Genomic DNA, 144,179 nt, shown 5'->3' with positions numbered 1-144,179 from the left:
GGTGCAACTAAGTATTATTATATATCCTTTTACCAAATATGTATATGTATTAATACCATTTATCGTACTTATTCTAAAGACTCACATACAATTATGTTAATATAAAATTGATAATTAAAAATTATTAAATAATAATTTAAATATTAATTTTATATAAAAATAATTACATATAAATTTTTACTAATTATTTAGTCATCATTCATCAAACAGATAAATATTGTCCCAGCTCAAAATTACTAGTAATAAATTGCATGAAAGTAGAAAAATAAAGAAAAAATTAAACCGTGGTAGAGCATGACAACAATCACAATAATAAGAAAAGCTCCTCTAGATAATAAGAAAAACTATAAAGAATAAATAATAAATTATTGTTAAATTTATAGTTTTTATCATATATAAAATGTTATTAAATTCTTTTGTTTTATTTTATAAAAATTTAGTCCATAATAAAATGACTAATAATGAGATTGTTGAAAAAATTATGTCAAAGTCAAAATTCAAATAATGAATATTATATATATTATTTGTGTATTTTTTATATTTTTAATTTTAGAATTTAAAATAATTAATAAAAAATGAAATAAAATAAAAATACATGTTTTATATCATAAAAAATATACAAATAAAATATATAAAAAATAATATAAATACTACTTTTCGTTAGAAAAACCCTAATTCTATACAGTAAAAGTAAAATATATAATAAAATATTCAGCCACGTGCCTACGGCTTACCTTAATATTATAAAAATGTAGCAACGTGTATTGTTATTATACACACTCATGAATTTTCTCGTACAAATAAATAAATGTGCAAGCATCTAAGGGGTATATCCTTTAGCAATTGGTGATGGCAGAAATGCAGAATGGCACCAAGAGACATCATTGGTATATTCTCCTACCACGTCCATTTTAATTTTCTTTTTTTCCAAATTGTGACATTGACAATAACTTAGGCTTAATTGCAAGTAAACTCCGACAAATTTGTGTTCATGTTCTTTACTTGTACATTTAAAGTCAAATATTTTTATTTTAGTATTGAATTCGACTTAGTGTTTTGATATATGGGAACACATAAAAAATTAAAGATGATAAATTGAGTGTTGGCATCAATATCTATAAGAAAATAAGTGTTGGGAAATAGAATAAAAATTAACAACATTGGATAAAATGTCAATTCGGTCATCAATATATTTTTCTAAAAAGAAAATTAATCGGTCTGTTTTTTCTTCATAATCAGCCAACTACAACTTATTTCTATTTTCCGTTTGTGGTTGGGCTTTATATTTGTTGTAGATCAATATTTTGGTCTAGATTTGCTTTGGGTCATTTGATTATTACTAAAATAAAGAGGTCCCTCAAAGAGGGCAAAGTAGGCATCCCAAAATATGAGGATCTGGTCTCTGTGTTTGAGTTCAAGTTCAAGAGCTGAGGCCCAGACCAAAAAAAAATTCTACGGCTAAGAAGCAGCCAAATTTAAGAATGACCAACCCTTGACCCAAAAACAAATTGACCAACCCTCTGACCAAAAAAAGAAATGACCAACCCAACCCCCGCCACATGCTACTGTAAAAAGTAAAAACATATTTTACAAGGTGAAAATTCAGGTGCAGTCGACTTCACATGAAATTGATAGTTGAGGTTCGTTAGAAAGCTGTTAGATAAAATTTAGTTAAATCAGTCAAATTATTTAACGACTCTCAATTATCAACTTCATGCGAAGTCGACTGCACCTGAGTTTTCACCATTTTACAATGATCATGGTTAATGATTCTAGAGGAACTTGTTTATCACGTTCAATATTCATCTTGTAGTTTCGCTTTTAGTCTAGTAGATCAATAATTAATTTCTTACGAATCAGAATTCTATTTAAGAGTCTAACCAATAAATTATTATATACACAAAATAATACTTATTTAAATAAATAAATATATTAATTATTTGATCAACTCAAATTAAAATGTATGCCAAAAGCTTCGAAAGTAAGATATATCATATATGACATATTTCAGGTTTTAGGGTTTGTTATCGTAGTTTGCTATGGTGCTGAGAGGAAGATTCTTCAGCAGCTGAGGATGCTGCCTGTCTAAACCTGGTCGAGCCAGCTGTCCTGTTAACATATTAAACTCCTCTGTATGTGCCGCAGGTGAGGGCAGCTAGGGGTGCACAGACCCGGCCCGGCCCGAAGGCCCGGCCCGGTCCCGAACATTTTAGGGGCTAATTTGGTGTGATTTCATCGGGTTTAGGGCCCGGTAAGGGTCTCAAAAATAGACCCGATCATTATTTCGGGTCGGGTCCGGGTCATAGCTCGGGTCACCCGAAGTCGGCCCGGTGGCCCGGTCATCATACACAATTAATATTTTGTGTTATTAGTGATGGATCATGACTATTCTTATGTGGAATTTAAGTATTGTAAACCTTAATATTTTGTGTTATTAGTCATTATAAGACTATAAGTTAATGTTTTATGTTTAGAATGCATAAGACTTTAGACTAATGCATAATATTATGTTATTTGTATTGATTTAAATATTTGGTATTATTAGACAATATTAGTATTGATTGTGGTTTTGCTTTAATATTGATTGTGGTTATGCTTTAATTTTAAAGAAGGGTTGGTTTTTATTATATTTTTCTAAGTGAATTTTACCATGTTAAATAATGGTTGGAGTCTTGGAAATTTGGATATTTTTACATGTTAGCTTACAAGAAGGTATTAACGTAATGTAATATTAACGGCCCGGTTTCACCCGGTTTTTACCCGCTATAATTGTGACCCGAAAGTGTATTGGTTTCATCGGGTCTAGGGTCGGGTTCGGGTCTAATAAATAGACCCGGTATATATTTCGGGTCGGGTCTGGGTCCTATCAAACCCGGCTTCACCCGGCCCATGTGCACCCCTAAGGGCAGCTATTGCAGGCACGGGTCTCACAATTCAAAAAGACTTTTTAGAAATGGAGGTTGTTAACAACTCAGTTAAGATTTATTAATAAGTTAATTAATTGGAAAATAAAAATAATGTGATAGAGTAGTTTTTTTGTTTTCACATTCACACTTCAGTCCGTGGACCAAATTAGATGGGCCTGGGGAAGTTTAAGGTAATGGGCGAGAGATGGACTGCAAATGTTAACCGTTTAGATTCAAATGATCCAGTTGGTTAATGTTTTTAAAACCCAAAAAGAAAAAAGAGGGCCTAACCTGAAGGAACCTTCTACCCCCAGTCATTTGTGGAGCCAACCCCCGTTCTGCTAAGACGCAAATTGGTACCAAACCAATTTCCCTAGCCCTACCCTCCGGAGCACTCCTGATGTTCGCCGGCCGTCCGTGAAGGTAGGTTGCCGTCGTGATCCAGCCCTGCAACCCCTGTTCGGTGACGGATCATGGCTGCTTCGTGGAGCGCAGCGTCCGTTGTCTCTGCATCTGGAGGTGATTTTCAGGAAGGGTCCGTTTGGTTGCCGTCGTTGGGTTCCCCTCTGCCTTCAGCGGTCGGCTCGGTTCCCATTCTTTGCCGCCATCGATCGATCGGCCTTCACCAGTCGCGTAAGTCGCTGTTGAACGTTGGAGGTCGCCTAAGCGTTTGCGCGGAAGCCACGTTGCTCTCCCCCGACGGCTGGGTCGACACCGCGAGCCACCCCCGCATGTGGTACTGGTAGCTTATGTCGCCTCCGTGAGTTTCCCAAACCCGCCACCCGACATTACACCCACGCAGCACCAATACCCTGCTTCAACGTCGACAACTTCCAATTAGCAACACAAGAGGTAACAGTTTGATTTGGTAGTTGATTCGTTCGAACACTAGGGAGGCCGAGCTTAAGCACTTCCGAGCAAGTCGTCAACCGGGAGGAAGAGCTTTACGTCGGCCAAGGTCAAACACCGCGGCGGGAATACCTGCAAAAGATACTCCGACGCTCAAGTTAGTAATAATCTCAGAGAAAAGAGAGAGAGTAATTAAGTGAGAGTGAAATAAGTGAATATGAGAACTGATAGTGGAACCTGATTTTAGCCGAGACTATTAGTCCGGATTTATAGGGATTGTTTTACCGTTTTCATATGGATAAGTCCTAGTTTATAGGTTGGTTATGATATTCTGTTTAGGTGCTATAAACCAGCTGAGCACGTTTCTTATTTTCAGCTGGGTGATGCTGCTTCGGTCCTGATCACGTGCTGAGCTTTTCGGACGGCTGATACGGGACCGAGCTTTATGATGCACGTGCCGAGCTTACTGTGCAACCGAGGATAAGGGTGACGTATCATAACCCCCAAGCTTGCCTTGGTGTGGACAGGACTAAGGCGAGCTTTCGGACCAAGAATACTGTAATCCTCGGTTGCCGAGTTTCGTTTGTCGCCTATGGTCCTTGTAGCCCCCGAGCTCGGCTTAGTTCTGCTGAGAATGCAGAACGTTTTTAAATGGCTTCAAATTTTGCGCCATTGATGTGATTGATGTGAAAACCGCTCCGCTTCTCTAGGCACCCCTGTCCATTGGATTCTGCAGTGGATTTAATGTCTCCCTCTTTTTTGCCACTCTGAATTAAATGTATAGGGTGAGTAACCGTTTCTTTTGTGTGACTTATGTTACTTGTACATTCTTTTTCTTTTCCAACTACTGTATTGTGGGATTAAGGTCATTTTCTTCTCCGTGTCTGAAAAATGAGCAAGCAAGGTCAGTGTTGACTCTTTTCTTCTTTTGTCTTCATCTTCTTGCTTTTTTCTTTCCTTGTTTCTGATGGAGAAATATAATGTGGGTAGTTTGTATGACTGGGTTGACGTTAGAGTAAGAGAACGCAAGTCCCAATTTGATGATGAAGAATCTGTGAAGCTATTGGGGTCGGGTTTTTGGGTTAGGCCTGGTAATAATATTAGGGTTGAGTTGTTACCTTGTGGTAAGGAGGATCGTGTTTGTGACCGACTAGATGATTGGTCTTATTTTTATATGTATAGTTGCCTTTTTACTGAACTGGGGGTGAAGCTTCCTTTCACTGAGTTTGAGTGTGGGGTTCTGTACTGGCTGAATTGTGCCCCGACGCAACTTCACCCTAACTCTTGGGGCTTTGTTCGGGCGTTTGAGGTATTGATGGAGCTGTTAGACCGTTTGCCATCTCTTAGGCTATTTTTCTCTTTATTTCAGGCGAAAGGGGTGAATAGGGGTTTGTGGGTGAATCTTAGTAATTATCCTCGTCGGGCAGTGTTTGGTCTGTACAAATCTTCATTTAAGGACTTTAAATCGATGTTTGTTAAAGTTAGGAGTGTGCCTGAGGAGTTTCCTTTTTACCTGAACGAGCATTTAGTTGAAAGGTTTCCTTTATTTTGGTGTGCCGAGCCTTACCAGGCCCTGGATGTAGATGATAGGTTACTGGAAGATGATATTGTTATGGATTTCTTGTTTAAGTCTCTGGGTCCAAAGGGTTTGTTGTCAGTTGCCGAGATGTTGAAGTGGGATACCAATAGGCAGGCTGTTTATGATCATATAGGTAATTGTGTTTTGTTATGTTTGTTTTTTTGTCTCTGTCTTTCTTTGTTTTATCTGAGCTGGTTGTTTGCAATGTTGCAGCTGAGAGGGCTCCTGCGATTACCACTGCCGGGTTGAAGTCTTATTTCAATCAGCGTAGGAAAAGCGAGAGAGAAGTTTCATCTAACGTGGGGAAAGGGCCTGCTGCTGTGGTAGCCCAGTATGGTCCTGGGCCGAGGTCTAAACGAAAGAGAGGTCAAGCTAAGGGTAGTCTTGCCGAGGTATTGGATGGTAAGGGAGAGTCATCGCTGATACTTCAAGCGGTTGAGTCTACGTATGAATCGCAGAAGAGACTTCACGGGTATGATGAGAATGAGCATGGCCGATCCTTATGGGCGAAGCTCTATCCTTTTGGTGTTATGGCTGATGAACTTTGCTGTTTTCCGGGCGATATGAAAATGATTGATGAGGTGGGCCGTGCTGGCGTCAGTCGATTTCTTCAGGTATGACTTAACTGTATGTTTTTGCTGAGTGTTCCTTTATGATGTTGTTTGCTTACTGAGTTGTTTTTCCTCTAGGTTATTGGTGCTCGGGTCGTCGCCATTGGTCGGTCTCATGAGCTCGCCTTAGAGCGGGAGAAAAAAGAAGCTACACATCTGGAGGAGTTGTCTGAAATTATCCAGAAAAAAGATGATAAAATTGTTGAGCTGTCTTCCTCCATTGAGAAGAGAGAGCTTAAATTTGCTGAGGAGCGGAAACTGCACGAGGCTTCTTTGAAGAACACGAAGTCTGAGGTCGATCGGTTGTCTACTCGGATCAAAGAGTTAGAAGGCGGGGTTTATAAGGCCTTTGCCCAAGGGTTTGACCGCGCTGTTTCTCAAGTCAAGGTGTTGTATCCCGAGGCTGATCCTTCAAAGCTCGATGTTATGAAGGTTGTTGTTAATGGAGAACTTATGGAAGATGAAGGTGCTGCTGGAAGTGAGAGTGAGGGATCCAGCATAGGTGATAAGATAGAGTAGTTTTTTAGTATTTGTCTTGTTAATGCTTGTAGTATCTTTGGAGCTTGTTGCTATTTTGTTTTTGAACTTTTTTCTGAATGTTTAACAGTGATGTTTTGTGTTCCGAGTATATAGCTCGGTTTGAAACAAATAGCTTTGATTAATGTGATATATATTTTGGTTAGACTATAGTGGTGTGCCGTTATGAGAAAATGACTGTTTTGTGTTTACTGACGGTGGTTGAAACCACTCTTTGTTTGATTGATCTGTTGATTAGGATAGTAGAGGCTTTAATGTACTGTTTTGATGATCCCTTAGGATTCGATCGAAATAACTTGTTTGTTGTATTTACATGTGCTTCTCCGAGTATTATTATCGGAATGCGCGCGTTGTTCTCCGAGTATAAAGCTCGGATTAATTTTAAATATTCATTTGTTAGAATGCGTGGTAGGGACCAATGTAGAAAATGTTAGTATGTACTTGTCCGAGTATTATGCTCGGCATGCGCATGTTGAATTCCGAGTATGAAGCTCGGATTAGTATGTTCGTTGGGAAAAGCTTTGACTTGTTTTTGTGGTGGAGGTTTTCCGAGGAATAAGCTCGGCTCGTGATGTTAGGGTTCCGAGGATTATGCTCGGATTATTTGAAGTGTTTACTAACTGAAATGTATGCTAACTGTCAAAATGAGAACCGTTTTGATTGCACATTAAGTTGTATGGGTACAATGATTTGTTGCGTCCGGCCTCGTTAAAACCCTCTCCAAGTAAAACCCATGTATTTTGGGAGAAAACCTTCGGATGGAAAAAAGAGTACCATCATTCGCAAATTACAGACTACATCATGACTGATATTTCCTTAGGGAGGAGATGTTCCATGTCCCTGGAAGTTGATCTCCTTGAAGGGTTTCGAGCTTGTAAGCCCCCTTTCCGAGATTTTGGAGTACTCGGAAAGGCCCTTCCCAGTTTGCCGCCAATTTGGCGTGTGCCGGAGGTTTCCGGGCTTCTTTTGTGCGTCTGAGTACGAGGTCTCCATTGTTGAAAGACCTATGAACTACTTTTTTGTTGTGTCTCTGCTCTAGGTATTGTTTTCTGGCTCGCTGCTTTATGGCGGAAATGTCTCTTTCTTCTTCTACAAGGTCCAATTCGGCTGTCCGAGCTTGTAGGTTATTAGATTGATCATACAGCTCGGTCCTTAATGTTGGGACACTGACCTCTACTGGAATAAGTGCTTTCGCGCCATATACCAATTTGAAAGGAGTCTCTCCTGTGGTAGATTGAATGCTGGTATTGTAACTCCATAGAATTTCTGGAATGAGGTCGGCCCATTCTCCCTTAGCGTCACCGAGCTTTTTCTTTAATCCCTGCAAGATAATTCTGTTAGCTGATTCAACTTGTCCGTTAGTTTGCGGGTGCTCTACTGAGCTGAAATGATGTTTGATGTTAAAGTTTGTTAGAAAGGCAGCGAGCTTATGATCTGTAAATTATTTCCCGTTATCCGAGATTATCTCTCTTAGGATACCGTATCTGCATATGATATTTTTCCATAAAAAAGATCGTACTTTTTCTGCCGTTATGTGTGCTAGTGGCTGTGTCTCTATCCACTTAGAGAAATAATCTATTGAAACCAAAAGGAACTTTACCTGGCCTGGCGCTTTCGGGAAAGGTCCGAGGATATCTAATCCCCACCTATCGAAAGGCCAGCTTACCTCTATGGTATGGAGTTCTTCGGCCGGGGTCTCCGAGAGGGTGGCGTGCTTTTGACAATTATCACATGCCTTGACTTTGGAGATGCAGTCCCGTTTTATTGTCGGCCAAAAATATCCTGTTCGCAGGATCTTTGCTGCTAAAGCTCGGCCGCCAATATGGTTGCCGCAGACTCCTTCATGTGTTTCGGCCATGACATCCTCGGCCTCCTCCCAGCTGATGCATTTAAGGAGTGGTCGGGAGTGTCCTCGTCTGTACAAAGTGTTTATTAGCACTGTATAGAAGCTTGCTCTTCTTCGGAAGAGCGGCAAGTTCGGCTCGTCATTTGGCATAGTGCCTGTGTTGATGTAATCAAGAAAAGGTGTTCGCCAATCTGGGACCTGTGTAATACTCAGAATTGTATCCTGCTCAAAACTTGGTTTGTCAAGTGTTAGCTGGGACAGTGCCGATGTGTTTTCGGCTTGCCGAGTTGTGGCTAACTTAGATAACACATCGGCCCTGGTGTTTTGTTCTCGGTTTACATGAATAATATCAAATTCTTTAAATTTTGAAATTAGATCCTTTGTTATGAGCCAATATTTCTCTAACAAAGGATCTTTTACCTGGAATTCGCCCTTTATTTGATGTACCACTAACGAAGAATCGCAGTAGGCTGTTATTCGAGGTATTTGCAGTTGTAGGGCGAGCTTTAGTCCAGCGAGTAGGGCCTCATATTCTGCCTGATTGTTACTTGTGTTAAAGCGGAATTGTAGTGATTGCTCGGCCACCACTTTATCTCCTTCCTTTAGTAGAATTCCTGCTCCACTGCCCTCTTTGTTTGACGCTCCATCCACATGCATGCTCCAACTGACCTCTGTATATTATGTATCGTTAGTTATTTCTGATATGAAGTCGGCTAGCACCTGTGACTTTAGTGTCTTTCTTGGTTCGTATTGAATATCGAACTCAGAGAGCTCGATCTCCCATTTTATTAGTCTACCGGCGAGCTCGGGTCTGGTTAGTATCTGCCTTAGCGGTTGGTCTGTTCGTACTATGATTGTGTGGCTCTGGAAGTAGTGTCGCAGTCTTCTTGCCGTGGTGACTAGAGCCAGCGCCAATTGTTCTATCTTCGGGTACCTTGTTTCTGTTGGTTGTAGCACCCTGCTGATGAAGTATACTGGGTTTTGCTTTCTTCCTGTTTCTATTACTAATACCGAGCTTATAGCGTGGTTAGATACTGATAGGTATAAACACAATGGCTTACCTGTCTCTGGTTTTTGGAGGATTGGTGGTGATGTTAGGTTCTGTTTGAGCTCGGTAAAAGAGTTCTCACATTCGTCTGTCCAGGTGAACTTCTTGCCTTTAGAGAATGTCTGAAAGAAATGATAAGATCGGTTTGCCACTGCTGGTAGGAAACGAGATAAGGCAGCTATTCGTCCTGCTAGTTGTTGGACTTCTTTTATCGTCTTTGGGCTTGTCATGTTCAGTATGGCTTTACATTTTTCTGGGTTGGCTTCGATGCCTCGTGAGGTTAGCATGAATCCGAGGAATTTCCCTCCTTGGACTCCGAAAGCACATTTGTCCGGATTAAGTCTCATGTTGTATGCTCGGATTTGTCTGAATATTTCTACCAAGTCATCACAGTGTGACCCTTGTGCTGGTGTTTTTGCTACCATATCATCTACATAGACTTCCATATTCCGGCTTATCTGCTGTTGGAATACTTTGTCCATTAACCGTTGATATGTAGCACCTGCATTCTTTAAGCCAAAAGACATTACCTTGTAAAAAAAATTTCCATGTTCTGTTATAAAAGCCGTTTTGCTTTGGTCTTCTGGGTGCATCAGAATCTGGTTATAGCCAGAGTATGCATCCATAAAACTCAAAGCTTTGAAACCAGAGGCGTTATCAACTAATTTATCAATGCAAGGCAATGGGTATGCATCTTTAGGACATGCTTTATTTAAGTTTGTAAAGTCGACGCACATGCGCCATTTACCTGAACTCTTCCTTACCATTACTACGTTGGACAACCATGTGGTGAAGCGAATTTCTCTGATAAAACCTGCATTGAGGAGCTTCTGGGTTTCTTCGAGTGCTGCTTGTCTTTTCTCCTCTCCGAGGTTTCTTTTCTTCTGTGCAATTGGTCGGATTGTTTTGTCAATTGCTAGCTTGTGGCAGATGACTTCTGGGTTTATCCCGTGCATGTCATCTGGTGTCCATGCGAAAAGGTCGGCGTTCTTACGCAGTATGTGAATGAGTCTTGCTCGGTCTGCCCCTTCTAACGCTTCTCCAACATATGTGCATTGTTTCTCGTCTGCTGTTAATGTTACCTGTTGAAGATTGTCCATTGGCCGAGGTCTTTCACCGAGATCTTTCCTAGGGTCTAGGTCAGCCAGTGTCACAGAGTTGGCAGACGTGTGGATTGCTTGAACCTGGGGTCGAGCTTCCTGTTTTGTTTGGACTGGTTTTAGACCGGTGTTGTAGCATTGCCGAGCTTCTCGATGATCGGCGTACACCGTAGCGATCTTGTTTTCCTGCACTGGAAACTTGGCACACAGATGTAATGTGGACACCACTGCTCTGAATGTATTCAGGGCGGGTCTCCCAAGTATAATATTGTAAGGGCTGTAACAGTTTACTATTAGGTATTGAATATCAATTGACTTTGACATATGGATTTCTCCCATTGTGGTATTTAGCCATATATGTCCCATGATGGGGACTCTCTCTCCGGAGAACCCAATTAGCTCTCCGGAGGAAGGTTGTATCAATTTTTCAGATAATTTCATTTTTGTAAAGGTAGCGTAAAATAAAACATCAGCGCTACTACCTGGATCTAATAATGTCTTTCTTACCAACAGTTCTCCGATTTGGATTGAAATTACCACGGGGTCGTCGAGGTTAGGGCTTGCCGATTTGAAATCTGCTTGGTTGAAGGATATTGTGACATCTGATCCCTTGTCTTTCCTTGGTTGTATGGTTCCTTCGATTGCTAGCATTGCTCTGTAGCTTCGTTTCCTGGCCGACCTTGTCTCTCCTCCGCCTGCGAATCCTCCTGATATGTGGTTAATGACTCTTCTTGGTGGATCAGGAGTCGTCCTCTCTTTTTTGTCGTCGGCCTTTGCCTGCTCTATCCTGTCCGAGTTTCCTCCTCTGCCCTTCCGCGTCTCGATATATTTGTCCAAGAGCCCTTGGCGTGCTAGCCTTTCCAGGAGGTCCTTTGCGACGATGCAGTCATCCGTAGTGTGACCGAACTTTCGGTGGAAAGCACAATGCTTTGTCTTATCCACGAACCTTTGATCCTGGTAGTTCCCTGCTCGGGCTGGTGGCTTTATGATTCTGGCGTTGAGGATTTCTCTGATGATGTTTTCTCTTCTGGTATTGAATCTGGTGTATGTGTTGTACTTTGAAGCGGGTTTGGAAGGTTTCTTACTGTCCCTGTTGCCTGGCGATCTGAAAGTTCTTTCTTCGTCTTTCCGACTTGGTTGTTTGTCCGATTTTTGGGCTTCTCGGAGTTCTTCAATCTCCATTTGTCCTGCCGCCCTTTCTCGGAACTCCTCTAGCGTCTTCGGCTTTGTTATAGCGATGGTCTCCCGAAATTTGCCGGGCCTGAGACCGGCCTTCAGAGCGTGTAGGTGGACGGCTGGGTCCAAGTCCTGGATCTCCATAGTGGCATCCGCGAATCTGGTCATGTAGTCTTTCAGGCTCTCGTGCTGGCCTTGTTTGATGGTGTCGAGATAGTCCGATCCGTGTACGTAGATTCTTGACGCGGCAAAGTAATCGATGAATGATCTGGCAAGATCTTCGAAGGAGGAAATTGATCCTTCAGGGAGTTTAGAGAACCAGAGTAATGCAGCACCGTCGAGGTAGGTAGGGAATGCTCGGCAAAGGACGGGCTCGTTCTTAGGGCCGTTGAAAAACATCATTGATTGGAACTTCTTTATGTGGGCTCGGGGGTCGCCGAACCCTTTGTATGGCTCCAGTGCGGTTGGGAGAGTAAAGTTTTTTGGCATCTGATAATTTGTGATCTCTTCGGAGAAGGGGTTGTCGAGGGTGAGCTTCTCCTTTGGCGGGGCAATGTTCAAAGGGTCTGTAGCACCTTGAGCCGAGTTTTTGGAGCTTTCTCCATTGTTCTGCATAGACAACTCGGCTATTCTTCGTACTTCCGCCTGCAGCTCGGCAATTCGAGCCAGGAGGTCATCCTGTGAAAGTTGTGGACTTTCCTTGTCAGCCATGTTCGAGGATCGGGAATCCTGCAAAATAGGGTAGAAGACTAAACAAAGGAAAAAGTGGGGTTAGAAGTATCGGGCCCCACGGTGGGCGCCAAGTGATTCGTCCGAACACTAGGGAGGCCGAGCTTAAGCACTTCCGAGCAAGTCGTCAACCGGGAGGAAGAGCTTTACGTCGGCCAAGGTCAAACACCGCGACGGGAATACCTGCAAAAGATACTCCGACGCTCAAGTTAGTAATAATCTCAGAGAAGAGAGAGAGAGAGAGTAATTAAGTGAGAGTGAAATAAGTGAATATGAGAACTGATAGTGGAACCTGATTTTAGTCGAGACTATTAGTCCGGATTTATAGGAATTGTTTTACCGTTTTCATATGGATAAGTCCTAGTTTATAGGTTGGTTATAATATTCTGTTTAGGTGCTATAAACCAGCTGAGCACGTTTCTTATTTTCAGCTGGGTGATGCTGCTTCGGTCCTGATCACGTGCCGAGCTTTTCGGACGGCTGATACGGGACTTACTGTGCAACCGAGGATAAGGGTGACGTATCAGTAGTGGTTTGGACTTTCTTCATAGATAGAATTAAAGAATAAAACATATATGTTCTTTTCCCTTTGAAATTGATATTAAGCTCTGAATTTCGTAGTTTTGGAAACATGTGGCTGCACTGCAGGGGTTCGATGTATTCCTTTAACCGCATCTCTGGTTGGTTTTCTAATTTATAGCTTTTAGTTTTAGAAAGCTAGTAAGTTGAATGCATGTGAAGGTAGAATGAGTCGATCTTAGTTATCAGGAAATTGTAGCTGCACAAATAGCATCTTTGCGAAAAACATATTAGCATGATGATTCCACTTGCATCAGCTCCTTCCTGTGAGGTTTAACTGTAAATGTGAACTGGTTAATTTGGCAATTGTTCTTGTACTGTTGGTTTGGACCTATATTTAATTTTTTTTTTGTGATTCTCTTCATATGGAACTGGTAACGGGATAATGGGCAAAATTGTTGGGGTACAATTTTTTTTGTTAACGGATTGGATTGTTGTGTGGTAACCTGGTAGATTTTTTATTGAGGTCTTATTCTTGATTATTTGGGCAGTTATTGTTCCGGTTTAGGTGTTGTGTTTGAGATTATTGGGGGACTTTGGTGATCAGGAATTTATGGTATGTGTCTTGGTGTCTTTCTGTCAAAGCAGAGAAACAGTGCATTATTTTGTTGTTTTCATTTTTGTTTTGTTTCAGATATCAATTTTTTTCTCATCATTGCTCAAATTGTGGGTGCTGTTTTGCTGGTTTTGTTGTGTTTATTTTCCGTCGGAAATGCATTTTATGTGATGAATGCCGAAATTCTGAAGGGTTGGCGGCTGTTTATGTTTAGTTAATAGGAATCAACTATCTCTGATTGATTTTTAAATTCCGAACCTCGTTCTACTGCTTGTGTTGTCTGTGAAATCAATTTTGTGTTTGTGTTGCATTTTGTGAATGATCGGGTGAAGCATATAAGAACTTAGAATGAAAACTATGTCAATAGTATTACTCTGGTGGGTGTAGTCTCCCACAAGCTTGAATATACTTTTGAGGAGCGAATCGTCTCTGTTTTTTTATTAGCATATGTTTGGGCATTGCATTTCATTGTAATTTGTGAAGGAAGTCTCGTTAGCTTCCCCTCTCGAATAAACCCTCACAGCCCCTTCGTTGGAACTTTCACTTTCGTTTTCAATTTGAAGTAATATCTCTCGGTTGGTCTTCCCAAAATTTTCGGCATTTAATTACTTAACCCATGTAACCATATCTATTCCATGACTCTTTTATCCACGTGTACTAAATTTAAAACCAATTCACATACTAACAACAATCATGCCATCTTAGTGAAACCAACTGTAAACCTCATGGCCAATCATTCCTTTACAAATAATTCTATTCCATTTTATTATGCAATTATACCTTAATTGTTTTCGTTTATTATCATAAAAACCCCGGAAAAGGTTTAATTTTGAGTTGCTATTATTATGTATATTAATTATTATCTAAATAATGAACATAAGTCATTTATATAATTTATTTATAAAATACTGATACAACTGTTTAACTCTGTTCCTAATATATATATTCTAATTAAATAGTATGTTATAACATAATTAATTCTTAAAATCATGATGTTATACATGAAAAAAAAAGTAGTATATAAGACAAGTTTTATGAGATAAATTTAAACAACAATTTTTTTAATTGGTATCAATTATTTTCTACATAGCTATACGTATAAATGTTTTATTCACAATATTTCTGAGAAATATAAGACTTTTTTATTTAGATAATAAAAAATGTGAGACTTATACAATTAGATATATTAAACTATTAATGTATTAATAATTTTATAATAAAAATAAATTCTACTTTAGAACGTAGAATAATAATTTTTAATTTTTTCCTTTTGAAAAATATCGTCAAACACCCGTCCACTAAAGTTAATATTCATTTCATGATGTCTCTTTTAGAAATAATTTTTTGGATTTAAATTTTGTAATGTCTATAATCAAATTTATTTACTACTATTAGAAATTTAAAATTTAAAATAAATTTTAAAAGACTATTATAACGAAAAAATTATGTAACTGAATTAAAATAATATTTTACTTTTCAAACCAAATGAACAATATTACTATACAATATGTATTCCTCCATTTTATACCATATTTATTTCTACTCGTCCTTTTAATATCATACTTACATGTTACTATACAAAATTATTAACGAGTGTAATAAACTAATTACTCAATAATATTTTTTAAAACACTTACTAATATATTTTATTGTACTTATTAATAATTTTCCTAGTATAATCAAAATATAGTATACGAAAAAAAGAATAAAATATTGAATATACTAAAAGTATAATAAAAGTATTAACAAGTTCGATAAAAAATTATTAATAAGTCAGTACTTTATTATACTCCTTAATATTTGTTATAGTATAATAAATAACTAAATATAAATTTATAGCTAAGTATTTACATTTTAAATATTTTATAGTTTAAATATAAATATTTGCCTATAGTTATATCATCATAATGCATTAATTACTTATTGATTTATTAATATGTATTAAAAATTTCATTAATGTAATATCTTTTAAGATACCGTGTCAATAATATTATAATATAAATAAAATAAAGGAGTTTCAAAACTCCAAATAATAAAGGAATGTTGTGACATCTACATATAGCGATTTAAAAAATAAAGCTTTTAACTGTGTATCATTTGATATTTTATTTCATTCAACATCCTACATTACAAATTACACATTCCAAAATGTAAATTATAAAAACTACTACCCTAAAAGGATACATCCTACAACGTAAACCCTAAATCTTACACCGTCAAAATTTAGACGTGTTTCTTGAACTCTCTATCATAAACATTTTCTCATCAACCCTAAACTCTAACTTCTACAACCCAAATTTTCGACCGTAGATCTTTAATCGAAAATTTTCAAGATCCAAGGGATTGTATCACACTCTCCATCAACTACGAAATTATCAGAAAGTAACTGTGTGCAAGTGAAGATAGTTATGGAGTCCGCTATCGGACTGCAATTTAACTTTCTTCTAATCCTAGACCCTTCTATCAACTACATTCGATCTATCAGTAAGTTCAAATTAGAGGAGACCCTAAACACTGTGCAACCAACGACACATTCACAATCGACCACTGCCCCGCAGATTTTCAACCACACTAACCATGTCATCATCAGACTTTTGACATAAGCTAAAATTTTTTCTCTTTATAATTCTCACTATGAGTTTACTATGTAAGTGTTCTTTGTTCATATACATCTCTAACGTTGCTGTAAACGAATTTGAATTAGGATGTTGTTGATGACATTGACCACCTTATTACATGAAAACAAAATATGTCTTTAAAATGCTCTACTGTTATTGTATTATTTCGGTTATATTTTTTTGATGTCTATTCTCAAATTTAGCGATTTTTACTCGTGAATAAAGTAATAACCCGATACAGTTAAAAAAAATTTAGCTCATGCCGTGATTAGATAATCTTCTTCATTACTATTTTACACATACTCAAATTTTCAAAAATTTTACTCAACAGTTAATGATTTAGTTATTACATACTGAGAATATAAAATTCTAGTATTTCTTCATAAAAACACATTTTAAATTTTATGTCCATATTAAATTATATAATCTCTCTACTAACTAACTCATTCTTTTATATTCATTACAATATTATATACCATACGTCTTTTTCGAAAGATTATATCAATACATATTACATAATCTTAAAAAAATTGCATTGTTTTTAACAAAAATATCTCAACATTTATATTATTACATATTTAATGATATTTACAATAACAATCATAACTAATAAAAAATATACCTACTTTAAATATATTACAGTCACATAACAACTTCAGCCCCATTACTTTTCCCTACTTAGGCCCATCATCTTTGTTTCTACTTTGTAACGTCCATATATTTTTTGAAACCCATGATTATATCCACGGGTTTTCATCACTACACTCAGCCCTCCAAAATTTCAACTTCCAAGGCCCGGCCGACCATGAACCCATTTCCACCAAAAATAAAATATTACATTACAAAAAAAAAACTACTTTTATAAACTAAATTAATTAGCGTCTATTAATGACTATCTTAACATCTTTCATTCTGACACAAACTCTGAAGAGAATAAGGTCCAGCACTGCAATTGCCAGCACTACCTGCAATACTTCAGGCCAAACCATCACGTCTAAGGGACACGTTATTCCCTTCACACCATGACACATGGGCTTCAGCATGTGATGATGAATCTCTCTTCAGCACCACAGAATTTTCTTTCTAATTTTATTTTTTCGGCCATTTATGTTTAGGGAATCGTCTATGGTAGGAAAACTCAATCCTAGTTCTGTGACTACTGGTAAAAATATTCAAAGTTAGTGGTCCTTTTTGCATCCATACGATAAATTTTTTTATAGGAGAATCTGTCCCAAGATTTCTTATATTTGCAATAATTCATATCTATTGGATTAGATAAACGAGTACTGAGCTGGCTTTGTTAATTATAAATGACGTTAGATTTTGGACTTCTATTTAAAAATAAACTGGGCTCAAGCTGGGTATAATATGGTGGATTTTATGTGATAGGAAAAGTTCGATATTAATGTTTTGACATAAAATAATACAAAAATATTATTAAGAGTTTATACTAAAATTAGTCACTAAACTCAATTATTAATATATTTGTGTATAAATACATATAATTTAATTTATTTTTAATATGTATTTATATTTTAACATGTATTTTATATTGATGACTGATGTTGATATGTATGTAACATAATCGAAAATAATAATAAATATAATAATAATAAAAATTATTATTTGTACAATAAAATCAACTACCATATATTTATATATAAATATATATTATTTAATTTATTTTTAATATATATATTTTATATTTTAATATATCTTTTATACTAATAACTAATTTTAATTATTAATTTTAGTGTACATATAGTATAGTTAAATAATAATATTAATGATTCATTAATGATATCAATAAGGTGTGATATATAATACTTATGAATATCAAAATACATTCTAATTATTCACTGATAATAAGTAGGTAAAGCAATATTAAATTTATAAATCATGTGTCTAAATGCGATTTTGTCTAGTATATCAATTATAATCGTGGCATAATTTATTAATACCGGTTCATAGATAAACAAGAATACTTTATCACGCAAATTACTCATAACACCTAGTAACATGTTTGACTTGCATGTATCAGGAAATTATTTAATTATTTAATTTGTTTGTGGGTAATACATATATTAATTATAATTATAAATTATATTATTTTAAATTAAATAATTTATATAATGGTAATCTTATTTATTGTGATAAATGTTAAATTGAATAAGTCATAATTACTTTTGATTTGAAATTAAATTAAAATAAAATTAGATATTATCTTTTGTTTTTTAGATAATTATCTTTGAAAAATTCTCCACATACAAGCATTTTTTTATACAAGTCTTTACAAGTGTACCTTCTGCTTCTTCTTGCGCACGATTTTTTTCCTCTTCCTCTTCTTCTTATTTTCTTTCGTTTCTTGTCTTCTCTTTCTCTTTTTCTTTCTTCAACTATTATTGCACGTTTTTACTGTACCTTCTTCTTCCTCTTGCTGCACGTTCTTCTTCCTCTTCCTCTTCTTCTTCTTCTTTTCTTTCGTTTCTTGCCTTCTCTTTCTCCTTCTTCATTTATGTGCTTTTCTCTCTGTTTTCTTTCTTCGTTATTCTCGATTTTCATAGTTTTTTGACATCAAGCTCTGAAATCGTTTTTGAAGAAGAAGCAGCAGCAGAAGATGAGAAGGAGAAAGAGAAAGGGTTATGAATTATGCATAAGGTGTACTTCAACGAATTTTGGGTGTATTTCTTAAATCCTTTGGGTGTAGTTTTTGTAATCCTTTGGGTGTATTTCTATAATCCTTTGGGTGTATTTCTATAATCGTTTGAGTGTATTTCTGTAATCGTTTGGGTGTATTTCTGAAGTTCCATTATCTCTAAATTTGGCAAGAAACTCGTTTTCATGGAGGAAGAAGAAGAAGAGTCGTTTATAATGCATGGTGAGTAGCGCGCTTTGGAAACAGGAAGTGGTTGAATAACGTGCGTTTATTTACTCTTAAATGTGGGAGTGTAATGCATCTTTTTTGTTGGGCTTGTACCAACTTGTAAGATTTGTAAGCTAAAAAGACTTGTATGTGTAGCAGACCTCCATGTTCAAATATAAATAGTGTCTTTAAGGTTTCGGTCTCCAATATACCAAAACCGCCTTTGTTGTTCTTTTCCCATCAAAAGAGTTGCAATTCAGCTGCTAGGAATATAGAACGCTTTAGTCGAGGAAGATCGAGAGAATTACAAAATCCAAATCCTTTCATCAATTTCTAATTTTTATGAGTAAAAGTACGCTTACGCATTATAATATATTTTTGATGATTCAATATGAATGATTTAAATTAATAAAATAATTTATTTCAACAAGTGATATCAGAGCCATTTATAACTGAATCATTAAGAAAATTAAGTTTTTTTTTTTATTTCACGGGATGAAATATGTTTGCGTTGTTACTCTCTGTTTGGACTTTGGATCAAATTTGATTTTATAGATCCGGTGAATTTATTATTTGTTTTAATGAGCATACAGACTTTATATATTAATTTATTTGATCATCCAGTAATATATTTCGTACATGTGAATGTATTGCATTCTTGACACATGATCAAGCAATATATATGTGTATGCTCATCGCCATTCATATAAGTTGTTGCTTATAACGCATTTGGTTTTAAAATATATATACATATTACCGTATCCAATTTTTAATTTAATATATTAATAATTTATTTATTCTGAAACATTAATATGGAGTATTATTATGATGGTTTCGAATTTAATTATGTGTGCCATTAATTTGGTATAAAGTTAATTAATTAATTTTTTGGAATATAAAAATTATTATGTATATGTCATTTAGAGCTACACATGAATCGGATAATATCTGCATATCTGCGGTAATTATTTGCATTTGATCGAAATTTTGTGGATTTAGCAGTGATATCCGTGGATTCAATCCGCAAATCCGCATATCCGCACGTCTCATATAAATAGCACGGTTTAAGAAGGTAAACCCTAATGTGATATGAATTTTAGTGTGTTATTTTATAAATTTTATGATATCTTATTTTTAATTTTTTATGTTGTACTTTAACTTAGAATAATTGAATCTAAATCTTGTATTATTATTTTTTTGTTATTCAAGAGAATTTTAATTGATAATATTTTAGGAGTAAATAGGTTTAAATAGGTAAAAAATAAATTTTATAAATATTTTTTTGTAAAAATCTACTCTCTCTTAAGTGTCATTAGACAATTGTCACAAAAAAATAAAAGAATTATTACTTGAATAATATATTCACAACAACTGTATTTCTATTCTGATCTTGAAGGAAAACAAATAAAAATTGTACAATTGATTAATAGTTTAACACCTTAAGATCCTCTCAGGAAAAATATAGGTAATCAATAATTTTTTTGAACAATGTATAAATAATGTGAATTAAGAGGGTTAAAAGAGTAAATTTAATTAATAATATTAAATTAAAATATAGTATATTTTTATTTGATTAATAATTATTTATGTTATTCAAAATAATTATTATTTACCCATTTCTCCTAAACTAAAAAGTCAACTCAAAAAATTTATCCGTATCAATTAAAAGTAAATTTTAGCGTTATATAATTTGTATAAAAAATATTAAAATATAACTATTATTTATAAATTATTTTTATAAAAGATATTAAAAATTTAAAATATAACTAATACAGTTTAGCAATTAAAATTTAAGGTTTTCAGAGATTGAAAACAAGGGTTTGTATATTTTTTTTATTTGTTCGTATAGTAACTTAAGATATATAAATAATTAGTATTTTTGTATATTAAAGTATATAATTTAATATACTAAAAATCACTCATCAAGAATATTTATTATTGCACAGTTATACAATTCCAAGTGTTAATTTTTTAGTTTAAAAGTTATAGATAATTTTTATTGTCATTATTTTTTAGTTTAAAATTATTTTTATAATTTGACCAAAAGTAGCTTATTACTTTTTTAAAAAATTGGTTGTTTATTGTCATTATTTCATCGTAACAGTTGTTAACTACTTTTGTTGTGGTAGATTCAATTTTGATTTTCCGCGAACTTACCTTATTTCTTAAATTTATACTATAATTGATATATTTTGAAGAGAAAAAAAACGTAATTATTAATACAATATAATTTAAAATACTAATGTCTTCTTTTAATAGTGTTTAATTTTTTAATAATATATGCAACAATTTATAACAGCCGATACTAATAATTTAAGAATATGCAATTAAGAAATTACTTTTTGGTTAATTTAATATAACTCAATAATATTCACTAAAAAGTAAAAACGGAATTCAGTTTTTATATATAATTTAGAATCACACTACTTGAATCTCTTTTCAAATTAAATCAAAATTAAATTTTAAAATAAAAAATTTAAATTCCAACTAAATGTCTTAACTCTTACGGGAACATAATAAATCTAAAAATCAAATTCTAACAAACTCATAAATCAACCTTTCAAAAATTTATCTTTAAATTTATAATTTGCACCCATAAAAAATATATTAGAGTTAATAGAGTATTTTTTTATAAATTAAAAATATTTATAATTAAAAACTTAATTAGATATTTAATTACATATTTTTTTAAAATATTATATTAATTTTAGTATGATTGATATAAAACTGACTTAACTACAAATTAAAAATAATATAAAAATTTAATTAAAAATTATAGATATTTAATTATAAATTTAATAAAATAGTAAAATTATAGAAATCAATAATTAAATTTATAAAAAATATAGAATTTATTTTACTAAAAAGACAAATTTTTTACACGGTTGATCACTACATTTTTAATAAAATTGTAAATTGGTCTCTACACTTTAAAAATTTATAATTGGATTCCTAAAGAGAATTAAAATTTACAATTTAGTCCTCGCTGTTCAAAAAGTGTTTGATTTAACAGAATATTCTCAATATATTCTATTAAATCAAATACTTTTAAACGGTGGGACTAAATTATAAATTTTAATTTTCTTTAGGGATCCAATTACAAACGTTTAAAGTATAAAAACTAATTTGCAATTTCGCTAAAAGTATAGAGACCAACAATACAATTTAACCATTTAATTACTTACTTTTTAATGATTTTTTTCACCTCCATTGTTGGGCTTAAGCCTTTTGTATACCGGAAAAAAGAAATTCTCCACCTCGTTTTTGTGGGCTAGAAGCACGAAGCCCTTTTCAAATTTTGGAACGTTTCGGTAGTTTGAGAACTAAGACTCGAGACCAAAAAAAAAAAAAGAACTAAGGCAGATAAAAAAAGTTAGTGTTTTTTTATATTTTGTTTAGCGATAAATTAAATATAAAATAGAATAAATAATAAAAAAAATTATTTTATTTTATTTTTTATAAAAAATTTAAAATAAAAATAAAATAATAAAAAATATAATTATAAATAATAATAACAATATAAAAAAATAAAATATAATTTTATTTTTTTATATTTTTATTGACAGAAAAAATATAAAATACACAAATTTAACATCACAAAATATAATATTGATGTTTATATTGTCAAACATAATTTTATATTTTTATGTTTATGTTTTAGTGTTCTGTTTTTGTAAACAAAATTATTTATCAGACACAAAAATAGTTGTACCGATTTTTTATTTTATTTTATATAATAGAGAGTAAAAACTACTTAAACCATTTTGATTTATTTTCGCACAGAAGAATTTGTGTTTTCATTTGTACAAAAAAGTATAAATAAAAAACAAAATTTTGTTATTTTTAATGTATTTTTTAATAAAATTCTAAAATTGTATTGTTTCATTGTTTTGTTTTTTCTTCTTCAAAAAATCTAAAACGAAAAAGAAACATGAAAAAAGCTAAATAAAAGAGGTTTGACAAATTAGCTACCCGATCTCTTCACTCTTGAGCTTAGACTGAGAGAAGACAATAACAATGTCTTCGCTTCGCTTATTCATTCTCTTACTCACTCTCTCTCTTTGCTTCGCTTTCCAATCCGACGAGCTCCTCCTCGACGACGATGAATTCGGCCTCGAAGGCGGTAACCAACAACCGCCGCGCTCCGATCCTCACTTCCCCTCCCCTTCCACCCCCGCTCCTCGCAAGAGGTTCACCGAATCTTCCTCCTCCGATTCTAAGATCCAGTTCTCCCTCCACCACGCCTTCGGCGACTCCGATTTCTCCGACGCCGGCAACTTCTCTGCTCGCCTTAAGACTTGGAGTCACGGCGGCCAGGTTACACCATAATCTCTCTTATTATTAATATTAGTTTAAATCTCTTTCTGTTTTTGTTTACAAGTTTCAATTGGAATAAGTTAGTTAATCCGAACATATCGTTAGGCTTTTGAACTATTCGAATTTTCAATAAAAGCTTTTGATCCTAACGTTTGCTAATCTAAACGCGCAATTTCTTATTACTCAGCTTATCAGTGGATGAGATCCTTTATTACTTCTGAATATAGCTTCTTATTCCTTTTTCTTTTTGGTGGTCTTATTGAGAGTATAACCTATGAATGAATTAGTCTAGTATGGAAATTACTCTTTTTGTATGCTAATCTTACAAATGTTTTTAGGATACCAATTCGATGTTATGTTCCGAGTTTTAATGCACATGCTATGCTCAAAGTCATGCTTTGTTGGACTTGAAAGAAGTTTTCATTTGTGACAGACACTGACGAAGTTGCGGTTTTCGCGGAATCCATTGACTGAAGAGGAGCAGAAGAAATTTCAAGTAATTAACTAGTGTGTTTTTGTGAGTATATATTGGGATATTAGCATTTTATGAAAGGGTCGGCACTCTTCTAATTATTGCAGGAGCTGTTGCAAACAGATGATTTCTATAGGATAAGACTTCCATCCAATGTTTTGAGCCCTCCAGGCAGGGATTATATTATTTCTTCAGTGAAAGCTGTAAGTATGAATCAAATTCTTCGATATATTTCTAGCAAATTTTCCGTTTTCTTTTGTAAACTAACAATTGAGGTAGATTTCACCCAAGCATGGCGGCCCTGACTGTTTAACACACATAATATTTTAGTTCATTGATTATGAAGTCTCTTTTCTAGCATGGCATGGTGGTTTTATGGTATGATAGTTAGTAATACTGTTATGATCATTCTATATCTTGTTCCACACTTATTATCTGATGTTAAATGAAGTATAATTCCTTTCTTCTCTTTACATATTGTGGTAGTGTTTTCCATCATAAGGATGTGTTCCAACAGCTTCATTTATTTTTCAATATTGGTCATTAATTTGGTTGTTTTGGCGCTCTTGTTTAGTATTTGGGTGAATGTTGACTCCAAGTAGAACTAACTGTTTCACCATTCTGAATCCAGCGATGCCTTCCTGGGGAGGGATTGGAAGAGCATTTTGTAATTCATACGGTAATTGTCTTGTTTATTATCATAAAATTTGCTACTTATGCTCCATTCATGTCCTGATACTGGTGAAGATAAATTTCCTCTGTCCAACTCAAATTTTGACACAGAAAGAACTTCTCTTGCATATTGTCAAGTCAGCTGGAAAGACAGTGAAATAACAAGCTGAAACATGAAAGCTAATTTTATATAACAGGAATTTCGTTTCATTCTTATTTTTTCTTTAAGTATTTCTATCTTTTTTATTATTTTAAATGTAAAGAGTAAAAATAGAACTCATTGAATTTATTTTCAATTGTTCAATAGCTATTAGTTTTTCTGGTGATACAGTGGAATTTCAAAAAGTAGACAAAGTAGGGTTCGCCAAGTTCATTAGATTAGTTCATATTTCACAGAAATGGAAAAAAATTGTAGAAGTGGGCTTTTTATGGCTTTCCTTGCTGATTTATCCTTGTATTTGTCTTATAATAATAATAATAGTAGTAGTTTTATTAAGTCTCACTCTGTTCTTTTTTTTAATATTAAATAAAAATTACAGGAAGGTATTAACATCTTGGCTGTCAATTATGGTGCCCCTGGGGCTTGCCCTTATCCCCGGCAACTGAAGCGTGTAAGACAGTTATGCTTTTGACAATTGCACTTGAGTTAGTCTACCTGAAAGACTCCATAAATTTATTGTGGTTGATTTTATAACCTTTTATGCCACAACTTGTCATGGTTGCCGAGAGTAATCAGATTTCAGAAAGCCTTAATAGCAATTGCTTCAAGTCTATTTCATTATTTTTGGTGCTGACTAAAGTTTTCTTGTCAATTGCTAGATTTTAATTCTGTAACCTTATACATGATTTTGATTTTTTGTCCTTAGCCTGCGAGGTGGTCTTTCAAGTCTCACACTATTTTGAAGAACAGTGAGCAAGCACCAAGGTATACGTTATGATTGAGAACTTTAATTTTCTAACCAATCATTCTTTCACATAGTCTTGAGAGAGCCCTCAGTCCAGGTTAAAGCTCATTGAACTCAAGCTAGAAAACTGCTGGTCATTTTATGAGATATCTTGCTTTGATTTTCATTTGGTTATAAAAATAATTAGAATTTCGATAAAACAATCTTGAACCTGAAGTTCTAGTTTAATGGGTGAACTTGTGATTAGAAAGAGTTGGATTAGGGGTTCATTGTAGTAACACGAGGGTAATTTTGTTGGAGGATAGATATGACAGACACAAGAATATGGCAAATTTTATAGATTATAAGGCATGGCTCATCAATAGTACAATAGGCTGTGTTCGGTTAATGAGTGGAAGAAAATAAGACATAGACACATACACAAATAGACATAGACACAACAATACACAATTTTTTTTGGTTGGTTTAGTAAACAATATACAACACAATACACAAATCACAATTATATTAAAATGTCAATATTATTCTTCTCTTTCCATCATGAACACCATATCACAGTAACACCACATCCATTGTCCCCACTTCAATTTGTTGCTTTTCTTTTAAGATTGGCACAGTCACTACCAATATTTATAACAACTCAAATATCGAAGCAACAAAACCCATATATAGATTGTTATAAAAAAAATTAAAATTGAAAATAAAGGAAAAGAAGAAAGTTATGGAAGCGGCTATGTCTTCTCCAAGGAATGATGGTGGTGATGTCAATTCTTTCCCACAGAGAGACTAGATTTGCAAGAAAATGACATGAAAAACACCGTGAATGGCTTAAATATGGGGGGAGGGAGGGAGAGAGGGTTGTTGTCACGGGTTGGTGAGAGTGAAGGAGAAGAAGGGAACCGTTGGGGGAAGGAGGGTAAATTTGGGGAATTCACAAAATATTAAAGGTAAAAATGAATAAAAAATTTGTGTCCAACATAGAAATCCGTATCTCAACTTCCTGAAGAGACACAAAATACACTTCTATTTTGTGCAATTGTGTGCCACCGTATCTATGTATTAGATGGACACACCCACTAACCGAACACTGCCATATGTAACACTAGTATAAAATTATCATAAAACCACAGACCTTGAACTAAAGAGGCAGAGGGAAACAATTTTAAAATGTTAGCATGAGTCATTCCAACTAATATTGATATTATATCTAATTTTGTGCTATAACTATGTTGATATAAAAGTTTATAACATTGCCAAGAGTTTACAGAAGTGTCTAAGAATTTCCGAACAGGGTTTTGAAGACTCTTTCAAGTGTTTTGCTTCCATAATATTGTGAACAGCAGATGTGAAACTAAAACTTTGTGCTCAGTAGGATTTCGGGTAGATCTAAGGAAGAGTCAACTTGGGTCATGAAGTTTGCTGGACTTTCTTGATTGACAATGACAATTGTCTTGATTTGATAAACTAGGAAGGGACAGGGAGCATACCTTCTGCAGTTTAGCATGTTAACATCATACATGAAGTTGCTGTTGTGTCATTCTCTCTACGAGTTTTTACTGGGAGACCTTCTTTCTTCATTCAATTGATATTTTTTTGGCTTCTGCAGAACTCCAATATTTGCTGAAGACGTGCTTGGTGGGGAAGAGGGAGAAGGTGAACTTGTAAAGCCAGTAGAGAGGTCCTTTTGGGCTAAATATGTGAGTAACTGATTATACAATATACATATTAGCTTATCTTTTAGTTGCAGATCTACAAATAAACATTTCTGACATTTGTGAATTGAACTTTTCATCTCGAACCTGTCTTAATTCCAGTGGATGTACTTGATCCCTCTTGGACTCATTGTAATGAATGCCATTACACAAGCAATGAATATGGCTGAGGAACAAGTGGGTGGGCAAGGTGGTGCTCCAGGACAGCAACAGCCAGGATCTGCAGGACAGCGTGGATCAAACGCTGGTGTGCGGAGAAGATGATTAGTTTGGTTCTTTTACACTAGAAGGGATTATTTGAGGACATTAGTAATGAATGGAATCTTAGGTTGACCTCTTTGTTTATGTAACATTTTAATAGCTTTCAGAAAAATTGTTCATGTATTCCCTGTAAGATTTGAAACAATGATCTTAGAATATCCCCAATTAAATTTTGAGTTTTGACAATGCCATGTTTAATTATTGGCAACTATTCAGATTGCATGGTTCCTCGAGAAGATATTGATAAGCGAGTAATTTAACGATGCTGTTGCATTATTTAATCAGTATCATTTCCTATTACTCCATCAAACAACTTTTTCATTCTCTGTGATTTATTCAACTGAATTATTTTTTGTTTCTTCCTCGAATTATCTCTCGTTCTCAACCAAAAAGTAAATAAAAGTAGGTATATTTCGTTTGCTTTTACAGTTTTGCCTTACACTGCTCCAGTGGTAAACAACCAAAGCTATTTGCTGAACCTGAATTATAACTATAGAGATTATAACCAACAGTTTTGAGTTGAAGAAACGCAGCAGTTGTTTGAAAACTCACGCACATAACCTTGCAAAAAGCTTTGGCAATTTGGATTGTTATACATTAATGAAAATTACTTTTGATAAAAAATGGATGGCAACTATAAGAAAACAGAGTAAAGGAGAATATATGCAACAAAAAAAAAAAAATATTTCCATGAATTTTCCAAAGAAATTAATAGGACGTGAAAATACATATACATACTAAGGTAATGTTCAATTTGATTCTTGACATTTTCAGTGCTCATCAAAATAGTACTCAAAATAGTACTTGACTTTTGTAAATGACAAATTAGTCATGAATTTACAAATTGTGAATCTCATTCGTCCTAATTCAATTACCGTTAACACAGTACTAACATGGAAATGTAACATGGCGGCTAAGATTTCAGTACGATCAAATAGGTATCTCACACCAATATAAAACCAATTAACCAAAATGAATTCAAGTAACTAATTTAGGATACTTATTTGATCATATTAAAGTCCTAGACATATCATCTTACCATTGTGGATGCCACCTTGACACTTAAGCGCTCCATATCAGCATTGTTTTAACAACAATTGAATTAGGGACAAAGGAGATTCACGATTTGTAAATTCAGAGAACAATTTGGTCATTTTCGAAAGTCAAGATTGTTTTGATGCGTGTACCTCCATATATATTCGTATAATAACAATTTAAAACAAAACATTGACACTACATAGAAATTAAACTCGTGGGATTGATTGGGAGTATTTGTGGATGAGATAGGAAAGAAGGCCATTTTTCTTGGTCAGCAAATTCTTGTCAACGAGATAGGAAAAGAAGGAAACATAATTGCTTCAGAGCTCATCCTGCACATCAAAGTGAACATATTTTTCAGTAATATGTAAGACATGATAGCTTCTTCCTCGACTTAATCCTTTTCATCAATGCTATGATATGAAAACTTGGCATTACTTTTAAGGTTTTATGTAGAGAATGATGATAAAAAAAACTACTCTCTATCTCCAGTGAATCTATTTAGCATTAGAAAGAAGAAATGCTGGAAAAGTTGCTACTTACATGATCATAGTCATAACAGCGATGCTGCACGTCGAAAAAAGAACAATTCAGTGCAATTGTTGTTGAAAAAGAAATGCAACAGAAATCAGCATTTAAACAAGATTTATTAAACAAAAGAAGAGTAAAAATTGAAGTCAATTCAGGCAAAGATAAAAAACGGAGATAATACTCAATTTTGTCTCTGAAATATAACCTATTTTCCAAATTAGTTCTTGAAAGATTTTGTTAATCATAGTCTTAAAAGATACAACTGTAAGTCAAATTGTCATCATGCCACATGACACGTGACACGTCATTACCTAATGGATGGAAGTATCACTTTGTCCCACGATTATTTTTTTTAAGAACTAATATGACTAACAAAATTTTTCAATGACCAATTTGGAGAATGTATTATCTTTTAGGAACAAATTTGAGTATCAACTCGGTACAAATCCTTCTGTATTTGTCTCTATATCTGTCCTGGTATCGTCGATCATGGCCCCTCTCTCGCCTGCGCCTCTCGCCTTCTTCTCTTGCTCTTTGAGCCTCCTGCACAAAGAAGGTTTTAACATCCTTGAAAGGAAACTTGATTGTCTCTCAAAACAGATGATGGAACTCAAAAGGTGTATACATGTCTATGTACCTCTTCCTCTTTGGCTTTTCTCACTTTTTCTGCTTCCTCAAAAGCCTCCTTCTCAATCTAATAAGCCAAAGGACAAAGTTCATGTTAAAGGAGAATCAATTATAATCCATAGTAGCAGCTTCATTATGATTGCATATTGAAATTGGAAAGCCTTCAATATCATACATTTTGAAGTTATCCTTATATTAGTCCATTATGTATAAATTTTCCAATGTATTCCTTTAATGTATCTTTTTTCTGTTCAAGGTATACTAGTTTGATTTCGAGCTAAATCGAATACGATTCGAATAGAAAAGCTCACCTCTCTATAGGCAAAAACTTCATCAACAACTTGTCTTGCATAATCAAGATCGTCACAAATCAAAACGTTGTCGAAAACCGAACCACCTTTCACCTGAACCACAATATTCAGTTTACTTCATTAACTTACAGACCCAATTCCTATTAGCAGCCCTATTTTTGTCTTCCCTGAACATGTGTGGTCGTCATTAAAGGTTTTGATCTGCCAACAAGTGTCCTCATGGTCCCTTGATGCATAAACCACCCAAGGGCACTCTTTAACCTTACAAATTGCCCTGCACCTTATATTATTGTTCTTCGCCAGGCGTATGCACATACCCTCTTGAATTGTATACTCCCTAACAGCTTCTCTAAAGTCCCACTTTGTGCCAAATTTCATACCCATCTCAAGATGTAATTCACCAAATATTGCACCCTCCCTAAACACTGGACATGCGTCATCAGAATCGTTGTCTTCTTCTAGTTCATCTTCCGAATTTGGAGGAGTCTTCATCTCCTCTGAGTGCCATGAATTGGCACCATCCGAGTCAGCTCCAGGATCTAGACCATATTCTACATCTTCAGCAAAACTACCAATAAAACCAAGATCCACTTCTTTATCACTAACTTCTTGCACAAATGCATCATCCTCCACCAGAATCTTCTCCTTTTCTTTAGCTAGAGGACCAACATTTCTCAATATCTTCTCATTCTGATTCTTGTTCACCCTATTCCGATTTCCATTGTTGACATTCTTCACCCCAGTATCTGAATTAGAAGAGCTGTCTTCATCAAGAGTTGACTTAAAAAGGCTATCTTCTGCGCTCTCATAAGAGTCAGAAGACACCTCGAAAGGAATCTCATTATTAAAAACTTTGCTTTGGAATTCTCTGGCAGCAGACCTTGTACAAGGTCTCCTAGATATACTATTTTTGTTGGGCTGCTTGGACTTGTTGGTTTTATCTGTTTTGGTGTTTTGGGTGGTCTTGATGGGCTTTGTGGGCTGGATGCTAACCGTGGGTTTCTTTGGCTTGGCTCCACTGACTTTGTTAATGGATCTTTTGGTCTGATTTTGATTTTTTGAAACTGTTGATGGTGGTTGTGTACCTTTGGTGTTTGAGGTAATTTGGTGTTTGGGGATAATGATTGTGTTAATCTTGGAGAATTCTTTTTCTGTTGTGTATTTCCCTCCAAAATCTTTGGCAGTGATGCTCCATGCTCGAAATATACATCAATAACTCTGTTATTGATCTTAGCACACTTCACTATCTCTCTTATCTCCTTGTCATTATTCAAACTTCTTAGTCCGTTCTCCAAACCTTTTTCAGGAACTTGCCACCAGCATTGCTTTATCTCATCATAACCAAGCTTTTTATGGTAGTTCCTTAGATAGAAGACGTCAAACGTATCCACATCTAGGTCACCTAAATAAGCCATTATCCGGATAATATACCATTGTTTCTTCTTGATCTTCTTTAAAATCACCTCCGTGATGAAAACATAATATCCAACATCTCTTCCATCTGAAAAAAAAAATTCAAAATCCATTATTTGACAATTAAGATAAATACAAATAGATTTTTCTGTCCTATTTACACTAACTATTCAAAAAAAAAAAAAATACATATACACAAAAATACACAAAAAATACACAAAAATATTTTTCCAAAAATACACAAAAATCAGCTATACAAATATATTTGTATGTATGTGTATATACACGTTTGTATGTGTGTTATCATACATATATTTATTATATATTTTAATTTTAATATGTATTATATATAAATTAAATAATTGAATGACAAATTAAGTAATTGAATAACAAAGTTCAATTTTATGTGCTATATCCTGTATGCGTCTGTTTCAATTTTTGTGACAATAAATCATATTCTAAATTGAAACAATATGTTTTGAAAAATTAAATAAGATTGTCTCCGGTTATTTTTATTTTTCTTAGTTATCTAAAAAACAAAAAATAAAATTGAAAACAAACGTGCACAACCATATATAGATAGGCCTAACTAAAGGGTCAGTTTGTATTTTGCCCTCTGGTAATTGGCAATCCCATAATAAGTATGTAACAAATATAATATTGACTCGTAGCTAGACATGGAATTTTTATTTGAATATTTATGTTTCAAGTTCCATATCATCACATCTTCTACAAACTTAATAAAGAGTATATTTTTTTGGTAATATGTTGCTATTTATTTTCAATCTTTTAATAAAATTAAAATGGCTTAAGTTAAATAGATCTTTTAAAAATTTCCATCATTATACATAAAAACTGATAAGAATTTTATCAAACAGAATTAGACATCAACAGATAAGAATTTTATCAAATAGAACACTCATGACCATGAAACAGAGTATTATTTTCAAATAGAGCATGACCATAATCAAACATAGCTTCTCATAAAACCCCAACCTAATCAAACCATAGAACCATAGTACCAGAAAAAAAAAAAAAAAAAAAACAAAATTCCAACCACACTCACAACACAAGCATATACAAAAATCATCATGTATTGCAAAAAAGAATAAAAAAAATTTACCTTTACAAATGGCAGCACCTCTTGTTTCTGACGCAGGAGAAAACAAGCGATGAAGTGAAACTTGATTTTGATGTCTTCTGACTGCAAGAATTTCAACCTCACCAAAGGAACCCTAAGAAAGTAAAAGAGTATTATTTTCAAACATAGCATGACCATAATCAAACAGATCATAGTAACAGAATAAAAAAAAAACCATAATTTCAACCACACTAACAACCCAAGCATATACAAAAATATCATGCATTGCAAAAAAAAAAAGAATAAAAAAAATTACCTTTACAAATGGCAGAACCTCTTGTTTCTGACGCAGGAGGAAACGAACGATGAAGTAAAACTTGATTTTGATATCTTCTGACTGTAAGAATTTTAATCTCACCAAAAGAACCCTAACGTAGTGGCATTCATGAAGAAAGGAGGAAGAAAAAGAAGAAAAGAAGAAGACAGAGGGTAGAAGTGGAGAAGACACGTGAAGAGATAGTGTGTTTTTGATGAAGCACGTTTCATATTTTTTTTTGGGCCAAACGGCAATGTTTTTGTCAAATTGGGGCGCCAACCCAAAACGCCAACGTTTTGGCTTAATCCAACGTGACAATTTCGTGACACATCAGATCGTCGGTGATGACTCATCACCGGAAAACTGTCCATGGACTATTATGATGTCCGGAGTCATATATGGAGGATTATAATAGTGCAATTGGGATCTCAGGGATCACATTGGGTAACGACCCGAATTTCAAGAACTATTATGGGGATTTACTCTCCCAATCTCACTGCCACGGAGGAGATAGTGTTAGGTGCCGAGTCGGGTGGGTTTCGGGTTTCTGCTTTTTGGGTTGAGTGTGTTTTTGCACTTGGCCTTGACCAAAAAAAATTTTTTTGAGTTGACTTCATAAACATTTGTGTTAGCTATTTAAAGTTGTTATTATACCTAGTACTAATAATTTAAGAATTTAATTAACATGTGTTCTCATAACACGTGATAAGTTTATTATTAGTAAAAAAATTTAAATATTTTTATTTAATAAATAAAAATAAAAATATTAAAAACTTAAATTTTTTATATTTTTAATAAAAACTTTTTTATTTTATAATCTTAATATGTGCTCTATATATAAACCTATAATTTAAAAGTAGTTTACATCATCGATTGGTAGTTAAAGAAAACAATTGTACTCGATGTTCATGTATTCCCGGTAAGATTTGAAACATTGGTCTTAAAACTTTCCCAATTAAATTGAGTTTTGACAATGCCATGTTTAATGATTGACAACTATTCAGATCATGGTTCCTCAAGAGAATATTGATAAACGAGGAATTTAATGATGCTGTTGCATTATTTAATCAGTATCATTTCCTATTACTCCATTAAAAGCTTTTTCATTCTCTGTGATTTATTCAACTGAATTTTTTGTTGTTTCTTCTTCGAATTATCTTTCGTTCTCCACCAAAAAATAAATAAAAGTAGGTATATTTCGTTTGCTTTTGCATTTATGCCTTACACTGCTCCATTATATATGAAGTTATGAACTATAGAGATTATAATCAACAGTTTTAAATTGAAGAAAGGCAAGAGTTGTTTGAAAACTCACGCACATAGCCCTGCAAAAAGCTTTGGCAATTTGGATTGTTATACATTGATGAAAAATGGATGGCAACAACAAGGAAACAGAATAAAGGAGAAAATATGCAACAAAAAACAATTTTTATTTCCATGAATTTTCCCTAGAAATTAACAGTAAAAATACATAAACTGAGGTAATGCTCCAGAAATTTTCAGCGCTCATCAAAATAGTACTTGATTTTTGTAAATGACCAAATTGGTCATTGAATTTATAAATTGTGATTCTCATTCTTCCGTAATTCAACAAGCATTAATACTGACATGAAAAGGTAACATGGCTAAGATTTCAGTATAGTCAAATAGGTATCTCACACCAATATAAAACCAATTAACCAAGATGAATCCAAGAAACTAATTCACGACACCTATTTGATCATATTAAAGACTTAGCCATGTCATCTTACCATTGTGGATGCCACACTGACACTTAAATGCTCCATGTCAGCATTGTTTTAACGACAATTGAATTAGGGACTAAGAAGATTCACAATTTATAAATTCAGGACTAATTTGGTCATTTTCGAAAGTCAAGTCTGCTTCGATGCACGTACCTCGTATAATAACAATTTAAAACAAAACATTGACACTACATAGAAATTAAACTCGTGGGATCGAATGATCGATTGGGACATTCTTGTGGATGAGATAGGAAGGGCGGCCATTTTTCTTGGTCAGCAAATTCTTGTCAACGAGATTGGAAAAGAAGGAAACATAACTGCTTTAGAGCTCATCCTGCACATCAAAGTGAACATATTTTTCAGTAACATATAAGACATGATAGCTTCTTCCCACTTAATCCTTTTTATCAATGAATGCTATGATATGAAAACTTGGCATTACGTTTAAGGTTTTAAATTATAGTGAACAAATGTTGAGAATGATCATAAAAATGCTACTCTCTATCTCCAGTGAATCTATTTAGCATTAGAAAGAAGAAATGCTGGAAAAGTATGCTACTTACATGATCGTAGTCATAACGGCGATGCTGCACATCGAAAAAAGAACAATTCAGTGCAATGGTTGTTGAAAAAGAAATGCAACAGAAATCAGCATCAAAATAAGATTCATTAAACAAAAGAAGAGTAAAAATTGAAGTCAATTCAGGCAAAGGTACAAACTACAAACTGAGATAATACTCAAATTTGTCTCTGAAATATAACCCATTCTCCAAATTAGTCCGTGAAAGATTTTGTTAATCATAATTGGTCCTTCCGTAAGTTAGATGATAATGTGTCACGTGGCATTAACTTGTCATGTCATCATGCCAAGTGTCACATTATTACCTAATGAATGGAAGTATCAATTTGACTCGCAGTTGTATTTGGAGAATATGACTAACAAAATTTTTCAATGACCAATTTGGAGAATGTATTTTTTTTTAGGGACAAATTTGAGTATTATCTCGGTACAAACCCTTCTGTATTTGTCTTTATATCTGTCCCGGTATCGTCGATCGTGGCCCCTCTCTCGCCTGCGCCTCTCGCCTTCTTCTCTTGCTCTTTGAGCCTCCTGCACAAAGAAAGGTTTTAAAATTCTTGAAAGGAAACTAGATTGTCCTTCAAAACAGATGATGGAACTCAAAAAGGTGTATATATGTCTATGTACCTCCTCCTCTTTGGCTTTTCTCACTTTTTCTGCTTCCTCAAAAGCCTCCTTCTCAATCTAATAAGCCAAAAAACAAAGTTCATGTTAAAGGAGAATCAATTATAATCCACAGTAGCAGCTTCATTATGATTGCATACTGAAATATGAAAGCCTTCAATATCATACATTTTGAAGTTGTCCTTATATTAGTCCATTATGTATAAATTTTTCAATGTATTCCTTTATTGTATCTTTTTCTGTTCAAGGTATACTAGTGTGATTTCAAGCTAAATCGAATGCGATTCGAATAGAAAAGCTCACCTCTCTATTGGCAAAAACTTCATCAACAACTTGTCTTGCATAATCAGGATCGTCACAAATCAAAACGTTGTCGAAAACTGAACCACCTTTCACCTGAACCACAATATTCAGTTTACTTCATTAACCGCTGCCACCAATTTTGGCCAAAAAATGTTTCCAGCATAATCCAAGAAATTCACCATACCTGCCAAACTTCGATGCCAACATACTTGATAGGCTTAAGTACATAAAGATCAGGATCATCTTCAAACTCTGATACAGAGAAATAGAATGAAACTTAAGCATTCAATTGTGTGCAAGAGAGTTTGTAATATACACTAAAATTTGACAAAGAACCTAAGGATTCATTTGAACATACCTGGATTATCTATCCATGGAGTTTTCCACTTCCCTTGGTAGTTAGGGTTCTTGATTTTCTGTTTAACATGAAGGTTGAATCTAAGATGAGGAAAAACAACACAGAAAAAAGGGCCTAATGCTTGCAGCCACAAACCTTTCTTTTCCATGGTCCTTTGTATGCTGGATTCGGTATCTTTGGTGGCCTCCAGATACCATCTTCCTCTTCATCCCAGTTTTCAGGCTAATCAAACATAAGAATAAGTATGAGATATTTTGCTTCAAATTGTTTTTTCATTGGTCTCATCATCACAGTGCTTTGAAAAACCAAAATGATGCAAACCAACGAAGAAAGAATGTAAGATGAAATGGAGGAAAATGAGGATGCAACTATCAACTAACCTCTCTAGCATTTGGATCAGGAATTTCAGCTGGGATTGAATCATATCCCTGCAGCACCAAAAAACAAATAAATAAGTTTGCGATCATCTCAAACACCAAAAGCACCATCCCTTGTTCACTTATGAAAATTTAGAACTTTTGGATACCTCAGGTTTGACATCATCAGGGTCTTCAATGAATTCCCTTTCGTCCCAGTCTTTAGGCTGCGAATCCGAAGATGTTTTAATGTCAAAATAAAACTACAGAATTGTAGCTTGATCACAAGAAATCAAACTTAAAAGCACCATGTCATGCTAATAAACCAGGTTTAGAAACTGGCTATTTGCAAAGTAAAACAGCTCAATATCAAAACCTTTTTCGCCTTGGTATCTCGGAGTTTCCGTGGTGGAAGAATGTCCCAATCTGTATACATGCTTCCTGAATCTCTCTCTCTATTATCAATCAAGACGCTGTATGACGCATCCGGCCTAAGAATGAATGTGTAGAAATGAGTTAACTTGTCAGTTTCACATTGCAGGTCCTTCTTGATGGGATAGTTTTGACCCTGGTATGAGAGTATGACATGGAGCTTCTTTGTGTCTGTTCCACATATATCTGGTCCAAACATCAAGCTGTAGAGATTCTGTCAGTATAACATCCATCTTGGTCGAAGATTCGGATAAAGAAGACAAGAAAAATACATCCATTAACTTTGTTCAACTTTTTATTCCTTTTTGATAATGCTTTTAATTCTCATTACTTTACTTAGGCTTCTAAATGCCATTAGTACAAAACTAGAATCTTTATGAAATTCATTTGATCACTTGATAATTCAAGAAGCATTGACAAATTGATGAATGTGGGATAAGCAACACACCTATAAGGAGTATCGCCGCCGAACTTCTTCTGATTGACAAAACCAGAGAGGAGCTTTATGTAACCGCCACCACACTCGATATCTTGTTCAAATTTTATAGAATATTGGAGGACCAATGTTCTGTTCTTGTTGGTGAACTCCGGTATCTTTGCAGAGATGGCAAAATGTTTGGCATCATGAGATGTTTGAATGCCTAAAAAATCACACATAACGTTGCATATTAAGGAAAGGAGACAAATAGAAGTCTATAAAGTGAATCCATTCATTTAGTTTTTCATCACCAATACCATAATCAATAGAATGAAGTTCATTCATTTATTTTGGTCATTGCCTCAAACATAACTAGAATAAAATTCACTTGCACATGATATCTCTGTCAAATGAAATTTCCCTTTCTTCATTGAGTGCTGTAAACTTAACTGCCACTAACTAAAAATGGCAGTAACAACTAACAAGTACCTTTGTCATCTGGGTCTCCCGACCATTCTCCGGCCGTGTGCTTGAACGAACCGGCTTTTCCTTCGCTTTTTTTCCAATCGGATGTCACCCAGCGACCTTTCCATCCATCTAAAAAAAAAATCCAGACACATAAACAACCATATTTCACCATCAATGTAAAAAACCATGACCACCCTGCAAAACTATAAGCTGAATTACCAATCCAACACATTTGTTTTGACTTTTGGTACTTGACTTCTTAGTCTTAGTTTGTGAACTTTATTATTGTTTCAAAAATCCAAACATGGTATATAATTATTGTATGATAATTACTTAATTACAACACTAGCCATAGAGTTTGGTTGTAAAGCACAGTAAAAAATAATAACTAATAATATAACCAATTATTACAAAGTAACTAACTTTCAGTTATGACTAACTCACCAAACTCAACCAACCAATCAGATATTTTATAATAATACCAATGAAATATTAAAAATAAGCATCAAGTGATCAAAAGCAGAAAAAACAGTAATACTAACCATCAAAGCGCTCTTCAAAAATGATTTCAGAAACAGAAACAGAAACATGTATCAGCACAAAGCAAAACAAAGCAAGCTTCTTTAACTCAGTTAATGCATTATTATTAGCCATATTGGGTAGTGCCAAGTTCAAGTTGCAGACTTGAGCTACTTATAGAGGACCCTTTTACTTCTTAGCCCTTCCATGCCTTCTTAATTACTTATATGCCATGCACACACTAATTATGGTCCACTAGCAAGGTTATAGAACTTTAATAATAAAGCTAATACAAAATAAGCTTTGAGAATCCTTTTTATTTTTATTTATTTACTTATCTTTGCTTTATGCTTTTGGTGTGTTCCCTACTTGTGGAAAGGAACACACGGTGTTGATTCCTTGAAAAAGCATGATTGGTGTTAAAATTTTGTCCAATAGAGGGCCAATTTAGACGTAGCTATATCCAATGGTATAATTTCTATTATTTTTTCTCTGTCATATATAATATATTTATCTATATTTGGATTATATATTTGATGTGAATAATTTTTTATAAGTCAAGGTCCACGAGACCTTGTGTTTCATGAAAGTCATCAAACCAAACAACAAGGCAAAGAGAGAAAAGGGTTAATAAGGTACTTTCCAAGAAGGGGCGCGTTAGAATGTTCAATGATGATGACAATGTCAGTCAACTCCAAAGTCCACTAAACTTATTGTGTTCCTTATTCACTTGACTTGGTCCATAGAAAAAATTTACTAATTATCACTCGTATATGTGCTTATGGTCATGACTCATGACATGAAAATTATGAATTCAATTGCTCTATTTCATTTTCCTACTTCATTCTCAATTCTTCGATGAAAGTTCGAAAAATTGGTTTAAAAAGAAATGTAGATAATCTCATATAATGTGTCAAGTGTCAAATTTTCATTAGGAAAACCAAGATCACAACAAGATTAAACATTAACTTCCAGACCTGATGATTGTCTCAAATGTTAAGATTATCATAACTTTCGGTTTTTAAACTAGTATTTTAAAAAATATTGTTAAATACATTTGTTTAAGCTTAGTAAAGATATAATATTGAAAAAAACAAAAAACAAAAAACAAAAGAGAACCAAACTAAGGCGCTTGTATCTAATCACTAATAATGTTTTTCAGTCGTGCTTAAAATCTTAATTAAGAATAAGTAAAACAACCCAACTATAATTTGTTACTTTTGTTCTACAAATGTAAACTAGGCAGGATTGTCCCCCCATTGAAGCCATATATACATATTCAATTCTAGCGTACAAACTCTCAAATATACGGAATGAGAGAATTTGTATAGGTTTCAATTTCGCATCTGCATATTAGATATATGTAATCACTAATCAATAATCATCACTAATAACTCTTACAATAAGATGGCTAGGTTTTAGGCTACATATGCAATTATTTGATTAATTGGTCAAGACAAGTTAGCAGTATTTCGTACGATTTAAGACTACCTATGCAATTATTTGAGACTACTCTTTGCAAGCTGCAAATATCGTCAACTATGGGGTATAATCTGTTGTTTGATTTGAGCTATAAGGTAATTTAGGCACCTTCACCTCCTTGATTCTATGTTAATACCACGACAGGCAAATATGCCACTTCAGTTTTGAACATGTAACAACTTATATCCATTAATGTATAGAATCGGTTAAAAGTCCAAGTGGCATGCCACAATAAATTAACTGGAAGTTAGGACTTAGGACTCTAATGTCAAAAGGGCAATATGCAAAATAGATTAGCAATATGCATTGGATCCTCAGAATAGGGCAACAAGTCAATACTTAATATGGAGAAATCTGACACATTTTTATTGACATGAATATTGGGGGGAAAAATATAGTATAGTTTTGAGAAGCCAATTCTACCAAAAGCAAAGTACCATTCAAGCTGGCAAATCCCAGCTAATAATCTTCTGGGATTTTATATGGGGTAAGAAAGTTGAGTTGCATTTTAGAAGCAAACAAGTAGAATAAGAAAAACATCTTGAAGTGATGGTTCTACACTACTACATGAGAAACAAAAGAAAAATTATACACCAGCCTCTACGATCGCTCTACTTTGCCTGAGGATGAGATGCAATGAAGTCAACCGCAAGTTGGATTGAGTTGATCTTGTCAGCTTCATTATCGGGAATTTCAAACCCAAACTCTTCCTCAAGTGCCATCACGATCTCCACTGAATCCAGACTGTCCAATCCAAGATCATTTTGGAAATGAGCATTTGGGGTGACCTGGAAAAGGTGGAAGAAGTATAGGTTATGTACTAATGAGAGAAAATTTTTTAGGCAGTGATAGGGGAACAACCCCTTGTCCTGCATTTGTAGAACCTCGCAAAAACTGAGGTTTGTTCCAATGCACAAGTCAGTTTTTGGATTCACCTAGTTTACTATTATTGTATGACAGTTAAACTATCAAAAGGAACTAACAGTTTCCAATCTACTCACACTCGTGATAGATATCAGGCATGGCATTGACCACATTGAAAGTGTGAAGTAAACAAGTCCACACATGTAATTTAACATTAGAAATGGAAACTTCGGGAACCAATAAAAGGAAAACAAGGAGCATTTTCTTCGTCAGAAATTGAAGTTTATTACAAGGGAATCGAACGTGCATTAGAGAATGAGATGCACTCATAACAATCCAAAATCAACAACTACATGTCTACATCCTATGTGCATAAAGCATGCAACAAATGTTATCACCCCTTTAAGTGGGAAATCAACCAAAGCAACCAAGTTTTTTTTATTAATTTCAATTAAAAAGCTTAGTACCACAATCTATTGTTTATTTTGATTAATGAATATCTATAACTACATGTAAACGCATCAACAAGTATATTTGGAAGTATAGAATAATACTAGATTACGACGGATTTGTTTTAAGCCTAGGCAAAAGACGGCCTTTCTTTTCCATATGCTAATCTTTTGGATTATCGCCTAAGGACTATGACTACTACTTTTTAATGTTTAAGGTAAACGTCTGGTTACATGTAATAAAAAGGGGAATAGAGATCACCTATCCCACTACCATGTTCCTATTTATTCATGTCCAGAATTGGACATGTGTCTATAACTCTTATATAAATTTTTAAGGATGAGTTCGATATAGAAAATCACTAATGGAAGTCATCTATAACAATGTAATCTATAACAATGTACAACTTATGTTACCAAACATACCCTTAGGTGAAAAGGAAGTGTTAGTCTTATCTCATTATTTTGAAAAGATCATGTTCTTCTTCGATTTAAGGCAAATTCCTTTGATTGTGTGCACGAATAATTAAAAATAAAATTAAAAATAGCAACCAAAAACCGAAATGAAACATTTTAACGAGTAATCCCTCATAAGCCTTCGAAATTACGATCATATATTTAATTTTAACAATATTCCCTAAATTCAGGAAATTCACCTTTGCTCCCTTGACATTGTATGATCTATCAATTAGTACTACTGAACTACTAATCAGAGACCTAAAACAAAAGCTCAATTCGTAAAGCCGGTAATTACAACAACTAACGCTTACGATTATAGAAGTAACGGTTCTCTCTATATTGAAAGTTTGAAACAGAACCGATTCGGCATTTGCAGAGAGAATCAGATTCATCGATTCAAGAACGAAAAATGAGGGGAATGGAAAAATACCTTGGAAGGATCGACTTTCTGGAAGTTTTTAACGCATGAGATGACGCGATCGGTGACCTCGGACTTGTCGAGGAAGCAGCCCCTAACTTCCTCGGAGAAGCGGCGGAGCAACACGGTGGGTGCCACCCTCAAAGGAGAAGCGTGGTTGGGAAGAGAGTTAACCTGAACTCTGAGATACTTCATGAGAGGCAAACCAGCTACTCTCCTCGCCGCCATTGCAAAATCGATCCACAACAAAAACCTAAAACCCTTCTTTGCTTCTTCTCTATTCTCGGTTCTCACTTCTCAGTTCTTCTCTCTTCAGCTGAAAATGGATACTGAATACTGATATGGTATCAAGCTCCTTTCCGCTAAGTTGGGCTTTAAGCTTATTGTTAGGGCCCAATCTAAAGCCTTTTAACTTTGCTCCTCTTCTATTTCCTGCCCATATTATCCAATTTTTAAACTGTAAACTTAATCCTTTGCTGAGCCTCAGTGCCATAAAAAGCGCAAAGGCATACGATAGCCGATAGGTACTTGTCTAAGTGGTTAGTTTATTTGTTTATTTAAATAAATATAAATAATTTAATTTAATTTAATTTAATTTTTGGTCTATAAGAATTAACACTAAATTAAAAGTAAAACTAATAAAGAACAAACAAAAATATTAAAAAATAAGAGTAAATTTGCTAAGAAAATCACTAAGAATTAAAAGGGCATATTGATTGAAAAAATAATTTTAACAAAAAAAATAATATGAGATTAGGTAGAAACAAGTCATGTTATTATATATCTTAAAAATTAACTATATTATGTATAGATTAATTTATAAAGTATATATTAGAATATAAAATATAAATATTAAAAGTATATAAAGTATCATGTGTATATATATTCAAATATATAGGATTTAAGTTAGGAGTTATTTTTTTGTATATATGTATTTTTTTTTAATTAAAAATTGGTCACCAACAATCACAATATAAGAATATATATTCGATTATTTGCTATATAACATTTTATTATTCTAAGCTGATTATATATATATATATATATATAAGTGTAAATTACATCATTTAATATCTGTAAATATAAATTATGGATCAGTAGTTGATTGTTTATGTTGATTCAGCATTTTTGTGGTTAAAATGGTAAATAGTTGAGTTAAGACTCAGTAGTCGCACAGTAACGGATTCAGTTGGAGGTTCAGTTGGCAATAGCACTTACTCGCGAAACAAGATGGTGGTGGCGCTACTCTTCCTTGGCCTTATCGTGTTATTCCTATTCAGATTCGCCACCGCTTATGGTACTTACTTTTACCTCCTTTCTCATTTCTCTATCTATTCTCGTTTCTTATTCCATTCTTGTTTCTCCAATTGTTAGGCGATTTCACTTTGATGTCTAAGAAGCACCCGAAACGACAAGAAATTGAAGACAAGGTGCTTCTCGCTCGACCTAATCCTGTTGCCGTTTCATATTTTCACTATCGTTTAATCATTTCTTTTTCTTGTTTTCTCAAATAGGTTGTTTGGATCACTGGTGCTAGCCGTGGAATTGGTAGCTATAATTCTATAACTATGCCTTTCTTTTCCTTAATTTTCATATATAATTGATTCGTTCGCAGTGTTAGATTATTAGTAGACTTAAATGAATCTGCTGATATGTAAGAACCAAGAATCTCCTCTGAGTGATAATTAGACAGCATAAACACACATAAAACTTGTGGTTTATTTGCCAATTGAATTCAAATACCAAGCGAAAACGATATAAATGTAAATAACCTCGTATGATTTTAATGGATGCTGCTTGATAAATTGCAATTTTGTATTGCCTCATTCGGTTCCCAACTTAGTTCACCTTTGCTTTTGAACTGATATATATTGTGCAGTGGCTTAAGGTACTATTTTTGTAATTGCCTGAATCTTTTTCCTTGTTTATGATTGGTTTTGTTTCTTTGATGGTGTGTATGTAGGTGAGATTCTTGCTAACCAACTTGCAAGTTTGGGGGCCAAGCTAATCATCTCTGCAAGGAATGAAGCTGAACTAGAGCGAGTAAAGACACAGCTGAAAGGTATGATGCATTCATCTTATGTCTATGTGCAAACGTTGATATAGGGTAATGCCATGGGCTACTATTAACTATTAAGTTATTTGAATAACACCAGGTAAACATGCACCTGGTGAAGTCAAGATTTTGCCTCTAGATTTAGCATCTGGGGAGGAATCTCTTAGGAAGGCTGTTGAGAAAGCAGAATCCTTTTTTCCCGGTTCTGGTGTTGATTATATGATCCATAATGCAGCTTTTGAGCGCCCTGTAAGTGAGTGGATGATTTTTATATGTAATGCTTAAATTTCATAAGGCAACAAAGACCTATCATGATTGCTATGTACTTTTATGGGTTTGTTTTGCAAGTCAGTTTACATGTAGTAACTGTCTTCATTGAAATTGACTGAACACCAGAATTGAGAAAATGACATGAAGTGCTTGCATATTGTTACATTCTAGTATGTTATAGTGATTCCTTTTGTCAGACTTTACAGATTTCCCCTAACCTTATCAAATTTAAAAATCCGTCTTTCATCATATGCTTGTTCAATTGAAGGTATTTTTCGAATTTATTATTGTTTTGCACTTTTGGCAGAAATCATCAGCTTTAGACGTAACGGAAGAAGGTCTCAAGGTATCTCATACATTCACTGTTTACCAAAAATTTTATTTTACAAGGGAAGACTTTATTTTATTTTTTCTGCTTTGTTAGTTTTATTTTTAAACCATTCGAAGCAATTCTGAGGTTTTATATTACCCTGTTTTGCTTGAACAGGCAACATTTGATGTCAATGTTCTGGGGACAATAACACTCACAAAGCTCTTGGCACCTTTCATGTTGAAGAGGGGGCGAGGACATTTTGTGGTGGTATGTGGGAATGGCTCTGATTAATATCTTATTTTGGTTATGGATTTTGGACAGCAAAAGTATACTATGTGGTTAGAAACTATATTGTGTGGAGCTTGCAAGAAGATATTTGTGAGTGAATATATTTACTAACCAAGAATTGTGCAAATGCAAAAGTGAGGAGTATAACTAATTAGCTTTACACAAAGGCATTTGTTTTATATTTTGGGTGCACTAACTTCTGGCTATGCTAATGACTCACAAACACACACACTACTAATTACTAATTGTGAAATGCTAGTTACTAATAGACCTAATTTTAGATGACTTATTCAATATTTATTTTAATCCCATTTTCTGTTTATTAAAGTGGCTATAGTTTGTTTATTCTGTTTAATATCAGATGAGCAGTGCTGCAGGAAAGACACCTGCGCCAGGTCAGGCTGTGTACTCTGCTTCTAAATTTGCTCTAAATGGGTACTTCAGTTCTCTGCGTTCTGAGGTATGTAGATAGCGTTCATTATCTCTTGGAAAAAGGGAAGCATCCAACACCAGTAAACCTTACTGTATTAGAATACTAGATGATAAAACTCATAATATTTTTTCCTAAGAGAAGAAAAAGTGAATATCAGCAGTGGTTGTTGTAATTTACTTTGGTTATCATAGAGTAGACATAAGGACATGCCCACTGATTGTTTTATGGCAACAGCTCTCTCAGCAAGGAATAAGGGTCACTGTTGTCTGTCCTGGTCCAATAGCAACATCAAATAATGCTGGATCAAGGGTTCCATCTGAGGTATATATTCTTTTGCTAATTCATCTTCTTCTTTTAGTATTTTATGAATCATTCTTTAGTAGTTTGAAGAAAAAGAAAGATAGCTTAAATCTATTATTTTCAGAATTTTCTTCCCACCATATTTGTGGTACATGTATCTTTAGAATCTACCTATCCACTGAGTGATAAATCAAGATTGTTGACACTATGCAATCAAGATTTATCATGTTACATTGACACTTTAAAAATAATCATATTGGTTGCTGTTCTCATGTTTGCTGAACAAAACCAAAAGTAATGAAATGTTGACCTGTATCCTCTTCCTTTTGTTTTCGTGTTACATTTTGTCTACTTGAATTCTGGATCTATGTTGTATTACTTGAGTAATTGAAAGTTCGTTTTTATCTGAAAATCTGTTTGCAGAAACGTGTGCCTGCAGAAAAGTGTGCGGAGCTGACTATTATTGCTGCAACCCATGGCTTAAAGGAAGCTTGGATATCATATCAGGTAATTTTTCTGTTTTTTTTTTTTTTTTGTGGTAATTTATCAGGTAACGCTTTTGTTTTTGCTTTCGTTTGAATATTCCTCCTCTTTTCAACTTAAATGCCCCCCAACTTTCGTAAATTTGAACATTTTTGCAGCCTGTGCTCACCATCATGTATCTCGTTCAGTACATGCCAACCGTTGGTCATTGGGTCATGGACAAGGTATTTTTCATCCCTAAAAGATTATGCTTTGTTAGTTTTCGTGTTATTCTTGGTTTGTTATGTATTCCCATTGTTCCACCAGTCACAACACATGAATGTTACACATTGATAAGCTTATATAAACGACCTGTAGGTTGGAAAAAATCGAGTAGAAGCTGCTGTTTCAGAGAAGGGAAGCACATACTCTATGAGCTTACTCTTTGGAAAAAAGAAGGCATCGTGATGGCCATGGTTAAGTTTGTGAATGTGCTTCAGTTATTTGTATCAAATAATAAATTTGATTTTTACTACTGGCTACGTGTATATTTGGTTCATAATTTGCAAAATCATACTTACATAGAAAGTTAACTTACCTTTCAAACCATATATGCAAGGCATTCAAACTGATATCCAAAAGTATTATTTCTCTCAAAGTGAATAACAGTCTTAGACAAATTAGATATTTCTACCTGAGCAATGAAGGGATGCCCAACCGTTAAATGCAACTAAAAGTTGGGGCCATGTACTATTTAAGTTCACATCATTTCTATATATCTGATAAAATAACATCACCACTCTTGTAAGCGTTTAAAACTTTATAAAAATATATTCAAAAAAAAATCACAAGAGAAAACCATTGACAAAGGCATCAGATTTGAGTTTCGCAGGTGATATGCGTTGATAGATTATGTATTCAACTCATTTTCAAGACAACATTAAGAACTGATGCAATATAATTCCGCAATTAAATTAATTTGGCACTGATAGAAAGGGCCACGAATACAATCACCAAAGATTACACCATAAGTGTGATTATGACAAAAAGAAGAAATAAAAAATACTGAAAAAACATTACACCGAGGACACCGTTTTTCCAGAAGCTTCTTTTGCGCGACTTGTACCGTCGGATCTTTACGGCTCCTGAAGCGACGTCCTCGGTGGTTCCAATAATCGAGAAGTGGATTAGAGATGGCGGAACTGTTAACTATAACAGACTCCTATCTGTTATCAGGAAACTCAGATCGCGCAGAAGATATAGAAACGCCCTCGAGGTATTGTTTTTGCTACTACCAATTACTTTTAATAGTTAATTAAATTATTTCAATCTGTGGATTTTTTTTGTTCTTTTATTTATTTAATCATAGTATAGGATGAATTTTGATCTAGCTGCATAATGCGATCCAATTGGTGAGAATATAATATACACGAAATTTGAGCACTATTAGTGAGATTTCAATTAGAAGAAATTTAGACATTACTTGATGATAGATTTGGCTCTGATAAAGATTTGTTGATTCAAGTTGTCTGAGACTTGTTTGTTACCTTTAAATAAGGTCTTGGGTAAGAGTTTTATCCCAGAGTTGAGGAATTTGTTGGAGCCAAGTTATATTGGTTGCAGGATAAAAGACAGAGTGAACCTTACTTCATGGTATGTGTGATTGAAAGTGTTCACTGGGGAGTGTTTTAAAGGTCTAACCTTTGTTAAAAAGGACTAATGAATTGCATTCTTAGGGTGTCGTTTCTCGGTGTTTAATTGACAATATTGCTCAACGATAGAAGAATGGTATATCTCTGTTTTGATTCCCTATTTCCCTGGGATTTGTGGGTCGATTTGATTGTGTGACTAAGATTCAAAATAATGTTTCTTTCTCTCAAGTTTTGGGATCTTTCTATAGCCTTAAATTCTTCCACTATTACAGCAACAAACTTAGTATGCTGGTAGGTGTGTTGACTTTTTTATGCCTTTTCATTTACCTTCTATGGGGTAACATGAATCATCTCTACAGGTATCGTCGTGGATGTTCGAGAAAGGGTCTTCCAAACATAAATCTGGAGATCTTGCAATAAGACTAGACTTGATTGGGAAAGTTAATGGACTTGAAGAAGCAGAATTCTATTTTAATAGCATTCCGAAGTACTTAAGAACTGGAGAATGTTACAGCTCTCTTCTTAATTGCAATGCTCGTGCTAGGGATGTGGATAGAGCAGAGAGCATCATGGAGAAGATGAGAGCTTTGGGTTTTGCAATGTCGATTTTTTCAAGAAATGTTTTGCTTAATCTCTACTATCAAACACAGAACTATGACAAATTGGAAAATTTGGTATGTGAAATGCAAGAAGAGGTATTAATTTCAATAGCTATATATTTGGTACCCTGATTAGTGCTTACGCTGCCTCTTCTAATACGGAGGGAATTGACAAGCTTCTCGCACAGTTAGAACACAATCGGATTTGGTACTGGCATTTAGATTGGACTGTTTATGCTATTGCAGCCAATTGTTATAGGAAACAAGGACTCTTTGAAAAAGCTTTTAATGTCTTAAAGAATTCAGAGAGGCTCATAACTAACAAAAAGAGGAGAGTGGCCCTTACTTTCCTTATGACTCGATATGCAGCAATGATCAAGAAAGAAGTGATGAGATTATGGAAACTTTTAACAACAGATGGGAAGTTATACAGTATAGCTTATTTAGCTGTAATTGCTTCAGTTCTTAAGTTTGAGGACTTTGAAAGTGCTGAGAATATATTTAAGATTTGGGAATCTAAAAATCTGGGTTTTGATATTCGGATTCCAAACGTGATGATTGGAGCTTACAGCAAGAAGGGCAATATGGAGACAGCTGAATCTGTTGTTGATTGGACAATCATAAACAATGGAGAGCCAAATTCAAAGACTTGGTCCTATCTCTCAAGTGGGTATATTGAACAAGGTAATTTTTCAATGGCTATTGAATATATCAAAGAAGCCATTTCTGTCTGTTAAGTGGGGCATCACTGGATGCCATTTTGGGAATCTTTGGCCGCCATTTTTGAATGCTTGAAAGGTAAAGGAGATATGGAAGGAGCAGAGGAGTTGGTAAGGTTACTTAGGAGTAAGGATCTTGTCTCCCTTGATGTTCACAAGAAGCTGATGAATTGGATTAAGGATGTTGAATCAAACGTGCATGCAATTGATGTTTTGTGCGGAGATTCACATAAACAAACAAATGGAGTGTCAGAAGCCAAAGGAAGACAGGAGCAGCAATGATAAGCAATTCTTGTAATAGGTCGTGCATTTGTTGTAACATCTTTGTATATGTAGGTTAGGATTATTTTTTTAACCTAAATGGCTTGCTATCATTCAAGATCTATGCATGCATCTGTGTAAAATGCCATGGTTATTTTTTGTATAAACACTTAAATTGATAGAGTTATCCATTTCAAATAACTGAAATTTAAATATGTACGTGTTGAATATCGATTTCTGACCAAAAAAAGTGTTGAATATCATTACAGAAACAGGAAAGATGATAAGGAATTGAATTCATATAAAATTGGTTAATTTTGCAATTTTGTGAAGAGTCAAGAGTTTACCATAAGAAGGGTTTCCCATGTTGTCTTATAAAAAAAATTATATGTGAGAATAAAAAAAAATAACATTTATCCATTCAAATAATATAGTTTTTAATAATATTAGGATAACTTATGTAAATTCAATCTCACTTTGTCGAACTAAATAAACTAAAATTGACTTTACACCTTTAAAACCATAAATGCAAGGCATTAAAACTGATATCTAAAAGTACTATTTGTCTCGAACTGAATAACGGTCTCAGACAAATGTGAAATTTCTATCTGAGCAATGAAGGAATGAATGCAACTAAAAGCTGAGGCCATGACTATTTTAAGTCCCTGAACCACCACTCTTCTAAGCGTTGAAAACTCTATAAATATATATTTAAAAAAAATACATCAACCGCAAAAAGCCATTGACAAAGGCATCAGATTTGAGTTTCGCAGGTGTAATACAATGATACAATATGTATTCAACTCATTTTCGGACATTTAAGAACTGCTGCAATATAAATTCGCAGTTAAATTAATTTGGCACTGGTACAAAGGCCCGCGAATACAATCACCAAACATTACACTCCAGAGTGTGATTGTGACAAAAAGAACTATAACTAACTATGATATGCATTTGATTAGTTGACTCCGCTTCCAGACAGTGCCTCATTGTACTTGTATTTCAGGTAAGATTTGATGAAGGGGTCGAATTCTCCATCCATAACAGAGGTGATATCAGAGGTTTCATACGCTGTTCTTACATCTTTTACGAGTTTATATGGATGGAATACATAGTTTCGTATTTGCTGTCCCCATTCAGCTTTTACTGCATCTCCCCGAATCTGCTTAATTTCAGATGCGCGTTGCTCTTCGGCTATCACCAACAACTTTGCTTTCAAACGGCTTAAAGCCTTTACCTTATTTGCCAGTTGGGATCTTTCCTCTGCACAATGGTCTATTACAGTTAAAACTTGCAATTGAAAAAACAAGAAAACTGAATCTCATCCAGATAAGTAGTTGATAGCGCAAATGGATCACGAAAAAAGAGAAATTTTCAGTGCAAAAGAAGTAAAGAACCTGTGCAGCGAACAGTTACTCCAGTTGGAATGTGTGTAATTCGAACTGCAGTTTCAACCTTGTTCACATTTTGGCCACCTTTTCCACCTGCCCTTGAAAAACTGATTTCCAGGTCCTCCTCGGGAATTTCTACATTCATTGATTCTTCTGGGAGAAGGGGCATGACTTCCACACCAGAAAAGCTTGTCTGTTTGGATGTTACAACCAAGTAAACAATGTTAAAACCAACCAACTATTTTGAAACCTGACATTCGGCTACATTAATAAGTTGGTTGTTACCTGACGAAGACCTTTAGCATTGAAAGGTGATTGCCGAACAATGCGGTGCGTTCCTTTTTCCCCAGATAAATACCCATAAGCATAACGACCTTCAACTTCGATGGTTGCAGATTTTATCCCAGCTTCTTCTCCAGGAGATTTCTCAACCACTCTGGTCTTGTATCTCTGTTTCTCTCCCCATCTTACGTACATCCTAAGAAGCATGTCTGCCCAGTCCTGCACTGGATATGATAATTTTCGTACAGAAGTCGAAACTGAATACTCAGAACCAGCACCAAGTACTCGAATTCCAAGCAAAAAACAAGTAGAGAAAAGGCACTAGAGAGATAGATATTTACCTGTGCATCAGTTCCTCCAGCACCAGCTGTAATGGAGATAACAGCACCTTCTTTATCATAAGGACCAGAAAGAAGTTGAGTCAGCTCAAATCGATCTAGCGATTTATTCAATTCTTTAATAAGAGTCGCAGCCTCCTCAAGAAGCCCTCTATCAATGGATTCCATTTCCTCTGTCAGCTTAACTATCGTTTCTGCGTCTTCAACCTATATTCATTGCAATGACAGTCATTAACCAGGGTCAACTCTCCCTATTATGGCATAAATTTTTTCAAGCTAAACATGGATAATTGAAAGAATAATTAATATCTAACCTGGGTTTTAAACTCATTGAGCAAGTTTATCTTATCCTTGACATCAGCCAAAGTAGAAAGAGTCTGCTGAGCTTTGGCTCGATTGTCCCAAAAGGAGCTATCAGCTGCTTTTGCCTCCAAATCTGCAAGCTCTTGCTCCAATAGCTGCAGACCAGAAGATCCTCTAATCTCTTCAACACGCTGTGATGCAAGCTCAACATCCTTCCTCAGGGAATAAAAATCTGAAAACAATACTGAGTTAAGCTCAACATTGTGACAACTAATCCAAATATTTTACAATCTTTCCTCTGATCAGCCACATCCACATATTAGAATGGCTCATACAAAAGAAACCAGAAAGTGTCTAATGACTTAGAATCCAAAGAAGTCCACAGGATTATACCAATACCCAACACCAATGCCATATTGACATGGAAAACAAACTAACATTTTAGATGGCGAAATCCTCAGAAATGAAACAGTTTTCAAATGAAAGATATTGCATAAAAATTGTAGTTATGGTTCGCACTTCACATTGATAATATGACTAACATTTTCAACCACACATCCAATAATCTATGTATCAATGAAAATACACCCTAGTCTCCTCTAATTAGAGCATGAGTTAAATTAAGCACCTGAAGCACACTAAACTATGATTTCAATTACCTTGGAGAGCCCATTCAGTTGAATCGGTATCCTCCTCATTCCCCACGCTCAATTGATTCTCCTGCGCCGCATACAACCCTAAACCCAAACAAAATTCACAAACATGCAAATGAATAATCAGTAATGAATTCTTAAAGGTTTTGGAAGCAAAAAGAAAGACAGAAGCTTACCGGGTTTGGAATTACGAGAATGATGGTGGAGATTGGAGGAGGAAGTTAAAGAGGGAAAACGGGTTAAAGAAGGGGTTTTATGTGGAAGAAGGTGAGGTGGTGATTGGTGTTGAGTTTTGGCGGTTATAACGGTGGAACAGAGAGGCTGCATCATCTGCATAACAACCTCCATGGCAGTTACTCACTCAGCTCGCACAATTCACAAACCTAATAAACGGATAAGGCACTGACTACTTCCGCACCCAAAGCACTTCTTTACATTTTTTTTAAGGTTTCGTTAATTAAAAATGAAGACATATTAGGGTATTTGGATTTTTTTCATTTATAAAATAAAAAAAATATATTATTTCTCCCAACATGATTTCTGGATTTTAATTTCTCAAATACGATTTTTTTTTTTGGCATTTAAGCAAGTTTATCAAATTCTATAAAAATGAATAAGTTCGCCTAACCCCGGCAAACTCTATAAATTTTATAGAGTTCGCCTAACCCCTCGACGAATTTCTTTTTAGGTTTTTCAATTCTGTTTTTTTAATTCATTATCATCATTTCCAAATAGTATATAGGAATATATAAAAATACACGGACAACAAGGTTTCTTCAAAAAAAAAAAACTTAAAAGAAAGTTCGTCGGAGTTAGGCGAACTCTATAAAATTTATAGAGTTCACTGGGGATTAGGTGAACTTGTCCATTTTTATAGAGTCCGACGAACTTACTTAAATACCAAAAAAAAATTTCGTATTTAAAAAATTAAAATCCAAAAATCATATTAGAAAAAATAATATTTTTTTTTATTTTATAAATGAAAAAATTTCTTAGAGTATTTGGTAGGTTTTTCCCCTAATCTTTAGAATTTTATTTTAACTATATAGATAATTATTTAAAAAAATAATTATAATTACACGATTATATAATATTTAAATTATTAGTACATTAAAATTAAATTTTAATTTTTAATAAAAAAATATTATGTTAGTCTCTAATAATTTTAATTAAATTTTAATTTTATTTTTAATATTTAAAATGTCATATTTTTATTTAAAATATTTTGTTTCGTTCTATTTAATCTTTTAGTCAAAATTAATTTTTTTCTCAAAAATACTATTTTTTCATCTATTATTATCTTTTTTATTATTATTATTTTGTAAATTTCACTCTCAAATCGCTACCGTTATTATCATGATCACTACAATTATAGTTTTTGTTATTACCTAAATAATCTAATGGATAAAAGAGTATTTTTGCAAAAAAAAAATGACCAACAAAATTAAAATATAATAAAATAAGACGATTCATACAAAAATATAATATTTTAAATGTTAAGTTCTCATGCATGGTAAAATTTGTGGATTGAGCCTAAACGTGAGATTTAGATTATTTTATGATGTTGATTTCGATGTCTTTGTGAAAGAATTAGCAAAGATTTTAGACAGTAAACTAATAACTACTTTATAAGGTGGTTTCATTTTTAATGGTAGATAATTATGTACTTTTATTAAAGAAGTTATTGAGATTTTTCTTCTAAATTAATAAAAAATATTATGAGAGTTAGTTACTTATTTAAATAGAAATAATATAAATCTGAATATTGATATTTGTAGAATGTTAATTAAATAATAATATTTATAAAATGTTAGTGAGTTTCAGTTATTTTAGGCTTGCTAAATTATGGGTCAGGAGAACATATTCGAAATTAAGACTTAAATTAAATGATTAAAATAATATTTTATTTTTTTAATATAAGTTTTTGTATAAAATTAAAAAAATACAAATCAAGCATATTTTTAATTTTTAATGAATTTTTCCATCAACATAAATAATTAAGTTTAACTTTATATTTTTAATTAATGATAATATATTAAATTGCTTAGCAATATTAAATCACATTATGATAAGTCACAAAAAAAAATCACATTATGATGATAAATTAAATGAATTATTTTTTTTATCTCTCTTTTAACATTACTGATTTTTATTATCGTTCCAAAATCACTTCCAATGTTCTAATACAAATTAACCAAGCATTTAGTCACCAAATAATTAAACAACCATTTAGTCCAAAAAAAAAAATTAACCAACCATTTATGTAGGCTCTTTAATGGCTATACAAGTACTCATCTACAAATAATATTCTATTTCATTCTTGTACGGTTGTACCACATCTTTTGCTAGAACAACTATTAAAAGTGCTACTAAATCCTATACATAGATATTTTTCAAATTAGTATCTGAAATTTTATTTTTATACAGCAGACCAACACGATATATAATTAATTAATCCCGCTACGTTACCAACAATATTTTTGCCAATATCTACCAACTTTTATTTGTAAGTGTGTTTAATGGAAGTGTCTTTGTGGATGTGTCTAATAAAAATGTCTTTTTTATAACTGTATTTAATAGAAGTGTCTTTATAGATATATTTTTTGGATGTGTCTCGTATTTAAAATATAATAATTAATCATTATTGACAATAAATTGGCAGATAATATATTGGTATCCTATACTTTTCCATAATTATATAGAAGACTAAATTCCAAGATTATCTCTAAACATAGCGTCTAAATGTAGGGGATCTTTTTAAAAAATGAGAAATCAGTTTAAATTTTGAAAAACACAATAATTAACTAACTATGGTTAATTTTAAATGTGTCAAATCTTATCTTATATCAGTCACAAAAAAAATCTTATCTTATATCGTCTTTAAATATAATAACCATCTATTTTTTTTAGTAGCCTTTTCCTTTATTCTGTAAATCAGTTTGCGTCTCATCGGAAATTTGCAATGGGTGAGTTTGATCGATGGTCTGACATTCATCAAGATTTGTTTAACGAAATTAATAAACGGTTCTATTCATATAACAATTACATTCAACTTCGATTGGTTTGTAAGCAATGGAACTTGAAACTTCCAAAGATTCCTGAAGGCAACAAAGTTCCGTGGCTGGTACTATCTACTGGCAGTGCCGTTAAAGAATCTTTCGAAGAAGAAGCTCATGCTCTTGAAGAAGAAGTTCGTGCTCCCGAGGATGAAGGAATTCTTGACGCTCGTAGTCTCGAAGAGAAGAGAATTTATCACCTCATGTTACCAGTTATGCAAGACAACATCATGTGTGGTTCTCGTCATGGATGGTTGATCATTGTAATGGTATATGAAGGTAGAGAATCCTAAATCCATTTACAAAGGTTCACTTGGATCTTCCTCCAGTTTCAACTCTTCCAAATGTAATTAATATTAATGGGGATAAATGTACTCTGTGTTATAAGGGCCTCATTATCACTAGAAATACCATTTTCGTGCATCAAGACCAAATTTGGAAGGCTATTATAAATTCAACTCCTAACAATGACAATGACAGTGATTTTATAGCAGTGGTCATATATGGATTATTTCTAGAATTGGCCTTTTACATGCCCAACGAGAAGAGATGGATTAGATTTCCAACAAGAGATCTAGTCGACATTCATGATGTCATATTTTTTGAAGAGAAAATATTTGCAGTAGACGGTAATGGCCAACTATATGAATTTGATACAAGAACAAAGTCAGGACCAGTGGGAGGAAAACATGAAGCCACACCACCTCCATCCAATGTAGGAATGCCTAATTGTTATTACTATCTAATTGGAGGTGATAATAGAAGTCTATTGATGCTGGTAAAAGGGGTAAGACATAGGTATTACATGAAGAATCAAAAACGGTTCTGCAAGTGCGAGACTGTCAAATTTGATGTCTATGAATTGAAGAAAAATGAGAAAACATGGTCAAGAATACACAGTTTGGGGAATTACATACTAGTAATTGGAAGCAATTCTTCTGTTCAAATACTGCCAAGTAATTTTTTGAATTGCAGAGGAAATCAAATCTACTTTACAGATGACATGCATGACAGACGTGAAGTGTACTTTGAAAACACTACTCCCGCTTCTCAGATTGGCATCTTCGATTTGGAAGATGGGAGTTGCCAAACATTTTTAACAGATGTGGACTCTTTTTGTCATCCTATTTGGATATTACCCTAGTTACATTTCCATGTTTACGGTAATTGAATTAGGACGAATGAGATTCACAATTTGTAAATGCATGACTAATTTGTCATTTACAAAAGTCAATTACTATTTTGATGAGCACTGAAAATTTCAAGAATCAAATTGAACATTACCTCAGTATGTATATGTATTTTCACCTCCTATTAATTTCTTTGGGAAATTCATGGAAATAAAAATTGTTTTTTTGTTGCATATATTCTCCTTTACTCTGTTTTCTTATAGTTGCCATCCATTTTTTATCAAAATTAATTTTCATTAATGTATAACAATCCAAATTGCCAAAGCTTTTTGCAAGGTTATGTGCCTGAGTTTTCAAACAACTGTTGCGTTTCTTCAATTCAAAACTGTTGGTTATAGCAAATAGCTTTAGTTGTTTACCACTGGAGCAGTGTCAGGCAAAACTGTAAAAACAAACGAAATATACCTACTTTTATTTACTTTTTGGTTGAGAACGAAAGATAATTCGAGGAAGAAACAAAAAAATAATTCAGTTGAATAAATCAAAGAGAATGAAAAAGTTTTTGATGGAGTAATAGGAAATGAAAAAGATTTTTTGAAGAAGAAAAAACAAAACAATGAAACAATACAATTTTAGAATGCGTTTGATTTAAGTTTTATTTTTTGTTTTTTTATTAATTTTTATTCTCAGAATTTTATAAAAAACTCATTAAAAATAATAAAATTTTGTTTTTTATTTATATTTATTTTACAAAATTTTAAAAATAAAAATATTATAAATAAAAACACAAATCCTTCCGTACGAAAATAAATCAAAATGGTTTAACTAGTTTTCACTCTCTAAGATATAAAAATAAAGCAAATCGGTGTAATTATTTTTGTGTCTTGCGGATAGTTTTTATTTAGGAAAAAAGACAAATAAGTCATTGACTTTTTAAATTTTTGACAAATATATCTCTAACAAAATTTAAATACAAAAAAGTCCCTGACTTTAACGAACGGAGGACAATTTAATCCTTCCATCTATTTGTCTCTCATACACCAAATAGAACTCGCTCACGTGGTTGAAACGGTATCCAGGTATCCGTTACGGTGCCACGCTAAAAAGGGAATAAAGTTTGAAGGACAAATAAGTCATTGACGTCGTTTTGCAAATAAAGTTCGAAGGACAAATAGGTTCTTCAGAATTTAATTCATTGTACTTCTATTATGTTTCTATTATGAGAATTTAGTTTATAAAATTATGCTTGTATTTTGAAATCTAGTTAATTTATTGTATTCTATAATTTAGATTATTTGTATTAAAATTACAGAAATTGGACTTGTTCTATTTCTACTTTTTTTTCTTAAATTGCATTAGTTCAATTTTCTCACATTAGTTAGAACTAGTATTTTTACTCATAATACTATTACGGGAATATAAATCTTATAAAATTACGTTGATCTTGATATTATAGATTATGACACAAAAAATTTATAGCATTAAACTACTTTTATAAAATGGTCGTAAGGGACAAAAGTCCCTATCGGTTAAGAAGACCAGAGTTTTAAACAAAATTAAATAATAAGTTTTTCAGTTATTATTTTCAAATGAAAGAAACTAATTTTTTTTATTTAATTTTAACATTCGTTATCTAAAATTTGAAAGAATTTAATGTGTCTATTTTTATATTTGATTAGATATTAAGTTTGTTGCACAAATAGAAATAATTAATTTTTATACTTGCTATTTAAAAATAATATTTTTTATATATATAAAAATATAATTAGATATATATTAACATAAAAAAATTTATATTAATAGTTATAAAATTAACTCATTTTTTTAAAAACAATTGAATCTTGATTTTAACTTTTAATCACAATATTAGTATTTTTTTTAATTATATGTAATAAATATTTAAAAAAAGAAGTAAAAATATATATTAAAAAGATAAGTAGTAAAAATTTAAAATTAAATAAAAAATATATATATATATAATATTTTTATTTAAATTATATTATGTTGTTAATTATAATTTTTGTAGAACATAAAGGTAGAGAAAAATAAAGAATGAGAGAAAAGAAAGAGAAAGATAGAGAAAAATAATGAGAGAGGGAGTTAGTTAATTTTGGAAGTTAAGAAAATTTTTTATTTTAATTATAATAAAAAATACCTGGTGATATATTTTGATTTGTCAAATTACTAATGTAAAATATGAATTATAAATTATTTATAGAATGTGAAGGATAAAAAGAAATAAAAAAAAGAGAGAGGTAGATAAGAAAATATAAAAATGATGTTTACAAATTTTAGAAGAAAATATTTTCTCTAAATTTTAAGAAGAGAATGTCATGTGACGCATTTCAGTTATTAAATTAGTTAGTAATATATAAATATAATATATAATATAGTTATATTTCAATTTTAGTATTTTAATTTTAATTTAATTTAATTTAAATACAATCAGAGAATGTTCTGTTGTATATTTTGATTGTCAAATTCGTAATTAGTCATCGATAATGATATATAAGAGAGATAAAGTGAGTGAAAAAATGAGAGAGATAGAAAAAGGAAGAGAGAAGAAGGGAGAGTTCTTTAATTTTGGAGGGAAAAAATTAATTTCAATTGCAATGAAAGAGTGACATGTGTCACATTTTGACCTTAAAATTAGAAATATATAGTAGATAGATATAATAGATTAGTGCATTTGTATATTATATTAGAATTTGTTAAATTACATTAATTCAGCTTTCATCATATTAGTCAGAACCACAATTCCACCAAACATTATGAGCGGCCCGCTTTCTGAAGCATCAACAATCTTTTCATCTTGAACGAAAAATCTATTTTATCGTTGCTCCATAGTTATTTCTTGCTGCCGTTCTAAAATTTTAGTCCCAATTCATTTAAACACTACACAAGTGTTTCTTTTTCATATTCCAAACGTACTTCTTTTAAAATATTTTTTGGATGTCTTTCACGACGGAAGCAACAAAACTTCAACTTTGTTGGCACGTTTTGTGCCGTTGATAAAGAACGGCGAAAATCAAACTTCACTGACTCTCTTTTTTATTTATAGTTTTCAAAAACTTCTCAATGTAATTGGATTATTATTATTATTATTGTTATTATTGAAGAGTTTCAAAAAGAATCCAATGAGATCTGTTGAAAAAAATTTAAATTTAAAATTGATGATTAGAAATTCGTTAATTCAGTTTTCGTTTAAACTCAAATTTAATTTGCTTGCTCTCCATTTGAAGTGAAAAAAAGGAGAAATGGATGGTGTTGTAGAATAAGGTGGAGGAGGAGCTGGCAGTAACAAAATAAAAAAGGATGTTCTCAAAGCAATGCTAGAGAATGAAGAGAATGACCGCCATGAAAACTAGAGGTTGTTGACATTAACATGCACGGTATCAAAACACTTATCTTCTTCAATTTTTTTAAATAATTAAATTAATATTATAAATTTATCCATATAATTTTTAATAATTTTAAACTATGCCTAGTATTTAAAGGTACTAAATATACTTTTTCTACCATAAAAGCTCCAAACATTAAATAGTAACTGTTACGGTGGGTAACCGGAGATAAATGGAATGGATGGCGTTGAGTGGCCCAAGTGTATAAAGGGGGAGAACTCCGAATGAATCTGCAACTCGGGAGGCTCCGTCCGACTTGCGCGCGTGAGTGAATGGGGGGTGGTACCTGCAAAGACACTCCGATGCCTAAGTTAGCAAGAGTGTGAGCAGGTCTAGAGAGTATTGGGCTTAGAGATACCTGAGGAGTGTCAGGGTACTTATAGTGGTGAGCCAATAACCACCGTTGGAGTAGTGCCGTATCTTTAGGATATTAACCATCCCATTATCTTAGGGAGGTTAAGATATGGCTTTATGAAGTGGTTAGAGAGATTTTAGGGGCGGTTACTCATTTGAATGAGTGTTTATCTGCCAGCTAATCTCATATCCGACTTCTTCATACTAAGTCGTGGTTGACACCGATTTCTTATGTGAAGGTCGGCATTTAGTAAGGTTTAATCTATTGGATTAGGCCTTTTAGTTGGACCTGGGCCCTTATCATTGGGCCAGGGTATGAACAGTGCCCCTACTTGAGCCCAATATCTTTTTTTAAGGCTTGGGTTCAAGTATTTAACTCGGGTTCGTAGTCGACTTTCACGGGTTTTGAAACCGACGTGATTTTCACGACCTTTTGTTTCTGACAGTTACGTCAATTCAAACGTCGTGTCCGTTGAGGAAGCGCTTAGGGATTGAGGGCTTTGGTAATGGTGCAATCACATTAATGACTGCTTCGTTTTTACCATTATGCCCCTTAGTATGTTTATAAATGTTTTCCCTTTCTTTCATTTTTCCGTTTCTGCAATCTTTCAAACTTTTTCTTTCCTTGCTCGTGTTGCATTCTTGTGTTCGAAGGTTTCCGTTCTCTCCAGCCTTCATTTCTTCGGATAAAGGTTAGTTTTGTTTCTTCCATGTCATGCCTTATGTTTGCATGTTTTGTATTGTGAGTGGATAGGTTGGCCTGTAGATTCTAGCTTCGTATCTCTCCTCTTTAGGGGCCGTGTTTTTTTATTTTTCTTTTTCTTTTTTCCTTTTGTAGGTTTCTGCCACTTTTCTTTATATATAAAAAATGGCTTCCGTAGATGTTCTTTCTCTGTGGGTTGATGACACTGTCCTTGGGGAGGAACCCCTGGTCGATGCTGAGTTTATCACTCATCTTCGTACTCATCACCGGCTTTGTACTTCAGAGGAGGACCAGCCAAAATACGAACTGATAGCCCCGGGTCCGGAAGACCGGGTTTGTTTTGGGAGAGTTAATGAGGCGGCCCCTCATTTTTTCTTTATGTATGAATGTATGATCACCCGCTTGGGTGTTTTTCTTCCTTTCTCGGATTTCGAAATATCTGTTTTGCACCACTGTAGAGTTGCCCCTACTCAACTTCACCCCAATTCTTGGGGTTTTCTGAAGATTTATCAATTTATTAGTCACGCTCTGGACTTTCCGACCTCTTTGAGGATTTTCTTCTTTCTTTTTCATATGACTAAGCCCTTTAGTGGGCTAAACAACAAACAGCAATGGGTGTCCTTCCGGGCCATACAAGGTCGGAGGATTTTCACCCTCTTTGACGAATCCTTTCATGACTTCAAAAACTATTTTTTCAAAGTACAAGCTGTAGAGGGTCACCATCCCTTCTTCCTTGATGAGCACTCTTCCCCTCGCTTTCCCCTTTATTGGTTGGCGGCCTCCCCTTGTGAAAAGTATGGTCCAGATGACCTGGACGAGGTGGAGGCGGCCATTGTGGGGTTTTTCCGAGAAACGTGGGGGAGGGCCCCATACTTGGATACTAGGAAGATCCTCCAGGGGACGCCGACTTTCGTTCGGTCGCAAATAGGTAGTGAATGGTTTTTTATACTTCCGACTTGTTTCTACTGACTTGAGTGTTACCGACTTGTAACTTTTGTTAGCTGTTTTCTTATAGATATGGCAAGGAAGAATGCTCATGAGGCTTATCAAAGAGTGCAGGAGGCTAAGGCGAAGTCCCGAGCTAGATCTGGTGGTGCCCGGGCGATCACCTCTCCCCCTCCTCCTCCTCCTCCTCCTAAGAATATAGGCACTCCCTCCCAACCTATTGTAATTTCTTCTTCAACCTTATCTCGGCCACTCCCCCCTGCCCAACTTCTTTCTGAGCCAGAGAAGAAGAAGCGCAAGACTTCAGAGTCTGGCTCTTCTTCTTTTGATGGTGGGGTTAAGGCGGATGCTCTTGCGTTCGTCCGAAAGAACATCTATCCTTTTATAAGTATGGATGATGTTTCTGTTCGAAACCACCTTACCACCATGGCCGAGGAGAGTTTTAGGGCGGCGGGTGTTTGTGGCAAACTTTTAGACATTTTTGAGAAGACTCCCCTCAGCTCTTTGGGGGCAACCTCAAAGGTTGAGGAGTTGGAGGGGAGGCTCCTTATTTTTGAAAAACATGAGAAGGAGTTGAAGGAGGAGAGAGATAAATTGAGGAAGGAGAGGGATCACCTTAGGGAGGAGGAGGGTAAGCTGCGAGCTCAATGTACTTTGGAGGCGAATTTGAGGAAAACAGCACAAGACAGCTACCACAGTTTATTTCAAGATATTGTGGCTGTGAGGAAGGACTTGCTGAATTCTCGGAACGCATACGCCGAGTTGGAGGACTCTATTGCTGATGGGGCCGAGGAGTCTTGGAGAATTTTCCTGGAACAAGTCAGAGTTATCGCTCCCGACTTGGATCTTTCTCCTTTACATCCTGATAAGGTAGTTATTGATGGCGCCATCGTTGATCCTCCTGTCCCCGAGTTTGTTTCTGAATCAGATCTGGAGACTCGAGGGCAGAGGATTATTGAGTCTCCTCCTCGTTCTAAAGATGCTCCGAGTTCTTCCTCCGTTCCTCCGACTGGTCCTGGCGACGCCCCTCCTGAGTCTGGCGGTGATGATTCCTCTACTCCTTTGAAAAGATAACTTTATTTTTTCTGGCTATATGGGGGCTCGGCCTGTGGGTCCCCCCTTTTTTAAACTTATTTTCATGTTGTTTGGTGACGCTTGAACAATTTCTTTTGGCCTCTTAAGGCCGTTAACAAAATACTTTGGCCAGTGCCCTTTTTTGAATAAGGGTTTTGATCTAACAAAATAAATACCCTTTTTTGGATAAGGATTTTAAGTTACCTTGTGCGTGTATGCTTTTCTGAATTCCCCTTAGCTTTTTCTCGAAAACCTTTTCTCTTTGGCTTGTTTGTTTTTCGTTTTAAGGACTTTTGGGACATCCTTTAAACTTCTTCCTAGGTTTTCCTATCTCTTTTTGTTATCCCTTATACTCAACTTTGTTTTAGCGAGTTCTTATGACTTAGGTTATTTTTGCGATGCGTTTTTCTTCTACTCGGTATTATACTCCGATTTATGAATCGAAGTGTTTCCGAGTTTAGTACTCGGAATCTCGTTTCGACTTATGAGTCGGATTGGTTCCGAGTTTTTACGATCGACTCATATAACCTCTTTACGCCGACTTGTACCTCGTCGTTTTATCCTGACGACCATCTAGGTCGATTCATGGGATTTTCACGTTTTGTCGAGCTTAAGTCGGCGCGTTTCGTAGAAAGACTTAGAAAAATAAAGAAGGATATTATAAGAGATATTATGAATGAAAAAGAACTTTATTAATTGGGGAGGTACCTTCTTTTGCTACTAAGGGTCTTGATGGCCTAGTTTTCCCTTAGTCTCTACTATGATGCCTCGTTAAAAACCCTTCTCCAGAAAAAACCCTTTGGGAAAAAATCATGAAGTTGGGAAAAGAGTACATCAGGGAGTAGAGTTCGCTTTTAACTGTAGTACCTTTTCATATTACAAGCATGCCACGACCTTGGTAGCTCAGTGCCGTTCAGGTCGGTTACTTTATAATAACCTTTCCCTAATACTTCTTTGATTTTGTATGGTCCCTTCCAATTTGCGGCGAGCTTTCCTTCTCCCGATTTGTTGACTCCAATGTCGTTTCTTATTAAGACCAAATCATCGGGAGCGAATGTTCTTCGAATGACTTTTTTGTTGTACCTTGTAGTCATTCTTTGCTTCAACGCCGCTTCTCTTATCTGGGCACCTTCTCAGACTTCGGGGAGCAAGTCGAGCTCCTCTTTGTGTCCCCGTATATTTCCGACCTCGTCGTGGAGAATTACCCTTGGGCTTTGCTCATTGATTTCTATTGGAATCATGGCTTCTACGCCATAGACTAGTCGGAAGGGTGTTTCTCCTGTGGCGGATTGAGGAGTTGTCCTATAAGCCCATAACACTTGAGGGAGCTCTTCAGCCCAAGCTCCCTTTGCTTCCTGTAGTCTTTTCTTTAATCCTGCCAGTATGACCTTGTTAACTGCCTCGGCTTGCCCATTGGCTTGTGGGTGTTCCACCGAGGTGAACTGGTGCTTGATTTTCAGACTGGCTACTAGATTTCTGAAGGTGGCATCGGTAAATTGGGTTCCATTGTCTGTAGTGATGGAATGAGGTATTCCATACCTTGTGATGATGTTTTTGTAGAGGAACCTGTGACTTCTTTGAGCGGTGATAGTGGCTAATGGTTCTGCTTCTATCCACTTTGTGAAGTAATCTATTCCCACGATCAAGTATTTGACTTGTCCTGGTGCTTGGGGAAAAGGACCTAACAAATCCATTCCCCATTTTGCAAAGGGCCAGGGAGAAGTGATACTGATGAGCTCTTCTGGTGGAGCTACGTGGAAATTTGCATGCATCTGACATGGTTGACATTTTTTCACAAACTCTGTGGCATCTTTTTGCAAGGTCGGCCAATAGAATCCTGCTCGGATTACTTTCCTGGCGAGTGATTTTGCTCCTAGATGGTTTCCGCAGATCCCACTATGTATTTCTTCCAGCACCTCGGTGGTTCTTGAGGTCGGTACGCATTTTAGCAATGGTGTTGATATCCCTCTTCTGTAAAGGACATTTCTCACCAAAGTATAATGCTGTGCTTCCCTTCGGATCTTTTTAGCTTCTTTTTCCTCTTTAGGGAGGATGTCGAATTTTAGGTATTCGACTAAGGGATTCATCCATCCGAGGTTTAAACCGACTACCTCAAGTGCCTCTTGTCTATCTTCTGTTTTGGATACCGAGGGCTCTTGGAGGGTTTCTTGAATCAAGCTTCTGTTGTTTCCTCCTGGTTTGGTACTTGCCAACTTGGATAGGGCATCCGCTCTGCTATTTAGATCCCGAGTTATGTGTTTGACCTCGGTTTCCGCAAAGTGCCCAAGGTGCTCCAAGGTTTTTTCTAAGTACCTCTTCATATTGGGGTCCTTTGCCTGATACTCTCCGCTTATTTGGGAGGTCACCACCTGTGAATCGCTGTAGATCATCACCTTTGTAGCACCGACTTCTTCTGCCAACTTTAATCCGGCTATCAAGGCTTCATATTCTGCCTGATTGTTTGAAGCCGGAAATTCAAATTTTAAGGAGACCTCTATTTGGGTTCCTTTTTCATCTACCAGTATTATGCCTGCGCCGCTCCCTGTTTTGTTGGAGGATCCGTCTACATAGAGTTCCCATGTAGTCGGCTTTTCCTCTTGTTCTCCTGCATATTCTGCAACGAAGTCGGCGAGGCATTGGGCTTTAATTGCTGTTCGAGTTTCATATCTCAAATCGAACTCGGAGAGCTCTATCGCCCATTGAACCATTCTCCCTGCAACATCCGTCTTTTGGAGGATTTGCTTCATGGGTTGGTTTGTGCGGACTCTTATTGTATGAGCCTGGAAGTAAGGTCGTAACCTTCGTGAGGCTATCACTAAGGAGTAGGCAAACTTTTCTAGTTTGTGGTACCTTAGTTCAGGGCCTTGTAGGACTTTACTGATAAAGTAGACCGGGTGTTGTCCGACCTCATCTTCTCTTATCAGGGCTGACGAGACAGCCCTGTTTGCTACGGATAGGTATAGGACGAGGTCTTTCCCTGGTGTTGGTCGGGTTAAGATAGGAGGTTGGCTTAAGAACTTTTTGAACTCTTGGAACGCCTTCTCGCATTCCGGAGTCCATTCGAATTGGCATCCCTTCCTTAATAAGGAAAATAGTGGAAGGGATTTTAGTGCCGATCCTGCCAAAAATCTGGAGAGGGCTGCAAGTTGGCCATTGAGCTGTTGAACCTCTCTCAAACAAGTCGGGCTCTTCATCTCTAGGATTGCTCTGCATTTATCGGGATTGGCCTCAATCCCTCTTTGTGTTAGCATGAATCCTAGAAATTTTCCTGCTTCAACCGCGAAGGCGCATTTTGCAGGATTTAGTCTCATCCCATGCGACCTTATGGTGTCAAAGACTTGTGAGAGGTCTGTTATGAGGTCGACTTCTTCCTTGGTCTTTACTAGCATGTCGTCGACGTATACTTCCATCAAGCTCCCTAGGTGGGGGGAAAACACTTTATTCATCAACCGTTGGTATGTGGCTCCTGCATTCTTTAATCCGAATGGCATGACCACGTAGCAATAGTTTGCCCTCGGTGTGATGAAAGATGTTTTCTCTTGGTCGGGCTCGTACATCGGGATTTGGTTATATCCCGAGTAGGCGTCCATGAATGATAAGTACTGGTACCCCGAGCTGGAATCTACCAGGGCGTCAATACTTGGTAAGGGATAAGGGTCCTTAGGACATGCCTTATTCAAGTCGGTATAGTCGACGCACATTCTCCATTTGCCATTCTGTTTTTTGACTAACACCACATTGGCTAGCCATGTTGGGTACTCGACCTCTCTAATAAAGCCGGCTTCCAAGAGGGCTTGTACTTGTTCTTCTACTATTAGGGCTCGTTTCGGGCCGAGTTTGCGTCTTCTTTGTTGTACAGGTCGGGATCCCGGGTAAACCGAGAGCCTGTGGGACATGAGTTCGGGATCAATCCCGGGCATGTCAGAAGGCTTCCATGCGAAGAGGTCGGAATTAGCTCTCAGGAGTTCAGCCAACCTTTGTTTTAGGGTTTTCCCTAGATTGGCTCCTATGTAAGTGTTCTTTCCTTCCTCTTTACCGACTTGTATCTCCTTGGTTTTTCCTCCCAGTTGGGGTCGCAGCTCTTCTCTGGCTCTTGTGCCGCCGAGCTCTATGGTGTGGACTTCTTTGCCTTTTCCTCTCAGATTTAGGCTTTCATTGTAGCATTTTCTTGCCAATTTTTGGTCTTCCCTCACCGTTGCTATTCCCGCTGGGGTCGGGAATTTCATGCAAAGGTGGGGAGTGGATACCACTGCCCCGAGGCGATTAAGGGTAGTTCTGCCGATTAAGGCATTATAGGCTGACCCTTCATCAATGACTATGAAGTCTATGCTCAGAGTCCTTGATTTTTCCCCTCTTCCAAAAGTGGTGTGAAGGGGCAAGAATCCTAGTGGCTTTATTGGCGTATCCCCTAATCCATATAAGGTGTCGGGGTAAGCTCTCAACTCTTTTTCATCTAACCCTAGCTTGTCGAAGGCGGGCTTGAAAAGGATGTCCGCCGAGCTTCCTTGGTCTACTAGGGTTCTGTGGAGATGGACATTGGCTAGGATCATAGTTATCACCACGGGATCATCATGCCCGGGAATTATCCCTTGCCCATCTTCTTTTGTAAATGAAATGGTGGGGAGGTCGGGTGACTCTTCCCCGACTTGATAGACTCTCTTGAGATGTCTTTTGCGAGAGGATTTAGTGAGCCCTCCTCCCGCGAATCCTCCTGAGATCATATGAATATGTCTCTCTGGAGTCTGCGGTGGTGGATCTCTTCTATCCATATCATCTCGCTTTCTCTTTCCGTGAGTGTCCGACCTTTCCATGAGATATCTATCAAGCCGACCTTCCCTAGCCAGCTTTTCTATCACATTTTTGAGGTCGTAACAATCGTTGGTGGAGTGACCATATATTTTATGGTACTCGCAGTAATCGCTGCGGCTTCCCCCTTTTTTGTTTTTAATAGGTCTAGGGGGTGGCAGCCTTTCAGTGTGGCAAATCTCTCTGTATACATCCACTATAGAAGTTTTGAGAGGAGTATAAGAGTGATATTTCCTGGGCCTCTCGAGACCGAGTTCTTCCTTCTTCTTGGCTTCCCTTTCTCTCTCCTTAGATGAGGGAGGGGGTCTAGGTCGCCAACTCAGGTCTCTTAATTTTGCATTCTCTTCCATGTTGATGTACTTTTCAGCCCTTTCTTGTACATCACTTAGCGAAACGGGGTGCCTTTTAGATATGGATTGTGAGAAGGGACCTTCTCTGAGCCCATTGACTAGCCCCATTATGACTGCCTCTGTGGGCAGGTCTTGGATCTCCAAACATGCCTTATTGAACCTTTCCATATAGGCTCGTAAAGATTCTCCGACCTCCTGTTTTATTCCCAGGAGGCTCGGTGCATGTTTTACCTTGTCTTTTTGAATCGAGAACCTCATCAAAAACTTCCTCGAGAGGTCCTCAAAGCTGGTGATTGATCTCGGGGGAAGGCTGTCGAACCACTTCATCGCTGCTTTCGATAAAGTGGTCGGGAAAGCTTTGCATCTCGTAGCGTCGGAGGCATCAGCTAGATACATCCGACTTTTGAAGTTGCTTCGATGATGCTTCGGGTCTGTGGTCCCATCGTAGAGGTCCATATCCGGGCTTTTGAAGTTTCTCGGAACTTTTGCCCTCATTATGTCCTCGCTGAAGGGATCCTCTCCACCCGAGAGTTGGTCTTCTTGTTCGTCGCGGGAGTTGTGACCCTTGAGGGAGGATTCCAGCTGTAAGAGTTTTCTTTCTAACTCTTTTCGCCGCTCCATCTCCTCTTTGAGGTACCTCTCAGTTTCTTTCTGTTTCTCCCGCTCTTGCTCCAATTGCTCAAGGCGGCTATGGACTAATCCCATTAATTCAGCTACGTGGGATGGTCCGCCTTTTTCTGATTCGCGCCCATCTGAGAAATTTACCTTTGGATTCTTCACTCCGGAGGTACCCTCTCTATGTTGGTTGTTATCTTCCTGGTGTTGGGCCAGGTCTTCATTGTCATTACCCGTGTCTAGATTCTCTTGTTCAGAATCTGTTTCCGCACGGCCTTCTTCGTGGGATCTGTCCGCCATCAATGGATGATCTCTCGGGTCCCCGGCAACGGCGCCAATGTTACGGTGGGTAACCGGAGATAAATGGAATGGATGGCGTTGAGTGGCCCAAGTGTATAAAGGGGGAGAACTCCGAATGAATCTGCAACTCGGGAGGCTCCGTCCGACTTGCGCGCGTGAGTGAATGGGGGATGGTACCTGCAAAGACACTCCGATGCCTAAGTTAGCAAGAGTGTGAGCAGCAAGGTAGCGAAAATCGAGATTTTACATAGAATCGAAAAATTAATTAAAAATCGTAAAGCGTAAAATCGTAAAACGGAACGTAAGATTCTACCAATTATATAAATTTATCAATATCAATTATAAGAGTAATATAATATGATAAAATTAAATAATTAAAAAAAATGAGAATTTAAATTTGACAAAATTATCATAAATAATAACATAATGATAAAATAAAGATAAAGTAGCATAAATATATAATAAAATGTAACATTTGTAAAGTTCAAAGATAAAAATATAAACTAACCACAAGTCTGAAATTCAAAATAATAATATGTAACATCACAAATATAAAATAGATAACATAACATCATACTAAAAAATATAAAGACTAAAGCAATTTATTAACGTCATGATCATCATGTTCTCCAACATTTTGATTTTCATTAGGAGAAAAGTTGAGAAGCTCATTGAAAGCATCATCATCAAAAAGAGGAATCTCCAAATCAATCAAAGGACCCCCATCTTTACCTCTATCTTCTTGAGGGGCTAAGTTTACATCATTTTGTGTGTCAAATTCTTCCATATTTTCCATTATATTTTCATCTTCCACAATCCATTCTTCATCTGAATCCAAGTCTTCAAGGCTATAATCAGCAGTATTTCTTGATGGCTTCTTCCTTGCCAATCTTGAATTAGTCATCACAAAAACAACATCATTCATTGTGCTTGTCTTCAAACGATTTCTTCTTTTCGTGTGAACCTAATAATATCAAAATTTACAAGAATTTATTTAATATATTAACATATGATAATTAAAAAAAATGGAATTGAATAATTAACTAATTCTATAATTTAGAAAATAAATTCCTAAGTTAATATCAAATTAAAAGTTTACCATCTCAAAAGCACTCCAATTGCGCTCACATCCTGATGAACTACAAGTCAAACTTAAGACACGGATAGCAAACTTTTGAAGTTCTGGATGTTCATCTCCATAAGAATCCCACCATTGTGAGGGTGTTTTAGTTTTGAGAGCATTCTTGGCAACATCTCTACCAAAAAATTTAGCCTTACTCTTGAAATCTTCAAGTTGACTATCAATAATTGTAATGAGTGCAGGATCTCTCACAAGTATATCCAAACAATCATAAAGTCCTTTTTTAACATCATACTCAACCTTAAAATTAGGACTATAATGAATTTGTGGATTCAAATAATATCCTGCAGCATGCAAAGGCCTAAAGAGTTGCTTGTCCCATCTTGCATCAATAATATCCCACAAAGGTTTATAACTAAAGAAAAACATAAAAATAGTGAATTAGACAATTAGTTAATTAGTAAATAATTAAATGATAAAACTGAGAGAAAAATATTTACTTATTACTAGTTTTATTACCTTAGTTCAACACTTTGAAAAGCATCTTTAATCTTTTCTTTAGCACGATCAATTTCAGAATACATATATCCCATAGCTGCCTTACCCTCTGAATCCACTATACGAAGCACATGAAGAAGAGGATAAGCACCTCTCAAGCAATGGATAATGTTTCCCCAAAATGTTTTATCCAAAACAATATTTTCAATGTTTTTCCCATCTCTTGTCTTTGAGCACTTGCTTTCCTTCCATTCATCCGAGATGAACATTCTAATTATTGGATTCTTCTTCTCATTAAGACTACCCAAAGTAAGGTAGGACGTAGCAAATCGCGTCATACCTGGTCTCACCAAATCTCTTCCTTTGGTATGCTGTTGTAAAAGGGAAATTAGAGAAGTCCTAGAATATATGTAAGTAGTTAGCTTTCTTCCTTTGGCAATGGTGTCTTTGTGAAGATCTAGCTTCTTCTCAAAATCTTCAAGCATCAAATCAATGCAATGAGCAGCACAAGGAGTCCAATAAAGATTCTTTCTCTTTTCCATTAACATTTGTCCTGCCTTTTTGTAGTTAGCTGCATTATCAGTTACAACTTGAACCACATTCTCTTCTCCCACTTCCTCTACAACTTCATCAATCATCTTGAATATCTTTTCAGCTGTTTTGCATATATCAGAAGCATTAATGGATTTCAAGAAAACAGTTCCCTTAGGACTATTCACAAGAAAGTTGAGAATAGTTCTCCTTCTTTTATCCGTCCAACCATCTGTCATAATAGTGCATCCAGTTTTCTTCCATTCAGCTTTATGTTCTTCTAATGTTAGTTTGGTTGACTCTACCTTCTTCTTCAATAATTTTCCTCTTAACTCATCATAAGAAGGTGGCTTGAATCCTAATCCATGGCGGGCAACCTTCTCAAACATGTTATGGTATTCTTCAGACCTTGCAACATTAAAGGGAATAGCATTATTGTAGATGAACGAAGCAATTTCATCACACGCCTCTTCCCTTAAGCCCTTCTTAAAAATTGAGTTGATTGTTGTTTGAGTGCTCACACCCCTTTTCTTAAAGAGACTTGCTGGTGTCTGTATTTCTTTTCCCTTTCTCTTCTCACCAACTAAGGCATCCCCTTCTTCTTCTACTCCTTCGTCTTTACTTTGTATCTTTTCTTCAAATTCTCTTGTCTTCTTAACTAAATTTTTTTGCAAACCAACAACAATATCAAACATATCCTTTTTAACCTCATCAGAAACACCCATGCAAGGTTCAACATCTTTTTTTGTTCCTGCCAAATGATGTTTCAACCTATATACTCCTCCTGTCACCACCTTATCACAATACTTGCATTTTATTTTTTTGGCATCTCCATCAACCGAAATTCCATGCTTCCAAGCTTTGTCACTCCTATTTCCTGCAGTATTTTTAGCAATCTTTTTGGATGCACAACCACGATCAGTTTCAACTCCAGTATTATTTTTATCATTATCCGCATTTGAAGCCATATTAAACCTAAACAAATAGAAGTACATAATTTATAATCTATGAAATCTAAAATGAGAATCACAGTAGCAATAAATTCACATTATTTTTAAAAGAAAATTCTGTAGTCCATATCAAATTCACTACACTAAAATAAATAAACTTATAAAAAAATATATAATTAACTATGTAACCATTTAGGTTGTAGGTAGCAATTAAAAAACTTAACTAGTAAAGTTTCAAGAACCAAAAAATTAAATGAAAAACAAAGTTCCTAAATCCCAATCCAATTATGTTTCGTTGATATTTTTTACTTTTCTTATATTTGAGCACAGTACTATATATGTATTATATTGGTACTCCTTAAAATAAATAAACTTATAAATAAATATATAATTAACTATGTAAGCATTTAGGTTGTAGGTAGCAATTAAAAAACTTAACTAGCAAAATTTTAAGAACCAAAAAATTAAATGAAAAATAAAGTTCTTAAATCCCAATCCAATTATGTTTCATTGACATTTTCTATTTTTCTTATATTTGAGCACAGTATATGTATTATATTAGTACTCCTTAAATAAATAAACTTATAAACAAATATATAATTAATTATGTAAGCATTTAGGTTATAGTAATAATTAAAAAACTTAACTAGCAAAGTTTTAAGAACCAAAAAATTAAATGAAAAACAAAGTTCCTAAATTCCAATTCAATTATGTTTGGTTGACATTTTCTACTTTTCTTATATTTGAGTACAGTACTATATATATATATTATATTGGTACTCCTTATTTATATTGGAATCTTTGAGAGGTAACACAAATCAGGAGCATAACAAAATGAAAAGAAAAAAGCTGAAACTGGTGCATGCAAAGCAAAATTTTCTTGAACTGTCTTAATATTAATAATCCAAATCATAAATGGACCTCGTTGATCACTATTGGTTGTTAATGATGGTAAAAAAAATTAAAACTAATTATATTTTTAATTGTAAATTTGTAATGATGATAAATTACTAAATATGTTATTAATTTATTATGTACTTACCGGATGAGATTGTACAAGGTATCGCAGGTCTGCAGCGCACAAGCACATAACAGAGATGAATCATGCAGAGGCCACCACACTCATGGAATCAGTCATAAAGTTGTGTTGACAAGAACTGAGAAGACAACAAGCTAACAATAGTAGAAGAAAAGTGTAAAATCGTTGAATAAAAACCTCAAAAAAATGCAGAATACCATGGGTCAATGAGAGATTGAGAATAGTGGAAGAGTGGGAGAGAGTCGGAATTCAAAAAGAAGGGGAGAGATAAGTAACCGCTTAGGAAGTGTAACAGAAATTGAAGAGTTTTTAGTGGGATTCGAGTTGGGCCAGGGTCGTCTCAAACCCGCAAATCCTCTTCTTCTGGTGGAGACGGCACGATTGCACGATTTCACGATCTTCCACGGCGATTCCATGAATTCCAGCTCCACCAGGCACGGAAGTAGAAACGGAAACGGGAATGACCTGCGAACCCGTAACATCGTCCGTTTATACGAGTAAAGACGCGATTTTTGCTACCTTGGTGAGCAGGTCTAGAGAGTATTGGGCTTAGAGATACCTGAGGAGTGTCAGGGTACTTATAGTGGTGAGCCAATAACCACCGTTGGAGTAGTGCCGTATCTTTAGGATATTAACCGTCCCATTATCTTAGGGAGGTTAAGATATGGCTTTATGAAGTGGTTAGAGAGATTTTAGGGGCGGTTACTCATTTGAATGAGTGTTTATCTGCCAGCTAATCTCATATCCGACTTCTTCATACTAAGTCGTGGTTGACACCGATTTCTTATGTGAAGGTCGGCATTTAGTAAGGTTTAATCTATTGGATTAGGCCTTTTAGTTGGACCTGGGCCCTTATCATTGGGGCAGGGTATGAACAGTAACTAAATCAAATATTCTATACTCTCTGGATTGTTTCATAGTTATTTATTTTCGTAATCAGCTACCAATTAAATTATAAACCTAACCAATGCAACCAATTTTAAATTAATCAAATAAAAATTTTAAAATTTTAAAATTTTTTTTTACCAAAGATATAAGACTCGAACCCGCAACCTCTTAATTGAGTATGGGGAAACTATGCCATTTGAGCTATTAAAATAGGAGATCGAACCCGCAACCTCTTAATTGAGTATGGGGAGTTTATGCCATTTGAACTATTACTCATTAGCAAAATTTAAAAAGATATAAAATTTTAAATTTTTACCCATTTAAATAAATAAATTTTTATCTCTAAAATCAAATTCATTTAAATTTTAAGTTAAACAAATTGAGCCGACATAAACCTTATAAAAATCATTCTAGTCATTTCATCAGGAAATTGCACCTAAATATAAAACTTCATCATTCTTCTTATTCATTCTATAATGGGTAAATAACATAATTATTTTTTAAAATTTAAAAAGTCTATCAAATATAGTTTTTATTAAAGAGGAATTCTCTACGTACAAGTGTTTTTTCATACAAGTCATACAAGTCATTTATTTTTTCTTCTTTTTCTTTCTCCATACCTCCTCTTTTTCTTCTCCTTCTTCTTCTTTTTCCGTGCCTCCTCTTCTTCTTCTTCTACATTTTTGAAGTGTTTCATCTTTATCGTCGTGTTTCTCCTCGTTCTTCTTTTGATTTTGCAACATTATGTATTTTTTTCTTTGTTTGATTTTTTCCTCCAAAAAAGAATTATGAGAATATGAAATAAAAAAATAAAGAAGAAGAAGCAGCAGAAGATGAGGAGGAGAAAGAGAAAGAGTTCTGAATTATGCATAAGGTGTACTTCAACGAATTTTGGGTATATTTTTTAAATCCTTTGGGTGTATTTCTATAACCATTTGGGTGAATTCCTGTAACTATTTGGGTGTATTTCTGTAATCGGTTATGTGTATTTCTGTAATCATTTTGGTGTATTTCTGAAGTTCCATTATCTTCAAAATAATTTCAAAGCTTGATTTCAGAAACCATGAAAATCGAAAAAAAAAAACGAAGCAAGAATACCAATGATAAACACAAATAAAACAACGAATGAAAATGCAAAAAGAGAACACACGAAGGAGATTGAACAAATTTGGCAAGAAACTCGTTTTCATGGAGGAAGAAGAAGAAGAGTAGGAGAAGAAAAAGGAGAAGAAGAAGAAAGAGGAGGAGGAGAAGGAGGAACGCGAAACAGTCATAGAAATCATATATGGGTCAGCGTACTTTTTGTTAAGATTCTCCCAACTTGTACAACTTGTAAACTAAGGTTGCGTTTGGTTGATGTCTTAAAATAATAAAGACATAGACACAAATACACATGAGTACATAGACATAAAAAGACACTCAATTTTTCATCTTGTTTGGTAACTTAGACACAACAGAATATACAACTCAAAATTTTACTAAAATATCAATTTTATCCCCATCATTTTTCTCTATCACTACTTTTGTCCAATCCTTTCTTTTAGAGTTATCATCAACATCAATACCACTGTAATCTTCAACCAAATACAAAAGCAACCATATGTCAATCTAAATTAAATTTAATAAAATCAACCAAAATTTTAATTTGTTGCATATCTGTAAAATAAGATACACAGATTTAATTTTTTTTAATAAAGGGATAATAGAAGAGGAAAAGATCAGAGACGTTCTCTGTGGAAAGGATGAACGACGTTGCTAGAGAGAGGATGTGGAGGGAAGCGCCGTCGAAGCTTGAAGCCGCCGGCGAATCTGGATGACGATGGATTTGGACTTCCGTAGCCGAACCCTTCGAGAGAGAAGGAGGAGCAGAAGCAACGGTTCTTAATGAAGGAATAATAGCAATCGACGGCAAAAAAAAATGAGGCACCCACATTGACGGCGAGTCCAAAACGGTGAGGGAGGGGCAATGCGGTGAAACCTGTGACAAGGAGGGAAGGAGACACGGCGAGATGTAGAAGCGCAGAGGCAAGAGGCAGAAAAGAGACAACACAATGGTGAGAGGAGAGATTGAATCGGCGGAGTTCTAAGTGAGGGATGTGGCTAGCAATGGCGGCAAGGAGATTGAAGAAGGCCGGAGGCGAGACAGTGGTCTGACTTCTAAGAGAGAGAGGAGAAGAAGAAGAAAAAAAAAGAAGAAGAAAGAAAGAAGGAACAAGATCTGAAAAGAAGAAGAAGGGGGTTGAGACACTGATAGAGGAAAAGAGAAGGGCCAAATGGTTTGGATAAATCTGGAATTTTCAAAAAAAACTAAGGATAAATTTGTCCAAAATTTTAATTTAATTTGTGTCTCAAGATGAAAATCCGTGTCTCATGATTTGGGAGAGACACAAAATACACGTATTTTATGTACTCTTGTGTGTAACCGTGTCTCTCTTTTTTTTTTGTGTCTTACAAAACAAACAACACACATGTACTCCCGTGTTCATGTCTTTGATGGACAAGAACACTAAACAAACACTACCTAAATGACTTGTATGTATAACACTCCTCTTTATTAAATAGAATAATGTCCGTGTTAATTGGGGATGGAAAGAAAAATATTCCCACAATAAAAAACGGACACGAGGACAGAGAAAAATGTCAGGGTATACTTATATAGGGCAAAGAGTTCACGGTTAGCTCTTATTTCTACTCATATTTTGTCGGCAAAGTTTTCTGTGTAGAACTATAAATTGAAAAAAGATATCTACATGTATAGATTATTGCTAAAGAAATATTAAATGGACAAGGAACAGGAGATGAAGTTTAATTAGGTGTTTTTTGGACTTTTTTGTAAATTGTCATTTTTAAGAATTAATCTTAGCATACAAGCAATTAGCATTTACAAGTCTTACAAGTGTGGAACTTACTAAAACCCTAAACGCGCTCCAATTCATACGTACAAGTCACGCGCTATATAACAGACTTTAGTTTCAATCAAAATCAATTAACGCGCGAATATATCTCTTCCAATCTTCAAAAGATTTCTTTACCTTCTTCGAATCTCTTGCCAAGTTTCTTCGTTCTCCTTCTCGCGTTCTCCCCTGGTCTTTTGGATCATTCTTTCTTCTACGTTTATCACTTCTTTGGTCTTCGTCATTCGCCTAAGTTTTGCGAACTGTAACGCTAGCTTCGTTTTATTTTGATTTTCTGGTTTCTGAAATCAAATTTTGAAGTCCTTTTGAAGATAATGGATGATTCAACCTCAGATTGTTAGCACAATCACGGCGAAGTGGATTCAATCTCAGATTGTCAGCTCAATCACAGCGAAGTGGATTTTGAATTTGAATCGAACGAAGTTCCTGATGTTTGATTTAGTTTAAGTTAATTTTGATTGTCTAGCTGAATAATTTGTGAAGCTAGACTATGAAATTAATGCGTGAACATAATCTGTGAATTGAATCTAATGTATTAGTTTTGATTAATTATCTGCAATTTATAGCAGACGCTCGGGTGTAGATCAGAACTTTTTGGGTGTATTTTTATGGAGGTTTGGGTGTATTTTAGAGAAGTTTGGGTATATTTACAGTTTATGATTTTTTTTGTTATTTTTAATTGACTTGTTGTCGTTCAGGTGTATATCAGGAGTCCTTGGGTGTATGTTACTTTGATTGTTATTTTTTTTATGAGGTGCAGAAATTCTATAGTATTTTCTTGTTTTTAACATGTTGTATTTTGTAGTCTCTCTCTGTTGTTGATGAGCAACTTGTTCCCAAGGTAGGAATGACTTTTAAAAATCTTGAAGATGTTGCAAAATTTTACAAGGACTATACTAAGGCTACAGGTTTATTATATCCAGTTAAACCTCTTTCATGCTGTATCAGTGGTGTATCCAAATTCTAGCCAATATCAAGCCATCAAGGACGTGTTATGAATTATCAGTTCAAGGAACCAGCAGCAGTGGATAGTTTTTTGGGTGTATAGTTACAGAATATAGGTGTAAACCTTAGTTTTCTTGAGTGTATTTCTGAATTTTCTTGTGTTTGACATTTTACATATATATATTTCAAAATCTGCTGTTTATGTTATAAATTATTATTTGTTTTTTTTTTTTATTTTGGTATAGGATTTAGGGTTTAAGGGTTTAGGGATAAAGCATCAGGGGATAGAGTCTGGTGTATATTTAACTTTCCTTGGGTGTAAAATGAGATTTTATGGGTGTAAAAATCAATGATTTGGGTGTATAATAGGTTGGGTGATTTAGGGTTTATGATTTAGGGCTTAGGTTTTTAGGGTTTAAGGTTTAGTGTTTAGGGTTTAGTGTTTAGGATTTAGGTTTTTAGGGTTTAGGGTTTAGGGTTTAGGTTTAGGGTTTAGGTTTTAGGTTTTAGGTTTTTAATGTTTAGTGTTTAGGGTTTAGGGTTTAGGGTTTATGTTTTAGGGTTTAGGGTTTAGGATTTAGGGTTTAGTGTTTAGGGTTTAGGGTTTAGGGTTTAGGTTTTAGGTTTTTAAGGTTTAGTGTTTAGGGTTTATGGTTTAGGGTTTTTAAGGATAAATCATCAGGGGGAATAGATGTTTGGGTGTATAATCAACATTCTTTGGGTGTAAAATGTCAGGTTATGGGTGTATATTTGGTTTGATATTTTCCTTCATATTATAGTACCTGTAAATCAGACATTTTCAATACACCAGAGAGAGTTTAATTATGGAAAAAATTTTTTACTTATAATTGGATCAAATATATTTACAGCATGTGTTCAATTTCTTACAAGAGTATATAAAAGTTACATTAATCAGTGTCAATATCATTAGAATCTATCTGACAAAATGGACTCAATAACAATGAGGATGGTTTGGACAGTCTTATTGCATGACTTTCGCTAATGGCTTCAGCTTTGTCTTGATTCATTTCATGGAATAGAAGACATATATTTGTTCTTATATTTTTTCCAGCTTGTTTTTTGCCTTCTATTTTTACTGCAATGAAAAATACACCCATAGATATCAGTCAGATACACTCATAGATCAACCAGATACACACAAACCGATTTCATAAGTATTTGATGAGATCAGTTCAAAATGATGTTTAATTGACTCAAATATCGATAAATATACAAGCTCAAGCAATATTACAATGTCAAGCAATATACAGCCAAGGACAAGCAGTATTAGAACATTTGCAACAATTGACTATATTAAATTATATGAGTTCAGAAATATACACCCAACAAATTATGCCATATACACCCAACAATCAACCATATACACCCAACACATTACACCATATACACCCAACAAATTACGCAATATACACACAAAAATCAGTTGGGAGAAGAATTAGAACAAGAAGAACTGTAAAAGCTAGAACAAGATAAACGATAAAAACTTAGATCAGGCACATACACCCAAACCAATTTCATAAGTATTTAATTAGATCGGTTCAAAATTATGTTCAATTCACTGAAACATGGATAATTATACAAGCGCAAGCAGTATTACAATGTCAAGCAATATACACCCAAGGACAAGCAATATTAGGACTGTTGCAACAGTTGATTATATTACATGATATGGGTTCAGGAATATACACCCAACAAATTACGCCATATACACCCAACAATTAACCATATACACCCAACACATTACGCCATATACACCCATACAAATTACTCCATATACACCCAACAAATTAAGCAATATACAGCGAAAAATCAGTTACGAGAAGAACTAGAACAAGAAGAACAGTAAAACCTAGAACCACTTTGAAGAACAGTAAAACTTAGAGGAACTTACAAGAAGAGCAAAATCTAGAATAAGAAGAACAGTAAAAACAGTGATATGAGATTTAGAACAAGAAAATCATTAAAACCTAGAAGAATATAGAAGAACAGTAAAACCTAGTTCTTCGATTTCGAAATCAGAAATAGAAATGTGAAAATGTACAAGATGAGTAAAATAATTACGTACTTTGAATAATATTTCTTCGTTTTTTTCTGGAGATTGTTGATGGAGAGTTCTATCTTTGCGACGAGTTCAACCTTGAATAATGTCTCTTCAGTTTGGAATGTTGCTCGAAACTTTGTGGTTTGTGTTTTGTTTGAAGGAGAAGAGGAAGAATTAGCCATGACGAGCGCTTATTCCAAAGCGTAACCGTTTGAGTGATGCGCGTGGGTTGATGCTCCATTCAAAGGGAGTGAGTGCGCGTGGATAAGTTATTGGGCTAAGTTAACTTGTAAGGTTTGTAAGCCTTTTTTACTTGTATGTGTAGCAGGCCCATTTTTAATCGATTGTTCTATTCTATTGTATAGATAGAGATTGTTATCTTTTCGTTCGTTTTCATCTTCTACATCATTACTACTAGTACTACTAGATTTTCTCTCTGTAGCTAACTGCATCATCTACTACTACTAATAATAATAAAAATATTAAAATCCAAAAAATAACTGACAAAATATTTAACAATAGTAAATTTCGCAATAATTACCAAATTCTTGAAATTATAATAATTATATTAAATAGTATTACAAAACAAAAAAAACAACAACGTAAATACTTATATTATTAATATCTTTTTTCATACATAAATTTTTATTTTTAATTGATATTAATAAAAATTTTAAATTTTACCAAAACATAAAGCCATTGCATATAAAATAACACAAAATTTTAAACCTTAGTAATGAATAAATAAAATTTTCTCCTAAAAATTAATTCCAATAATTAAGTACTTATTTCAAATGTACAATAAATTAAGAATTTATTTTAAAGTTATAATAATTTAAAATAAAACAATAAATAAAATAGACCTACAAAAACTAACCTTTTTTAAAAATTATTTTACAGAAAATAAGCCTAAAAAACATATTAAAGCCATGTACTATAAAATGGTCCATGTAAATATCTAATCAATAATCACAGATATTCAAATTACTCAATCATCTTCCTTTAATCTTATAAATTGCACGTGCTTGACATTGTGAATTACTGCTACTAATAATAATAATTGTCCCTTCAAAGAACATTTGTATTCAGTGCTTCTCCAGCAAAAATTTATATATGTAGATGTTTATACACTATCTATATCAAAGAATTCGCCTATTATTTTATAGGAGGCTTTGTTGAAATTTAAATTTTTTATTTTGAAATTTTAAACTTTGATTTTAATTTGATTTAAAGAAAGGTTTGAAGAGATTTGTATGAAAAAAAAATTTATCTTTTTAGTAAAATAAATTTTATATTTTTTATAAATTTAATTATTGGTTTCTATAATTTTATTTACTAAATTTATAATTAGATATTTTTATTTTTTAATTAAATTTTTATATTATTTTAATTTGTAGTTAAGTTCTTTTTATATCAAATATATTAAAATTAATATAATATTTTTTAAAAAATATATAATTAAATATTTAATTAAATTTTTAATTATAGATATTTTTAATTTATAAAAAATATTTTATTAATTCTAATATTTTTTTATGGGTGCAAATTATAAATTTGAAGATAAATTTTTGGAAGGTTGATTTATGAGTTTGTTAGAATTTGATTTTTAGATTTATTATGTTCTCATAAGTGCTAAGACATTTAGTTGGAATTTAAATTTTTTATTTTGAAATTTTAAAATTTAATTTTGATTTAATTTAAAAAGAGATTTAAGTACTGTGATTCTTAATTATATATAAAAACTGAGTTCAGTTTTTACTTTTTAGTGAATATTATTGAGTTATACATTGTTATACTATTGACAAAATGATATCAATTAAAAAAGTCTATATGTAGGGGATCTTTTTAAAAAATGAGAAATCAGTTTAAATTTTGAAAAACACGAATAACTAACTAACCATGGTTAATTTTAAGGTAAAAATTTACCTGCAGTCGACCTCACATGCAATTGTTTTTGGATGGATGACACGTATTATCATTTAGTTTAAAAAAAAATTGATTTATTTTATACAAATAATTTAATTAAAAAACCAATTGATATAGCTATGACATTAGATTTTCACCGTATTTTATTTTAAAAACAAATTGACAAATTTAAATTGACTAAACTTATTTATTTACGTAAAGTTTGTTTATAGACTCAACAAACTTTTTTTTTTTTACCAAAAATAAGAGACTCGAACCCGTAATGTAACACCCTCACTACCAGAAGTCACGCTCCCGGCTGCGCCACTCAGATAGCAAGAAGTATTACGACTACTTTACATACTAAATATTAAAATAGGAGCCTGTGACTCGACACTGTACCTCTGATTCCCTTGAAAACCGGAAATAAATACTTTATCTTAAGAAAAAAATAAATACAAGCAGACATAGATTCATATACAAAACTCCTTACATAATAATTCAATATATTATACATATAAAACATACAATTCCTATCCCTCTTACAAACTTGTAATAATAAAGACGAGGGAAGAAAATAATCTAAATAATACAACAGCATATAAACCAAACGCAATATAACTCTCTTCTTAATGCTTCTTCATCCGGTTCCTGAAAAGGGTAAAGCTGTAGGGGGGTGAGAACCTAACCACATGGTCTCACCACGGAGTTTCAAAGTTGTCATAAGAAGATATTTATTAAGAAACTGTTTTCAACCTCAGTGATTATCATTGCCTTATGAATCTTTTAAAACTAATAGGAAATCGTTCAAAACCCTTTTCAAAGAAACAATGTTTAATCTTTCAGAAATCCGAAATCTTTCCTTTCTTATAAAAAAAAACCTCAATCAGAAATTAACCACGCAATCAAACAACACAATCATTAATTCAGCATCCCAGTTCATTCTCAAATGTAGCACGCCAGAACAAACACAGGCAAGACAGACAAGGAAAGCACAAGTAGGTAGCAGGTACAGCAAATAGTTCAAGTAGCAGTTAATGACAGTTTAGCAATTAGGCAAACCAAAACAAGTTCAAACCCAAACAAAGCATACAAATGCATATGATGCATGCCTGTCCTATGGCTGATGAGGCTCATCTGTCGGTTATCCAGCCAACCCGACAAGTCTGAATTGTCCTTAGACTGTCCCCCGACGTGCATCCCCAAGAGTCTATGCATAGTTTTTTCTCAAATAATCAATATTGCTCAATGGGGGTAACATTCCCGGGAATTTATATAGTGCCCGGTCACACTTACGTCGTAGGGTCAACAGAGTATCGAGTTTTCAACCTGGTACACATGGTGGCAAGCCATGGTACTTTATCCAGGAAATCTCGTATCTCAGATAACTCAAATTCATAAGCCATGTGAACAATTCAAAGTTCATATCTCAACATTCTCAACATCATAATCATTCATCAATATTCAAAAACCATATTTCAAAGAAAATCCTCATCTTTTATAAAATTTCGGCAGCATTTCCTCTAAAACTTGGACTCTGCCACCCTTTTCGGGTCCCATCCAGACATTCCTCAAACTCTTTCTCAACGATTTCCAAATCTCAATCACTTTTAAAAAATTCAACCAATTCCAATATCAAATTATTTTCAAATCAGACCAATTTCAATAATAAAACTCTTTTTAAAATCAAACCAGCTCAAGTATTAAATCATTTATAAAATCAGACCGACTCAAAATCAAACCGCTTTAACTCCAACCCAAGGAAAACCACTTCTCATAATAATCAAGTAATTAACTTTTTAAACCCATTTTCTTATCAACAACCGTACATTACTCAAGCAATCAAGCACCCAATAATCCAATCCAACAAACCATCACATCCACAAGACAAATATAATCACAGAAGTATATTTTTTTACATCAATATCTATTTATCACAACTCTGTAATGTAAAATATATTTTAAGGAAAACCCCTACCTCGTTCGTGATTCAACTACGCGGAAAACTGCATTTCTATTCTTATTCCACAGCAACAGCATCAATATCGACCGTCCCCGCAGCAGCCACAGCCTCTAAACACAGCCTTAACTCAATCCTAAAACATTAATGTCACGTAAACTCAATGATCTATAACAGAACAGCAACTAAAAGAGAACAATTTACTGGGCTTACGAATAATCGAGCAAACGGAGCAACAGCAGCTCCGGTGACAACGCAGCACCTTGATGCCATATACAACATCCATAGAACTCAGCAATCAAGGCCCGTAACTCAATCCTATGACACCAAGACCTCAGATTCTCAAATAACTTAAAACAGGAATACTAATTTAAAGGTTTTGGAACGCATCGCTTACCCAAACAAGTATGAACGGCTGAACTGAAATAACGGTAACTCCGATGGTGGTTCCGGTGATCACCGCCACGTTCCCAGTTACCCGAACGGTGGTGGAGGAGCTCAACGGCGACGGCGCCCGTAGATCAGCGTTGGCAGTAGGGTTTCCAGAAACAGAGGCGGCGTGGGGCTTCGGCAGCGGCGGACCTGGCGGTGATGGGATTCTCGGCGGCGACAAGAGCTTCTGATGGCGATGGTGTCTGGTTCACGAACGGCAGCGACGACAGAGCACGAACGGCGACGGCGACGGCTCTCTCTCCCTCGGTTCTGAGCTTCCTCGCGATGGTGACGTATGGCGCGGTGGAGGCTCGAGCTAGACGGTGGCGGCGCAGGCAGCAGGACGCGATGGCGGTGGCGCAGCTGTAGCGGCGGTCTCCCTTTCCTCCGGCGCCACTGTTCCTTCCTCTTCTCCCTTTCTCTTCCTCAAGCCCTCTCTTCCCTCTTCCGCTCTCTCTCTCTCCCACAGATCTTATAATATATATAAATAATCAAAGACAACTACTAAACCTTGTAAAATTCATCACAACCCTTCCACAATAGAAGCTTTCATCGTCGTCATCGCAAGCACCAACAGCAACCCCCAATTTAGTGCGACCCCCAATTTAGTGCGTGTGATGGAGTACTCCTGCTACTACTACTACTAATAATAATAATAATAATAATAATAATAATTAAGTTAATGATGCAAAAAGGCTATTAATGAAGCCTGTTTCAAAAGCTATGCTTAATGTCTATATAGCTAAGAGATATGAAGGTTTAGAATTAGGATAATTTAGGTAATTTTAATAAAATTAGGGGTATAGAGTATTAATTAAAAATCTAATTTAATCATTTAAGTTTATTAATAAAATATTATTTAATTATCAATTAACAGTTTACTTCTAATCAAATATTTTAATTTAAAATTAGAGATAATATAATTAATTTTCTTTGTTTGTAAAAATCGAAAGTATTAAATTCCAAAATTTTCATTATTTAAACCAAATCAAATAAAATTCTTATTATTTTACAATTACTAAACTTTATAATTTAAATATAGAAAATACTTCAATAATTATAAAATTGATTAAAAATCTTAGTTTATTTCAAACTCAATTAATCAAAACTTTAGTTATCTTTAATAAAGAGATTTCTAAAATTAAAGCTATAAATAAATAATTAAACTTGAAATTAATTTATAATAAAATTTTCAAAATTCTGGGACTTACATTCCACCCACCTTATAAAAATTTTCGTCCTCGAAAATTAGTATAAAATAAAAGAGATTTCATATTACTTCACTCTTAAACACATTTAAAGAAAAGGTAAAAAGTCCTCATTATATACATATAGTTTCAAATCCTAGGATTTTCATATATAAATATGAAGGGTATAAGTATGATGTGAAACAAGGTTACAAGATAGGCCTGATGCACAAAATGATATGTTTCAAACATATGATGGTAAAACAAAGCGATAAAAGGTTATAAAACGGGTTAGGATTAAAACAACGTGCTTAACGTTCGCATTTGATCTCACACCAGCTTTAGAGATTCAATTATTCAAACTTCAACTTAACTTATTCCCTCCATCCTCAATCGTATTGCATCGAACAACTCATCTGAGGGTTTTCAACCTCGTCAAACACTTTGCAAATCTTAATGGTCACAAACCCAACATCAACAAAATCCTTTCACATGAAATAAGGTTCCGCAACTCCTTGCAACGTCGTACATTTATAAATTTCACCTTTTGCGTCCACCAAACATACCCTAAAGAATTAATGTGTCATTTACTAAGTCCAATAGGCACACCAGATACCAAAACTATTCTCGGATATACTCAAAAGGATAACAGACCTTAGAAAAAAAAAAAAGAAAAGTAATGAGGACCATTTTCGTGAGAATTTGAAAGAATTGTTGAAATCACAAGTAGACAAGGATAAACAAGTAATGAAAAATGTTGGAAAAAGAATCAACTGATAACTTTAAGGGCAACTCTTGAGTAGAAGGGATTTGATAGGATCAATAAGGTGAAAAACAACACAGTATTTTGAAACGAATTCAAGCTGAATCAAGAAATATGAGGTTTACAGAAGAAGCATATCCATACCAAAAACAAAAAGTTTATAGAACTCAAGAGTATGGTTTAAAAATATTTTCGAATGCATTGTTCGTAAAGAATGGAAAACTTAAGGGAAAGTTATTTCATGTTCTGAAAGAGAAAATGGGTAACAAACATCCTTCAAAGATTAATAAAAGCGTAAATGTGGCATTGTTTCAATATAAACTCAAGTGAAAATAGATTACACAAACTTTGTAAATGGAAAGATTAATTTGGCTAAGAGCTAAATTGTATTTTCTCTTTTTCAAGCATGTATGAAAACTACAATCTTGTTGGAAGAAAACTTAACATAAAGTTTTACTCATAAAAGAAAAGATGATACATTACAACCAAACAGGTTTAAATGACATACAAAAATTTTCAAAGTATAAAGTAAAGGAGTGTAGGCTGAATTGAAAGCGATTTTATTAAAACTTTAATAGACGGTTATATCTCCCCAAAATAAGTTCAAATCACATCAAAGAGAGGCACTGCTCAAGTAAAGCAACTCAAAGTGAGGGACAACTTTGCATAAGAATAAATCAAAACTTGTTTAAAAAGGTTTAAAACAAACTCCAACAATATACTTGAAGTCACATCTTTATAAGAATGTTCAATAATATTAAGATACGTTAAAAAGGAACTCAATAACTTAAAAAGTTGATTCAAAACTTAAATTTCTTCAAAAGAATTCAAAACTTCTTCAAAATGGTTCAAACCACCAACGAATAAGAATGGTCAAAAGTCATGAAGTATGCCGGAAGGAAGAATCAAAATGCAAATAGGAAAGAATTTTAATTTCAAAGAACTCCAATAAAAACTATAGAGGAAAACAGGGCAATTGTTTACAAAATTCAAGAGAATCATAAAAAACGTAAATATTACGTCATATTAAAACAAATTCAAGTCAAATTAGATTATGTAAGATTTGTGAAATGAAAATTAGTTATGCTAAGGATAAAATTTTTCATCGAAAACTTTGAAAGATTTTTTTTTTGATAGTCAAATAAAAATTTGCATAAAAACATAAGATAGGAAATTAAATTGTAATCCTAAGAAAGAATTTTGAATTTAAGAACTCCGATAGAAAGAATCAAGAGGAAGAACGGTACTTTTATTTAAACTGGATTCGAGCTGAGGAGAAAAAGAAGACTAAAAATCAATGATAGCGTTTACAAAGAATGGATAATTTAAAGAAGGAATGGATTCATTTTCTTAAAAGAAATATAAAAAGTTTAAACAAGATATTACATCGAAACATCGTAGTTAAAATAAAATATGCAAAGTTTGTAAAATAAAATTTAATTGGGCTATGAATAAAATTTTATTTTATTTTGCTTTAATATTTTTTTTTATTATTATTTTTTTTTAAGAATCTTGAAAAATACTCGGATGTAAAATCACATAAGAATACGTTTAAAAATTGTGATAAGGTTGAAAATAAATCAAGTTGTAGTTAATGAAGGAAATTCAAAGTAAAAATCATTTTTTATAGAATAGGTGAAGCTTTACAGATAAACAGATTTAAACCATATAAAGAAATTTTAGAATTCATGTAGGAAAGTATATACTAAATTTAAAGGTAATTTTATCCAAAATTTGAAGGATGATTGGAAACACAATTAAGTAAGAAAAAGATCAATTCAAAACTTTTCCAATCTAAAATAAGCTTAGATTACGTTAAGGAGATACACAGATTACGTAGAGAAACTCAAGGTCAGGATTTATGATGCCGAGAATTTAGAAGATAATCAAGAATATGGTATGTTTAAGGTATACATTAGACATGAAGCAAAAGTATCAATTTACAAAGTCAACTTAAGTCGAATCATAATTTTCAAGGTTCAAATCTCTCAAGATTTAAAGATCATGCATTATGCCAAAACAAGTTCAAGATCAGATTAATGAGCACAGGATTCTTGAAGAAGAGTATAATCAATGGTAAAGACAGATGTTTTTAAAAGACTCAAACAAATTCTTAAGAATACAATCAAATAAGATTGTGGACGAACAATGAAATACGGTCGGAGAATGATCAATCATGGTTCAAGAAAGGAATCCGAGTCAAAGAACTTCAATGGGGATAGTAAACACAAAAAAAAAGAAACGATATGCCAACCTAAGCGACATAAACAAGAATCATAAATCGAAACCTAGCACGAAAAGCGAACCCTAGCATCCGCGAACCACGTGACTCGCATTACCCATTACTTATCAATTCTTTTTCGCCTATAATAACCTATTAACTTTCCCGTTCACATAAGCCATCAATATTAAGGTGGCCAAACTTAACATCAACAGATATGCAACGGTAAGCTAACAATGTTAATTATTAGGCAGTCATGTGCATCAAATTCTAATTCTCGTTATTCAAACAAGACCTACTACATGACAGACTCTCAGAGTATGCAATTAAAGCATAATCAGTCCATTTCCAAGGCTCTACAGGAAAGACCGCTCTGATACCATAATGTAACACCCTCACTACCAGAAGTCACGCTCCCGGCTGCGCCACTCAGATAGCAAGAAGTATTACGACTACTTTACATACTAAATATTAAAATAGGAGCCTGTGACTCGACACTGTACCTCTGATTCCCTTGAAAACCGGAAATAAATACTTTATCTTAAGAAAAAAATAAATACAAGCAGACATAGATTCATATACAAAACTCCTTACATAATAATTCAATATATTATACATATAAAACATACAATTCCTATCCCTCTTACAAACTTGTAATAATAAAGACGAGGGAAGAAAATAATCTAAATAATACAACAGCATATAAACCAAACGCAATATAACTCTCTTCTTAATGCTTCTTCATCCGGTTCCTGAAAAGGGTAAAGCTGTAGGGGGGTGAGAACCTAACCACATGGTCTCACCACGGAGTTTCAAAGTTGTCATAAGAAGATATTTATTAAGAAACTGTTTTCAACCTCAGTGATTATCATTGCCTTATGAATCTTTTAAAACTAATAGGAAATCGTTCAAAACCCTTTTCAAAGAAACAATGTTTAATCTTTCAGAAATCCGAAATCTTTCCTTTCTTATAAAAAAAAACCTCAATCAGAAATTAACCACGCAATCAAACAACACAATCATTAATTCAGCATCCCAGTTCATTCTCAAATGTAGCACGCCAGAACAAACACAGGCAAGACAGACAAGGAAAGCACAAGTAGGTAGCAGGTACAGCAAATAGTTCAAGTAGCAGTTAATGACAGTTTAGCAATTAGGCAAACCAAAACAAGTTCAAACCCAAACAAAGCATACAAATGCATATGATGCATGCCTGTCCTATGGCTGATGAGGCTCATCTGTCGGTTATCCAGCCAACCCGACAAGTCTGAATTGTCCTTAGACTGTCCCCCGACGTGCATCCCCAAGAGTCTATGCATAGTTTTTTCTTAAATAATCAATATTGCTCAATGGGGGTAACATTCCCGGGAATTTATATAGTGCCCGGTCACACTTACGTCGTAGGGTCAACAGAGTATCGAGTTTTCAACCTGGTACACATGGTGGCAAGCCATGGTACTTTATCCAGGAAATCTCGTATCTCAGATAACTCAAATTCATAAGCCATGTGAACAATTCAAAGTTCATATCTCAACATTCTCAACATCATAATCATTCATCAATATTCAAAAACCATATTTCAAAGAAAATCCTCATCTTTTATAAAATTTCGGCAGCATTTCCTCTAAAACTTGGACTCTGCCACCCTTTTCGGGTCCCATCCAGACATTCCTCAAACTCTTTCTCAACGATTTCCAAATCTCAATCACTTTTAAAAAATTCAACCAATTCCAATATCAAATTATTTTCAAATCAGACCAATTTCAATAATAAAACTCTTTTTAAAATCAAACCAGCTCAAGTATTAAATCATTTATAAAATCAGACCGACTCAAAATCAAACCGCTTTAACTCCAACCCAAGGAAAACCACTTCTCATAATAATCAAGTAATTAACTTTTTAAACCCATTTTCTTATCAACAACCGTACATTACTCAAGCAATCAAGCACCCAATAATCCAATCCAACAAACCATCACATCCACAAGACAAATATAATCACAGAAGTATATTTTTTTTACATCAATATCTATTTATCACAACTCTGTAATGTAAAATATATTTTAAGGAAAACCCCTACCTCGTTCGTGATTCAACTACGCGAAAAACTGCATTTCTATTCTTATTCCACAGCAACAGCATCAATATCGACCGTCCCCGCAGCAGCCACAGCCTCTAAACACAGCCTTAACTCAATCCTAAAACATTAATGTCGCGTAAACTCAATGATCTATAACAGAACAGCAACTAAAAGAGAACAATTTACTGGGCTTACGAATAATCGAGCAAACGGAGCAACAGCAGCTCCGGTGACAACGCAGCACCTTGATGCCATATACAACATCCATAGAACTCAGCAATGAAGGCCCGTAACTCAATCCTATGACACCAAGACCTCAGATTCTCAAATAACTTAAAACAGGAATACTAATTTAAAGGTTTTGGAACGCATCGCTTACCCAAACAAGTATGAACGGCTGAACTGAAATAACGGTAACTCCGATGGTGGTTCCGGTGATCACCGCCACGTTCCCAGTTACCCGAACGGTGGTGGAGGAGCTCAACGGCGACGGCGCCCGTAGATCAGCGTTGGCAGTAGGGTTTCCAGAAACAGAGGCGGCGTGGGGCTTCGGCAGCGGCGGACCTGGCGGTGATGGGATTCTCGGCGGCGACAAGAGCTTCTGATGGCGATGGTGTCTGGTTCACGAACGGCAGCGACGACAGAGCACGAACGGCGACGGCGACGGCTCTCTCTCCCTCGGTTCTGAGCTTCCTCGCGATGGTGACGTATGGCGCGATGGAGGCTCGAGCTAGACGGTGGCGGCGCAGGCAGCAGGACGCGATGGCGGTGGCGCAGCTGTAGCGGCGGTCTCCCTTTCCTCCGGCGCCACTGTTCCTTCCTCTTCTCCCTTTCTCTTCCTCAAGCCCTCTCTTCCCTCTTCCGCTCTCTCTCTCTCCCACAGATCTTATAATATATATAAATAATCAAAGACAACTACTAAACCTTGTAAAATTCATCACAACCCTTCCACAATAGAAGCTTTCATCGTCGTCATCGCAAGCACCAACAGCAACCCCCAATTTAGTGCGACCCCCAATTTAGTGCGTGTGATGGAGAACTCCTGCTACTACTACTAATAATAATAATAATAATAATAATAATAATAATAATAATAATAATAATTAAGTTAATGATGCAAAAAGGCTATTAATGAAGCCTGTTTCAAAAGCTATGCTTAATGTCTATATAGCTAAGAGATATGAAGGTTTAGAATTAGGATAATTCAGGTAATTTTAATAAAATTAGGAGTATAGAGTATTAATTAAAAATCTAATTTAATCATTTAAGTTTATTAATAAAATATTATTTAATTATCAATTAACAGTTTACTTCTAATCAAATATTTTAATTTAAAATTAGAGATAATATAATTAATTTTCTTTGTTTGTAAAAATCGAAAGTATTAAATTCCAAAATTTTCATTATTTAAACCAAATCAAATAAAATTCTTATTATTTTACAATTACTAAACTTTATAATTTAAATATAGAAAATACTTCAATAATTATAAAATTGATTAAAAATCTTAGTTTATTTCAAACTCAATTAATCAAAACTTTAGTTATCTTTAATAAAGAGATTTCTAAAATTAAAGCTATAAATAAATAATTAAACTTGAAATTAATTTATAATAAAATTTTCAAAATTCTGAGACTTACACGTAACCTCTTAATTGAGTATGGGGAGACTATGCGCTATAACTCATTGGCTATAGACTCAACAAACTTGTTTACGTTTTAATACGATTTAAATTGTATTAGTATATTTTTATTTTTTAATAAATTTAATTTTATTTAAATAATTAGAATTTTAAATATTTAAATTTGTATTATTTTGTAATTTAAAATTTAAATAGATATAATTTAAATTAATGATTTATAAAATTGTATGTATTCGTATTATTGTACTCATATGATTAATTATAGGTGAAAACTCACATGCAGTCGACTAAATTTTAATCTAACGCAGCAATCAACTGCACCTGAGTTTTCACCTTAATTATATGTATTCGTATTATAGATGAATTTTGTGTAAACTTTATGAAAATACAATAAAAAATTAAATCCTAAAAAATAACATGATTTTTTTAGAATTAATTTTTTTATATTTTATAATAAAAAAAAGCCTGATTAACATCGAGTTGGTCCAATATATTAGATAATTTTATTTTTTTAATGATTTTTAATTATTTTTGGTTAAAAAAATTATATAATAAACAATTAACTACAATTTTTTAATTTAACTTAGTCAATTTATTTTTAAAATAAAATACAGTAAAAATTCTAACATTATAGCTATATCAATTAGTTTTTTAATTAAATCATTTATATAAAATAAATCAATTTTTTTTAAACCAAATAATAAAAGTGTCATTCATCTAAAAATAACTTCATATGAAGTAGACTAGAGATGAGTTTCCACTTAATTTTAAACGTGCTAAATCTTATCATCTTATCTCGTCTTTAAATATAATAACCAATCCATATCTATTTTAAGTAGCCTTCTCCTTTATATTCTATAAATTAGGGCTGGCAATGGGTAGAGTAGGGTAGGGTTTGGACCCTACCCTAACCCTACCCGCGGGTTGAAAATTCTATTAATACTCTACCCTACCCTATCCGCGGGTTGAGAATCTCTCAACCCTAACCCTACCCGCACCCTAAAATTCTAAACCCTACCCTACCCTACCCTACCCGCAGATATATAAAATTTTTCAAAGTAAATATAAAATTCAATCATGTCAAATTTTATACATATTAATGACATAAAAAATAACAAACTAGTACTCTAAATTACTAAATTAACTAATTAGTTTAGTGGTTGTTTACTTATTGTAAGTCATTACATAAGAAAAGTTGTAGGTTCAACTCTCACTTCTTTAACTATATACCTAATTTTTATAAAATATGTGTTATATATTTGAGGTGCGGGTAGGGTAGGGTAGGGTACACCCTAAACCCGTACCCTACCCTACCCGCAGGCATACTCGGACCATACCCTACCCTACCCGCAGCGGGTAGGGTAGCCTACCCTACCCGAATGGGTTGAACCGGGTTGGGTACCCGCGGGTAGGGTATGAATTGCCAGCCCTACTATAAATCAGTTTGGGTCTCATCTGAAATTTGCAATGGGTGAGTTTGATCGATGGTCAAACATTCATCAAGATTTGTTAAACGAAATTACTAAGGGGTTCTATTCATATGACAATTACATTCGACTTCGATTAATTTGTGAGCAATGGAACTTGAAACTTCCGAAAATTCCTGATGGCAACAAAGTTCCGTGGCTGGTACTATCTATGGGCAGTGCTGCTACAGAATCTTTTGAAGAAGAAGCTCATGCTCTTGAAGAAGAAGTTCGTGCTCCCGAAGATGAAGGAATTTTTGACACTCGTAGTCTCGAAGAGAAGGGGATTTACCACCTCATGTTACCAAATATGCAAGACAACCGCATGTGTGGTTCTTGTCATGGATGGCTGATCATTGTAATGGTATATGAAGGTACGATAAGAATGTTAAATCCATTTACAAAGGTTCACTTGGATCTTCCTCCAGTTTCAACTCTTCCAAATATAATTAATATTAATGGGGATGAATGTACTATGTATTGTGGGGACAAAATTATCACTAGAAATACTATTTTCATGCATGAAATCCAAATTTTGAAGGCTATTATAAATTCAGCTCCTAACAATGACGATGACAGTAATTTTATAGCAGTGGTCATATATGGATCATTACTAGAATTGGCCTTTTACATGCCAAACGAGAATAGATGGATTAGATTTCCAACAAAAGATCTAGACGACGTTCATGATGTCATATTTTTTGAAGAGAAAATATTTGCAGTAGATGGTAATGGCCAACTATATGAATTTGATACAAGAACAAAGTCAGGACCAGTGGGAGGAAAACATGAAGCCACACCACCTCCATCCAATGGAATGTATAATTGTTATTATCTAATTGGAGGTGATAATGGAAGTTTATTGATGCTGGTAAGAGGGGCAAAAGATAGGTATTGCATGAAGAATTATAAGTGGTTGGGCGAGACTGTCAAATTTGATATCTATGAATTGAAAAAAAATGAGAAAACATGGTCAAGAATACACAGTTTGGGGAATTACATACTACTAATTGGACTCAATTCTTCTGTTCAAATACTGCCAAGTAATTCTTTGAATTGTAAAGGAAATCAAATCTACTTGCGTGAAGTGTGCTTTGAAGACACTACTCCCTCTTATGAGATTGTCATCTTCGATTTGGAAGATGGAAGTTTCCAAACATTTTTAACAGAGGTAAACTTTTTCTGTCATCCTATTTGGATATTACCCTAGCTTAGGTTTTTTTATTTTTTTACCTTTCTAAGTCTCTTATATTATATCTTTATTTTATTGTTACCGTTTTTTTTTTCTATTAGCATACATACAAGACTTTTTTTTTGTGATTGTTAGCATAATAGTTTGTTCGCTATACAAAGGTGACATCTATTTTATATTTAATTATTTTAGTCAAATGTTACTTATTTTCCTCACCTTGCGCTTTTTTGGAGGTTTTTACTATAAATCACAATACATTGTATATATATATGGGAAAATGCGTTAGATGTGAAAAACAGAAAAAAAAATGTTAGTTATAAGTAGAAATTGTTTAGTAAAAACATGTGTTAAACTCATCCATTAAAAACTTTCACTTTATTTTTACCCAACCAAATATATGTACCTTAGTAGCATCAAAACCGTGCTGCGAATTTGAAGAATTACAAAGGAGGTGGAGATAGATTGACAAATGGGCATGACTTTAATAAGAAAAAACATAAAAAATTAATTTTTAGTTTGTTAATATTAATTAATTTTAGTGTTTAAATTTATAATTTAGAATTTAAAAAATTAAAATTTAAAATAAATAAAATAATTTTTAAAAGGTGTATTGATGTTAGTAAAAAAAAAGTTGGTTAATTCCTTAGTATTACTCTATTAATAATAGTCTTTCCTCTGACCTCTTAAAAACTATTAAATAGTGCAGCTTTAGATGTAAACTGAGGCCAATTTGATTAAAGATTAATTTTAATTAATATTAATATTATCAACTAATGCATGGTAGCTGGTACTCAAGAGCCAACACGGTGGGTAAAATATGAATAATTTTGGATGTAATTTTGAGGTATATTTGTCTTGGCCTAAGAAGATGTTTGATGTTGTCATGGCAAGGTGGCTTTAGGAATCATTAGTTTTTTTTTTTTTGGTGACTTAGGAATCATTAGTTGGGTTGATTGCTTGGAATATTAATAATTATTATTAAAGATATACAGGCCTTGGTAATTATCAACTGGTAGTGTTACATTCAAAATGTAAATCTTCATGCTCCATAGAGACCGAAGAGCAAGTTGCAAACTATTTGGGACAAAGCTTATTGAACTTATTATTTTTACTGATGCTAGCTTCTGAGATGACTTACTTAAAATTAGTTTCTTGTTATTTCTTTATTTTTTTTTGTAGCTCATGTATAATTTAATATCTATTTAACATTTAAATAAAGTGTCATTCATTCAACTATGTTTTCTATTTGCAAATACGACAAAGGTTTGAACAAATAGAATAGTGTGTATATATATACTTCAGGAAAGAATCTCATTTTTTTTTTATTTGGGAGCCACTCAGATAAAGACGTTTAAAATATTTTTTTTTAAAAATATATTTAATAATTAAAATTTAATACATATAATTAATTAAACCGTATTATTTTTGTCAAAATTAGGGCAGACAAATTAATTTGACCGAAAAATAGTGAATCAAATCTTGAATTGATCTAAATTAATATTATTTTTTATATAAAAAATGACTACAATATCTTTATTATAGAAAATGATTAAAATACTCCTATTATATAATATTAATTTTAAAAATCTTAAATTCTAGTCCTTTATATATTGAAAACTTTAAATCCTAACCTTATAACGGCATATATATATATATATATGGGTATTTTAGTCATTTTTTATAATAAGAATATTGTAATCATTTTTTATAAAAATAATATTAATTTAGTTAGCTTCAAAATTTGATTCACCATTTTTTAGTCAAATTAATTTATTGGTCTAATTTTGATAAAAATAATACGATTTAATTGATTATATGTGTTAAATTTTAATTACTAAAAAATATCTGTAAAAAAAGACGTTTTAAATGTCTTTATCTGAGTAACTCTCTTTTAATTTTAGTATTTGTAATTTTTGTGGTATTTTTTAATAATGTGAAAATTTGGTGTATTTTAAATTTGTAATTTTTTTTAAATACAAATCTAAAAGTTAAATTTATTTTTTTATTTTAATTTTTTTAAATATACAAATCTGATCTTTTAGATTTGCATTTTAATGTTGAAAATTTTTTTAAACATATTAGTTGGACCCTCCAATTTATTTTATAATGAAAAAAAGATATTCCTGCCCACAAATCTAAGGCTTCAATTTTTTTCTTGACAACAAATTAGGTTATTCCTTCTACACTTGTAGAAGACAGGAGTCGACATTAGAATATTTTTTTTGGAACAGCCTTTTTTTTCAGTGATATAAACTTCATAATGGTTCTCATTGTGCTGAGATGTTCATAACGGTTGAATTTGTATATTGGATTTTTATTGTTAATGAAAAAAAAATAAAAAATCACAAAAAAAAAATAAACAAAATAAATAACTAATAAAAATTATTAAAATTTTAGAAAAAATAAAAAATATTAATATAAAGATTATAAAAAATAATTAAATAATTAGAAATATGTTTGTTTTTTTATAAAAAAGTTAGTTTTTTTAAATATTATAAAAAAATTTAATTATTTTTAATAATTAAATATTTTTAACGGCCTACAATTAATTATATTTGAATAAAGACACGTAATTATTTTTTAACGTTCTTCTTCTTCATTGCCTATTCAAAAATGGACATGTACAAGAAATCTGAAAACTCAGCTCAATCTCCTTTCTAACTCTATATCTCAATTAGATTTATGCTGATCCTTATTTGGTGTATTTGGAAAGAATGGTATGAAAGAGTTTTCGAACAACAAAGATGTGACTAGAAAAAGTGGTAGATGAAATCAAGAAGCTCGACCAAAAGATAATTATTTTACCTACTAACTCATGTGTTGTGAAGTTTGGGAGTCTTTCACTTTTCTTTTTTTATGTCCTGAATTTTGGATTCTATATTTTTTTTAATAAAATAAAATATTTTTTTTGTCTTAAAAAAAATAACTATAAATATATTGATTATAAATATATTCACATATAAATTTAATTATTATAATAAATGTATTATTTATATATCAATTATTAAATATATTTAATCTTAGCCATTAAAATTAATTTAATAACTATAAATATATTTTTATATTCTCATATAAAAATTTTATTTTTATAAAATCTATTCTAAATGTATATGTATATCAGTTAATTTTTGTGCGTATAATATTTCTAAATTAACAAAGACATTAATTAATGCATCTATATTTTTTACAATATTTAATCGTACAGATAAAAATATCTTTCTCTTCTTGGGATGTATGTTATTTTGTGTCTCCCAATTTTTATAAAAGAGAAATTCTCTCTTGTAAAATTTGAAATTGCAAACACACTCTAATATATAGTAAACTACCATAATATCATCTAAAATAAAGATAAAGATATTATATGGACATTGATGTACATATGCACGGTGCTTATTACATACAATAAGTTCAGGCTAATATATTCAAGAAGATCATATCATATATAGTAAGTATAGTATTTATCAGATAACACATATGTAGTCATATCAATATATAGTATCTAATAAAATGGTAGAGTTAATGAACTATAATTTAAATGATATATTTTTTTTTCATTTAAAAAGTATTGAGTTTAAGTCTTATTCATAACTTCAAAAAAAAATAATTAAAATAATGGGACATATATATGGATAAGACCAATTAAGATCTTATAAGTATGGATAGAATTTATGAATAACTCAATTTTTTAATACTGTTATTCTCTTCACTTTTTTCTGCATATTCAAAATGATAAAAATTGAATTCTTATTCTTTTATTATAAAAATTATAATATTATCATGAAATTATCTATTAAAAAATACATTAAAGTACATATATAAAAAATTATATATCTAAAAATAACTAGTATATAACTTCGTTAAGAATTTGATAAAGATAATTTTATTACCTAAATAGTCCTATTAGTACTCAATAATTTGACTATAATAATTATCTTTCGTGATAAAATATATAGGTGAAAGACTAAAGTGTTAGTTTGGGTTAGTTTTTTAATTTAAAAAAAAGTAATTTTTTTATTTTAAATATGTTTAGATATTATTTTTTAAAAAAATATTTTTATTAAAAAATAAAATATTTTTTTAAAAATTAATAATACATTGTTTTTAAAAAAAAAGTAGAAGCAAAAACAATTTTTAAATGTTTTTACCAAAACTCAATTCTAATTTTTCCTCTAAATCCTATTGCTCTTAGAAAATTTCCTCAAGCTGCTGTATCTTATTATTTGATTATATTTTCTGTGAGGATAAGTGGATAATCCATACGTGACTCAGGTGATGAAATTGAAAATGAAAGCATGTTAAAATTGTTATGTTTTGAGGAGCTGATCTTTTTTTTGGTGACTAAGGAGCTGATCTAATCTAGATAGATCACGTTCATACTTTAGTCTAATTCTTATTTATTTTTCAATTTTTATCTAACTTTCATTACATTTCGATCTTTTATATATACGAAAGATCATATTATCTATCCTGAACTCAATATGACAAGTTCATAATATAAATATCAAGTGAAATTCTAGCTGCACTTTCCTGCATTTAGTTTTCTTATCTCTTTTTTCTTAAACAATAAATTTGTTTCTACATAATTAGAGTACTATTTTAAATTAATTTTTTCAAAAACTTTAGTCACATATTTTAATTAGTATTGTTTTTTAAACTTTAATTTTAAACATAAATCAATTTTTTATCAAATTATTCATTTATATAAAAAAGTTGATATAATTTTTTTTAGAATAAAGTATATTTTTTGTCTCGAAATTGGATAAAAGTTTAAAAAATATTCCTAAATTTTATTTTGTTTTAATTTTGTCCCAAAATTTTTCGATTTACATCAAATATATCCTAACGGCTAATTTTTCAAAAAATTTAAGATCAATTCAATAACAATTTCATAAGAACAATCTTCAATACAAGCAAATCAAGCATAATTTTCATGCATAATTGTTAGATTGGTCTTAAATTTTTTAAAAATTTAGTTGTCGCTGATATATTTGATGCAAAGCGAAAACTTTTGCAACAAAATTGAAACAACATAAAACTGAGGGATATTTTTAAAATTTTTACCAAATTTCAGGGACAAAAAATATACTTTATTATTTTTTTTAGATTATTATGTTTTTATTAAATATTAATAGGGATTAATTTATCTAATTTTTATTGAATTTTGATGTGAAAATATATTTGTCTAACAAAATAAAATATTAAAGATTAAGTTAATATTTAAAAGTTGTTAAGAATTAAAGTGTTTAACTTAATAATGTTACCTAAATAATTCTCTTTAATAATTATATAAAATAAGGTAAAAAATATATAATTAAAAATTATAAATATACGTATGTACTTTTGTTTTTTATTTTTTTTTTATAACCATATTATATATTTGTCCATTTCAATTGTCTATAACATTATCTTTCAAATATATGTATATTAAATTAAAATAAAAAATTTGATGAGCAAATTAATTCAAAAAGTGTGAGTGTATGACACTGATGGTAATAAAATTTGTGTGGCAAAGACTTTTTGGCATGCGCTGATATGCCGGAGACATAATTGAGTTATGTATCTCATGAAACATTACCACTTTGTCTTTTTTTTTTTTTCTTCATTTTTGCTATTTTCCTCTTAATAACAAACTATTTAAGTAATAGACTTAAACATCGGTTTTTTTATTAATTGAGTACGAAGAAATTATGCTATTTGAGTTATAATTTATAGGGATGCTTCCATAAAGACGTAAAAAACGTCTTTTTTTTAAGATATTTTTTAATAATTAAAATTTAACACATATAATCACTTAAATTATATTATTTTTGTCAAAATTAGGTTAGATAAATTAATTTAACCGAAAAATAGTGAATCAAATTTTGAATCCGTCTAAATTAATATTATTTTTTATAAAAAATGACTATAATACCCCTATTATATAAAATGACTAAAATACTCTTATTATATATATTAATTTTGAGAATTCTAAATTCTAGTCCTTTCCTTCTCTATCATTATAGGGTAAGAATTTAATATATATATATATATATATATATATATATATATATATATATATAATAAGAATATTTTAGTTGTGTTTTATAATAGGAATATTGTAGTAATTTTTTATAAAAAATATTAATTTATACCGATTTAAAATTTAATTTATTAATTTTTTTGTTAAACTGATTTGTCCAGTCTAATTTTAATAAAAATAATACAATTTAATTGATTATATGTGTTAAATTTTAATTTTTAAAGAATATCTTAAAAAAAGACGTTTTTGACATCTTTATCTAAGTGACTCCCATAATTTATTGGCTACTTTTATCTAGTTTACACTGTAAACAAAAATAAAAATATATAAAAATTAAAAAAATTTATATATCTCGTTTATATTAAAAATCATCTCGTTTACAGTATAAATGAGATAAGAGTAGATAGCGTATTTTTGTAATAATTTTTAAAATTATTTATTTTGATAAATAAAATATTTATTTAATTTATATAAATAAAACCCCCTAAAAATCACGATTAACCCATTTAACTAATTAAAGTAATGCATTTCATGTATAATTTTCCTTTCTGTTTGTGGGTGCATGCTAAGGTCAGCTATCTTGTTTTCTATTAAAATATCTCAACATATGATTTAAGCCAAACATATTCTTTCTCTTGTAAAATTTGGAATTGGAAATACACTGTTAATATACAGAAAACGACAATGAGTTTCATCCAAATAAAGATAAAAATATTATACGGACATTGACGTACGTATGCATCGTGCTTATTATCTACAACAAGCCAAGACTAATATATTCAGCAAGATCATATCATATATAGTAAGTAGTAATATTTGTCCGATGATATATATATGTTCACATCAATATATATCAATGTATAGTATCTAATTAAGATGGTGGGACATGTATATAGATAAGACCAAAGGTTGATTTTTAATTTTTAGCGAGTGCTAGAAATAGTAAGTTTTGTGATTTGTAATCATTAATTAATTATTATTAATATTTTTAATAGTATAAAATTATATTTAATAGTATAAAATTATTCACTTTTTTTTATAATTAAATACGAACTAAATTTTAATAAAAATACTGAGCTTTTCTAATTTTTATACTTTCGCATGGCAAGAAAATTAAATATGTAACTAGTACTAGTAAATTAAGGTTCATGCTTCAAGTTACAAGAGAGGTTTTCAACTACTTACAAATTGCTAGCTATGATAATGTTTCATAAAACACTTGATATAGTTGTGTCTTATTAAAAGGTTAATACTTCTACTTTGTTAATAGTATATAACAAAATAATATTCTGTAATGTATGGATAGAATTAATAAAAAATAGAATTCAATTTTCTAATATTTTTATTCTCTTCACATTTCGAATCATAAAGATTAAATTTTATTTTTTTTATTATAAAAAATTATAATATTATCATAAAATTATTTATTAAAAAAATAAATTAAAATACGTATATAAAAAATTATATCTCTAAAAATAACTAATATGTAATTTCATTAAGAATTTAATAAAAATAATTTTGTTAGCTAAAGAGTTCTATTAATAGTCAATAATTTAAGTAGAATAATTACTTAAATATAAATGTACGTATATATACTTTTGTTTTTTAATTTTTTCATAACCATATTATATATTTGTCTATTTCAATTGTCTATAACATTATCTTTTAAATATATGTACATTAAATTAAAATAAAAAATTTGATGAGCAAATTAAACTAAGTGACACTGACAATAATAAAAATTTGTGTGGCAAAGATTTTTTGGCATGTGCTGGTACCCCGGAAGCATAATTGAGTTCTGTACCTTCCCATGAAACATCACCTTTTTGTCTTTTTTTCATTTTTGCTATTTTTTTCTTAATAACAAACCATTTAATTAAAGGAGCTATTTAAATAAAAACGTTTAAAACGTCTTTTTTTTAAGATATTTTTTAATAATTAAAATTTAATACATATAATCAATTAAATTGTGTTATTTTTGTCAAAATTAGATTAGATAAATTGATTTGGTCAAAAATTTGATAAATCAAATATTAAACTAGTTTAAATAAATATTTTTTTTTATAAAAAATAACTACAATAATTTTATTATAGAAAATAATTAAAATATTTTTATTATATATATATATTTTTTAATTTTGAGAACCCTAAATCCTAACTCTATAATAACACATTGAGAAGAGAAGGGTTAGAATTTAAGATTCTCAATATATATATATATATATATTAAGAGTATTTTAGTCATTTTTTATAATACAGATATTGTAGTTATTTTTATAAAAAATATTAATTTAGATCGGTTCAAGAAATAATTTACTGATTTTTTTGCCAAATTAATTTTTCTATCTAATTTTAACAAAAATAATACGATTTAATCAATTATATGTATTAAATTTTAATTATTAAAAAATATCTTTAAAAAAAAGACGTTTTAAACGTCTTTATCTAAGTGATTCTCTTTAATTAATAGACTTAAATATCGCCATTAACCCATTTAAGTAATTAAAGTAATGCATTTCGTGTATAATTTCCTTTCTGTTTTTATCGGGTGCATGCTAACTGTGCTAAGATCAGTTATCTTATTTCCTATTAAAACATCTCAACATATCATTTAAGCTAAACATATATGGAGACAAACTTACTTATCACCCTAATATGACAAGAAAATTAAATAAGATATCTTATTATAAATTGTTCAGTGTCCGTTTCGTATACACTCGTTTTCAACGCTTATTGCCAAAAAGCCAAATGAAAAACTCAGTTTTTAATTTATTATTTTTTAGATAAGGAGAAAAATACAGGATCCTTTCCCTGTCAACATGTATACCAAGAAGTAAAAAGAGTGTGTAATTTTTTTTTAATTTATATGCATTTTCATATGTGTACGTCCACAATTAAAATCATACCTGTGGTAGAGGACGCGGTTCTGACTTCTAACCTCTAAAGGGATAGTTTGTTGCACTAAGTAAACTCTCTTTTTTTTTACTCAAATCCTATAAAGTAAGTAGTAGAATATATATTATCTAATTAAGATAGTGGGACATGTATATGGATAAGATCAAGATTAATTTTCATACGTACACATGACAGGAAAATTAAATACATAATTAGTACTGAAACAATGCCAATATAAAAAAAAAAGTATTCTTCGTCCAAGTTGAACTACAACTCGGAGGCCAAAGAAGAGGCAAGAACGAGGCCAAGGAGGAGAGCGGAGACCAATCATTTTGTCTCTGTAGCAGTGGGTGAAGGAAGAAGATCTGTTCCTGCAAAGATGCCAACAGATCATGCTTTGTTTTATGCCAGGTAGGCTGCTATCATAGCCTTTCACAAATTGTTCTCTCTTATATTTATATTAATGAATCACTTCGACAGATGGTTGGATTGATCTTCCATATGTTACTCACTAAGAAAATTTCCTTTCTCCAGTGACATTTTGAGGCAGAACAGATCAGCAATAAATAATGTGAAATTGGATGTCCATGGTAGACTCATGAAAGCTTATAAGCAAGTACCCGAATGGTGGTCCATGGTAGACTCATGAAAGCTTAGAAGCAAGCATCTTGGCATTGTTTGTCGGCACTTTTGCAGGAGGAAGTCTTCGTCCTACAGCCACCGCTACAGGGACAAAATGGTCGGTCTTCTCCTTAGCCTCCTCCTTGGCCTCCTCCTTGACTTCTTCATTGGCATCAACAGCAAGGCTTTTTTTTTTTTTCTCTCTTAGGGGTCGTGTCTCTATTTTTGGTAATGTGTCTTTGGTGTCTCAGTTGAATGAGGTCAGATGGATTAGGGGTGGGGAGCAGTAGTTGGGAATAGAGTTCTTACCTTGCGAAGGAACTGACAAAGTGTGTGAGAAAAGCTCGGATTGGTCGTAATTTTACTTATATACATGCATGTTGACTGAGTTGGGGATGAGACTTCCTTTTACGGATATTTAATGTGGGGTGTTGTTTCAATTGAATTGTGCTCCTAGCGTCGTGTGAGTTGCCGTCTGTTTCAAGTTTGTTGGAGCTTGAAGGTGATAGTGAGGCGATTGAGGATTATTTAGGTAAAATGGGCATGGTTTTTGTTGTGTGTTTTTGGGTAATGTAGGTAACAAGTGCTGGGTTTGTATTTCAGGTGAGAACGCTCCGACGCTGACTACTGCGAATTTGAAAGCTTTTGTGAATAAACAAATGAAAAGTGAGAAAGAGGCGTCTTGGACGAACATGGAGGGTGCTCAATCTGTGGTTCACCGAGGTGCAGGGAAGAAGAGGAAAATTGCTTAGCTTCAATGACTAAGGTCGTTGATTTGACTGTTGGAAAGGATGGTGGTGGTGCTTTCTCGATGGAGGAGTTCAGTTTATATAATTCATTCTTTGTTAATTTAATGTAGCAAGCAAGCAAGTGCATCTTGGTACTCTTAAATGACTAACACTTTTAGTTGTATTATAGTAGTGAATAGTAGGGATGATAATAATATACTCACCCATGTGCAATGGGATTTCTATAAATCTACTGATATCATCATCATATTTTTGCAAAAGCTCAGTGCTACCAACTTAGCCATCCATATGCTGTACATATTGATATGGTGATTGTGATTGGTTGGTGTGTTAGTTGTAGGGACCTTGCATGGGTCAAGGCAAGTGAAGCTATACATACTATATCAATGAAAATATTATTATTTATATCATATATAATAAGTAGTCAATTATATATATATATATATGGTCACATCAATGTATATTAACATATATTATCTAATTAAGATAATGAAATATATATGAATAAGATTAAAGATTAATTTTCATACGTACACATAATAGAAAAATTAAATACTAGTTAATTAAGGTTTATGGCTTCAAATTATAAAGATTCAGAAACAAAGGTTTTCAACTACTTACAAATTGCTAGTTATGATAATGTTTTATAAAACACTTAATTTATATGTGCCTTATTATTAAAAGGTTAATATTTCTACTTTGTTATTTGTATAACAAAACAATATTCTGTAATGTATGGATAGAATTAATGAAAAATAAAATTTAATTTCTTAATATTTTTATTCTCCTTACTTTTCTACATACTTTGAATGATAAAAAATTAATTTAATTTTTTATTATAAAAATTATAATATATTATGAGATTATTTATTAAAAAATAAATTAAAATACGTATATAAAAAATTATATATCTAAACAAAACTAATATATAACTTCGTTAAAAATTTAATAAAGATAATTTTACTAGTTAAATATTCCTATTAATACTCAATAATTTATATACAGTTCAATAAGTTAGGAAATTAACAAAGAGTGAATAGTATAAGAAAACTTTCAGGCATGGCATGTATTTTTTTGGAAGTCTGAAATTCCAATTATCATTACCATTGAGATATAACATTAAATAATATACACAAGGCTCAGATTTGAGGATGAAACATATTATGCATATGAAGGTTTGGAGTGTTTATAGATCATACAACTGGCTCTTCTTTTCTCAAGTTTTCTTTAGGTTGAAATTCTTAATTTGTCCTCCACTCTTCTTGCAAGCTTAAAATGCCTTTTTTTTCCCCAACCATATGGCTTTGGCGAAATGCACTCAGTGTTAGAAATTTTTTGTTTATTCTATTTTTGTTTTTGTTTTATTGTATCTCGTATTAATTTTTAATTATATTGTTCATACTTCATACACCAAAAATTAGTTATTGTGTAAAAAAATAAAAATTAGTTATTGCGTAAAAAAAATATGTATTTAGTATTTGATAAAAAATTATTTGGTATACTATTATAAATAAGTTTTAATTATTGTGATAATTAAAGATCTATATAAAAAAAATGTATGATTTAATACGAAAAATATATATAGATACATATTATTGATTTAATTACTGAGATTTTGTATGCAAGTTGTATTATTGGATTCATTTATTTAAAAGGCGATGAGAAATAATGTTAGGATAGTTAATTTTGTTTATATTTCTATTATTTAAAAATTTTAATGTTGATGCACTATTAATATAAAGTAGTTTTATATGTGCATCTAATCACGTAATACTATATCACTAAAAATAACTATTATTTTTATTAGCGGTGTGAATAGTCATTCAAAAAAAATTGATGTGATTGTACGACTGTGTAAAATATTTTACACTATTACAGTATCAAAATTAAACTCTTAAAAAATAAAATAATGCTATATTTTGTAAAAGAACAAAAAGTTAATTAATTTGTTAAGAATTTTAAATATTCGAAGAAAAAGGGAGAGTAACGCAAGTTACTAGAATTTATAACAAGTAATTTATTTAAAATAAGTGTAATATGGATAAATATAAACACTGAATCCAAAATCAAACTTTTTTTTATCCTTTTATGTTTATGAGTCACATTTTTTCTATTTGGCTTATGTTAAAAGTAGTATTAAATTGATATTTGGTTAAATATAGTTTTATTCAAGAGTATGTTGTTGGTTAATAAATTATTGTATATATAAGATGAAATATTTTGATTAAGTTTTAATAAAAAAATTTGGACAAAACAGTTTTTAACAACAATAATTATAACAACAACAATAAATTAGTTTTTAATCTTTTAGAATACTATATAAATTAGAATTTTTTGTTTAAATAAAAAAACTAATTTTTAATTTGTGTTAGTAACAACTAATTATTTACTTTTAGGTGTATTATTTGTTATTTTTGCAAATAGCTTTATTTTGCAGGTGTATACTGTAAAATTAAAAAAATATATTTTATAAATATTGATTTTAAAATAAAAAAAATTAACTTATTTTTCACAAGCTATGCATGTAAAATAGGATAAAAGAGATTTTTACTGACATTGATATTTTTTATGTTTAAATTAATTATTTATTTTACTTTTCATAAATTTTAAAATATAAATGTTAATAAAAAGTATTTCTATTTAGATTTAAATAAAACATGAAAAAATAAATTAATAAAAATTTAAATTTTGTGCTTTAATTCAAATTTAGTAAAAGTTGTATTTTACCACATTTATGAATATAAAACAAAATGGTTAATGATCTTATACAATTTATTAAAATTTATCATTTAATTTATTATCAGCTAAGAAACCATTATCAAGACTTTTGATTTAAAAAAAAATACACTTAAGATATAACCTTCCATATGACATAGGACAAAACAACTCAAACTTAGAATTTTTTAGAGTTTAAATTTGAATTATTACGAGATAGTCATATCAAAATATTTGTTATATTATATTTATTTTAAAAATTAAATAATAGTAATAATTTGACTAATGCTATTTCTTAACATTAATAACATTCTCTAATCATATATGGTATAAATCTAGTTGATCTTTTTAAGTTGTTTTATTATGATTATTTGTTATTTCAAATTTAAAAATCTCTAAAGTTTAAGTTCATGTACTACCATAGATGGTTATATATTAGGTCTATTTTTTTAAAATCAAAATTCATAATTTAAATTTATAGATTTTTAAGAACGTAATTTTTTTTATTTTGAATTTAAATTTTTATTAGTTTTTAAATTTTTTGATATTTTATTTGAATACAAACTAAAATATTTTTTATTGATATTTATGATTAAAATTAAATATTTGTTACCATAATTTTGCCTAATAGCCTGTGAAAATAAGAATGATTCTTTTTGTTTCATTATTTCGTATTTTGTGCCTGTAAATACTCATTTTTTTTAATTTTACAATTTATGTTGTTAATTTAACAAATAATATGTATAAATATAAATATTTTTTAATACAAATTAAAAATAAATATTTTTTATTTAAATAAAAAATAACAAATTAATATCTTATAAATAAAGTAACAAATTAATTCTCATTTTTTTAAAAAATTATTGAGGTATTAAATTATTTAAAATTTTAAAAATAAAAACAATTTTTTATTTATTAGAAATAATTTGTTATTTTTATGATATAGAAAAATTTATAATTATTTTAATGAAGTATTATTTCTGATTTAGCTATTTTAACACACAAAAATTTGTATAAAATGACTATTTTAACCATATTAAAAGTTTATGAACATATAAAATTTAACAATCTTAAGTTCTTAACTATGATTATCTTAAAATTTAAAGAAAAAAAACCATGATATTTAAAATTATTTCACATACAAAACTATTTATGTGTTAATCTTGTTTTTTTTTTCTTTTACAAAAGTATTATATTATATAATTTGTTGCATAAGTTACTAATACCCTTATGTAATTTTTTTTATAATTTAATCAAAGTCCATCATTTCAAAGAAGGAATAAAAACATCGCAAGCCAATAAGTTAGAGTTCAAATGGCATAATCTCTTCATACTCAATTAAGAGATTGCGGGTTTGAGTCTCCTATTTTTGGTAAAAAAAAAATCACAATCATGCCGAGCCACATAACACTAAGGTAGCGTTTGTTTTCGGAAACAGGACACAGAGACATGGACACTGGATATATTGTGGGATTTGGAAGAATGGGCACGGACTTTTTTATAAATTTTGTTTTTCTTTTTGTCCATATATATTTTTTATTATTCCACTATTACCCCTTCTTATTTTTTCTATTCCGTTGTTCTTAGAGAGGTACTTTCTTCTCCCTGCACTTTCTCTATCTCTTTCTTTTCTAGATACTCTCTCGTTTCTGTAGAATTTTTTTATTGGAGTAGATAATTCTTTTCTTTTTATCGCTTTTACTTCAATACCATTTAATCTTGTATTGTATTATTTGATTTGTAATAAAATAATAAAAAAAATAATTCATCTTGAAACTTTTGAAAGATAAATATTATCAAAAGTAAAATTGATCTTTTAAAATGCTAAAAAATAATTTATAAATTGTAATTGATTTTATATAATTTAAAGAAAAATCAGTTTTTAGATAAAAAAAATTGGTTTTCTAAATAAAAATAGATTTTTATGTGAAAAAACTAATTTTTTTTAATGTAAAAATGGATTATTTTTAAAAATTAATTTTTTATTTAAAATTAATTTGGCTTATTAACCTAAACAAATTTTTTTATAAATCAAACTCAGATTTATTTTTTTTGTTAATCTTAACCATATGTATTCTTACATATTAATAATAAATTTAAAAATAAAATAATTATATTTATAAATTTTATTTTAATATAAATACTAATATATTTTTTATTAAAATTTTTTGCCTCTTTAAATATTTTTTTAAGTTCCGTCTGTACTCCTATGTACTCTCATTTTTTATTAAATTAATTTGTAATTGATGTAGAAAATATGGAATCACAAACTATTTTAGTCATTTCATATAATATTTTAGTCTTGTCCATGTATATCCAAACATAATACTAGACATTGCATTAGTGTCTCCGTCCTATTATCTCCGACTTCTATCCTGTCTCTAAAAATAAATGCAGCCTAAATGTCAAATTTTGTCTTTTTCTCTCTAGTAAGGCTAGTCTTGTACATTACAACAAAGCTACACGATAAATAAATTACAAGCAACCGACCCTACTTGGAATTTGATCTTCTAAAATAGTAGCTGGTATAACCGTCTATATATATTTTATAACATCAAATATTTGGTTGTATACCTATCTTCTTCTATCTAATTTTTTACTAAAAGAAAAATGTCTACCCAATTACTGAATCTTTTTCTTGTTGGAAACTCTTCTAAAGGAGGACAAGGAAAAAAGCAAGGGGCCAAGGAGGATGTACCTGCAGTGGTGCCTGTATGCAGAAAACATGTCCATGCAAAGTTAACAAAACAAACTGCCATGATGGTTGTATATGCAAAAATAGTATATGTCGAAATCGTCTAAAGGCTCCGGTAGCCGAGCCAGAGACATCTTGCTACTGTCTCCACGCTTCCTGCAATGACGGCGTTTGCCAATGTTTTGTTGCCCGCGTTGTTTGCAATCCAATTTGTCTTTGTGATGAGAATATGTGCACTAACAAGCATGCCTTTGTATTAGAATATCATAATTAGGGAACAAAGTTAGGAAAATATCAAAGATGATTAGAAAAAAATCAATGTAATTTATTAGTATATTATTTCATAACGAATGTACTCCTAGCGTATTCTTGGTCTATATATTGGTAAGAACCTTGTTATCACATACTCGACCTGACATAGCTTATGCTGTGGGAATAGTAAGTCAGTTTATACATAAGTCACAAGAAGATCATATGGAAGCTACCCATGAGAATAGTTCGATATTTGAAGAGATCTCCAGGAAGTGGAATCATTTTTAGAAGGAATGATCATTTGAAAGTTGAGACATACACTGACGCGAATTGGGTGGGCAACCCAAATGATAGAAGGACTTTACATTTGATGGAGGCAACCCGGTAACTTAGAAAAGCAAAAACCAGAAAGTTGTAGCTCTTTCAAGCGCAGAGGCAGAATTTCGAGAGATCGTTAAAGGCATAATTGAAGTATTATGGATAAGAAAATTGATGACTGAGATTAGATTTTCACCACAATTGTCAAGTCAGTTGAAATGTGACAATAAAATTGCAATTAGCATTTCAGAGAATCCCGTACAACATGATAGAACATGGATAGACACTTTATCAAAGAAAATTGAAAATAGCATTATTGAGCTTCCATTTGTGATATCAGAAGATCAGTTAGCTGATATTCTTACTAAAGCAAGACAAACCCTTGCTAAAGTTCTCACCAAGCTGAGTATTGGTGATCCCACTACTCACCTTGAGAAGGAGTATTAGAATATCATAATTAGGGAACAAAATCAGGAAAATATCAAAGAGGATTAGAAAAAAATCAATGTAATTTATTATGATATTATTCCATAACGAGTGTACTCTTAGCGTACTCTTGGTCTATATATTGGTAAGAATCTCGTAATAACATATGAGAAATATGAATAATAAAACGGAAAAGCTCTGCATACAAGCCATTAGGGCTTGTATGCTTTACAAGTTTATTAAACAATAAATTTAAAATACGCGCTCCTCCACCTTCGTTGATTACACACGCTATATAATATGCCGCGTATATCTAACTTCCAAATTTAAAATATTTGTTTCCTTCTTCGTTTTCGTTATTTTGAGATTTGGTTGTTCTTCTTCTCGCGCGTCTTCCCTCATTCTTCTCCATCGATCTTTTCCTCTTCTTTTCTCACTGGTATGTTCTTCGTTTACGTTCTCTTTTTCTCTCTCTGCAACTCGAGCTTCGTTTTCTTTTTTGATTTGTTGTTTTCTGAAATCAAAGTTCGAACTCGTTTTGAAGATGATGGATCCTTCAAGCTCAGATTCTGCGCTGAATCCAGGCGATGTGGATTATGAATTTGAATCTAACGAAGTTCCTGAGGTTTGATTTACAGTAATTTGTATAGCATTGTGTAGTTTAAAAATTGCTGAACATTGTTTAATTACCTGGAATTTATAGCAGACCCTCGGGTGTAGATCAATTCCTCTTTGGGTGTATTTTAGCTATAAGTGTGGGTGTATATACACTTTACTAGTTTTTTGTTATTTTTAATTGAGTTGTTGTTGACATGGTGTATTCTGCAGCCTGTGTATTGACAGTTTATGTCTTTAAAGGTCATTCTGTAGTTGAATTGTTTCGGTTCGGGTGTATCATACTAGACATGATTGGGTGTATTTTTACCATATCTATGGGTGTATTCACAGTTCTGACCAGGTGTATTCTGCAGCCTCTATCTGTTGTTGATGACGAGCTTGTTCCGAAGGTCGAAATGACCTTTACGACCCTTGAAGATGCCGGAAAATTTTACAGGAACTACGCTAAGGCTGCAGGTTTCTCTACAAGAGTTCGGTGCACAAATAGGAAGGGAAACGAGATTAAGAATCAACTGATTACATGTAGCAGAGAGGAAAAATGGAAATCTAAAATATCTCCAACCGAGAAGACCAATCCGACAGCCGGTTTAAACTGTCCTGCAAGAATTTATATACACACATTGAAGGATGTCGGTGCTTGGATCATTTCAAAGGTTGTGCTGGATCATTCACACCCCTGCTGTCCAAGCAAAGCAGAGATGCTCAAACAGCACAGGGAACTAAGCATGTCCATTCGTCGTACGATAGAGAATAACGACGAGGCCGGTATCAGACCAAGCAAAACCTACCAATCATTTGTTGCGGCTGCCGGGGGTCACCGCGAGTTAAACTTTATCGAAAAGGACGTGAGGAATTACATTACCAGGGAAGTGCGGAATGTTTCCGAACAAGAAGATGCAAAGGAATTCGGGAAATATTTTTTACGAATGAAAGAGAAGAATCCGAATTTCTTTTTTGAGCTCGAACTCGAGGAGGATCAATCGATTAAGCTGGCTTTTTGGGCCGACGCAAGAAGCAGAGCCGCGTTTGAGTATTTCGGAGACGTCATTTCATTCGATACCACCTACAATACAAACAGGTAACAAACTGTCCCTGTTTATGATGCTAAATTAATTTATTTTTACGAATTCGCAGCAAAGGTGTATATTGGCTGTCTCATTGGGTGTATTCGAAGCATTTGTTGGGGTGTACCTAATGATTTTGCATTCTGGACCATGGTAATTCATTTCAGGTATAATTTGGTCTGTGGTTCTTTTGTCGGGGTGAATCACCACGGTCAGTCAACACTTCTCGGATGCTCTTTGATGAAGAACGAAGAAATTGAATCATTCAAATGGTTATTTCAATGCTGGCTTCGTTGCATGGGAGGAAACGCTCCGAAAGGGTTTCTCACCGATCAGTGCGCATCAATGAAAAGGGCTTTAGAGGCCTGTATGCCAACAACAGTTCACCGCTGGTGTATTTGGCACATCATGAAGAAGATTCCAAGCAAATTAAACGGGTACAAGGGACATGCCGATATCGAACAACAAATGAGCCATGTTGTTTAGAGCTCTCACAGCAAAGACTCATTCGATAGGAATTGAAACGATTTTCTGGTGAATTTTGGTCTTGCGAACAACAAGTGGCTTTCAGGTAATGTGTTTTTAAAATCTGCAGCAGAGGTGTAAATTGTAGGATCACTCGGGTGTATTTTACTGTGTGTTTTTGGGTGTATTATGCAGATCTGTACGATGACCGTCACATATGGGTTCCTATCTATCTGGACCACCACTTCTGGGCAGGGATGAGAAGCACACAAAGGAGCGAGAGCATGCATTCATTTTTTAACAAGTACATCACCCGGAACAGCTCGCTCATTCAGTTCGTCAAACAGTACGATAATTGCCTCAGAAGCAGGGAGCAAGCAGAGAGAGAATCAGATGCTGTAGATTTTCATACGGTCATACCGTGTGCAACCAAATCCTCCATCGAAGCTCAGTTTCAAGATGCGTACACCCACGCAAAGTTTAGGGAAGTCCAAGCCCAATTCAGAGGAAAGGCGAATTGCATCACCAGATTAAAGAATTCCGCTCTAGGCTATTCAGTATACGAAGTCGGAGAACAAGTTTCCAGCTCAATATTCGACAAGTTCACGGTTACCTACGACTCAGTTGCAGCCGAGGTAAAATGCCAATGCTTATTATTCGAGTCGAGAGGGATACTGTGCCGTCACGCACTAAGCGTTTTAAGCTTCGAACAAGTAAGCCAAGTGTCCCCTAGATACATACTGGAACGATGGAGTAAGAAGGTAAAGAGGCGACACACACACATCAAGAGCAGCCACGACGAGCCACTAATGGAGCCAAGAAGCAAGAGGTTCGACCAATTGGTTTTTCATTCGCAAAATATTTGCGAATTTGCCTCCGAATCGGAGGAGCTGACTGCAATTCTGCACCGTGCGTACGATAACGTCATGGCCGAGATGGAAGCACTAAAAGGCAAAAGAAAGGGGACATCTTCTTTATCCCACGAAGACGCCAACTTGGAATCCGTTAACGAGCTTCAAAGCCCGCCAAGGATTCGAACAAGAGGACGTCCAAAAAACAGGCTAGGTTCAAAGCTGGAGAAACAGATTGCAAATGCCACAAAGAAGAAGAAGACGAAAGTTTTAAGCGAGGTAAATGTAATGTTCTTTAAATTTGTGGCGATTGAGTTTATTTTTCTAGTTAATAGTTTAGCTAATGCGTGAGTGTTATATTCAGATAAACCTGTTTGATGCTGCATCAGGGGCGCATTCAAGTTGCAGCCAATATCAGGGACAAGTTATAAATTATCAGTTCAGGGTACCAGCAGCAGGGGATAACTCTTTGGGTGTATAGTTATAAAGAGTATGGGTGTAAAATCACTGTAACTTTTGGGTGTATTTTTGTTAATTGACAATTTACATATAGACACATATATAGATACATATAGAACAAAAGCTGTAAAAATTCACAGGTTATGGGCGTATATTTCAGTTGATGTTTTTTTTCATATTTTAGTACATGTAATTCATTCATTTTGAATACAGCACAGACAATTGGGTGTATATTTTATTGAACCTCGGGTGTATTATTAGACTTGCGTTGGGTGTAACAGTTTATAATATGCGTATGCTTTGATTTTTTGCTTTATGTTTTACCACCTGTAATACAGTTTTTGAGTACATCACAGACAGTTTATCAGCACAGATAGTTTAACTATGGGAAAAAATATACATGGAATAGAAGTTGTTGATAAATGGCAAACATTTACATCATTTGTTCAATTTACAAACTACCCAGTTTCTATATCAGCAGAATTAATCTGACAAAACGGACTCAATAATACAAAGGATGGCTTCGACAATCTTATAGCACTACTCTCTCTAATTGCCCGATCTCTCTGTGTATTCAACTCACTGAATAGTATCCGGGAATCATACTCCACTCTATAGTGGTCCACCTCCTCCTACAATTAAAAAGTATGTTATGTTTAAACAGAAATATTAATTCAGTAAAGTAATACAGAGTTATATAGTTCTAAAGACAGTTACCTGTGTCCAATTATCCCATTCATACTTCCCCTTTTTAATGTTTTCCGGCTCTATTAACTCAAGCCACTTCATTACGTAGATAGCGCAGTCATAGCTGAAAACGAAGAAAATAAATTACAAATCTCATTTAGGAAAGTTTAATGTTCAGAGTCACAAATTTATACCTTATTTTTTGGCCTGAAATTTTAACATATGGTGCTTTAATTTCCTTCTCCTTCTCGCCTTTCTCGAGAGGTTTCCCGCCGGCATATGTTATCAATCTTGAAAATACATATCCCTTAAATACCAAAACAAATCAGTAATACACCCGAAAGAATGGACAAGACACACCCAACTTAATATGGAATATACACCCAAGTCAATATGGAATATACACCCAACTCAACTTTCAAAATAGACCTATCTATTAAAGTAAAGAAGACAGAGGGAACTTACAGTGAATTTATTAATGTCCTTTCTCTCAGCGCTTGGAGCTTTTTTGTGTAGCGGGTCAAGTATTTGACATTTCTGCGTTCTTGTATTTATCAGCCATAACCACCAATGTCCCGAGTGGCAAACAGGAGCAAAAATCTGAAGGATTGCCACATTTTAACAGTCTGTTATTTTATTTGGCATATAAGTAAATAAGCGTACTAACAAATTTACGAAACAAAAACTTACATATGGATGTGAACTTAATTTTTTTCTATCTATGAAGTGAATGAAACTCGGGTAGGCTTCCACCATGAATTCTCTGTTCGTTTTCGGAGATATGAATTCCCCCCTTGGGTGATCCGAAAGTGCCATGCTCTGCAAGAATTGCAATACAAGAAATGAAAACATGAAAATAAACAACTTACACCCAATCTAAGCTAAAAAAATACACCCAAATCAATCCATAAAATACACCCAAAGTTCGTAGAAGTAACACTTACCACAATATTGGGGGGGAGACAGTATATTTGTGCCTGAAACCTCTTTTTCTTTTTCTGGTTTAGGATGAGGCAGATGGCAGATACAATCTAGAAATCAATTTTAAATTAATAAACATTGTAGTTGACTTTGGTGTAAAAACATTAATGTTATTCTAAAATTACCTGAGATTCTATATCACTTTTTGCCTGGAGGGATGCAAGGTGCGTTCTCATCAAAATGTATTCTCCTTGGCCAATCAGAGTGCATATCTCCTCAAACTCGTCAGTATTGCCCTTTGCATCTTCCTTCAGTCTCGTCCCCCAGATGTAGCACTTTTCTTTCATATCATCCGGAATTTGATTTATTCCCCCCGGGGTTTCAAACTTTGCAGAACTTTCTCCCCCAGTCTCCCTCTGAATTTGTGGACTTTCGTCTTTTCCCTTTGCTAACTTTTGGACCAAACTGTCCAATTTTTCTAGCATAGTCGCAGTTGCTGGAGATTTTTCCCTTTCTGTCTCCTGCGTCGACGCCCCCTCCTGGCTTGAATCTGTCAATCCGAGGCTTAATGATGGCATCCCCGGATCTGTTTTAGGAACATAGCTTGCTGTCCGTGCCATCATCAACAGGGCAGCAGCGTCCTCGGCGTCTGGATGACTGCATCATTATGTATAAGAATAAGAGTAAGAATAAGAATATACGGATGACAAGCCAAGATTGATTCTAGTCTAATTAACTTACATTTTTGTTGGAGTTGGGGGAAGCTTGGGTGTTGTTTCTTGAAGTTGTTTGGGGGTTTCAGGAGTGCTGCACAGTTACACAAAATCGATCAGGAAGAGTATACACCCAAACTCTTAGCAAATATACACCCAAACCCTAAACAAATATACACCCAATACTATTTTCTTACGTTTCTCTAGCCCCTTCAACCTGTAGCATAGGGGTTGGTTCGGAATCTGCGTCAGTGGTTGTTTGCTGGGATGGCGGCACAAAAAACTGGATTGGGACTCTAAACAAGAATAAAAATGAAAGGTTAACAACGTATTTGAAAATAATAAGGTTATAAGGTTGAAATATTCTTGGATAACTCACATTGCAAGCGCTTCCGACGGCGTTTGTTCCCTAGCAACCATCATATTCGAATCATCTGGAGTCAACCTAAAATACACCCAAAGAAGGTCAAAAAATACACCCGAACAATTCAAAAAGAAGACGGGCTTTGTTTTTTGAGAACTTACATAATTGCAGTTTTTGCTTTTTTTTGCTGCCTTTTTTTTCTTGAATAAAATAATAAAGGGCTTTTTTTTCTAAAAAAAATATATACAGAATTAGAAGTAGAAGTTATTAGAAGAACAAAAGTAACGGTTATTTGAAAGAGAAATTACATGCTCTGAGACGGCTGGTTTACACTACTCTGTTCTGTGCGTCCTTGAGAGGAAGGATCATCACTTCCCAAGTTCACAGCCAGTAGTCTAAACAGATTTCATGTTATTCAAATGAAATATACATCCAACTTAGTAAACAAGATACAACCAACTTGATCCACAAAATAAATCCATATTGTTTCACAGAATACATCCAAATCATGATAACAAGATTTTATTAAATAATAAAGCTTCTTACGTTTCAGAGGACACATAGCGAGCTTCTGTCGATCGCAGGTCAGCTTGGTTGTCCCTGCAAAACAAGATACAATTATTAGCAAACAAAAGACACCAAAATCTCAAATACACAGCACAGCAAGACATACCCCTCTGCAGCAGATTTATGAACGTTTTCCCCTAGCAATTCATCAAGTTCGTCACTGGATATTTCATATGTCTCACTACATTCATAAAATAAGACGTTAACAAAAATAATTACGAGGAAAGACCGTAGTATAGCTTACGAGGTACTGTACCCGTGAAAGTATTGATCTTCTTCAGGAGGTGAATCCTCCACAACTACTTTTTTCTTTTTTTGTGGTGTTCTGGGTGGAAAAAAAAAACAGTACCAATCAGAAATAAAAAATTAATTTTATCACAGAATATTAATGAAAGAAGTGCTTACTCTTTTGGTGTTGTTTTTGTTTTTTTCTTTTTCTTCTCCTTCTTCCCAGGTGATGATTCTTCGCTCCTATAAGTCAATAAAAGACACCTCAGTTAATACAAAAAATCTTTATAAAGAAGCCAAAAGAAAGTAGTAATAATTTCAGGACATTACTCATCACTTGGTTCAGATTCAGATTCTGAATCAGAATCTGACTCCTCTTGCCTCTGCTTTCTTTTTCTTGAGTCCATTCTGCAGGCAAACAATTGTCATTTAGAACATACTAAAAATACACCCAAATGGATTCACGAGATACACCCAACTAAATATACAATATACACCCAAAACAGCAAACGAAACACACCCTGCTTAATAAGCTACATACACCCAACGTGTATAAACAAAATACACCCAAACCGAAAAAGAAATTACACCCAAGTATGGTACTTACTTTTTCTCCTTTTTGCCGGGGTGTTTAATTCCTGAATCCTCCGAGTCTTCTTGAGCCTCAGACTCAGAGGTAGAAGTGTCACTGTCAGTAGTTTCTGTCTCCGAAGACGATGTTGAGCTCGCCTTCCTTTTTTTGTTTTTTTTATTTCTTGTTTTTTTTGTTTTTTTTTTTGTTTTTTTCTCATTTTTTCTTTTGTCTCTGCCAAATTCAGAATCCCCTGAAACATGAGATATTTTAGTTAGCACCATTCGGGTAAATAAAATACACCAACTTATTATGATTACTCACCAAAATTTCCTGTCTCTCTGCACTCATTCTTTCCACCAACTGCTCCTTAGTCCAGTTGGCAATCCATGGCTTTGGTGGTCTTTCAACCCTGTTCTTGCCTTTGTTTTTTGAAAGATGAAAGTAGATTATCATCAGGGCGAAGAGGCAGCCATTGATTGCCTTCTTCTTCTTCTCTTGATAGTCTGTTATGCCCTTGATCATGAAGGTCAAAACATGCCCCCCCAGTTTCTCTCCTCTATGCCGTCCATCTTAAAAATTGGGACCAGGTGCACGGGCGATATTTTGTTTATCGTCGTTGGCAAAAGGAACGCCATCTGTATGTAGAGGATGAATATCCTCTTGAACATCAGGCGTTCCTCTTCGTTGCCAACACCGATGTCCATCATTTCATCGGTTAGACTTTTGAGGGTCTTACCCTGGAATCTTCTATAAATTATTTTGTCATCATCAGAAAGTTTCTTATAGTCAACTTTCTCAGGAAATAGATCTCCTACAAAAAGGAAGACAACAAAGCATCCAAGTCGGTTCAAATACACCCAAGCATCAGGTTAATATACACCCAAGCAACAACCTAATATACATCTATAATTTTGAGCTAATTACCTGTTGCATTGATGCCAAGCGCATCACCTATTTTTTTTGGGGTTATATGGAAAGAACCATATCCTGTCTTCAGTTTGTTCTCCCCAAGTTTGAAGTTGTTTGCCAGCTCCCTTAAGAGTTGGTGATCCACCCTCAGTGGTGGGATGTGCATCAACCCACCGAATCCAAGATCCCTCACAATCGCCTTCTTCTCCTCAGTCATGTTTCTGAACTTATCATTCAGGAGATGTGTGGCACATTTCAGGTCTTTAGTTTGGTTTCTTGCTGCCATTTTCTCTAAAACTAAAAATACACCCAAAGATATCAGTAATATACACCCATATATATATGACTGAGATACACCCATTGATAACAATAAGATACATTCATTGATAACAGTAAGATACACCCATATATATGAGTCAGATACACCCAAAGATATTCGCAAGATACATCCATTGACAACAGTGAGATACACCCATAGATATTATTCAGATACACCCAAAGATGTCAAATAAGATACACCCATTGATTACAGTGAGATACACCCATAGATATTATTCAGATACATCTATATAGATATCAGACAGATATCACTCAACCATGCTTCAATATAAAGCCACATTACAAGGTTAAGCAGTTTACACCCCCGAATCTACGGAATAAACCCCCAAAAATCAACAAAAATAGCAGGAGAACTTAGAATAACAATGTAGAACGACGTAGAACTTAGAAGAACGACGTATAACTTAGAAGAACGACGTATAACAAAGAAGCAAGAGTAATAGTAAACCCTAGAAGAACGACGTAGAAGAAAAGTAAAATATACAGTATTTTAATGGACTTACGTTGAGTATTCTTGGTTTGTTTTTTCTTCAGATTCTTCACAGAGAGGTTGATGGTGTTTTGATGCAGTTTTCGAACTCTGATTTCTATATTTTGAAACTTGATTTTCGCTCGAAAATGAGAGGGTTTCGTTGTTTTGAAAGTGCCTTGAGAAATGGAAGAAGTGGAAGAAGTGGAAGAGTCTGCCATACGTAACCGTTCGAATGTTGAGCGCGTGATTTTGACGCCCCATCTTATCTCTCTTCATGCGCGTGATTCGTGTTTGGGCTGGGCCAACTTGTTTGCTTGTAGGCTTGTATGTGTAGCAGGCCCGATAATAAAAATAATACTTTTCTAAATAATTCTTTGTTTCTTTCTAAACTCTTTGTAGCATGGTAACATGGTATCAGAGAGTTTAAGAAGAAATGAAAAATTATTTAGAAAAGTATTATTTTTATTATTCATATTTTTCATCTGTGATTACAAGGTTTTTACCAATATATAGACGAAGAGTACGCTAAGAATATACTCGTTATAGAATAATATCCTAATAAATTACATTATTTTTTCTAATTTTTTCTGATTTTGTTCTCTAATTATGATATTTTAATACTTTGATCTCCTACTCAAATGAGATTTTTAAGATGGTATAATTTTATTGTTTACTATTTTATCTTTAAAAGTAGATTTTTATATTTACCTGATATATTTATCGGATCATTTTTTTTCAGACGAAGGATGCATTGGAAAAGAAAGTAGTTGGAGTTTTATAGAAATTTAACTAGTGTGTGTTTTGAGTTAGTATAATGTTACTCTCTTGAGAGATTCGGAAGTTCTATTTTTAGGTAGTAGTGAAAACTTATGTTTCGATCTATCTTTAATTTTCAATACTTCAATTTTTAGCAGTAATTGAAAATCGTATCTGAATTTATCGATAATTTACAATGCTTGGTTCTGCTCTAATAATTATTTTGCCTACGACTTTCAAATATTTGGCCCGTAGATCTTGATTTATATTTATTATAAATTGTTGGACACGTTGCATCTTAATTTTTTTTATTGGACTGTTCTTCCTCTTATTTTTTTTATAAAATTAATTTTTTTACTATTAAAGTATATAATTAATTAAATATACTAAGAAGCAAATCTTATTAATGTTTACTGTGATTAATTTAGCGAGGTAAATTTTAGGTTCAACAATTGAGATCAAGGGTGTTGGCTTTGAAATTTTGGTGATTATGAAGGTTAAAGTCCTATTTTTATTTTTTTATTTGACAGATTTATTTGCTTTAACGGTCATTGCTAATGTTATTGGCATCGATGATTACTATTAGTTTGGGAAGAATTTTAACATGTTATTAGTATTTATTAAATTATGATTTACGTGTGATTTTTTTTAATAAATATAGGATGTGACTCTAAAAATTATTGTTATTACTTTTGATTAGGCACAAAAGTTGCACCAAAATTGCAATAAAAATAGGAAAGATTTTTAGAAATAGTTTCTTTTACTCAATTTATAGAACTGCATGAATTTTATATATTGAGGCAAAGTTCATTGAGACATTGTTTATCAATTTTAAATTTTTTTATTATCATGTAGTTCTTTTATAATTCTTCAACAAAAAATTTTTATTTTATTATTTGGTATTTATATTTTTGTTAATTATGTTATGTAATTTCATTATAATAAGATTTGTAATTATCTAAATTATGTTGAGATTGTGTTGAGATTTTGGCTTTGAATAAAAGAAAATACTACCATGGAAACAAAATTTTATTTGATCAGACTTGGACAATACTCATGAAAGATAAGAAAAATATTTAATTAGTACATAAATTATCAATACTAAAATAAAATAAAAAATTAGTTTTTTTCTTTATTTAGGTGAATTATGTTTTTCTCTTTCGTTTATTTTCTCTCTTTATGGTTTAGGGTGTTCTGTCTTACTTTACACTAATGGTATGTAGTATAAATCTCAGCATTTTAGTCATTCTTGTTATACTTATTTTTTGTCCGTTAGAATATCTAAGTGCTTAATTTATTTGTAACAGATTATTATAATTTTTTTTCTAACAAAAAACTTTGTTGATTTATTTTATGCGAATATATAATTGTTTTATTTGAGAAGTAAAGTATTTTTTGTTCCATCTAGAGTTTTTTTATAATCAATATTTTTGTGTATACTTAGATCGAATTTTCATCACATTAGTTTTATTAATTTTTTTTACATAATGTTATGTATTATGCTTATAAACTGAAAACTGTTAATTTATTATTTATCTCGACTACTTGATTAATGATGTTCTGTATTTTATCTATCTAATTCTTATATTTAAAAATATTATTTTTTCTTAAATATTAAGAATTTTTTTGTGATTATAATTTATTGGAATTCTTTCCTTTTTTTCATGTTTTCCTTATTTTTAATAGCATCATCTGTTTCGTTTTTTTTTTAATTTGTAACTTATTAAAATTTCGTGATTTTCTTTAATTTATGATTATTTTTTTATGCATCTTCTTTTGTTAATTATAGGTTTAATTATTCTATTGATTCCTATAGTTTTATCAAATTTACAATTAGGCCTTTATTTTTTTTTAAATTGGATCCCTATGTTGCTTTTAATTTTGTAATTAAGTCTTTTTTATGTTAAAAATATTAAAATTAATAAAATATTTTTTTCAAAAAATATGTGATCAAATATTTAATTAGATTTTTAATTATAGATATCTTTAATATGAAAAAAATATTTAGTTAAACCTAATTAAAAATTTGGTGAAACTATTAATTTAATTTACGGGTCTGCTACACATACAAGCAAAAAGGCCCTACAAGTTTTACAAGTTCCCAACCCACACTTCATTCACACGTGCACTCTCTCACATTGAATGGAGCGTAAATTACACGCGCCCCACTCAACGGTTGCTCTTCGCGAAACGCGAATAACGCTCCTTAATGGCGCACTCTTCCGCTTCTCCAAGCCCTTCGAAGAAAACACAAACCGTCCATTTTCGAGCAACATTCCAAACTGCAGATATACGACTCGCCACGAAGATTTGAAGTCTCCATCAACACAACATAGAAATCTCCATCAACAATCTCCAGAAAAAAACGAAGTTATAATACTTAAGGTATGTTACGTTACTATTTTACTCATCTTGTATATTTTCCACATTTCGAAATCGAAGAACTAGGTTTTACTGTTTTTCTACGTTCTTCTAGGATTTACTATTCTTCTTGTTCTAGGTCTCATTTTACAGTTTTTAATGTTCTACTTGTTCTAGGTTTTACTGTTATTCTTGGTTCTAGGTTATACTGTTCTTCTTAGTTGTTCTAGGTGTTACTGTTCTTGTTGTTCTAGTTCTTCTGATAACTGATTTTTGGGAGTATATTGCGTAATTTGGTGGGTGTATATGGAGTAATTTGTTAGGTGTATATGGCATAATTTGTTGGGTGTATATTTCTGAACTGATATACTGTAATATAATCAACAGTTGCAACTGTTCTAATATTTACTTGTCCATGGGTGTATATTGCTTGACCTTGTAATGTTGTTTGACCTTGTATATTAATGCATGTTTGAGTGATATCTGACTGATATCTATGGGTGTATCTTACTGATATCTATGGAAGTATTTTTCATTTTAGAAAAAATGGTAGGCAAAAACCAAGCTGGAAAAAATGTAAGAACAAATATATGTCTTAGATGAAATCAATTTTATATAATAGAAATATATCTGACTATAAATTTGCTTTGTTTACAGCAAACCAAATACCTTAAGTGTGCAACACATTTGTTAAGTGAGAAATTTAGAAACATGAGCGAGGAGAAGAAAATTATTGTTAGGGATTTAGGATTTGGTGGCCTGATGCACATCCTGCCGCTAAGGTGCATCACCAAATATTAAGGGAGTTGGCTAACTCCTTCAAATTAGGAGAAAAACAGACTGAAAATCGGCTACAGTTCATTAAAGTAAGACCAAAAACAATAGGGGCTGCGCTTGGCATCAATGCGTCAGGTAACTCGCTAAAAATTATAGGTGTATATGAGCCATATTCAGGTGTATTTCAATTGATGCTTGGGTGTATTTGAACTGATTTTCATACTATGTTGTTTTCCTTTTTGTAGGAGATCTATTTCCTCAGAAAGTCAATTATAAGGATCTTTCTAAAGATGACAAACAAATTTTTAGAAGATTCTAGGGTAAGACCCTCAAAAATCTGACAGATGAGATGATGGCTATTGGCGTTGATAATGAACAGAATCGCCTCATGTTCAAAAGGATTTTTATCCTCTATATATAGATGGCGTTCCTGTTACCAACGACAATAAACAAAATCTCACCTATGTACCTGGCCCCAATTTTTGAGATGGACACAATAACAGAGCGGAACTGGGGAGGACATGTTTTGAGTTTTATCATCAAGAGCATAACAGATTACAAGCTGAAAAAGAAAAAGGCAATTGACGGTTGCCTATTTGTCCTGATGATAATTTACTTTTATTTATCAAAAAATAAAGACAAGAAGAGAGTAGAAAGACCTCCAGAACCCTGGATTGCCAACTGGACTAAGGAGCAGTTGGTCGAAAGAATGAGGACAGAAATGGAGGAACATATGGTAAGTGAACAAAATATCTTGGGTGTATTTTATTTACCTGAATGCTGCTAACTAAAATTTCTAATGTTTCAGGGAATTGTAAAGATGGCGACACAAAGAAAAAAATGAAAGAAATAAAGAAAAAAGAAAAAAAAAGAAGAAACCAAAAAAACAAAAAAAAAGGAAAGCAAGTTCAACATCATCATCTGAGATTGAAACAACTGAAAGTGACCATTCTACCTCTGAGTCTGAGACTGAAGAAGACTCAGAGGATTCAACAAGAAAACAACCCAGCCGAAAAGCCAAAAAGTAAGTAACATACTAAGGTGTATTTTGTTTATCCATTTGGGTGTATTTTGTTTATCAAGTTGGGTGTATTTTGTTTATCCAGTTGGGTGTATTTTGTACATTCATTTAGGTGTATCTTGTGCATTCATTTGGGTGTATTTTATCCCTTTTAGTATGTTTTTAAATAATGATTGTTTGCCTTCCAGAATGGAGTCCAAAAAAAGAAAGAAGATTCAGGAGGATTCTAATTCAGAATCTGAATCAACTGATGAGTAATGTTCTAAAATTATTACTCCTTTCCTTTGGGTTTATTATTAAGATTTCATGTATTAACAGAGTGCCTCTTATTAACTTATAGAAGCAAAGAATCATCACCAGTGGAGAAACAAAAAACAAAGAAAAAGACTCAGAGAACACCAAAAAAGTAAGCACTTCTTTGGATAGTATTTTGTAATCAAATTAATTTTGTATTTCTGATTCATACTTGTTTTTTCCCCCTAGGACACAATCCAAAAAGAAAAAGGTCGTTGTTGAGGATTCATCTCCTGAGCAAGCTCAATCCTATCATGGGTACAGTACTTTGTAAGCTATATTACCGTCTATCATCAAAATTATATTTGTTAACATGTTCTTTTATGCATGTACTGTCAGATCTGAAATTGAAACTGAAGATTTAGATGAATTCTTAAGGGAAAATAATGAAAAATCTGTTGTAGAGGGGTATGTCTTGTTGGGGTGTATATTTCAGATTTTAGGGTGTATTCTTTGCTAATAATTGTTTCTTGTTTCGCAGGGAGAAGGAAGCTGACCTGCGATCGACGGAAGGCCACTATGTCTCATCTGAAACATAAGAAGCTTTATTTGATAAAATCTTGTTATCATGATTTAACAGTATGGTATGTTTTGTGAATAACATGTACTCTATTATGTTTAGAATACCGGACGTAAACTTGGGAAGTGATGATCCTTCCTCTCAAGGACACACAGAACAAAGTAGCGTAAACAAACCGGCGGAGAGCATGTAATTTCTCTTTCAAATAACCGTTGCTTTTATTCTTTTATTACAATCTACTTCTAATTCTGTATATATTTTTTTTAGAAAAAAAAGCTCTTTATTGTTTTATTCGAGAAAAAAAGGCAGGAAAAAAAAAAGCAAAAACTGCAAGTATGTAAGTTCTCAAAAAACAAAGCCTGTCTTTCTTTTGAATTGTTCGGGTGTATTTTTGACTTTCTTAGGGTGTATTTTAGGTTGAGTCTGGTTGAAGAGTCAGCCAATGAGCCGGCTGAAGAGAATATGATGGTTGTGAGGGAAGAGACACCGTTCAAAAGGCTTGCAATGTGAGTTTTTCAAAAATATTTAGACCTTATAACCTTTTTATTTTCAAAGGCAATGTTAACCTTTTATTTTTCTTCTTGTTTAGAGTTCCAATTCAAGTTTGTCTACCACTGTCCCAAACAATTACTATGCCGGAAATTGAACAAACACCTGAGACAGAAAATAAACTATGCTACAAATTGAAGGAACTACAAAAAGGTAAGAAATAGTGTTGGGTGTATATTTGGTTATATTTTAGGTGTATATTGCCCCTGTTGGGGTGTATATTTTTATGATTGATCCATGACTAGTTTTTTTACATCATGATTAATTTTATGTACCGTGCAGCACTCTTGAACCCCCCCAACAACTTGAAGAAAGCACACCCACGCTTCTCCCAACTCTATCTAAAATGTAAGTTCATCAGAGTAAAATCAATGTTTGGTTATCATTCGTATATTCTTATTCTTATAATACGTTATACATGATCACGCAGTAATCCAGCCCCAGAAGACGCTGCTGCACTGATGATGATGGCACGGACATCATCGTATGTTCCTAAAATAGATCCGATGCCATCATTCAGCCTTGGCTTGACTGATTCAAGCCAAGAAGAAACAGCAACGTAGGAGGGAGCGTCAACGCAAGATGGAGGCAGGGCAAAAACTCCAGAAACCCCATAACTGCTAGAACAATTAGGGGATCTGGTACAAAAAATTGCAAGTGGTGGGGTGACAACAAAAGAAAAAAGTCCGCAGATTCCAAAGGAGATTGGGGCAGAGAGTTTCGAGAAGTTTGAAACTCCTGCGAGGACGAATCAAGATAGTTCTGACTTGAAAGAGAAATGCTACCTCTGGGCTATACGAGTGAAGACCTACGCAGATGGTCTAACTAATGAGTTTGACAATGTTTGCAGACTCCAAGCCCAAGATATATACACTATGTCAAAACTCCACCTTGCATCAATTGCGCCTAAAACGCATATAGAAGCTGAGGTAATATTACAACAACATTAATGTTTTTACCACCAAAATTAACTGTAATCCTGATTGATGTAAAATTGATTTTGGCATCTTTTTCTAGATTGTTTCTGTCATGTGCTTCATCCTAAACCAACAAAAGATTAAAAGGTTTCAAGAAGAAGTATACTGTCTCCCCCCTGATATTGTGGTAAGAGTTGCTTCAACGAATTTTGGGTGTATTTTCTGCATTCCTTCGGGTGTATTTTCTGTCTTATATTGGGTGTATTTAATGTGTTCAATTGGGTGTATTTTCTATGTTCAATTGGGTGTTAGTTGTTTATTCATTTGGGTGTATTTTCTGGATTCGTTTGGGTGTATTTTCTGTATTCATTTAGTGGTTCACAATTTTTGCAGAACATGGCCCTTGCAAATCATCCACAAGGGGTATTCTTTCAGCCTAAAAACAATAAGCCGTTCAGGATGGAAGACTACCCAATGTTTATACCCTTCTTGGACCTTAAAAAATTAGCATCGCATCGTTATGTAAGTTTTCATTTCTAAACATTCTTATTACCATTTTTTACTTAGGTGCCAAATAAACTAAAACAGTGTTCAATCTGAACATTTTTCAAATTTTTGCACCTGTTTGCCATTCACAACATTGGTGGTTATGGTTGGCTGATACAAGAAAGTGCAAATTTTATATAGTCGACCCATATCACAAGAAATCTCCGTCCAATGAGAGAACTGCCCTGAATACATTCATTGTAAGTTGTTTCTGTGTTCTGTATTTTAATAATTGGGTGTATTTCTGTTCAATATAAGGTGTAACTTTGTGCTCCTTTGGGTGTATCCCTTTATTGAAATTATTTATGTATTACTGATTTGTTTTGTGTTTTAAGGGATATGTAATTTCACGAATTAAAGTATATGCTGGGGGAGCACCTCTGAAATCAAGGGACAAGGACAAGGAAATTGAACCGCCATACCTTCACATCTTGGGCCAAAAGATAAGGTATAAATCTTTCACTCTGAAAATTAAACTTTCCTATATGTAATTTGTAATTTATTTTCTTTGTTTTCAGCTATGACTGTGCTATCTATGTAATGAAGTGGCTTGAGATATTTGATCCCGCAAACATTAAAAGGCGGAAGTATGAGTGGGACAATTGGACCCAGGTAAATATGTTTAAAACTAAATAACTCTGTAATTCTTTTTAACTATAGCACGAGGTGGACCACTTTAGAGTGGAATATGCTTCCCAGATTCTATTCCATGACATGAATCTAGACAAAGCTGAAGCCATTAGGGGGAGTAATGCAATAAGACTATCCAAGCCATCCTCATTGTTATTGAGTCCATATTGTCAAATAGATTCTAAGGATATTGACACTAATTAATGTAAATGTTATATAGTCCTGTAACAAATTGAACATACGCTGTAAAAAATTTCCAATTATAATCCAGTTTATTGTAAAATTTCTTTCAATAATTAAACTCTCTCTGCTGTATTCAAAATGTATGAATTACAGGTACTATAATATGAAGGAAAACATCAAACCAAATATACACCCTTAACCTGCCATTTTTTACACCCAAAGAAAGTTGAATATACACCCAAAAGTCTATCCCCCTGATGCTTTATCCCTAAAGCCATGAACCCTAAACACTTAAAACCTAAACCCTAACCCCTAATCCGTAAACCCTAAAACCTAAACCATAAACCCTAAAGCCATAAACCCTAATACCTAAAACCCTTAAACCGTTGTAAAAAAAAATAAATAGTATTTTATAACATAAAAACAAGATTCTGAAAGTATATTTATGTATCTATATGTAAAATGTTAAATACAAGAAAATTCAGAAATACATCCAAAAGAACAGTGCTTTTACACCCATATTCTGTAACTATACACCCAAAGAGTTATCCGCTGCTGCTGGTACCCTGAACTGATAATTCATAACACGTCCTTGATATTGGCTGGAATTTGAATGCACCACTGATGCAGCATCAAAGAGGTTTAACTGAATATAACAAACTCACATATTAGCTAAACTATTAACGAGAAAAATAAACTCAATCACCACATATTTAAAGAATATCACTTTTACCTCATTTAAACCTTTCGTTTTCTTCTTCTTTGTGGCATTTGCAATCTATTTGTACAACTTTGAACATAGCCTATTTTTTGGACGTCCTCTTGTTCGAATCCGTGGAGGGCTTTGAAGCTCGTTAATGGATTCCAAGTTGGCGTCTTCGTGAGATAAAGAAGATGTGCCCTTCCTTTTGGCTTTCAATGATTCCATCTCAAACATGATGTTATCGTACGCACGGTGCAGAATTGCAGTCAGCTCCTCCAATTCTGATGCAAATTCGCAAATATTTTGCGAACGAAAAATCAATTGGTCAAACCTCTTGCTTCTTGGCTCCAACAGTGGCTCGTCGTGGCTGCTCTTGATGTGTGTGTGTCGCCTCTTTACCTTCTTGCTCCATCGTTCCAGTATATATCTAGGTGACACTTGGCTTACTTGTTCAAATCTTAACACGCTTAGTGCGTGACGGCACAGTATCCCTCTTGACTCAAATAATAAGCATTGGCATTTTACCTCGGCTACTACTGAGTCATAAGTAACCACAAACTTGTTGAATATTGAGTTGGAAACTTGTTCTCTAACGTCATTTACTGAATAGCCTAGAGCAGAATTTGTTAATCTAGTTATGCAATTCGTCTTTTCTCTGAATTGTGCTTGGAATCTTCTTCATGATGTGCCAAATACACTAACGGTAAATTGTTGTTGGTATACATGCCTCTAAAGCCCTTTTCATTGATGCACATTGATCAGTGAGAAACCCTTTTGGAGTATTTCCTCCCATGCAATGAAGCCAACATTGAAATAACCATTTGAATGATTTAATTTCTTCGTTTTTATCAAAGAGCATCCAAGAAGTGTTGACTGACCGTGGTGATTCACCCCGACAAAAGAACCACAAACCAAATTATAGCTGAAACAAATTACCATAGTGCAGAATGAAAAATCATTAGGTACACCCAGCAAATGCTTTGTATACACCCAAAAACACCCCAATATACACCTCTGCCGCGGATTCATAAAAATACATTAATTTAGCATCATAAACAGGACAGTTTGTTACATGTTTGTATTGTAGGTGGTGTCAAATGAAATAACATCTCCGAAATACTCAAAGGCAGCTCTACTTCTTGCATCGGCCCAAAAAGCCAGTTTAATCGACCTCCTCGAGTTCAAGCTCAAAAAAGAAATTCTGATTCTTCTCTTTCATTCTTAACAAATATTTCCCAAATTCTTTTGCATCTTCTTGTTCAGAAACATTACGCACTTCTCTCGTAATGTAATTCCTTACATCCTTTTCAATAAAATTTAACTCGCGGTGACCCTCGGCAGCCGCAACAAATGATTGGTAAGTTTTGCTTGGTCTAATACCAGCCTCCTCATTATTCTCTATTGTACGACGAATGGACATGCTTAGTTCCCTGTATTGTTTGAGCATCTCTGCTTTACTTGGACAGCAAGGGTGTGAATGATCCAGCACAACCTTTGAAATGATCCAAGCACCAACATCCTTCAATGTGTGTATATAAATTCTTGCAAGACAGTTTAAATTGGCTGTCGAATTCGTCTTCTCGGTCGGAGATATTTTAGATTTCCATTTTTCCTCTCTGCTACATGTAATCAATTGATTCTTAATCTCGTTTTCCTTTCTATTTGTGCTCCGAATTCTTGTAGAAAATCCTGCAGCCTTGGCATAGTTCCTGTAAAATTTTTTAGCATCTTCAAGGGTGGTAAAGGTCATTCCAACCTTGGGAACAAACTGGTCATCAACAACAGAGAGAGGCTGTAGAATATACCATGTCAAAAACAAAAAATACACCCAATCATGTCTGATCTAATACACCCGAACGACAACAACTCAACTAAAATAGGAACAAACTGGTCATCAACAACAGAGAGAGGCTGCAGAATACACCATGTCAAAAATAAAAAATACACCCAATCATGTCTGATCTAATACACCCGAACGACAACAACTCAACTAAAATAGGAACAAACTGGTCATCAACAACAGAGAGAGGCTGCAGAATACACCATGTCAAAAACTAAAAATACACCCAATCATGTCTGATCTAATACACCCGAACGACAACTTAAATAAAATAACAAAAAAAGCCATAAACTGTAAATACACCCAAACTTCCCCAAAAATACACCCAAAAAATTCTGGTCTATACCCGACCGTCTGCTATAAATTGCAGATAATTAATCAAAACTAATTATTCAGATTTATGTTCACACGTTAGTTTCACAGTCAATGTTCACGAGTTATTCAGCTACACAATGCTATACAAATAACTGCAACAAAATTCAGCGTAATCGTATGTAAATCAAACCTCAGAAACTTCGTTAGATTCAAATTCATAATCCATTTCACCCTGATTCAGCTGACAATCTGAGATTGAATCATCTATTATCTTCAAAACAAGTTCAGACTTTGATTTCAGAAACCAGAAAATCAAAAAGAAAATGAAGTTGAAGTTACAGAGAGAAGAACAAACCAGTGAGAAAGAAGGAGAAAAGAACGAGCGAAAAAGCAGGGGAAGACGCGCGAGAAGAAGAATGAGCAAATTTGGAAAGAAGGAGAATGAAGAAGGAAACGAATCTTTTAAATTTGGTAGTTATATATACGCGGGATCTTTATATAGCGCGTGTAAGGGACGTAGCACTTGCAACGCATTTTGGGGGGTTAGGAGTTAATTGACTTGTAATGCTTACAAGCCCTAATCACTTGTATGCAGAGCTTTTCTGTTTAATTTAATAGTAATTCTTCACTTCATAAAATGAAATACCTTTTTGGGTATCGAATCATGTTCCCTCTCATTTGACTAAAGTATATGATCCTGTAACTTATTCTTTTCATCCGAATCGTCAATTTGGTTTGTTTATGTATTGTTATATTGCCGATTTTGATATTTGTGGCTCTAAGCGAAAGTGTGTGTTTGAATTAAGATTTGTAAATGAGAATTTACATAAAATTAATTTTGATTAAAAGTGAGTTGGTGCTAACGTAATTTATGTTTGACAACTTTATATCAAAATAAATTATAATAAAATAAATATTATTTAAATTATATTATTCAAAATTATTTTTAAGTAAGAATTTACAAAAAAATATTAATTTAAATAATTATTTTATATTATTTTATTATTTAATTTAAATATTTAAATAAATTTCATAAATTATTTTTATAATAAATTATTAAATTAAAAAAACATATATTTTTATATGTTAGACGTACTTTTCTTCTTTTCAACGCTAAACCAAATACAACCAATTATTAATTTGACCAAAAGTAGCTTACTTTCTCAAAAATTAACTGTTTATTGTCATTTTTTCATGTAACAGTTGTTAATTGTTGTGGTAGATTCAATTTCGGTTTTCCTCGAGCTTACCTTATTTCTTAAATTTATACTATAATTGATATGTTTTAAAGGGAAAAAAACGTGATTGTTAGTACAATATAATCTAAAATACTAATGTCTTTTTCTAATAGTGTTTAATTTTTTAATAATATATGCAACAATTTATATATAACAGCCGATAATAATCATTTAAGAAAAAAAAAATTTTGATGACCTCCTTAATAATGCAAAGTCACTTAATACTTGGCTTTTTATGTCAATAAAAATAGATAAATCTGTAAAAAAAAAATCTATATCATGATAATTTAAGAGAATAGTTAAGATTATGAATAATAATTCTTTCATAATATTAAAATATTTTTTTACACAGTATTATGATGTTAATTAAACAAATAAGATGATTTAATTAATTATACAAATAATAGCATATTTATAAATATTAATAATAAAAATAGTCTCACTAATATAAATAATCAATACAATAATTATATGAAAAAACAATTAATTACATAATTGCATAATTTTCAAGATCCTATATAGTTGAATCTAATGGACAAATAAAAAAATATCTATATGATAATATCCTAATATTTTAGCATATATTATAAATCATATTATAAATTTATATATCATATTATAATTTTAAGTCAACTCCTTAAACACATTATAACATAAACCATTTAAAAAGATACACTAAATTAACAAATATCACATGGATCACAACATACGGTCTAAATTCTCACGATATTTCAAATAAAAAGAGCATTAATACAGATAAATCAATGAATATAACTAAAATAAAAAACAACAAAGAGACACAAAAAATAATAATAAAGAGAATCAATAAAAGCATTAACATATAAACCACATACACGAACAATATATATATTAATTGTGAATCACAAAAAAAAGACTATATATATATCACATACACAAACAATGTATATATTAACTGTGAATCACAAAAAAAAAAGACAAATATATATATATATATATATATATATATATATATATATGAATTGAAGCACACATGATAAAATAAAATATTATAAAACAAAATTATAGTAAGATTATTTGAAAACAACGTAAAGATGACACATCTTTTTTGTTAATCAAAAGTTAAAAGAAAAAAAATATACGCCTAATAATAAACAATTAAAATAAACAAAAATTTTAAAAAAATAAAAAAATAAAATGTATAAATAAAGATAAAAAAAACAAAATACCTTAAACACGAGAGAGAGAAAGAGAGGAAGAGAGGGGGAAGGAGAGAGAGCGAATAAATAAAAAATATTTGATCTTGTATAAATAGATGGTATTGAAAAAAATAAACTGATTAAATTAATTCATATATTTTGTTATCATATTTATTATTTATTAAATAATTTGATATTTACTTCAATCAAATCAAATAATTAATATAATTAACCAAATTAACTAATTGATATAATTAATTATAATTAATGAATTCATATAAATTATAATAAATAGTAAGATTTGAATGTCTAATCAAATTAATTAATTGATATAATTAATTAATTATAATTGATTTGCTTTAACGAATTAAATGAAATAAATAAGAAAACACCTCAAGAGTATGTCACATCAGTTTTATTATTAAGTGTGAAAATCCGATTTTTATATAATAGAATAATAAATAGATAATAAAGATATTTTTTTAAATTAGTAAAATTATGTATTATTCATTAAATATTAATTATAATATTGTAATATAATTATAATAAAGATATTTTTCTAAAATAAATTTATTTAGAGAAATATAAATTGGTTATTAATAATCGGTGCCATGATCATATAATTATCATATTATTATTATTATTATTATTATTATTATTATTATTATTATTATTAAAATGATTAAAAATATTTTCGATTAATAATTAATAAGTAGTTTAATAATGTATTAAATATTAATTTTATATAACTATAATAAAAATATGTTTTTAAATTAGTATAATTATGCATTATTATTTAAATGCTAATTATAGTATAATTATAATAAATATATTTTTATAAAATTAATTTAGAAGAAAAAATAGTGCATTCATTTTGGCGAAAAAATGGATTCATGAAAAATCGACACCTCATTTTCATTAATTGGAGAAAAATCCAATTTTAGTATATTAAACAAGTGTATTAACCCGTGCATTGCACGTGATAAGATTGAAATTATAATTTTAAATTATTTTGTTAAGATTAATTTAAATAATAATAATTTGATTAATAAAAATATAACATGTTATGTATTATTTATTTTTTTTAAGCTAGTGTTAAATATATTAACTCTAAAATAGTTATTAATTGGTTTTAGTAATTTATTTTCTTCAATAAATCAAACATATATATTCAATGTGACCATAAATAACTTAATAATATTTAGACCCACCAACAAATTTTTATTTGTTGTTTTACTGTCAAGTAAAAATATATCAAAATTAGCTCAAAATAAATAATAAATTATTAGAGAATTCTAATGCACAAAATTCTCTAATAAATAATAAATAATTTAAATCTACTAAAAAACAACTCAACACTTTTCTTTAATGCCTACAAAACATATACCCGAAATAATATTATATGAATATATGTTAGTATACAGTTTTACATTCATCGACCTATTTACTATACATGACTCCTTCTTAAAAGTTATTCTATACACGTGTGCAGTCGGAAGATAAATTACTGGACTTTATTTTATTTTTCTAAATTATTATAATTATGCATTATTCATTAAATGCTAATTGTAATATTGTAATATAATTATAATAAAGATATTTTTCTAAAATAAAGTTAGAAGAGAGAATAGTACTTTCATTTTGGAGGAAAAATGAATTCATGAGGAATTGACACTTCACTTTTATTAGTTGATAATGTATTAAATATTGATTTTATATAATTATAATAAAAATATTTCTCTAAATTAGTATAATCATACATTATTCGTTAAATGTTAATTGTAATATAATTATAATAAATATATTTTTCTAAAATAAATTTAGAAAAGAAAATAGTGATTTCATTTTAGAGAAAAAAATGAATTCACGAGGAATTAACACCTCAATTTTATTAGTTGGAGAAAAAATCCAGTTTTAATATATTCTGTCATTATTATAAATTTTTCTCTAATCATATATCCACTATTTTCTTTTCTTTGTTTCAGCATTTTGAACATGTATTTAACTTCTCGTAATTCTCACTTCTCAGTCATTCTATTAGATGTAGTTGATAACTATTGAAATTCTTTGATTAATATAGGAGAAAAATATATTATTATATGATAGAATTAATATGAGTATATTTTATTATTAAATAAACAAATTTAATATAAAATAAAATTATACATAAAAAAGCAAAGAAAATAAAATTAAAATAGCAAAAGTGAAAAAAAAGACTTTTTTATAACTTTGTTTTGTCATTTTTATATATAGAATATTAGAAAATAGTAAATTTTTGACTAAATTAATTTATATTTGTTGTATTCAATTTAAATAAGTAATAAATTATCTTATTTTAATTTATTTCTTAAATTTATATATCATAAAAATTAATCAAATAATTAATATACATAATTTTAAATTGTGTGATACTTAAATATCTATTCAAATCAATTAGTTGATATAATTAATTAATCATAATGAATTTGACTTTAATGAGTTAAACAAAATAAAGCAAAAGTATGCTACGTTGATTATATCATTAAAGGTAAAAATTCGATTTTTATATAATAGAATAGATAATATAATAGACGGCGAGAAAGAGAAAGATAAACATTTTAGATTCTAAGTTGTTTCATTTGGATGTTGCAATGTGGGTATCACATTATTTTACTTATTCTACCATATGGACTCTTTTGTAACTTTATTTCCGTATCAATGGAATTTCACTACCTTTGAGTACTAAATTAAAATTCAAAATGAAACTGAAAAAAAAAAGAGTATAAAATTATTGATTGAAAAATACTCTAAATAATAAAAAGTCAAATTAATTTTAATATTAAATTCATTAATATGATTTTAATTTTATATAATAGTTAGAAAATAGATTAGTAAAAGCAAATGAAAGAATGGCTTTCATTAGTATTTGATAAAATATTCATTTAGAATAATTAAAAAATATAAAATTATGATATTATTAAAAATAATACATTTTTATGTTAAAAAAATTATATTTAAATAAAATATTTATAAAATATAAAATTTAGAGTAACATAGCTTCATGAACATTAATCATTAATCAATTATGAACTAATATAAAATTATAATATAATTTATTTATAAAAAAATAATTAATAATTAATATTAATAAATATAAAAATCATCCAAACATTTTGATTAAAATATGAGTGGTTAATTATTATTTAATATTTTGTTCATAACAAAAACTAAAAATATAATTATTCAGATTTAGATTTTAGAAAAATAAACGTATAAGTTACAAATGATATATTTTATCATGTATATTATAAATTAATGAATTAAACTAACTGATATAATGAATTATAACTAATTAATTGCTATAAATTATAATAAATTATATGATATTTAAAAAGAAAATAAAATGAATAAAAATAATAGAAGAATAGAAGATTACAATAAAATAAATTGAATGTAAATTTTTTTTCTTTTTACAAATTTTATATCACATCCGCTTCAATAATAATAAATAAAAATACATCAACTTAATATCTATGAGAAAATGATGAGATAAAATCATAACACAATTCTAAAATAAAAGTTTAAATTAAACTATAATATTATTGCGGGTTAAGTATGATTTTGGTCCCTAACGTAAGGGCTGAAAATTTCTTTCGTCCCTCGGCTTTTTTTCGTTCAAAAATGGTCCCCAAGTTTGTTTTAAAACCGTCCTTCGGACCAAAATACCCCTATCCCTTCTTCTCCAAAATACCACCACCACCACCACCACCACCACCATCATCATCATCATCATCATCATCATCATCATCAGAACTCAGAACTCAGAACTACCACCATCCACCACCCACCACCCACCACCATCATCATCATCATCATCATCATAAGAACTCAGAACTACCACCACCCACCACCCACCACCCACCACCATCATCATCATCATCATCATCATCATCATAAGAACTCAGAACTACCACCACCACCACCACCCCCACCTACTGCCACTCCATCACCATCCATCACACCAACCAAAACTAAAAAAATCAACAGAATCATCATCATCATCATCAAACAAAAACCCAGAATCATCATCATCATCAAGAACCCAGAATCAGCAACAACAATCCTCCAAAATGAAATTTCAACAACAACAATATTCCACAATAAATTACACAACAAATCCAGAAATTTCACAAAAAATCAAATTCACAGAATTCATAGAAGAAGAAGAAGAAGCGGCGGTGGTGTCGGCGGGAAGAAGAAGAAGAAACGGGCGGCGGTGCGGCGGCAAGAAGAAGCGGCGGGCGGCGGGCAACGACTCGGCGGTGGTGTCGGCGGGAAGAAGAAGAAGAAGAAACAAGCGGCGGTGCGGCGGCGGAAAGAAGAAGAAGAAGCGGCGGGCGGCGGGAAGAAGAAGGAGAAGAAGAAGTGGCGGGCGGCGGTGCAGCGGCGGTGCCGCGGGCATGGCGTCCTCTTCTCTCCCCCCACCACCCTTCCCCCTCCCCCCCCCACCTTTCTCGGCCCCCCTCCCCCCTTTCTTTCTTTCTCGCCCCCTATCCTGTACCCCCTTTCTTTCTTTTTTTTTTTCTTTTTTTTATTTATTTTATATTTATTTTATTTTATAATTTTTTTAATAAAGGGTAATTTGGTAATAAAAAAAATATAATTGGTAAAAAGGACGATTTTAAAATAAACTGAAATTTTGGGGACCATTTTTTAGCGAAAAAAAGCCGAGGGACGAAAGAAATTTTCAGCCCCTACATTAGGGACCAAAATCATACTTAACCCTATTATTGCACAACACAAATTAAAAGTAATTTCACACTACAATATACCACACAAATAGGTAAATGACTTAAGTTTAATTACGGATTTTTTATTTATTTATGCAAATATGATAATACCATGGTCTATAAATGCTTAATGGATAACATATCATATATTGCTCTGAATGATGAGCATGGGAGTTGAAGAGTGTGTGCTGATTTGTGTCCATGATAGTTGCCTTCTTGTGACGACGCCTCATATGAAGAAAAATTGTTGTAAAAATTACCCAATGAAAGAGTAATTGGTAAATGGATAATATTTTCTTGTAGCATATATGGTCTTTTATAGTGGTAAAATAAAAATGGAATGAATAAAATTTTGTATTTTTATATTAGAAATAGAATTTGATATTTATCATAATAAAATTAAATAACTAATTAGTTATATTTAAATAAATAAAATAAATAAAAATATTTTTTAGAGTTAATCAAATCAATTAGTCAATACAAATAATTAGTATAATTAATTTTATTTGATTTATTGAATTCAAAAAAAAATTAGAAAATAATTGATTGAATTAATTAGTTAATATAATTAATTTATTATAATTGATTGGATTTAATGAATTAAAAAAATAAATAGGAAAACATAGGAGACAATGATTTTTTTAACTAAATTAATATGTATTTATTGTATTTAATCAGTATAAGTAACAAATCATCTATGTTATTATGTACCTTATAAATTAATGAATTAAAATAATTGATATAATAAATTACAATTATTTGATTGATATAAATTATAATAAATCGTGTGATATTTAAATACTTAATCAAATCAATTAGTTGATATAATTAATTTACTATAATAAATTATATTCAATGAGTTATAAAAAATAAATTAAGAAATACGCTAAGAAATATGTCACGCTCATCATGAAGTGTAGAAATTCAATTTTTATATAATAAAAATATACATTCTTATATATGTTATAGAAATATGATTTGATTCTATGAACTTGCTTATTTTTTTTTAACTTGCCACCTATATTCAGCATGAAGTTTTAATTTTTCTAAAATAAAAATTTAGAAGAGAGAATAATACTTTTATTTTGGAGAAAAAATAAATTCATGAACAATTGACACCTCGCTTCCATTAGTTGATAATGCATTAAATATTAATTTTATATAATTATAATAAATATATTTCCCTAAATTAGTATAATCATACATTATTCATTAAATGTTAATTGTGATATAAATATAATAAATATATTTTTCTAAAATAAATTTAGAAGAGAGAATAGTGCTTTCATTTTAGAAGAAAAATGAATTTATGAAAAATTGACACCTCACTTCAATTAGTTAGGGAAAAATACAATTTTAGTATATTAAGTAGAAGCATATTATTATTATTATTATTATTATTATTATTATTATTATTATTATTATTATTATTAAAAATATTTTTCATTGATAATTGATAAGTAGTTTAATAATGTATTAAATATGGATTTTATATAATTATAATAAAGATATTTTTCTAAATTAGTATAATTATGCATTATTCATTAAATGCATTCATTTTGGAGGAAAAATGGATTCATGAGAAATTCACACCTCACTCTTATTAGTTGAGAAAAAACTCAATTTTAATATATTAAGTAGATTATATAAATAGAAATACTTACTAAGTATATATAAAAGAGGAGATATATATATATAATATAATTGCTATATATGTAACAGATATAAATTGTTATATTTATAGAGACTTACTATAATTATATTAAATTTAATTATGAATGTAAATAAATAAAAGTGATAATAATTAATATTTTTTTCTTTTTTATATTTAATATTTACCGTAAATATAAAAAATATTGAGAAAAAAAAGTAGATATTGACTTTATTTTATTTTATTTTACATCATGGATTTCTTTACTAAAATTAATGGAAGAAAAAAAAATCTTTATGATTATATATCAATCTCAATCATAATAAATAAAATGAATCGGTTGAGCAACTAATAAATTTAACGGGTAAATGTTATTTTCCATTTATAGAAAAATGAGATAACATGCATGAGTATATTAATATAGGAAGAATATATACTCACAACTTTAAAATCTTTAAAAATATTCGATTGTATTATCCTTCAAGTCAAAAAATTCATCATTTATTTTCATTAAATATTTATATTAATTCAATTAGATGAGTGTTTTAATAAAAAAAAGATTATTATTATTATTATTATTATTATTATTATTATTATTATTATTATTATTATATAGGTTACCATTAAGATAATAACTTATCACTAATAAAATTTTAGCATAATAAATAAAAAATAGAATTACATCAATATAATTAAAATACTTAAGAATATTTTTGATTGCTAATTAGGTTAATAATGCATTAATTATTGATTTTAGATAATTATAATAGAGATATTTTTCTAAATTAGTATAATTATGAATTATTCATTAAATGCTAAGTATAATATTGTTATATAATTATAATTAAGATACTTTTTTAAAATAAATTTAAAAGAGATTAGTATAATTATAATAAAGAGATTATCTTAAATTAGTATAATTATGTATTATTCATTACATACTAATTATAATATAATTATATCAATTAAATATAATTTTTAAAAATAAATTTAAAAGAGAGAAATAGTGCAATCATTCTGGAAGAAAAATGGGTTCACAAAAAAGTGACACATCACTTTCATTAGTTGGGAAAAAATCCAGTTTTAGTATATTAAGTAGATAGAAGTAGATTGGTATAAATTATAATAAATTATATAACATTTAAAAAGAAAATAAAATGAATAAGAAGAAAATAAAAATAAATAGAATAGATAGAAGACTATAATAAAATAAATTGAATGTGAGAGTTTTTTTTGGTACATTTCATATCACATCCGTTTCAATAATAATAATAATAAATAAAAATACGTCAACTTGATATCTAAGAAAAAATGATGAGATAAAATCATAATACAATTCTAAAGTAAAAGCTTAAATTAGATCATAATATCATTACACAACACATATTGAAAGTAATTTCACACTACAATATATCACAAACAGGTAAATGACTTAAATTTATAATACGAAACATTTTTTATTTATGCATACATAATAACACCATGGTCTATAAATAATTCATAGATAACATATCTTATAGAGCTCCGAATGATGAGCACGAAAGTTGGAGAGTGTGGATGAGCACGAAAGTTGGAGAGTGTGGTAGTTTGTGTTCACGATAGTTGTCTTCTTGCAACGAACGCCTCATAAGAAGAAAAAGAATTGTTATAAAAGCTATCAAATGAAAGAGTAATTGGTAAACGAATGATATTTTCTTCTAGCATACATGGTCTTTTATAGTGGTAAAATAAAAATGGAAGGAATTAAATTTTATATTTTTATATTAGGAATAGAATTTGATATTTATCCTAATAAAATTATTATTATTATCAATATAAATGGGTTAACAACTTACCACTAATAAAATCATTGGATAATAAATAAGAATTAGAAGGATATGAATATAATTAAAATGAATATAATTAAAATATTTAAAAATATTTTCGATTGATAATTAATTTAATGATGCATTAAATATTGATTTTATATAATTATAATAAAGATATTTTCCTAAATTAGTATAGTTATGCATTATTCATTACAATAATTAAAAATATTTCTGATTAATAATTGATAAGTAGTTTAATAATGCATTAAATATTGATTTTATATAATTAAAATAAAAATATTTTTCTAAATTAGTATAATTATGCATTATTTATTAAATGCATTTATTTTGGAGGGAAAATAGATTCATGAGAAAGTGACACCTCACTTTCATTAGTTAGGGAAAAATTCAGTTTTAATATATTAAGTAGATAAAAAATAGATAGATAATATTACAATTTTAATTAGATCTCTTACCACACCACTAAGGTTCATGGCAGTCGAATGGTGTCAATAGGAGGTGAAATTTTTACTGTGACTAAAAATAATTATTCATTCTTTTATTTTTTGTATTAAGTACTAAACTTGATATATTAATTAAACAAATAATTATTCATTCTTTTATTTTATTGTTCAATAACATTATAAAAAACTGTTACTATTAAAAATTTAAATACATTTAAGTTATATATATTAAAGAAAGAAACAAAAAATTAAAAGATTCGAATCAGTCAGTCACCCATATTGCAAAACATAAATATTCTAAGTGCATAATAATCAAGTCCAAAATCGAACAAAGGAATTTATCGTCTGTCAACAAAAAATAAGAGAAAGAACAGTTCCACAATAATTAAAAAAATTTGTTAAGAGATATCATTAAATCTCCGATGCACCAACTATCTTCTCAGTGGTTACTTATACATACTATAATATTAAAACTCATAATTAAACATAATAATCATATTTAATTTCCATTATTTACACGGTAGCTTAAAGGTATTGATCTATTGTAATATTATTAGCCTATTTAAAAAAACCGAGAAAAACCAAGAACATCCCTCCAAAAAAAAAAAATTGATAAATAGTGAAATAACTCACCAACACTGTCCCACAAACAAAAACTCATGTGATCACATTGCAATCTTACTTGTGATATGCAACATTATATCATATGGGGATTTATAGTAACAGCTACAACATACATATCGAGCTTCCTAATGGCAATGCCAGTTCCATGAACTCCAAGACCTCCAAGTCCCAGAAA

General features: G+C 32.2%; 10 protein-coding genes and 3 long non-coding RNA genes across 16 annotated transcripts in view; 7 read left to right on the top strand and 6 right to left on the bottom strand.

Moving 5' to 3' along the window:
* The first annotated feature begins 3,209 nt into the window (after nt 1-3,209).
* On the top strand, nt 3,210-14,249 carry LOC130974251 (uncharacterized). Its single transcript, XM_057899050.1, has 3 exons — nt 3,210-5,467; nt 5,548-5,948; nt 6,024-14,249. Exons 1-3 carry the CDS (start codon nt 4,723-4,725, stop codon nt 6,462-6,464), a joined length of 1,587 nt encoding a protein of 528 aa, XP_057755033.1. The 5' UTR covers nt 3,210-4,722; the 3' UTR covers nt 6,465-14,249.
* Nucleotides 14,250-22,958: 8,709 nt separating this feature from the next.
* On the top strand, nt 22,959-27,636 carry LOC130976630 (uncharacterized). Its single transcript, XM_057901542.1, has 8 exons — nt 22,959-23,314; nt 23,748-23,810; nt 23,894-23,989; nt 24,418-24,465; nt 24,998-25,069; nt 25,325-25,383; nt 26,970-27,060; nt 27,178-27,636. The coding sequence occupies exons 1-8, from the start codon at nt 23,015-23,017 to the stop codon at nt 27,337-27,339; spliced, it is 891 nt and encodes a 296-aa protein (XP_057757525.1). The 5' UTR covers nt 22,959-23,014; the 3' UTR covers nt 27,340-27,636.
* A 6,428-nt stretch (nt 27,637-34,064) lies between these two features.
* On the bottom strand, nt 34,065-38,728 carry LOC130974195 (calreticulin-3-like). Its single transcript, XM_057898972.1, has 14 exons — nt 38,480-38,728; nt 37,959-38,066; nt 37,500-37,692; nt 36,996-37,254; nt 36,790-36,846; nt 36,644-36,691; nt 36,399-36,485; nt 36,264-36,321; nt 36,090-36,157; nt 35,906-35,998; nt 35,606-35,662; nt 35,414-35,509; nt 34,962-34,985; nt 34,065-34,732 (listed from the first exon to the last, which is right to left on the bottom strand). The coding sequence occupies exons 1-14, from the start codon at nt 38,589-38,591 to the stop codon at nt 34,721-34,723; spliced, it is 1,272 nt and encodes a 423-aa protein (XP_057754955.1). The 5' UTR covers nt 38,592-38,728; the 3' UTR covers nt 34,065-34,720.
* Nucleotides 38,729-40,277: 1,549 nt separating this feature from the next.
* LOC130974197 (acyl carrier protein 2, mitochondrial) lies at nt 40,278-42,460 on the bottom strand. The gene is made up of 2 exons (XM_057898974.1): nt 42,141-42,460; nt 40,278-40,726 (listed from the first exon to the last, which is right to left on the bottom strand). Exons 1-2 carry the CDS (start codon nt 42,354-42,356, stop codon nt 40,550-40,552), a joined length of 393 nt encoding a protein of 130 aa, XP_057754957.1. The 5' UTR covers nt 42,357-42,460; the 3' UTR covers nt 40,278-40,549.
* A 748-nt stretch (nt 42,461-43,208) lies between these two features.
* On the top strand, nt 43,209-47,061 carry LOC130974196 (uncharacterized). The gene is made up of 12 exons (XM_057898973.1): nt 43,209-43,425; nt 43,503-43,558; nt 43,643-43,676; nt 44,092-44,190; nt 44,285-44,433; nt 44,762-44,800; nt 44,942-45,034; nt 45,417-45,515; nt 45,723-45,809; nt 46,212-46,295; nt 46,430-46,495; nt 46,629-47,061. The coding sequence occupies exons 1-12, from the start codon at nt 43,359-43,361 to the stop codon at nt 46,716-46,718; spliced, it is 963 nt and encodes a 320-aa protein (XP_057754956.1). The 5' UTR covers nt 43,209-43,358; the 3' UTR covers nt 46,719-47,061.
* A 382-nt stretch (nt 47,062-47,443) lies between these two features.
* LOC130975722 (pentatricopeptide repeat-containing protein At2g20710, mitochondrial-like) lies at nt 47,444-49,502 on the top strand. Its single transcript, XM_057900467.1, has 5 exons — nt 47,444-47,526; nt 47,834-47,903; nt 48,262-48,576; nt 48,666-49,185; nt 49,300-49,502. The coding sequence occupies exons 1-5, from the start codon at nt 47,444-47,446 to the stop codon at nt 49,500-49,502; spliced, it is 1,191 nt and encodes a 396-aa protein (XP_057756450.1).
* A 658-nt stretch (nt 49,503-50,160) lies between these two features.
* Nucleotides 50,161-52,887, bottom strand: LOC130973502 (peptide chain release factor PrfB1, chloroplastic). Its single transcript, XM_057898059.1, has 7 exons — nt 52,625-52,887; nt 52,455-52,532; nt 51,807-52,027; nt 51,496-51,699; nt 51,158-51,373; nt 50,879-51,065; nt 50,161-50,744 (listed from the first exon to the last, which is right to left on the bottom strand). Exons 1-7 carry the CDS (start codon nt 52,794-52,796, stop codon nt 50,440-50,442), a joined length of 1,383 nt encoding a protein of 460 aa, XP_057754042.1. The 5' UTR covers nt 52,797-52,887; the 3' UTR covers nt 50,161-50,439.
* Nucleotides 52,888-55,410: 2,523 nt separating this feature from the next.
* On the top strand, nt 55,411-56,648 carry LOC130975720 (uncharacterized). The gene is made up of 2 exons (XM_057900466.1): nt 55,411-55,773; nt 55,893-56,648. Exons 1-2 carry the CDS (start codon nt 55,411-55,413, stop codon nt 56,646-56,648), a joined length of 1,119 nt encoding a protein of 372 aa, XP_057756449.1.
* A 13,126-nt stretch (nt 56,649-69,774) lies between these two features.
* On the bottom strand, nt 69,775-77,308 carry LOC130975719 (uncharacterized). The gene is made up of 8 exons (XM_057900464.1): nt 77,202-77,308; nt 75,896-76,326; nt 75,649-75,743; nt 73,628-73,746; nt 71,914-72,267; nt 70,783-71,703; nt 70,282-70,678; nt 69,775-70,146 (listed from the first exon to the last, which is right to left on the bottom strand). The coding sequence occupies exons 1-8, from the start codon at nt 77,306-77,308 to the stop codon at nt 69,775-69,777; spliced, it is 2,796 nt and encodes a 931-aa protein (XP_057756447.1).
* A 5,164-nt stretch (nt 77,309-82,472) lies between these two features.
* Nucleotides 82,473-84,906, bottom strand: LOC130973787 (uncharacterized). Its single transcript, XR_009084296.1, has 4 exons — nt 84,354-84,906; nt 84,170-84,274; nt 83,975-84,092; nt 82,473-82,662 (listed from the first exon to the last, which is right to left on the bottom strand). It is a non-coding gene; the product is annotated as an uncharacterized LOC130973787 (long non-coding RNA).
* An 8,842-nt stretch (nt 84,907-93,748) lies between these two features.
* Nucleotides 93,749-94,957, top strand: LOC130975718 (uncharacterized). The gene has a single exon (XM_057900463.1). The coding sequence runs from the start codon at nt 93,749-93,751 to the stop codon at nt 94,955-94,957; it is 1,209 nt and encodes a 402-aa protein (XP_057756446.1).
* A 9,087-nt stretch (nt 94,958-104,044) lies between these two features.
* On the top strand, nt 104,045-105,575 carry LOC130976613 (uncharacterized). Its single transcript, XR_009084719.1, has 3 exons — nt 104,045-104,264; nt 104,388-105,006; nt 105,078-105,575. It is a non-coding gene; the product is annotated as an uncharacterized LOC130976613 (long non-coding RNA).
* A 38,228-nt stretch (nt 105,576-143,803) lies between these two features.
* LOC130976139 (uncharacterized) overlaps nt 143,804-144,179 on the bottom strand; it is a 9,097-nt gene continuing 8,721 nt past the window's right edge. For all 4 annotated transcript variants that reach the window (XR_009084619.1, XR_009084620.1, XR_009084617.1 and 1 more), the window contains one exon: nt 143,804-144,179. This exon is cut by the window's right edge and continues 33 nt beyond it. This is a non-coding gene — a long non-coding RNA (uncharacterized LOC130976139).

The sequence above is a fragment of the Arachis stenosperma genome, chromosome 4 (assembly GCF_014773155.1).
Source record: "Arachis stenosperma cultivar V10309 chromosome 4, arast.V10309.gnm1.PFL2, whole genome shotgun sequence".
Lineage (NCBI taxonomy): Eukaryota > Viridiplantae > Streptophyta > Magnoliopsida > Fabales > Fabaceae > Arachis > Arachis stenosperma.
Note: the sequence above shows the minus strand (reverse complement) of the source record. Positions and strands in the feature narration are given on the sequence as shown.

Excerpts from the sequence above, each read along its gene's own strand:
- LOC130975722 (XM_057900467.1), top strand. The coding sequence starts at position 47,444 with ATGGCGGAACTGTTAACTATAACAGACTCCTATCTGTTATCAGGAAAC. Across the intron at positions 47,527-47,833 it reads GATATAGAAACGCCCTCGAG|AGTTGAGGAATTTGTTGGAG; the intron begins GTATTGTTTTTG and ends GTTTTATCCCAG. Across the intron at positions 48,577-48,665 it reads ATGACAAATTGGAAAATTTG|GGAATTGACAAGCTTCTCGC; the intron begins GTATGTGAAATG and ends TCTAATACGGAG.
- LOC130974251 (XM_057899050.1), top strand. The coding sequence starts at position 4,723 with ATGGAGAAATATAATGTGGGTAGTTTGTATGACTGGGTTGACGTTAGA. Across the intron at positions 5,468-5,547 it reads GGCTGTTTATGATCATATAG|CTGAGAGGGCTCCTGCGATT; the intron begins GTAATTGTGTTT and ends GCAATGTTGCAG. Across the intron at positions 5,949-6,023 it reads GCGTCAGTCGATTTCTTCAG|GTTATTGGTGCTCGGGTCGT; the intron begins GTATGACTTAAC and ends TTTTTCCTCTAG.
- LOC130975720 (XM_057900466.1), top strand. The coding sequence starts at position 55,411 with ATGGGTGAGTTTGATCGATGGTCTGACATTCATCAAGATTTGTTTAAC. Across the intron at positions 55,774-55,892 it reads GATGGTTGATCATTGTAATG|GGCCTCATTATCACTAGAAA; the intron begins GTATATGAAGGT and ends CTGTGTTATAAG.
- LOC130974196 (XM_057898973.1), top strand. The coding sequence starts at position 43,359 with ATGGTGGTGGCGCTACTCTTCCTTGGCCTTATCGTGTTATTCCTATTC. Across the intron at positions 43,426-43,502 it reads CAGATTCGCCACCGCTTATG|GCGATTTCACTTTGATGTCT; the intron begins GTACTTACTTTT and ends TCCAATTGTTAG. Across the intron at positions 44,801-44,941 it reads TAACGGAAGAAGGTCTCAAG|GCAACATTTGATGTCAATGT; the intron begins GTATCTCATACA and ends TTGCTTGAACAG.
- LOC130975719 (XM_057900464.1), bottom strand. The coding sequence starts at position 77,308 with ATGACGAAGACCAAAGAAGTGATAAACGTAGAAGAAAGAATGATCCAA. Across the intron at positions 75,744-75,895 it reads TCATCCTTTCCACAGAGAAC|ATTACAGTGGTATTGATGTT; the intron begins GTCTCTGATCTT and ends ATTTGGTTGAAG. Across the intron at positions 71,704-71,913 it reads TTTGAAGAAAAGATACAAAG|AAGGTCTGAAGAATACCATA; the intron begins TAAAGACGAAGG and ends CTTTAATGTTGC.
- LOC130974195 (XM_057898972.1), bottom strand. The coding sequence starts at position 38,591 with ATGGCTAATAATAATGCATTAACTGAGTTAAAGAAGCTTGCTTTGTTT. Across the intron at positions 37,693-37,958 it reads GGGAGACCCAGATGACAAAG|GCATTCAAACATCTCATGAT; the intron begins GTACTTGTTAGT and ends GTGATTTTTTAG. Across the intron at positions 35,510-35,605 it reads GAAAAGCCAAAGAGGAGGAG|GAGGCTCAAAGAGCAAGAGA; the intron begins GTACATAGACAT and ends TTCTTTGTGCAG.
- LOC130975718 (XM_057900463.1), top strand. The coding sequence starts at position 93,749 with ATGGGTGAGTTTGATCGATGGTCAAACATTCATCAAGATTTGTTAAAC.
- LOC130973502 (XM_057898059.1), bottom strand. The coding sequence starts at position 52,796 with ATGGAGGTTGTTATGCAGATGATGCAGCCTCTCTGTTCCACCGTTATA. Across the intron at positions 52,533-52,624 it reads TTCTCGTAATTCCAAACCCG|GGTTGTATGCGGCGCAGGAG; the intron begins GTAAGCTTCTGT and ends GTTTGGGTTTAG. Across the intron at positions 51,700-51,806 it reads TCAATGAGTTTAAAACCCAG|GTTGAAGACGCAGAAACGAT; the intron begins GTTAGATATTAA and ends CAATGAATATAG.
- LOC130976630 (XM_057901542.1), top strand. The coding sequence starts at position 23,015 with ATGTCTTCGCTTCGCTTATTCATTCTCTTACTCACTCTCTCTCTTTGC. Across the intron at positions 25,070-25,324 it reads ATCCCCGGCAACTGAAGCGT|CCTGCGAGGTGGTCTTTCAA; the intron begins GTAAGACAGTTA and ends TTTTGTCCTTAG. Across the intron at positions 27,061-27,177 it reads GGTCCTTTTGGGCTAAATAT|TGGATGTACTTGATCCCTCT; the intron begins GTGAGTAACTGA and ends TCTTAATTCCAG.
- LOC130974197 (XM_057898974.1), bottom strand. The coding sequence starts at position 42,356 with ATGGCGGCGAGGAGAGTAGCTGGTTTGCCTCTCATGAAGTATCTCAGA. Across the intron at positions 40,727-42,140 it reads AGAAAGTCGATCCTTCCAAG|GTCACCCCAAATGCTCATTT; the intron begins GTATTTTTCCAT and ends CACCTTTTCCAG.